The 120,071-nt window shown below is 44.5% G+C and overlaps 1 long non-coding RNA gene across 1 annotated transcript; it reads left to right on the top strand.

The window, feature by feature from the left end:
• The first annotated feature begins 29,260 nt into the window (after positions 1-29,260).
• On the top strand, positions 29,261-110,652 carry LOC114810255. The gene is made up of 4 exons (XR_003757974.1): positions 29,261-29,313; positions 97,945-98,044; positions 108,439-108,505; positions 109,895-110,652. It is a non-coding gene; the product is annotated as an uncharacterized LOC114810255 (long non-coding RNA).
• The last annotated feature ends 9,419 nt before the right edge of the window (positions 110,653-120,071 follow it).

Here is a 120,071-nt window from a genome sequence, read left to right as displayed (position 1 = left end):
ACAGCTGACAAGTGGCAGAGCCGGGTTTCGAACCCACGACCTCTGATTCCCAATCTCGTGCTCTTTTCACTGAGCCACGCTGACTGTGAGCCTCACGTGGGACAACCTGATTACCCTGTATCCACCCCAGCTCTTAGAACGGTGCTCTGCACATAGTAAGCGCTTAACAAATACCAACACTATTATTTATTATTATTATTGATGGACCTGACCCTCCCTCACGCACCCCCGGAGCTCCCCTGGTCTCTCGGTCGGGTCCGCCAGGACCTCCAGGCTCCGGACCGAGCACGGGTCCTGCCGTCTGTTCCCGAACGACGACAGCACAGGAGTCGGAGGTCCGGGTTGAGGAGCCGAGGGAAACGAGAGAAACGATTGAGGTCCCTCACCTGGGACTAGGCCCAGCCCGGGCCGGACGCCTTTCCTTCACTTTGGCCCTCCTGGGATGCTCGGAAGGGGAGAGCAAGAGAAAAAAATAAGAGGAGGAAGAGGAGGTGGGGGAGGAGGAAGAGGATGGAGGATGAGGGGGAGAGGAGAATGGGAGGGAAGGGGAGGGGGAGAAGAAGGAAGAGGAGAGGGAGTGGAGGAGGAGGAGGAAGAAGAGGGAAGGGAGAGGAAAGGGAGAGAGAAAAAGAGAAAGGAAAGGAGAAAAGGGGGAAGGGAACGAAAGAAGACAGAAAGACAGGGAGGTAGAGAAGGAGGAAGGGAGGAGAGAAGGGAGGAAGGAAGGGAAAGAAAAAGAGAGGGAAGGAGAAATGGGAGAAGGGAACGAAAGAAGACAGAAGGATAGGGAGGAAGGGAAGGAGGAAAGGAAGAAGGAAAGAAGAGGGAAATCAGCTTCGGTTCGAGGCAGCCCCTTGGCCCCCGGCTCCCAAACCAAGCCGGCCACGCGGGCCAGGCCTCTCCGAAAGCAGGGGTGGAGATCCACCGTCGCCAGCGCGTCTCCCGGGGTGTGTGCTGGAAGACTCTGCTCCAGGGGGAAATCCCTTGAATTCGTCCGAGGATGGATGGCGGACTAGAAGCCGTCAGGACACCTCCCTGTCAACCTTGACCTTCCAAGGCAGGCTGCGGGGAAACGGACGCGGGAAAGCTCGTCCACGGGTACGCACCGCATTGTACCCACGCACACATACGCGCCCCCAAAGCCCCACACCAACATACTCACACGGACTCCCACACCCTCGGGTACCCACGCACACACTAGCCCGTGCACACACACACACACACACACACACACACACACACACACACACGCCCTGCTCACGTGCATCTGCCCCTCCACACTCCCCCATACAAACCCAAACCCACGGACACCCAAACGGACAGAGGCGCACCCCCATTCGCATCCACTCTCACCTACACCCCAACGCACCCCCCAAGCAAACGCACAGGCGCCAACACTCCCCCACATGGAAACGGAGGCAAAGTGGAAACATACGGGGGTGGGAAGGGGCAAAATTCAAGACGGAGTAAAAGCCCTTCTCCGGAACCATGCCTCCCGCCTCTCCTCCGGCCCCGGGCTTGGACAGGATAAACTTTTGGCCGGGCCTGGGGGGCCGGGGCCTGGGGGGCCGGGGCCTGGGGGTCCCCTGAGTCGGGGAGGATGGGAAGGGGTGGGTTGCCACACTTGAGGGCGGGGAAGCCCCCTCCTCCTGCGTCCTGGGAAGGGGTGGAGGGGGGCGGGATTGGGAGACTCAGCCATCCCTGGATGGGGAGGGGGTCCGGCGACTGTCCAGACAGGCCGACCCCGGGAGAGTCTCGAGGCTCCCACCTGCGGCTGAGGTGGTCAGCGGGGACCCAGCAGGGACCCGAGGTGTTCACCCTGCCGCTCCCCGCCTGACCCCTCGGGCCCTCCTGACCCAGATTCCTCTCTAAAGGGCTCGGCTGTCGGGTCTCCCTCCCCCTACTGCCCCTCCTCCTTCGCCCACAGTCATGCGGACTCTTCCCCAGGCCTCGGCCGTCCCTCGCTTATCTCTGGAGGAACCAGTTCCCCCGCCCACCCCTTTTCTTCTCCCTTTCCCCTTTCCCCCCTTCTCTCCTCTTCCCCCTTTCCCTTTCCCTCTGCGCCCTTCCCTTTTCATCCTTTCTTCCTCCCCTTATCGCTCTGTCTCCTGCCTCCCCCTTTCCTCCCTCCTTCTTTGGCCCTTGAACCCGCTTTGCCCCCTTCCTTCCTCCTCCTCTCTCTCCTCTCTCTATCTCCCCCTCCAGCTCCATCCCCCTCTCCCCCTTTTCTTTCTCCCTCTCTGCCCCTTTCCTTCCTCCCCTTTGTCCCTCCCTCTCTCTGTCTCTTCCCCTCTCTCCGCTCTCTTTATTCTTTCCTCTGTCCCCTTCTCCTTATCCCCTTCTCCCTCTTCTCCCTCCCTCTCTGACCTCCCCCACTCTTCCTGTCCACCCTCCCCCTCTCTGTGTCCCCTCCTCTTTTCTTTGTCCCAGCCGATCAATGGTACCTACTGAAAGCCTACTATGTGCAGAGCTCTATACTAAGCGATTAGAGCGTGGCCCCGAAATAGAAGGGACAGTCTTTTCCTTTCTCTATCCCCTCCTTCCCCTCTCTGCCCACTCCCCTTCTATCAACTTCTTTCCCCGCTCCCCCATCACGTCCCTCGTCCTCTCATTGTCCATTTCCCCTCCTTTTCCCCCTCCCTTCCTTTTCTTTCTTCTCCTCCTCTTCTTCCTCCTCCTCCACCTCCTCCTTCTTCTCTTCCTCCTCTTTCTCTTCCTTCTCTTCCTCCTCCTGCTCTTCCTTCTCTTCCTCCTCCTCCTCCTCCTCCTCCACCTCCTCCTCTTTCTCCTCTCTCCCCCGCTCCCTCCCCCGGCTCTGGGTTGCCGGGCCGGAGGCACTAGGGTGTTTCTTGGCTCGATGGGAGTCGAGGCCATTAAGGGACCGCGGATCCCTGCAACCCAGCAGGGTGCTCGAGCGACTCGCTGGAAACGCCACGGCCCCCGCTGGCTTATCTGCCTGTCAACAGACTTAGGCCCCCGGCCCAGCCCGGCCGCCACTCAGCCGGACCCCAAAGGGGAAATCAAGTCAGGCGGCCCGAGAAGCCGGGAATGGACATGGGATGGGCTGAGGGGAGGAAGGATGTGATCTCTTCTCTCCCCACCCCAGCCCCCGTCCCCTTCCCCCTCCTCCTTGGCCTCCCCTAGAGCCCAGGGTTCACCCAGACTGAGCAACCCTCCAACACCGGGGTAATAATGAGCTTTAATTCTCTACCCAAGCAGAACTTGCGCACTAGTGAGCAGCACATCCAACCCTCTGTTTCCCGCGGCCGAGCGCAGGCAGCCCAGTCCCGGGATGAGCCGTGGAGACCCTCCCTCCCCACCCCCTCCCCCAAATCCGGGCTTGGGGGTCGGGGGGCTTGAGGGCTGGGGGAGGGGTAGGAGGGGAGGGAGGGGTAGAGAGAGCCGGTGCGTTGCCACAGGAGCATGGCTGGGTTGGAAGGCGAGAGGTAGCTTCGGTCTGTGTCCTTGTCCAAGGTACGTTTTTGGATTTGTTCTGGGTTTCAATCCCTGATGCAAACAGGGACGGTCTCGCCGTCGGCCCGGGACCCCCCCCCAGGCTCACACCACCCATCGCGGGGCAGGCCGAAGCTTGGCTTTGCCCCAGAGCCGGGGATCGAACCTCCGACGTTTGAGTCCTGTCATTTGGATCCCTCCCCCCCCCCCCACCTTCTTCCCCACTCCACCCCTCCACTCCCCGATTCCCACATTATTTCATTCGTCTGGCGATGGGGTCTCCGTTTCAATATCCGACTTTTTTTAAAAAAAATCCATCACTCGGAGGCAGCTGCTAATTTCAAAAGTGACTTTGGAAATCGATTTAATACCGAATCCCGGGACGGAGGGGGTGGGGGCGGGAGGTGGGGGGAATCCACGCTTTCTAGAGTCCAAATGCAGTGTTTCCTTCCTTGTGTGTGTGTTTGACATAGCTGAACAATAGAGAAATCCATAGATCATCTAATCCACTGACTGTTCTCTCCTCTCTCTCTCTCTTCTCTCCCACCGTCTCGCATACTCTCGAAACTTCAAACTTGTTTTAACAAGATTTTTGTTTTAATTCAAGCCTGGAAGAATCTTTGTGTAAATCCGGGCATCGAAAAGACAGATATTTACCAAAGATAATATTTACCTTCTCCCTGCTCTAGGGTAAATGGCTACATAATGGGACGATTATTTGCCTTGTTGGGACTTTTTCGCCCATCCAAGACTGCAGTCTTGGTTCTTCTTTTTTTTTTTTAAGGTCTCGTCCCTTCTTTTCTCTCTCTCTCTCCCTTCTTCTCCCCCCCACCAAGCTCCCAGCTCTAGCGGAAATTTGTCCGTCGCCCTCCGACCCGCCTTCCTTCCCGCCAGTCCTGGTGCTCCAATTGCAATTCCCGAACGACGTCCATTCGGTTTCCAAACTTTTCCCTGTTTGGCTCGGCCCTCCCCACCTCGTCCTGCCCCCTTACACCCCCCTGCCCCCCAAGACTTACTCCTCCCGACCACTCCCCAAGAAGCGCAACTCTCTCCACAACGTTTCCCTCGCCTTTTCTCCCTCCGCACACCCCGGCTCGAGCCCGAGACATTAGCTGAATTCCCCGGGGGTGATTGAATGCAATTCGCTGAAAGTCGACAGGCACGTCCTGGATGTTAGAAATCCACTTTTTCTCAACGTGACAAGGCTGGCTTCGATCTACAATTGTATTTGAATGGGCAGTGAGCGGAAAGATCTCCCATCATTAAGCCTGCCTCTCCTTTAGCGAAATAACAAGACCTTTCATTTGCACACAAACACTCCCCAAAACTCGCAATCGCCGCGCCTCGAATCTAGAGCGATCGTTGTCCAATTTCACCCGGAGGGGAGTTGGAGGGTGAGGGGGAAAAAGGAAGAGGGAGATTTCGAAGGCGTGTCCCCCCCTTCCCGTCCCCTACTCGATCCGCTCCGAACCGTCCATGTGATCGAGTTGACTTTTTTACTTTACATCTTTGAATAAGATGTGAGTTGTAACAAGAGGCTTGGCACTTATTCCGTGACCCTTATAATTGGATTAAATATAGACTGAGAGGTACCAAAAAAAAAAAAAAAACCCAAAAAGCACACGCACCAAGATTGGCACCTGCCAACCGGACTTCCTTATGATTGATTGTGATGCTTCGTGCTGGCCGCAATAATGAAATAAATTGTACGGATAAAACCGCGCGTTTGTCATTTCCGGGCCAGGAGTGAGGAAGTCAACGAGTTCGGCAAGCTGTTCGCTGACAGCCACGAGCGGGAGGGGAAGCCCAAGAGCTAAACAAGGACTCCAGACCCTGACAGGACAAATTATAACTTGTCACAACCTTTTTAAATTCAGAAGTTTTCAATTAACATATAGATTGCTCTTCCATATAAGATAAGGGGGGGGGGGTTCCGAGGTAAACACCCTCTATTTGCTTGGTGTTTTGTGGGCCCCAAGTCTCCCTCCCCAAATCCCGTTGCTCACATCCCGAGCCCGCAGCCCCCTTCGGACAACCTCCTGGTGGCAGATCACTGCCCTCACTCCCCTCTTCCCATTCCCTGTTCACAATCCCTTTTCCCTCCCGCATTTCCCTTGCCCGCAGCCAGTCTGTTGCAACCTGCGTCCCTATCGCGACTCGACCTATCGCGGGCACCGCCCACCCTTCCAAATCGGAAGCCTTAGGGGGTCTGGGGGGGAGGAGGGGCAGGGAGGAAGGATGTGTGTGTTGTGTGTGTTGTGTGTGAATCTGCGTGCCCGACAGCGCGTGAGTGTGGATGTGGGTGTGTTTCTGGGGGAGGGAAGATGGGGGTGGGGGTAGGAAGATGGATTTAGAGGTGAGGCCCCGTAGGTGTGGGGCATGGTGTAAAGATGTGCGGTGTGTAGGTAGGTGATGATGATAATGGCATTCGTTAAGCGCTTACTAAGTGCTGAGCGTTGTTCCAAGCGCTGGGGTAGATACAAGGCATCGGCTTGTCCCACGTGGAGCTCACAGTCTCAATTCCTGTTTTACAGATGAGGTCGCTGAGGCACGGAGAAGTGAAGCGACTTGCCCAAGGTCAGCCAACAGTGACGGAGCCGGGATTAGAACCCAAGTCCTCCGATTCCCAAGCCCGCGCTCTTGCCCCTAGGCCATGCTGCTTCTCTAGCTAGGTGTGCGGTGGAGTTGCCAATGTATTGTGTGTTGTATAGGAGTGAGGGTCAGAGCGGTTCGGTGTGCAGATACGTTCCCCACGAATGGGGTTGTGACTCAGTTTCTCTGAGTCCCTGATCCGATATGAAGCGGGGCGGGGGAAGATGCTCAGCCGCCCCGAAGCTTCCCACCCCATCCCGAGGTCCGGCTCTGGAATTTATTCCACTCCGGACATCGGGGCCAGGGGTCCCCCTCAAAGTGATGGACACCCCCTCCAGCCCCTCCCCTCCATCCCACAATTGCCCCCGGAGAAGGACCGAACCCGGAATGGCTCGGCCCGATGGCTGGGATGGGGAGGGGGTCCGAGCCCCGAGAACCTCAGACCAACGGCTGAGAGGGGGGCGAGGGGCGTCCAGCCCGTAGCCCTTTTTCCGACCCCAAGTTGCTTTCCGGGGGGCTCGGAGCGGGACAGGGTCCGGGACCCGAACGCCCCCCAAGAGGCTCCCATGCCTCTCTTCCCTACATTTCCCGGGATTTCGTTGTCTTTCACCTGTTTGGGGGACTTGGAGACACGGGTCCATTGAGGACCAGAGTGGGATGTGAGGGCGGGGCGTGTGGATGCCAAACTAGTACAGTGCCTGTACTAATAACAAATCCCATTATTATTATTATCATTAATAATAATTATTATTACTCCAACCGTCCCGGGATCCCAAATAACCACCTCGGAGCTCTCCCCTCTGGGGTCCAACTCCGTACATTCCCTTTGGGAAAAAGGGGAATCTCCGTGTCCTGGGTAAGAAAGGGAAGGAGGAGAAGGAAAAGGAGAAGGAGGAGGAGGAAAAGGAGAAGCGGGACGAGCAGGGGAGGGGGGGAGACCCCCACAAGTTCCACCGAATTCGGCGGGGGTCGCCCGCATTCCCCAGCGACCTCCGCCATTAACATTATAATCTCCGACGCCATTTTTTATGTAACACTATTGTTAGTAAATCAACTCCTCGGGCCCTCAGAGACGCTGACCCCTGGCAATTCAGGGAAAGTGTAATTATCTCCCCGAATCTTGGACAGATTTAAGAGATTACATTTCAACTAAATCTATATCAATGCTAATTTCTTCCAGACTCCAGGTGCTCGCCCGGGCGAGGGGCTGCTACAGAACGGCTCACAAAGGCGAGAGGAGAGGCTTGCTGTGTACAGGGCCAAGAGAAATGAAGCCCCTACAGAAAATTACACCTATTTTTTCATCCTCTTTTTTTCCCCCTTTTTTTAGCTCCAAAACCTGGTTCTTTCGGAGCAAAGTTAAACAAAGCGGCTATGCTAAATTAGCGTCCAATAAAGGCTAGTTTAATGCTCGGTTACAGTCAACTGGTCTATATTTGATGGCTAATTGTCTATCAAAATTAAAGAGAAAAGAACAAATGATTCGTTATAAGAAGGTGTTAAAAGCCTCAACAAAGGGACATTTCACCAGCGGAATATCGGCCGCCGGTCGGGATGGGCCGGGGAAGCGGGTTTTGCGAAGGGGGTCAGGTCTTCTGGAAAGAGGGGTGCGGTGGCCATCTGAGTCGGACAGGGCCCACTTCCCAAATGGGGGTCGGGCTACCCCACGGAGATCCTGGTTTAGGGATCGGCATGACCTCGAATCGACGGTCTCTGAGGGGTTTGGGGGGAGGAGGAGGAGGAGGGATGCCAGGGCGGGAGGAGAGCCTGTCTGGCCGTCTTACTGGTCTCCCGGCCGGTCGGCTTCCTCCCTTCCATCGGAAACCCTGCCTGCACCCCGGACCCCAAATTTCCCCGGCCGGGGGGTGAAAGGGGGTCCGGGTTGGGGAGAGGTCTGGGGAGGGAGAGGGAAGGAGGAGGGAAAAGGGACCATTTCCCAACGGGGAAAAGGGGGCCAGAAGGACCGGCTGGAACGGTCCCCTGCACCCTTGGATGGGAAAAGAACCGAGCTCGGGGCGGGGAAAGGAGAAATCCCCAGGACCAGAATGAGCCCCCAGTGCATTTTTAACCTTTTTAAAATGAGGAAGCTGCGCTTCTTCGAGAGGCAGGTTGGAAGCACGGGTGTGTATGTTTGGGATGGGGGGCGCAGGAGGGAGGGGACCAGGCGATTGAAAACCTCCCCTCCCCGCGGGAGGCCCACGCTAGACGCAATTCCCATGGAAGGGAAGAAGCCGAATCGGGCCTGAAAGCGGTGGCAAAAGGGGGCCCGTTTTCAGGCCCCGAGTTAGTGGATGGGGATGGGGGTGTGGAGGGTTTGGGGAAGGAGATGGGGGCGCGGTGGAGTGCGGGAGCGGGCCGCGGCTTTTCCACCCTGCAGGATGTAAAAAAAAAAAAAAAGCCGGGGCTAAATCAGGCAGCAAACCACAGCAAATCGTCCGGAAAAGGGACCCACGGAGCCGCAAGAATCTACTTTTAAAAAATTTTTTTTATTTTATTTTATCGTTGACAACTCGTGTCCTAAAGAAACTGTCTTGAAGATAATTGAAATGATTACAATTCGTTGCTGCATTACTTTCAATAGGAAGCCAAATAATGAAATCTCCGTCTTGTAACAGAAATTGCATTTTATCCGTTCCCGCTGCCGGATGCCCGCACCCAGCCGCCTAGAAACTTGGTCCCCCATCAAATTTTTTTTTTTGCATTATTCATTTTCGGGGGGTGCCGGGGTGGGAGGACGTGGAGGGGGAAGGGAATTTCTTCCCCCAGAAATGGTCTTCGCACCTGCCAGCGGCGCATTCATTCATTCACTCAATCGTATTTATTGAGGGTGCAGAACACTGTCCTAAGCGCTTGGAAAGTACAATTCGGCAACGGAGAGAGACAATCCCTGCCCAACAGCGGGCTCACAGTCTAGAAGGGGGGAGACAGACAACAAAATCAAACAAGTAGGTAGAGAAGATGGAGAGGGACGGGTCCTCTCGTCGGGGTCCCGGGGCGGCGGGGTGGGGAGGGGGCTGGTCCTTCTGGCCTCCCCTGCAAATTTTCCTGGGAATCCCCCTCTCCCCCGCCCCCATGTCCCCCTGCCCACCCCCCTTGGGGGCTGCATGGAGGAGGGGCTCGGCTGTTTCCCCTCCCCCTTCCCCGGCGGGGCGGTCCTGGGGCCGGAGGGGCGATGCTGGAGGGTCTTTCCACCTGTCCGCCCGGGAGGTCCCGCCCCGGGCCGCCCCTCCCCGAGTTGGCCCCCGGCCGGGCCCAAGCCAGCCGAGCCGAGCCGGGCCGAGCCAAGTCGAGTTGAGGCCCAACCGAGTCGAGCGTGGTCCTGCCGGAGCAGCCCATCCGAGCCAAGTCCGAGTCGACCAGCTCAGTCGACGGACTGATCTCCAAGCCTAGCCGGGCCGAGCCGGGTCGTGCAGGGCCGGGCCGGGCCGAGCCCAACTGAGCCGAGCGTGTCCCGCAGGGTCAGCCGAGCCGAGCTGAGTTGAGCCACGCTGAGCCGAAGCCAACCGAGCCGAGCCTAATCGAACCGAGATTGATCCGGTCCAGCCAAGCAAGTCGAGTTGAGGCCCAGCCCATCCGAGCCAAACCTGGCCGGGCCGAGCCGAGCCGGGCCTGGGAATGTCCGCGGCCTCCAGGCGGGCCCGGGCCAGGTGGGCGCTGCCGCATCTCCCGCCCCGGATGAGACCCAGCTCCACCCTCCGCGCAACTCCTGTTCCTAAGAAAAAGACCATCTGGTAATTGTCTTCCTTTAGATCTTTCCTTAATTATGCTTTTAATTAAAGATGGTTCAAGGCATCGGACCACATGAAGGGCAGTAATTACAAATTACATTACAAACCCGACAGATGTAGCTGGATCTGCTGGGAGAAAAGGTACCGGAATAAAATTTGACTAAACTTTGGGATAAATTAATCGGGCTGCCTGGAGAACAGAAGCCCGTTTCTGACGAGGCTGGCTGCGGCCAGGGTCTAAGTTTTCTGTCACGACGGTTTTCATATTTCTTTGACGTCTATTGATGCGGAGGCAGCTGCGAGCCTTTGTCACCGGAGAGAGGGGCAGTCACACCGCATTAGCGCGATGGCCTAACGCGGGCGGGGGGAGCGGTGGTGGGGAAAGAAGGGGAGGGAGGGGACAGGGCAGAGAGAAGAGGCAGAAGAGGCAAGAGTCGGGGGTCTGCGGGGGGCGAGGGGAGAGAGGGAGAGGCAGGGAGGGGATGGGGAGAGGGAGGGGGCGAGGAAGGGGGAAGGCGAGGCTGGAAGGGATAGGAAGGCATTGGCACCTCACCTCGGATCTCCCCGCACACTGGGGACCAGATCTGCTTCTTAGTCATAACTGTAGCATTTGTCAAGCACTGTACTAAGCGCTGGGGTGGATACAAGCAGATCGGGTTGGATACAGTCCCTGTTCCACCTGGGGCTCACGGTCTCATTCCCCTCGTTTTACAGATGAGGTGACTGAGGCACCGAGAAGTGAAGTGTCTTGCCCAAGGTCACACAGCAGGCAAATGGTGGAGCCTGGATGAGAACGAATGACCTTCTGATTCCCAGGCCCGTGCTCTATCCACTGCACAGTGCTGCTTCTCCTCTACTTGGGACTGTGGTCAGTGAAGACCTCTCCTAGTTGGGGATTCTGAAGTTCCCTACCCGCTGCAGGGCTGGCTGCCCAAGGCAGGGAGCCGACCCCATCCTTGGGCCTCATGGCCCGAGCTCCCTGCTGTCCTTCCTCTCTCTGTCCATCCACCCCTCCGTCCATCCCTCCGTCCGCCCTTCCATCCCCATCCAGGAGGAGGTGGCAGCCAGGTCCCAGCCCCAGGTCCGGCCAGGGGCAGCTCCCGGCCCACCCAATCTGGCCAGCGGCAGCTCCAAGCCTGCTGTTTTGGGGCTCTGGCAGAAGGCCAAACAATGGGTCCAGTTCAGCATAGTACAGCTCCCAGGTGACGATGGGAACCTCCAGACCAAGGCAGTGCCCAGTGCTCGACTGTCAGCCGGCCACTGCGCCTCACCCCTTTTCCACACTGAGCAGGGTGGTGGTGGAGGAATGAACCCCCTCCCTTCACCCCAACCTGAAAACCCTCAAGCCTCTTTTCAAGCCTCACATGCTCCTACGCTGCCTGCTGCAGATCCCCCACGCCCCCTCACACCTTTTTTTCCCCTTCTTTCCCCACCCCACCCACAACAAGACAGATACCCAGTGCTCTGCTGCCGGGGAAACAAAACCTAGTAAATACACACAAAACCCCCAACAGCCCTACCCCTCCACCCCACCCCTTTCATTGGACTAAACTTTTTCACTAGCCCTGTCCCTGTGTCTCCCTCTTCTGTGTTACAGTTTCTGGTTAGGAATGTAAATATTGTGACTAGATCTCTGCAGGGGCTTTTTAATCACTAGCAACAGTTGTCTGAGTACTACTGCAGCTCTAACTTCCAATAGTTTAGCCCTGGAGTCTCTTCTGCTGTTTAGGCCCCCTACCACAAGCGATGACCTATCAACTCAGTTTTGCAATGTAGAGAGGAGGTTTTTTTTCCTCCCTAATTGTTCACATTTTCACTTCTTGTTTGGCCTCTCATTATTTTCTGGCCCTCTGTAGAAAAGACATTATGTTCCAGCTCTATGACTACACTATGAAAACACAGTTTTACTCTTCCCCAGAGGAGTGTTTGTCATCTTTTCTTATCTGTTTTGGAGGAAGCGAATGAATAATGTTTGTAAAGACTTGGGGATAGGCAGTAGGCTAGAAGGATGCAAAGTGGCTATATTTCACAGACCTCTTAGCTTTGTCGTGTGACACGTACAAACCTTGGTGCTCTGAGAGTGAAAAAGGATCGGGCAGCTTGAAGAAAGGCAAAAAATTAAGAGATAAATGTGACCTGGTATCCTTGTATTCCTGCATTACCATCTCTATTTGGGTCCAATAATGCAGGGAGACATTTTATCCCACTGAGAAAATGCACATTTCAAAAACACTCTGAGGAATAGTGCCTTGTTGGTCTTAATGCATGAAAATATTTCTAAACATCAGTATGGGAGCTTTGAACTATAATAGCTCAGAAAGTTCAAAAAGTAATGAATTGCCTTTGCATAATGATTATTTTCAACAAATTAAAGTGGTGATTTCAGTGGATCTCTACTTTGGAGAGGACTCCTGTCATTTCTTTATTTCTTTCCCTGCATTCATTATGCATAAAACAGCTTAGATAGATCTGAGACTGTTTATCAAATGCTATGTATCTGGGGCAATCAGGATTAAATTATTCTGATTTGTTCACAGAAATCTCAACACCTTCTTTTCATGAATGAAGGCCCAGCCTTTGGAAACTTAATAGAGTTCTGTAGAACCCTGAATATATCCTTCAAGTTTGAAAATATAAATGAGTTGTTAGAAATTAATCCGTGTTGGACTAAAATTGTCTGAAGACTTTCCTCTTGCTAACACACACATTTATGTTTATGATCCTTGTCTGATGCAAATATGTGTATGTTATGCGTATGATATTATACTCTAAATTTATAGTTTTTGGTGGAGCTCAGTACGTTTTCATTGCTGACAAAAAGAATAGAGAACAAAGGTCATTTGGAATATTTTTTGAAAGCTAAAACCTCTTTTATAAGCTTTTTGCTAGCCACTCTCAGCTGTATCTAGAAGTATGGTGACTTCCATCTTCCACTTGGGACACAACTTTCCACTCTTCAAAAACTTCCTACCACTGGCTACAAGGCTTTCCACCAGTCACTTAACTTTGCTGCGCCTCAGTTTCTTTGAAGAATAGGGATTCAGTATCTCACCTCCCTCAGACTTAGACTATGAGCCTCATGTGGGAGAGGTACTGTGTCCCACCTGGTTATTTTGTGTACTTAGTATAGTGCTTGGCACGTAATAAGCACTCAACAAATATCACAATTATTTTGATGATGATGATGAACTTACACAGTGGCTCTGCTCACCTCAGCTCACAGCTTTTTCTTCTTCCAGTCTTCCCAAACTTACCTTCTGACTGTGCCTCTCTTTTAACACTCTCCCCTCTACAGCTCACCCATCCTTGAACTCTCTTCTCCTCCACATAGACTGGATCACAGCTCTCCCATCTATAAAACCTTCCTAAAATCCCATCACCTCAAGGAAGTCTTCCCTGATTAATTCATGGCATCTCATTTACATTGGACCAGCACCCACCTTTGGACATCCTATATTTTTAGCCTACTCTCAGTGCTCTCTTATACATATATTTTTATTAATTCATATACTATTTGAATATTCAACTTTAAATTCAAATACTTGTTTGGCAATTTCATCCTCTTGAATTAGTATAGTTTTGGGCTTTATACTTGTTATGGTGCTCTGCACACAGTAAGATTGTAAGATCTTTGAGGGAAGGCTAGGTGGGTTTTGCTAATGTTGCATTCCCCCAGGCAATTATTACAGTGCCTAGTATTCAGCAGGAATTCAGTCTTGTCTTCTTATGCTGTTGAGTCACCTCCGACCCATATAGACAAAAGTGGTTTACCATTGCCGTCTTCCACACAGTAAACTCGAGTCTCCACCCTCGACTCTCTCCTATGTCGCTGCTGCCCAGCATGGGTGAGTTTTGACCTGTAGCAGATGGCCTTCCACTCGCTAGCCACTGCCCAAGCTAGGAATGAAGCGGACAGGCCTCTGTTTGACTCTCCCTCCCGTAGCTGAGACTGGTGGGGCACTGGAAATTCCAGGTGCGATCCCGAGAAGGGAGAAACTCAATAAATACCGTTAAAAAATGAGGGGAAACTGAGGTGCAAAGACATTTGCTGAAAACCACTCAAAAGTCATGGATGAACTGAAACTAAAAGCAAAACTCTGCAGCCTTTTGGGAGGCAGTGCTGCCTAGTGGGAAGACCCTGGGACGAGGAGTCATGAGACCAGGTTCTAGCCCTGACTCTGCCACTTGCCTCCTGCCAGACCTTGGACAACTTGCTTAAATTCCCTGTGCCTCGATTTCCTTATCTGTAGAATGGGGATAAAACATCTGTTCTTCCTGGAGTTCATTCATTCATTCATTCATTCAGTAGTATTTATTGAGCACTTACTATGGGCAGACCACTGTACTAAGCACTTGAAATGTACAATTTGGCAACAGATAGAGACAATCCCTGCCCAATGAAGGGCTCACAGTCTAAATGGGGGAGACAGACAGCAAAGCAAAACAGAACAAAACAAAAACAACATCATCAAGATAAATCAAGACTTGGAGTTTGCCAGGTGGGCCAGGGATTGGATACAATTCCAGTATTTTGTGTCTACCCTAGTGCTTAGCATATTTCTGGGCACATAATAGACATTTAATAATTCCCTTCATTAAGAAGGTTCCGTGGGTGGAGTGGCCTGAATAATCTGATCTACGTAGAAGGTCCATTATAGTTTTTTTAATGGTATTTTTTAAGGACTTACTATGTGCCAGACACTGTACTAAGTGCTGTGGTAGATATAAGCTGATCAGGTTAGACACATATGGGACATACTTATCTATTTTGATGCTACTAATGCCTGTCTACTTGTTTTGCTTTGTTGTCTGTTTCCCCCTTCTAGATTGGTATTAAGTATGATTTTCAGCATCTAGTAAGGTGTTGGTATCCTGGAGGCAGCGTGGTCCAGTTGGAAAGGGCACAGGCCTGGGAGTCAGAAGACCTGGGTTCTAATCCTGGCTCCTCCACTTGCAGGCTGTATAAACTTGAACAAGTCACTTAACTTCTCCTGGAAACATCATCTAACCTTGACTTTATCGACACCGTCCACTCCTAGTTCTCCTCCTATCTCTCTGGTTGCTCATTCTCATTCTCTTTCGTGGGCTCCTTTTCTGTCTGTCCCTCTTTTTCCCCCCTGCCTCCCTCCCGCCTCCCCCTCCCCCTCGCCCTATCAACTATGGGAGTCCCTCAAGGGTCAGTTCTGGGTCCCTTTCTATTCTCCATCTACACTCACTCCCTTGGAGAACTCATTTGCTCCCATGGGATCAACTAGCAGATGCAGATGATATGCAGATGATTCCCAATTCTATCTCTCTAGCCCTAGTCTCTCTCCTTCTCTGCAGTCTTGTATTTCCTCCTGGCTTCAGGATATCTCTTCTTGGATGTTCCACCGACACCTCAAACTTATCATATCCAAAACAGAACTCCTCATCTTTCTCACCAAACCCTGTTCTTCCCCTGACTTTCCCATCACTGTAAACAACACCACCATCCTCCTTGACTCACAAGTCTGTAACCTTGACATCATCCTCAGCTCATCATTCTCATTCAACCCATATTGAATAGTATTTATTTATTGAACGCTTACTATGTGCTGAGCACTGTACTTGGAATGTACAAATCGGTAACAGATAGAGACAGTCCCTGCCCATTGACGGGCTTACAGTCTATATTCAGTGTCACCAAATTCTGTCTGTTCAACCTTAACAACATTGCTAAAATCTACCCTTCCCTTTCCATCCCAACTGCTACTAACCGGATCCAAGCACATATCCTGTCAGCGTGGCTTAGTGGAAAGAGCACAGGCTTGGGAGTCAGAGGACATGGGTTCTAATCCCGGCTCTGCCACTTGTCTGCTGTGTGAACTTGGGCAAGCCACTTCACTTCTCTCTGCCTCAGTTATTTCATCTGTAAAATGGGGTTTAAGGCTATGAGCCCCTCGTGGGACAACCTGATTACCTTGCATCTACCCTAATGCTTAGAATAGTGCTTGGCAAATAGTATGCACTTAACAAATACCATCATTATTATCATGCCTTGATAACTGCATCAGCCTCCTTGTTGACCTCCCCGCCTCCTGTCTCTACTCACTCCAGTCCATGCTTAACTCTCCTGCCCTTGCCATTTTTCTAAAAAAACCTCCAGTCCATATTTCCCCACTCCTCAAAAATCTCCAGTGGTTTTCCGCCTATCTCTGCATCAAACAGAAAAGTACTCAACCACCTTGCCCCTTCTTATGTCACCTCACTGATTTACTACTACAATCCAGCATACTTATTTTGCTCCTCTGCCATCAACTTTTTCACTATGTCTCGTTATTGTCTATCTCACCACTTTACTCCTCACCCACATGCTGCCTCTGGCCTGTAACTTCATCCCCCTTCTTATTTGTCAGACTACCATTCTTCCCACCCTCAAAGCTTTATTAAAACCACATCTCCACCAAGAGGTCTTTCCTGACTAAATCGTCATTTCCCCTACACTCTCTCCTTTCTGTTGTTCTTGCACTTGGATTTGTATCCTTTATTAATCCAACCCTCAGCCCCAGGGCACTTATCTATCTGTAATTCATTTTAATGCCTGTCTCCCCCTCTACACTGTAAACTCCCTGTGGGCAGGAACTGTGCCTACAAGCTCGGTTATATTGCACTCTTCCAAGTACTTAGTACAGTGCTCTGAATGCCGTAAGTTCTCAATAAATACCACTGATTGATTGATAAATTATCTATGTTTCAGTTTCCTTATGTAAAGTGGGAATTAAATAACTCTTCTCCCTGTTACTCAGACTACTAGCATCATGTAACACAGGGACTGTGTCCGACCTGATTAACTTACATCTTCTTCTGTGCTTAGTACAATGCTCGGCATAAAGTAAGTGGTGAACAAAGACCACAATTATAACATATTTGAGTTTATGTTTGTTGGTGATGGTTTCTGTGGTCGAAAACTCTTCTCGGTAGTCCAGATTCCAAATGATTCATCATTAACGGTCTGTTGTGGGAACACAATCTCACCCATCTGTGCTAGCCATATGGGAACTATTTGCCATGTTTCCTTCTGTGTGTGGTGCATCTTCTGTTCAGGCTGTCCAGACTCCAGGAGACTCGTCATGGCTTAGGGGGAATTCTATCCCTCTCAGCTGACCCCTTTCCCTTGCTCCCTACCTGATTCTATTGCCTCCTGTCCTTCCTGCTGTCTCTCCTCTTCCTCTTCCCCCTTTCCTTCCTTTCTTCCTCCAACCTCCAGCTTTTCTTCCTTCCGCACTATCCTTCCTCCTCTCCAGGGAGAGGAAGGGAGGACCCAAGAGGGAATTAATCGGTGAGGAGAGGAAAAATGAAAACTTTAAAGTAGACATTTTCAGCTCGGAGTAAGAAAATGCCCAGGGATAGTCCTGACCAGGGAAAAGGTTCTCAAGAACACTCTTCTGGTGGACTCCTGCCTTCAAACTCTTAGAAGCGAAGCCAAATTGCATTACATCTGCCAAAGGGTATTGTTCTGTGAGCAGATTTCCATTTGTGGTAAGTCTTCTGGGTTCATTTCCACGCATGAACCTGGCCAACTTTCACTTTTGGCAAATTAGTTTATTCAAGGGCAGAGTGGGCCTCCCTCCTTCATTCTGACAGGTTTCTCTTTGTCAGTTACAATCTAATCGTGAACCCTCCTCTACATACAGGTATAATAAATGTACTCAGGAAATGTCTAATTTTCTGTATTGTATTCTCCCAAGAATTTAATACAGTGCCCTGCACATAGTAAGCACTCAATAAGCCATAGCTTTGATTGAATGATGGTAGATAATAATAATAATTGTGGTATTTGTTGAGCACTTAATAATAATAATAATAACGTTGGTATTTGTTAAGCGCTTACTATGTGCCGAGCACTGTTCTAAGCGCTGGGGTAGACACAGGGGAATCAGGTTGTCCCACGTGGGGCTCACAGTCTTAATCCCCATTTTACAGATGAGGGAACTGAGGCACAGAGAACTTAAGTGACTTGCCCAAAGTCACACAGCAGACAAGTGGTGGAGCTGGGATTAGAACCCAGGTCCTTCTGACTCCCAGGCTCATGCTCTATCCTATGCTGCTATTTGTGTTCTAGTTGGATTTAGATAGTTACTTGTGTTACAGAAAACCAACTGCTATCACCTTGATTTTTAATAGTGATCTTCAAACAGAAGACCTCTGTCACTGCTCAGTATTACAAAAGGTCCAGTGAATTGGTTGGCCTCAATTTTGTATTTGTTAGAAAACTGGACACTTCTTGGCAAACATCTATTTTACTTTAATCTGCTACTTAGAAATGCTGTGCAGAGGATTAGAAATGATTCCTTTCTCCAAACTCAACTGCACTTTAAACAGCAATAATTTGCATGAATGATAATTCCCATTTTTGTTTTAAAGTTCATAGACTAACAACCTATAAAACCCAATTGGTTAAATTGCAGCCATAGATTGTTCTCTCCAGACCTGAAACCCTGGGAACAGAATGTGTAAGTTTACTGAGTAGACTGTGAGAGGCAAAACAATGTGTAATAATAATAATAATGGTGGTATATGTTAAGCACTTACTCTGTACCAAGCCCTATCCTAAGTGCTGGAGTAGATATAATCAGGTTGGACACAGCTTCTTAACCATATGGGGCTTACAATCCAAGTAGGAGGGAAAACAAGTAATCAATCCCCATTTTACAGATATGGAAATTGAGGCACAGAGAAGTTAATTTCATTCAATAGTATTTATTGAGCACTTACTATGTGTAGAGCACTGTACTAAGCGCTCGGAATATACAATTTGGCAACAGATAGAGACAACTTGTCCAAGGTCCCACAGCAGGCAAGTGACAGAACCGAGAGTAGAATCCAGGTCCTGGGTCTCTCAGGCCTATCCTCTTTCCACAAGGCCATGCTGCTTTTCATTAGGAAATGATGTAATCAATTAAGCAAGGATGTCAAAAGTCCAGGAGTAGATGAGCCTGTCTCGAGAGGCAGGAACGTTTCAAGGGTTTCAGAGTCAGGCCAGATTAAGGTTCTGTTGGCTCCTAGCAGAAGGAATTCCAGGACTGGATCATTTTAGACCAGAGCTCATGTCCTCTAGCCTCCCCCTGGGACATGGGTGACTGTATTTCTTAGTAATTCCCAGACCAGTTTTAGACGGTCTCAGTGGTGGGTGGCAGTGAAAATAGGGAAGAGGGAATGAGTGCTGTCCAATGGACCATGATGGACTCTTGACAGCCATGAAGGTCTTTGGGGCGGAATGGGTAAAATGACCATTAAAGAGTTAGTATCTCTTATGTACATAAGTTTAGTTTTATATATTTGTATTGATGTCTGTCTCCCCCACTCTAGGCGGTGAGCTCGTTGTGAGCAGGGAATGTCACTGTTTATGGTTGCATTGTACTTTCCCAAGCGCTTAGTACAGTGCTGTGCACACAGTATGCGCTTAATAAATACGATTGAATGACTATTAAGGGGTGTTTCATAGGGACCAGTCCTGGAGCTGGTTATTTCATACATTTTTGCTTGTGACTTGTTCTCCAAGCTCACAGGTTGTAAGGCAGTGATGAAATTCAACATGATCTTGATAAATTGGGAAAATAGTCTAATAAAACAGAATGAAATTCAATAAAGACAAGTGCAAGGGTTGAAAATGAAAACAACCAAATACGCGATAAGAAGAGGTAAGTTGGACACAAATGCTATAGAAGAAGACCTACAGGTCATGGATGACTTCAAATTGAATTAAGTTTACCAATCTAGACCGGAAACAAGCCAGAATTACTGTTACAGGAAAGGCCTGGGGAGGTAACAGGGATGGAGAGAGGGCACTAGGGATCCCGGGAACTGGAATTTATTTTAGTTATAAAAACTGCCCAAACAACAGGAAATATATCCCTTTCTCAAAATGTGAAGCCCACTGGGTTTGCAGCTTGATGAGAACATGGGGACAACAGGAGTTACAAGTAAGCTAGGAAATTATGTCTTCACTTTTCTCTTCTGTGGTCAGACTTCAACTAGAGCATTATGGCCAGTTGGGAAGCATGAGCAATGAGAGTGATGAAAGAGATGGAAAATAGACCCTCTCTTGACCTTAGTTGCCTCATCTGTAAAATGGGAATAAAATACCCTTTCTCTTTTCATCTTTGATTATGAACCTCATGAGGGACAAGAACTGTGTCTGATTATCCTGTATCTAACCCCAGAATTTTGCACAGTGCTTGGTACAGAGTTAATATTTCATGCATGTGAATTATGGGAGAAGAGGAAAAGAATTGAACTTTCTCTACTCAGGAAGAGAAGGCTGAGAGATGTTTAAATTCTTATAAGGTTTGAAGAGTTCTGAGGAGAAGAATGCTTTCCAGCTACTCTCCTTGTCCACGGAAGATTGAGCAAGAGAAGGTGGGCAGGAGAGCAGATACCACGTTCAGCTTCGTTTGCTTCTGGGAAGACTTGGAGCCAAACCTACTTTTCCAAGTCTGTAAGCCAGGGAGATGGCACCCTTGATAGACATGTTTGGTCTCAGCTAGAAGCCCTCCTAAAATCACATTTCCTTCAAGAAACTTTCCCTAAGTCATTAATTTTCCCTACCCACTCTCCCCTCTATGTTCACTATAAACTTGGCTGTGTACTCCTTGAACACTTCAATACTCAAGACAGCCTCACAATACTTACATAAATATTCCTACACTCTATTATTTCTCCTATCATGAATCCACTTTTGTGTCTGTTTCACTTTTAAGACTGTAAGTATGTTGTTGGAAGGGATTGGGCCTACCAAGTGATTAGTTCAGTGTTCTGCACATAGTAAGTGCTCAATAAATACCATTGATTGATTTGCCCTCTGGTGTCTGAACAATGTTCCTCTGACTGACAAGGGGTCAGAAAGGTTTACTACTGTATTTGCATCAATCAATAATAATAATAATGTTGGTATTTGTTTAGCGCTTACTATGTGCAGAGCACTGTTCTAAGCGCTGGGATAGATACAGGGTAATCAGGTTGCCCCACGCGAGGCTCACAGTTAATCCCCATTTTACAGATGAGGTAATTGAGGCACAGAGAAGTTAAGTGACTTACCCACAGTCACACAGCTGACAAGTGACAGAGTAGGTCTATCATGGTCCAGCCTTTTTTTCTCAGGGAGGAAGAACTCAGGTGGGAAATTAGATTCTTTTAATATGAATCACCTTGAAAATATGAACAAATTGCTGATGTGCTTTCTGTAATTCATTCACAATCACCTCATTTCCAATTAAAGAGCAAAGTTGGTTCAATAATTCCCAAGTAATTGATTGATTGAGCCCTTACTGTGTTCATGGCACTGAACTAAGTGGTTGGGAGAGAACAATATAACAGAGTGGGTTGACATGATCTTTGATTAGATTCTAGGTAGGGAAGTTTCAAAGGCAGATTCCTGAAACCGGGTACAAGCTCACTGTAGGCAGGGAATGTATCTGTTACATTGTTATACTGTACTCTCCCAAGTGTTTAGTACAGTCCTCTGTACCCAGTAAGCGCTCAATAAATATGATTGAATAGAATGAATAAATAACACTCCTCTTTAGTGTTCTTTAGTGATCTTAGTGTAGCATTGTTGAATTTAAAAGCTTGTATTTCTTAGCACATTCTCTCATTTGTGATAGTGATCTGATTTTGCAGTTTTTGTAAAGTTTACCTTGTCTTAAAACCTCCCTCCTTTCACATGCTGCCTTCTTTTCCAAAGTTGGAGAAACTCTGACTTGAATAGAGAAATTTAAATCCCATTTCAACAGCTGTTTGTTCTTTGGCATTATATTAAGAATAGATATTTAGTCTTTTAGCTATTTAGATATTTAGGACAAGGTGACCTAATGAATAAAATGTGAACGTTAACACTGTAAACTAAATGTTTGCGTACGAACACACAAAAAAATGAAATTAAAAAAACATTACTGGTCCATATTTTTATTACCATTTGATCACATAACTATTTAATCTGTTTTTTAAGTACTTTTTTAGTGCAATTATATTGCTTTGGTCAATATTTTGGATCTTGGGAACACATAAAGGCCCTTTATGTTATTTATCCGTGGGAAACTGTATTTTGATCAAGTCTTTTGTGCTTAACACTCTATTTTCATAGAACCAAATAAGAGTGGTAACTGGGGAGTCCCCATGTTCTCTGTACAAGGCAGTGAAGTTCAGACAGCTTTTCATATATTTCCTTCACGTCTGGGGAACTGTGGCAAGAACCTCACAAACCAGGGGGTACTGAAAACCATCTTTAAGGCCAACGCTTTACACAATCAATGTCTCATTTTTATTCAATCATCAATCAATCAATCATATTTATTGAGTGCTTACTGTGCACAGATCACTGTACTAAACATGTGGGAGAGTACAATGTTACAGAGTTGGTAAGCATGTTCCCTGCCCACTATTCCCCCAATCATGTTCATCTATACTGGAGAAAAGAGAAAGAATCAAACCATATGTGGGTCAAGTTTGAACTCAGTCCAAGTGAAACAACCAGAGTTTTCAAATGAACTGAGCTGCATGAGACTAACTCAAAATTCAGCTTACTAAACTGTAAGCACCTCCAGGGTGGAAATCCAGATATTTCAGAGAAGCAGTGTGGCCTAGTAGAAAGCACACGGGTCTGGGAGTCAGAGGACCTGAATTCTAATCCTGTCTCCACCATGTGCCTGCTGTGTGACCTTGGGCAAGTCACCTAACTTCTTTATGCCTCAGTTACTTCATCTCGATAATGTGGATTCAATACTAGTTCTCCATCTTACTGAGATTGTGAGCCCCATGTTGAAACAGGGACTGTGTCTGACCTGATTATCTTGTACTTTCCCCAGGGCTCTGCACAACGCTTTACATGTAGTAAGTGCTTATCAAATGCCATTACTATTATTATTATTGTTTTATTTCTTTTTTATGTTGCCAAGTACCTCGCTGGGTGCTCTGGAATGGGTGATCAATAAATTCTGTGGAAATTGACACTGGTACAAGCCTGTTTAGAGGAGATGTGCTGATGTTTATAAACCTGTCAATAAGCCTGCTAGCTCTATGATGCTATCATAGACATGTTTCTTTTCTTTCTCCCTTACAAGCCAGCACCTGGGTAAATAAAGGGACTCCTCACAAGGGAGAGGTGGGCCTAGGTTGAGTGTTTCTTGGCCAGTGCTTGTTCACCTTAATGCTCATTCAACAGGAACAGCTGGTCTCAGCCTCATCAAAGTGAGGCTATAAGAGTGGTCTTTGCAAGGCAGGCACATAGAAGCAGCATGGCCAGGAGGATAGAGCATGTGGTCTGGAAGTCAGAAGGATCTGGATTCTAATCCCAGCTCAGCCACTTGTCTGCTGTGTCACCTTGGGCAAGTCAATTAATTTATTTGTGTTTCAGTTGCCTCATCTATAAAGTAGAGATTAAGACTATGAGCTCCATGTGGGACATGGACTGGTTGAAAGCTGATTAACTTGTTTCTACCCCAGTGTTTAGGACAGTGCTTGGTGCATAATAAGTGCTTAGCAAATAACTTTTTTTTAAAAAAAGCTTTCTTAAGCCACAAGGTCCATTCTCTAATTATTTCCCAAAGAAGGGGAGGTTTCTTGCTCAGCCTCAAATACAAAATTGTTCTTAAAACTCCTGACAATGATTGTGGTACTTATTAAGTACCTGGAACAATATGCTAAGCACTGTACTCAGCTGCAGATAATCAGGATGGACATGGTCTCTCTACCAGATTGGGCTCAAAGTCTAATTAGAAGGGAGAAATTAGGGGAAACAGCATGGCCTAGTGTATAGAGTATGGGCTTGAAAGTCAGGAGGACCTGGGTTCTAGTCCCAGCTCTGCCACTTGTGTGCTTTGTGACCTTGGGCAAGTTACTTCCCTTCTCTGGGCTTCAGTTACCTCATCTGTAAAATGGAGATTAACACTTTGAGTCCCATGAGGGACATGGACTGTGTCTAAACTGACTATCTTGTGTCTAACCCAGAGCTTAGGATAGTACCTGGCACTTAATAAGTGCTTAACAAATGCTATTTTTTAAAAAAACCCAATTTACAGAAAGGAAACCGAGGCAAAGAGAAGTTGTGATTTGCCCAGAGGTATGTGGCAGGTCTAGATTAGAACTCAGGTTCTGTGACTCCCAGGCCTGGGCTCATCCCACTATGCCCCCCTGCTTCTCAATCCCCTATTAGTCACTTAAAGAACATTCTTGATCCAGTTGCAGGGGGAGTTCACTGAACTACATGTAGGGGTGCACATCAGCCGTGACTAACGAGTATTATGAGGAGATGCTTTGACTAGCTCCTAAAATGGAGAACAGAAGCAATCATGGATTTAAATCTCTTAAACATGCCTTGGAAAACAATGCTAGCAAGTTAATTGAGCAATGGGTGTATGTATGTCTGTCTCTCTTGATCTACATGGACCCAACTTTCTTACCAGATCAATAAAGGCATAAAAGAGGAATTTTCACCCTTTGGGAGAGTCATTCTGAATTTGCTGCTAAAATCATAAAGCCTTAGAGGTGGGAGAAGTGTTTTTAGATCTCGCAGTCTGAAGAAAAACAATCATAACTACAGTTTCCAGGAAATCAGGTTCCATGCCATCAATTTTGCTCTCAGAAAAAAGACATGAATTTTCATGTCCCGTGCATTACCATTTCCTCTTCCCCCCAGTTTGATCCCAGTTCGTCTCCTACTACTGCTGACTATTTGATATGAGAATAGAAATCAGGAAGAGCTAACCTAATTATGTTATACTCTTAGGAATAAAACTTCTCACCTACTGATTAAAGCAGGCAGTGATCCTGGTAATAGCTGTAATAATGATATTTACTGAACACCCACTAAGTTCAGTGCACTGTATTAAGTGCTTGAAGATGCTCCATGCCCCTAAGGAAGTTTTGCTGTAACAGATGAAGTTAACTGTAAACACAGTAACAAGCATAAATTGATTTAAAAAGAGTGGAAGCAGAATAAATAATGTAAAACTGAAAATCCCTATGTCCATACACACATACAAGGGATGAAGATGGCTATAGATACATAATGCCAGAGGTGGAAGTTGGATATTATTTAAGGTGTTGAAAATGAGTTGGGAAAGGCTTATTGGAGGAGTTGGAATTTTTGGAAGGATTTGAAGAGCAGAAAGACTGATAATTTGGCAGAAATACTATCGGGTAAGTTTATATTAGTCCCCATGTCAGGAGACTTGGATTCTTCTCCCTTTCTAGACAGTAAGCTTGTTGTGGGCAGGAAATGTGTCTACCAACTCTATTTTGAACTCTCCTAAATGCTTAGTGTAGTGCTCTGCACACAGTAAGCACTCAATTAATATGATTGCTTAGTCCTGGTTCTGTCAGTTGCCTGTTGGGTGACCTTAGGCATGTCACTTAATTTCTTTGTGCCTCACTTTTTCAATCTGTAAAATGGGGATAAAATAGCTACTTTCCCTCTGTAAGACTGTGATCCCCAGACTGCCTCCAATTTGATCATCTACCACAATGCTTGGTGCCTAGCAAGCATCATTATTAGGGTCCTTTTTAATTTTGAAATCGAACCTGAAGCTTTAATTAAAACTGCTCCAGAGTTACTCTGCTTTTTTGGTCTATGCTATCCTCGGTGCACTTAGTTAAATTTCTCCAAGAGGAGAGAAACACAGTTATCCTCAAGATGAAAGAGAAATGGGGATTAGGATATTTAACTGAGTCCTAGTCAGGACCGAAAGTGGGTATTTTACTTAGTGTAATACTCTGCATTCAGTACATACTCAGTAAATACCTCTGATTGATGAGCAACATTAACTCCAACAGTAGAAAAATGCTGCAGAATCACTCATTTTATAGTATACATTTCCAAACCCTGTGGTCTTTTAGTCACCTTACTCAAGGGCAGAACAGGTCATCTCTTTGGATGAAGGCATCTAATATGAATTCTTCGGCATAAATTCATTTAGAATCAGATTCAGGCTGCTTTCTCAGAAAACCGTAAACCATGTTTTTACATGGAAGTGTTTACTCTTCTTTGAGAAATGTCAAATCCAATTTTTATTTCTCTTGCCTAATTTTGAAATTCAATTCACTGAAATTCTGGTGTGCACAACGGGGCAGCTCCTACTTTTATATTCCAGGTGTTCCTCTGCCACTGGAGGCTGGGAAAGATTAATAGATGAAAGAAGGGGGATATTGGCTAAAGTAGAGCAGCCTTGATAATGGTGAAATGGACAGGCAGAACTGCTGAGATGTGAACACCCTCACGGGTGTAATAATAATAATGATGGCATTTGTTAAGTGCTTACTTTGTGCCAAGCACTGTTCTAAGTGCTGGGGGGGATATAAGGTAATCAGGTTGTCCCACATGGAGCTCACGCTCTTAATCTCCATTTTACAGATGAGGTAACTGAGGCACAGAGAAGTTAAGTGACTTGCCCAAAGTCACACAGCTGACAAGTGGTGGAGCTGGGACTAGAACGCACAACCTCTGACTCCCAAGCCCGTGCTCCTTCCAGCAAGCGACACTGCAGAGTGACCTCAGGAAGCAGCATGGCCTAGCTTACAAAGCACGGACTTGGGAGTCAGAAGGACATGGTTTCTAATCCTGCCTCTATCCCATGTCTGCTGTGTGACCTTGGGCAAGTTACTTCACTTCCTCTGGGCCTCAGTTACCTCATCTGTAAAATGGGGATTAAGATTGTGAGACACATGGGATGTGGACTGTGTCCAATCTGATTAGCTTGTATCTATTCCAGCACTTAGTACAGTGCCTGGCACATAGTAAGAGCTTAACAAATACCATAAAAAAAAAGGAAACTCCAACTCAGCAGATTTTGCAGATCTACGTGGCCTGAACAGTTAAATCATGTTACACCACTTATGCTCTGGGACCCTTCTTTGTACAAAAACCATGAGAGAGAGGAGAGAGAGTCAGTCATGACAATAATTATTTCTCCCAATCCTTCCTTCCCATTTCCCCTACTGCAGTTTTCAGAATCTCTAGGAGTGAAAGTGGAGATTCCCTTCTTCACTGGTCATTGCTGGGGGAAAAACCCACTGTGGCCCAGTAGAGCATGGGTCTGGGAGTCAGAAGGACCCGAGTTCTAATCACAGAAAGAGACATGAAAGCTCAGTGAGAATGAACACTGAACTCCAGTTTATGTTTAAAATTGACAAATGAGTAAGAAGGGGCAAAGAGAGCATTGAAGTTGTCAGAGGCAAAAGGCTTCATGATGCTCTCTGTGCACTTGGGATTGTTGAATGCTCAGCTGAAGGGAAGTGATAGAATAGGAAGTGGCTCCAGGATCTAAAGGAAGTACAGGTAATGTAGAAGACAACATGTACACTAGGGGTTCAGAGCTCAATGAGACTTGGTAAGTGATCACTTATTGGGCCAATGACCCGAGAGTTTGGGAGGAACGCAGGACAATAATTCTGTAGATGCTCTGACCACAGTTCTGAATTCTGAAGAAAGACACAGTTGATTTAAGGAGGGATTATTATCAGTGAATGCCTAGTTAAACTCCTTTCTGCATCATACTGTTGCCCAGATCCACTTCTCCCTTGGGATGGACTGTGATCATGATGATGAACATGAAATCTCCTGTTCGATCACAAAGTCTTCAGGCCTAAGAACCTGCACCAAGAAATTAGTTCTAGTGCTAGTGGTTTGCTCGGAATTTGCACTCTTTCATCCTTTCCAGCTGTGTTCCCTCTTGCCTGGGGAGGTGGAGTGGGCAACAAGCTAACATGGACCACAGGCAAACCCTCCTGAATGCTTAAATACTTTCCTATCACACTGCTCTCTGAAGAGTAATCTCCAATAATGTTTGCATTATCTCTTCATTATAAAATTAAGCCTTTGGCTCAGTGACCAAGATCTCTGAGAGCATTGGTATTCTCAGCAAGGAGCAGCTCCCCATTTGCTACAGGCAGGCCCAGAATTTAGAACACAATTTGAGAGGTGCGTGCACCCGAGTTTGGCTGGATCAATCAAAAGCAATTCTGTTTTCTCAACATTAAGCTTCAAAAAATTAAAAATCATCCAGGCTTGAACTTTAGATAGGCAGGTAATAAGCCGGGACAGCACTGAGTTAGACTCCACAGGGCAGAGTGGCCGATATATATATGGATGTCTGCCATTTAGAAATAAGAATCAAATCTATTTCTTCAACTCAAACTGAGGACAAGCACTTAGCTATTAAGGAGGGGGAGAGATCCTGGACTCATATAATGAGTCAGATCAGCTTGGTGTATCAGGATCTTGGGAGCAGACTGAGCTCAGAGTAGATTGGACATAAAAATACTACTAATAATGATAATAATAGCTGTGGTATTCATTAAGTGCTTACTATGTGCAAGGCACTGTTATAAGTGCTAGAGTAGATGCAAGATAATTGGGTTGGAAACAGTCTCTGTCCCACATAGGACTCACAGTCTTAATCCCCATTTTACAGATGAGGGAACTGAGGCACAGAGAAGTGAAGTGACTTGCCCAAGGTCACACAGCAGACAAGTGGCGGAGGCAGGATTAGAACCCAGATCCTTCCAACTTCCAAGCCTATGCTCTATCCCATTACGCCATGCTGCTGGGTCTAGTTTAGTCAGACTCCCGGAGTCTAAATTCCTGGACATTGAGGTGGCATTTGTGTGCTAGAAAGTTGGCACAGTGAAATGCAGATTACTTAATCTCGTGATTTAAAAAATAACAGAGGGCTGCTGTGTGTTGTTTACTGTTCTTTCCCGGCCTTACTGTTAGGATTTATTAATGGTCTCTTTTACAAGAAGTTAATTTTGGGTAGTAATTAAGTACTTAATTTTTCTTTCTAATGAAGCCTGAAATCACTTGAAAAGAGAAGTAAGGAAAAGAACCCAGCTATTCCAATAAGACACGGTCCTTACCAAAAATGGGATTTTCTCTAGGAGAAAACTGATGTAATAGAACACTAGTAATTACTGACATATACCTGGGCTAGGCTTAAGCATTTCGGGTCTGTGTCATTGCTGCAATTGTGTGTCCCCTTGAGTCACATTAAGCATCCCTCAATCCATGTAGGCAGCAGGGTGCTTGGCCCGGGGAAAGGGAGGAGAGTGCTCTGACACATTTTGTTCCTTCTCTTTTGTGTGTTATCCCCCTGCTTTCTGTGAGCATGTTTCCCTCCTCTGCTGGTATCTTTGGACACATTCAACTGAGCATCGTTGTGCTTGAGATGGGGGACAGCCCAACAGTAGTATTTACTGAGCACCTACTTGCACTAAGCACTTAGGAGAGTATTATAGGAGCAAAGACATGGTTTCTGCCCTCGGTCAGGGGGTGTACAATTGAATAGAGGAGACCAGCAAACATAAATTGTTCTCACTAGCAGAAGCAGGAAGAACGAGGTTGTATCAGGTTGTAGCAAGAGTATGTCAGAATGAACTAGCTAAATAAATAATTGAATATGCGAATGACTGTACATATTTAAGTGCTGAGGTGTAAATATGTAAGTGCTAAGGGTGTCCCTGTTACTCTGCCCTCAGAAGCTGAAGGGGAAGGACACCCATCTTTTTGCACTCCGGAAGACTGGCACAGGTAATATTTGTACTCATATTTAAGAGTCTATGTTTGCATGCACTGCCCCACGCCCCCAACATGGTACTCCCTTCAGCTTCTTAAGAAGAAAGCACTCTTATTTCTATTTAATGAAGGAAAGTCTGTTGCCCAGGAAAGTTTAAGATGCTTCCTGAAGATGAGTCATATATTTGTGTCACAAGGGTGTAATTTACTAAACCTCTGGCAATAGCTAGCTCAGTGGACCCTCAGTGGAAGCCAGAACAAAATGCACCTCTGGTCCTTGATTGATAGTTTTTCCCAGCAGCACTGGGAACTCTGTGTTTCCCCTGTTTAGCCTGCCACTAGTCTTTCTTGGCAGAGGGGATTGCCCCAAGGCCATTCAGGGGTCGGGTGGACTCATCTAGGGAAGGGAAGTGCTTGAAATATAATTATTCTTTAGGTAGGTGTGCTGATTTCGGGGCTCACATGGGATTAGATAAGACTGCAAAACTTGATCTTGTATGTATGGAATAATCTCCATAATACTAGGGTTATCTCTGGTCAGACCCGCGCTCAAACCAAATTTTTCTAAAGAAAAATTGGGCCCACTGACAAATCAATGAAACAAAAACAGCAAAATAAAAAGAATCAAAGTCAAATAATAATACTTGACCAACATCAAAATCAGGCCAGCTACACTCTCAATATTATCTGTCCATTATAGAATGCCAGGCTGAAAGTCCATTTCTACCATTTTTAGTGCTTTTGTTCATGAACCTTGGACACTTAGACAATGTAGTCTCAGTAGTTTCATTTCCTATGATTTGTTGTGGAATCAAAACTTGTCTTCAAAAGCTAGTCCTTCTGCAGCAGACCCCAGCCAGAGCTTCTTGTTATGAGTTATTTCCCCCATGCTGCGATATATTTCAAAGAGACTTCACTGCCAATAATTGGAGCTGAGCTATATTTCCACTTTCCTTTCATTCTAATTTTTCTGTAGACACGAAGTGAACTACATTCCTTTTATGGAAATACAAACCTCCCTATATTAGTCTTTAAACGGTGTTTTTCTCCCCAGTGCTAGACACTGCCAAGTTCCCTAAGTCCAAAACCATCATTATGCATTTGCACTGGGCCAGGAGATTCAGGGTCTTCCCTCCTGACCCACTGATGAAGCCAAGTTAGTTGGAAATGGAAGATTCGCTGGTTTCTCCTTGGCAATTATCTCAATTATTGCCCATAATCTGCCCAATCCTTTTCAGCAACATCCTGTTATTAAAGCCACTTGGCACATTTTTAGAGCTTGAGAAGGGCTAACCATGCACAAAACATCACCCTTGGAGCACAATCCAGATGAAAAAGCAATCACGTTTGGTAGGCCTGTGGCTTTGGATAGATATATGTATTCCACATAAGAGGAAATTGGACAAGCGACCTCTTTAGGAGTCTGATATTCTGCATACTCATCTATAAAAATATCACTACTCAAAAATGGTATTGGGGGATTTACCAGTGGTTCCTCCTGCTGAGAAGAATTTGCATATTGTGAAGCATGCCCTGAGGTGAGTCACTACCTAATTGATTTACACATCCTTGCACATTTCAGTCTTAGAAGCCAAACTCGAGGCTCTCAATATCTGTGGCATTAAAGTGCAGAGCCAAAGAGCAGCATGGCCCAGTGGAAAGAGCATGGAGCTAGGTGTCAGGAGACTCAGGTGCTAATCCTGGCTCTGTCACTTGCCTGCAGTGTGACCTGAGGCAACTCACTTAACTTCTCTGTTCCTGAGTTTCCTCATCTATAAAATGGGAGTGAAATGCTTTGATTGTGAGCCCCATGTGGGTCAGGGACTGTGTCTCATCTGATTTTTTTATATCCACTTCAGTGCTTAGTGCAGTGTTTGGCATATAAGTAAGCACCAAATGAGTACCATCTTTATTACTATAATTAATAAATAAGTGAGTGTAAACCAGTGCTAATGAGGGAGCCTTCTGATTGGCCATTTTGACTGAATGTATTGTGTCGTTTCCTGAATGGCTAGTTGATTACCCTTCAGTTGAAACCATAGAGATTAAAGGAGCCTTGGTAGCAAGTCAATTGCGTTTAGAATCCTTCAATTAGAATCAATGGCTGAACCTCAGCCTTGAGACCTCAGGACTGAGAATCCGTGCGAAGGAAGTGACCATAGTAATAACAGTTTTGCTCACTGATCCTTGCTCTTATTTGTGCCTGCCAGTGGAGTTCTTGCTGGGGGATAGTGTGGACTAAACGAGTATGTGGGCAGAGGTGGAGCACATTGTGATGTGTATAGAAACTTCGGTCACTTGCCGGACCCATTTATGGCCACAGGGATAGCAATATTGCGATGCTGTGCAGGAACACCATGACCCTCTCTAGCTGCTACAGCTTTTGCTGTCCATGTTGGCCAATGTGGCTCAGGAGTCCTACAGGGCCTGTCCACTTGGCCATGTGGCTCTAGAGGTTCTTTGATGAGAATCCTTCAGCCCTGATGAAATGGCCCCAGCACATGGAATTTAGTTCTGATTTGCAGAGCATTGGTCCTTTCACTGGGCCATGCTGCTCTTTGGCTCTGCACTTTAATGCCACAGATATTGAGATCTTTTCTCAACCCCCAGAATATAAACCAGTTTCACTACGTGTCTTATTTGACTCTGATTTGGGTAGTACATTTAAGGAATTAAATTGTCCCCTGCCATAAAAATGTGGGGAGCCTTGGTAGTTTGAGTTTTCTGAATCCCCGGTGTTCAAAAAGCACCCAATATTAAGTGCTAGGAAAAACAAAACAACACTGGTGAGAATTAGGCAGGTCTCTGACCCTCAAGAGCTTCCCAGGATAAGAGTGTCTGTCCGGGGACGGACACAAAAGGAAAGATGAAACAGTTCAAATACTAAAACAGCATAAAAGACAAGGACATTGGAAATATAAGAGCCATAGAGTTTATATTAAAGTCTGTCTCCTCCCTCTAGTCTGTAAGTTTGTAGTGGACAGGGGTGTATATTGCATTCTTCCAAGCACTTAGAACAAATCTCTGCACACAGTGAGCACTCAATAAATACCACTGATTGATGATTGATTGTGTTCTGGGGCTAAAAGAAGCAGAGTTTTAGGTTCCTTGTGCAGTCCCAGCCGCAACCACTTCCACAGTCACAAGTGTGACGTTTGAAAGGTTGAAAAGACCTGTTATTAGCATCTCTTCCTAGACCCAGGACGGGGATGGAAAGAAGGGGAATGTACATCTGGGAGACCTGCAGCAGGAAGAGAAGCAGGAAAGAGTGGTGAGGACAGTTGTCTACAGGCCTCTTTATGATGGGCCAGATCCTTTCCTAGTTTGGGGACAGAAAGTCTCTCTGGGAGAAATCTGTGGAGGGGAACCCACTCCCTCCACTGCTTTTCTTGACACTTCCCTGCAAGGCCAAGGGAGACCAGTCAGAGGTGGAGGCATCATTGCTGAGGGGGAACCAATCAACGAGGGGACAAAGAAAGCAGGGAGCCGACCAGGTAGGACTTGATTAAAAACAAGCTGGTTTGCCCACCAACCAAATCTGGCCAAGGAACCAAATCAGATGGCTGAGTGGGGAGGGCTTTACTTTGGAATCCAAAAATCAAAAGATGACAAAACTTCTTTTGTTTTCAAAGTAGGGAGTTCACAACCTTGAAATCTGACAGGTTGTTGTGTACTTGGCTCTTCGGAGCAGCAGAAGGGATTGCTGGGAGGCTGGATAGCCTCAGGACAACTTTCTCCCAGGCAGCAGGCTTAGAGATCCAATGGTGAAGGGAGAAAGGCAGCATGCAATGCAAGAATGCTGGTCAGGAGAACAGGTGCAGTCTTTGGCCACAGAACAACACATCTCTGAGACTTCAACAGCAGCAGATTCCAGTGTGAACCACCCCTCTTGGCCAGGAGGGGAAAACAGTGGATGAGTCACAACTCTGTTTCTTTGTTGGTGTCTATCCAGACTAGAGCCCTGAGAGTGACCTTTCATCCTCCAAGGTTTACTGTGATCCTTTGAACCTCCTAAAGGGATGGCAACTCTGGCTAGAGGAAGTGGGGATAAAGAGTCTAATCCAAACCTGACCTGCCTGCACACCTCACTAGTTCAACAGCAGGTTTAGTTTGGAACTAAAAGAGCAGCCTGGGGTGGTAATTACCCACATTGGTTTAGCCAAAATGACCACAATGACACAAAACTGGCTACCAATGATAGCGTGACTGAAAGGGTGTTGTTAGGATGTGACATTAAAATTGTGGCCAGTTTATAAGGAAGGAAAAACTGCTCGACGAAAGAAGCAAACAATGGTTGGAGGTTAAAGAGACAACTTGATATTTGAAAGATTGTAAATTTGAACCCAAGAGTGGGTTGAAGCCAGACATTAAAAGGGGTAATGTGCAGGGCCATGCGACTGATTGACAAAATCAATCCCAGATATTTTGTTGGACAAACATAATAAATACACGGGATAGTATAGATTTCACAGGCCAAATTGTGCCAAGAACATAGGCAGGAGGAGGGAAACTGAAACTTCTAGAAATTTAATAATAATCAGGGGCCTAAATGGAGGATGAGTTGGTGCTTGTACCCACATATTCTGTGGTAGAAACCTGGGGATATTATCAGAAGATAGCTCTCAATGTCTCTTTTGTGGAGGAATGTCTGGAATAAAATCTTTTCCTCAACCTTAGAATTTGTTGGTATCTGAATAAAAGACATTAGTGTAAAATGAGGACTGAAGATGTCCCCTCCTCTCCACTTGGCCTTATGGTCTATATCTGTGGAGTATTTTTAAACTTACTTTTTGAATGTACAAATGAAGCTCATTACCATTTCAGTAACTAGGTTCTTCTGCCTACACCAGTTATACATCACAAGAAATTTATATCCTGGCACTAATTCAGAATTACAACCTCTGAGATCCCTGACATATAATCAGGAGATTGTTTATTTCAACAGTAGATAATTTTGAAGCAGATGGCTAATGCTGATATTGTTATAATGTGTAAAGCTGAGATTAATTTCAGAAATAAAAGTGTAATAACAAAAACACTAATAACATTTTGAAGGACTCTAAATTCCTTGAAGGATAAATGCTTATAAATATGTCATCAATTGAGAAGCAGTGTGGTCTAGTGGGTACAGCCAGGGAGCCAGAGGTCCTTGGGTAAGATACTTGACTTCTCTGTGCCTCAGTTACCTCAACTGCAAAATGGGGATTCAATACCTGTTCTCCCTCCTACTTAGACTGCAAGCCCCTAGGTGGGACAGAGACTGTGTCTGACTGTGCATTTACTCTAGAACTTAGAAGAGTGCTTGACATATAGTAAACATTTAACAAATAGCATTTAAAGCATTACTCTATGCGGCATGTATTATGCATCTTGTGTCAGAATTAGTTTCTTTTTCTGAGGAGGCATTTTTTTCTAGTAAGTTCATTTCCCAATTAAATGCGCAGTGCTTGCTAATTTAAACATTCCGGAATCAAGGAGTCAGTGAATATAATATTGTCTGCATTATTTCAAAATCTCAACTGACACTGCAAAAGTTGAAAAACAAGAAAATCTGAGAGCTTTAGAAAATGGCCCAACCCTGGAAGAGGAGGAAGATGTGGTTGTAAAAAGAGACCTCGAGGAATCTACACATTTGTTTTGAAAACTATGTCACTCGTTGCTCTGCAAGTGTTTTCTTTGAATACTCACCACCTCCTTCACACCAGTATCACAGGGCTTGAAGTTTATTTTTGAAACTCTTTTAAAGGAAGAAAATGTAGGCAGACCATGACTATATCAATCAGTAGGATTTATTGAGTGCTTACTGTGTGCAGATCACTGAACTAAGCACTTATATCCTGCACACAAATTTCACATATCCCCTTGCTGGTTCTCCCCTCTCTCACCTGAGATCCAAAATAGTGAGGGGAAGATGATTTGGTGAAAGGGAAAATGAATGAATTCCTGTAGATTTTGCTGTAATTAGACCCAGGCAAGCAAAGAAGCATTATACATCTGTCAGGATGCTTCTGAGCATTGACTTTTGGGACAGAATGCTCTTTCAGGAGTCCAGAGTTTTCATAATCCAGAACTCAAGTTACATGACTGGCTTTTATTTCATGCTATTGTTGGGTGTTATGATTTGTGTTTGCTTTCCATTGGGAAATGCTCTGAACCTTTGCTTCCCTAAGCTTAGTTTTGTAAGGATTTTAACTGACTGCTTACTACCATCTCAGGGTCAGTTTTATTATCCCATTCTATTCCATCTTTCACCTTTGTCTCACCTTCACCTTCCTTTAGCATGTATTGGGCCAGACCAGAAACTTCTTGGGTTTGTCCAATGGTCCAACTCTTAACAAAGGAATTTTCTTAGGGAATTTAATAAGTCAAAGGGAGTTCAGAACTCCAGAACTCCAGAGTTTGCTCTTTTTCCCTCACCCAGGATTTGGTTATGACTTGGTCTCCCCCTCTAGACTGTAAACTCCTAGTGAGCAGGGAACATGTCAACCAACTCTGTTGTATTACACTCTCCAAAATGCTTAGCACTGTGCTCTTCACACAGCAGGAACTCAATAAATCCTATTGATTGATTGATGGATTGATTGGTCAATTGGCCTGGGATCTCCAGTCTCAGTAGGTTAGCTGATGCAGTACTATCAGCACAAAAAGGGTCCGAAGTTTATCAAAAGTAGAAATAGTATTTTTTAAGTGTTTACTGGGTGCAGAGCACTGTTTTAAGTCTGAGAAAGAATAAATAGGTACACCGGGCAATTTGACACTGTCCTAACCTCATGCTAGCTCACAGTCTTAAAAAAGAAAGGGAGAGAGTACTAGGTGACAGTTACACAAAGAGAGATGAAACAAAACTCTGAGACATCAAGCACTTAGTACAGTGTTCTGCACACAGTAGGCACTCAATAAATATGATTGATTGAGACAACATAAAGACATGGACAAATGCACATAAAAAAAATCTGTATGATGTGACTAGAGACAGGTGAATGATTCCATGAGTACTCTGCTACCTTCCCACTGCTATTCCTTCCTTCTCACTGTCACAACCAAGCCCCTCAGCATTTTCCTATTCAGGATCATGACATTGCCTCTCCAGGATCCCATATTGACTCTCTTCTGCATCACTGAGGAACCTCCATCCCGACCTACCCAGGATCCTCTAGGCTGTGAGTTCGTTGTGGACAGAGAACATGTCATCAACTCTGTTACAATGTACTTTTAAAATACAAAATACTTTTAAAATGCAAAATTATTATTGTAAAATCTGTTACATTGTACTTTCCCAAATGCGGTGCTCTGCAAACAGTAAGCTCTCAATAAATATGATTGATTGATTGACTGATTAGTCACCTCAGCTCAACAGAGAGAAGCAGCCGAGTCTGGCACAACCTCCACAAAACCTCAGGAAGACTGTGGTGGCTCCTGAAGTAGTGGTCATTGTGGCCACTGTTGTGACTGACGAATCTGAGTTTTGAGGAGCCTGAAATTCTCCTCCTCCAATCCAGTATCCTAAAAGTCTGTTTTTATTTTATCTGTCTTTTAGTTGTCTTAGTATTTTGTCTGATGGAGGCTCAATTTCCTTGACAGGGGTTCTTTATTAATGCCTCTTTCCAGTCCCCTAACCTCTTGGATTTTTAAAAGCAATTTTATTTGGGAATTGCAACAAAGGTTTCAGAGTCTCTAAACATGATGCACGGATTATCAGAACATTCAGATCTTTTGGAGGATGACATCGGACCTCCGAGTTTTCTTAATCCAGAACTCAGTTTACATTTCTGGGTTTTATTCCAAGGCATTGTTGGGCAATATAATTATCCCACTCTTGGGTGCCTCTTAAACCAAACATTTCTATTTCCTTATATAGCAGTGGGGCAGTAATTAGTACCTACATGCCTACTTTATCTTACCTCTACATAATAATCAAATTAATTTACTTTAAGAATGCATGTCCCTGGGATGTATTTCAGAAGCTGTATTTTCACCAGAATAACCAAGAAGACAATTTACTAATGAACAGGATGGCTTTGACAGCAAGTTGCTCAGTCTCTCTGGACTTCTGTTCCTCTTACAACCTCCTAATAATATTAATATTGATGATGATGGTATTCGCTAAGCGCTTACTTGCCAGGCACTGTTCTAAGCACTGGGGTAGAAACAAGGTAGTCAGGTTGGACACAGTCCCTGTCCCACATGGGTCTCACAGTCTTAATCCCCATTTTACAGTTGAGGTAGCTGAGTCCCAGAGAAGTGAAGTGGATGGGAAGTAATAATATGTAATAAATAAGGATAGTTTCTCTTTATTGAGCTGTCTGACACCTATTTTGAATGCTGAATATCCCAGTAGATGATGGCTTTTTCTTCAGAATTCAACTCCCTGAACAAGGCCTCTTCATTCAATTTGAGGAGTGAGTTTGTGGGAAGACAGGGTTAGTCCATTCCAGTGGGATGTTGGGATGTTTGAAAGGGCCAAGTATCATGTTTGGCTCTGAAATCTCTTTGCTTTCTTGGAGCTCATGGCAGAGAGCCACTTGGAGCCTAGTGAGTGAGTAAATTGACAGAAATAGAGAAGATTCTGCTTCTCAATTCCTCTCACTTTCATTCATTCATTCAATCATTTATTGAGCACTCACCTTGTGCAGAGCACTGTACTAAGCACTTGGGAGAGTACATTACAACAATAAGCAGTCACATTCTTTGCCCACAAAGAGATTACAGTCTAGAGAAGGGGAGAGAGATGTCAATACAAATAAATAAAATAAAAAATTAATAATAATAATGATAATTATACATAATTGCTGCAGGGTTGAGAGAGGGGAAGAAAAAGCTTTGAACATTCATATTGGGATTTCCCGTAAAGAATTTGAAATCAGTCTGGTCCTGCAAATGGAACTAATTAAATTGCTTTTCTCTATCTTCTTCTTCAGGGTAGTTAAAACTCCCTGGTGGCCAAGATGTAACAAAGGGGTGAATTTCTCTTGGAGAAGCAGCGTGGTCCTGTGGAAAGAGCACTGGCCTGGGAGTCAAAGGACCTGCGTTCTAATCCTCATTCTATCATGTACCTGTTGTGTAACCTTGGACAAGTAACTTAACTTCTCTATGCTTCAGTTCCCTCATCTGCAAAATGAAACTTCAATACCTGTTCTCCCTCCTACTTAGACTGTGAGCCGCATGTTGGACTTGATTATCTCATATCTACCCCAGTGCTTAGTACAGCAGCATGGTTTAGTGGAAAGATCACGGGCTTGGTAGTCAGAGGTCATGGGTTCTAATTCTGACTCCGCCACTTGTCTGCTCTGTGACCTTGGGCAAGACACTTAACTTCTCTGTGCTTCAGTTACTTCATCTGTAAAATGGGGATTAAGACTGTGAGCCCCACATGGGACAACCTGATTACCTTGTATCTACTCCAGTGCTTAGAATGGTGCTTGGCACATAGTAAGCACTTAACAAATACCATCATCATTATTATTATTACAGTGTTTAACATATACTAAGCACTAAAGTAATACTATTATTATTATTATTACCAGGGAGAATCCAGGCAGAGTTGCTTTAAGTGGGGAGGAGGAGAAAGAGAGAAGATGAAAAAAAGGAGGGAAGGACAGAAGTGCGAGCATGAGTAAGAAAAAGAGGAGGAAGAGAAAAAGGGGTAAGGGAGAATAAGAAAGGAATGGGGAAGAGGAGGAAAGAAAGGAGGAGGAAAAGGAGGTATAATTGTAACTGTGGTATTTAAGAGCTTACTATTTGCCAAGCACTGCACTGGGGTAAGTATAAATTAATCAGGTTGAATACCATTCCTGCCCCACTGTGTAAGTAAGAGAGAGAACAGGTATTGTTTCCCCATTTTATAGTTGAGAAAACTGAAGCACAGAGAAGTTAAGTGACTTGCTCAAGATCACAAAACAGGTAAGTGGCAGAACTGAGATTAGAATCCAAGTCTCCTTTTTTTCCAGTGGTACTTACTAAGCACTTACTATGTGCCAAACACTGTACTCAGCACCTGCTGGCACATTGTGCTTAACAAATGCTATTATTATTAAAATAATGAGGTTGGTTAAAGTTCCTGATGTACCTGGGGCTCACTGTTTCAATAGGAGGGAGGAAGATTTAAATCCCACTTTACAGATGAGGTAACTGAGACACAGAGAAGTTAAGTGATTTACCCAAGATCACACAGAAGAGAAGTGGCAGAGCTGGGATTAGAATCCAAGTCCTCTGGCGCCCAGGCTTGTGCTCTTTCCGCTAGGTCATATTGGAAGAGGAGGAGGGGGAGGAGAAAGAAGAAGAGGAGGAGCAGAAGGAAGAGGAGATCTGAATCGAAGATCTCTATGGATTAATCAATGGGGTGATTCTTACAATAAACAGAAACTTCACCTTGAGGCCCAAGCAAACCAATCTTTCCTGCTTTTGTTATGGTGTTATCTCAAGTGTACAAGTTTTCATTTTCGAGGTTTTACAGTTGACTGAGAGTGGAAAAGGGAGGGACTGGGAAGACCATTGGAATTCTGTAATGGATTTAACAGTAGGAATTAAATCTGAACTGACAAGGGCAGTGTGGTGAAGGAACAAAGAGACAGGGCAGGAGCATTAAGGATGCTCCATCAATATAACAATGAGGCAGATTACATGGGATTTCCATTGTGGGGTCATGTAGAAAGATTCTGATCATGAGTTACAGCTGAGTGGAGTCCGGAGAGAGAAGGAATGGGTGCGGAAATCAGAGAACTGGGAGAATGGAAGACACTGGGGTCTAGTGAAAAGAAAATGGGAAACTCAGGTTCAAGTCCCAGCTCTGTTTTGATTATGGCCATACCTAACCTTTCTGGGCCTCAGTTTCCTCATCTGTAAGATGGGGATAAGATAGACTATGAGACCAGTAGGGGTCCTGGATTGTGTTGGATTCATAACCTTGTATCTATCCTAGTTCTTAGCACAGAGTAAGCATTTAATACATTCAATAGTATTTATTGAGCGCTTACTATGTGCAGAGCAATGGACTAAGCGCTTGGAATGAACAAGTCGGCAACAGATAGAGACAGTCCCTGCCATTTGACGGGCTTACAGTCTAATCGGGGGAGACGGACAGACAAGAACAATGGCAATAAATAGAGTCAAGGGGAAGAACATCTTGTAAAAACAATGGCAACTAAATAGAATCAAGGTGATGTATATTTCATTAACAAAATAAATAGGGTAATGGAAATATATACAGTTGAGCGGGCGAGTACAGTGCTGAGGGGATGGGAAGAGAGAGGGGGAGGAGCAGAGGGAAAGGGGGAAAAGAGGGTTTAGCTGCGGAGAGGTGAAGGGGGGGTGGTAGAGGGAGAAGAGGAGCTCAGTCTGGGAAGGCCTCTTGGAGGAGGTGAGTTTTAAGTTGGGTTTTGAAGAGGGGAAGAGAATCAGTTTGGCGGAGGTGAGGAGGGAGGGCGTTCCAGGACCGCGGGAGGATGTGGCCCAGGGGTCGACGGCGGGATAGGCGAGACCGAGGGACATGCTACAGTCACTGTTGATTGAGGTGATCATTTTGTGCTAGAAATGTAAAAATAAATATAACTCTTTTCTCATACATTTTGTCTGGGGAAAATGATATTTGTGTGGCAATCGTGCTTTATATTTGGATCAAAGTGATATATTTGATTTCTTTCCTATTCAGTGAAATATGAATTACCCAAAAGATATATTAGCTGATCCCATTTGGCTGTCCAAATGGCAAATACTTGCAGAAAAAAGTAGTGATATCTCTGGTTTTGTTAGTTATTGACTGTCAAACCAAAAAATGTCTATAATTCTGTCCTTACGCTCTTTCCCGCACAGACACTCTATTAATAGTTTACAGTGTGCAAAGTACTCTACTGAATCTTTGGGAGAGTACAGTAGAAGAAGAAAACATGATTTCTGCCCATAAGGAGCTTACTGTCTAATGGGAGAGCCAGACTTAAACTAATATTCCAAGAAAGGGAAAAGTGCTTAAGTAACAGCATATGTAAATCATCACGTAGAAAAGTACAGTGTGCAACAAAGAGTGTGCCCAAGTGCTGAGATGAAAGCTATATGAGTTGTGGAGAGGAAAAAATTAATCTTGGAAAGCCTCTTGGAGGAGGTGAAATTTCAGTAGGGTTTTGAAGACAGGAAGCTCTATGGTGGCAGTTTTGAAGGGGTCAGAGATGATGGGAAGAGTTAACAATGAGGCACAGTGAGAAGGTGATCTGCGGAGAGTATGAGCTGGGGTGAAGTAGGAGAAGAGAGTGAATAGATAAACATGGAGCAAACTCATAGTATTGTAAAGTCATTGTTGAGGAGTTTCTGATTGATGCCGAGTGGAATGGATACCCATTGTAGGTATTTGAGTAGTGGAAAGAAATGAGCAGACTGACATTTTAGAAAGATGATCTGAGTAACAGTGTAAATTACTGAAGATAGGTTTTGTAGCTTGCCTCAGTAAGATGTGATGGAATAATAATAATAATGATGATGGTATTTGTTAAATGCTCACTCTGTATTGAACACTGGGGTAGATACAGTTTAATCAGGTGAGACGCATAAGTAGGAGGAAGAACGGGCATTTAATCCCCATTTTATAGATGAGGATACTGAGGCATACCAAAGTTAAGTGACTTACCCAAGGTCAGGAAAGTGGCAGAGCAGGGATTAGAACCCAGATCCTCAAGCCCCCAGTCCAGTGCTTTTTACATTAGGCTATGCCAGGCCCTGCTGAACACGTATGTGCTAGTACTAGTCCTTGACTCATGTGAGCTGTGTTTGGCTGTGGATCAGAAGGAGCTGTCATCGGTTAGAACATAGGTGAGACAGGTAAGACGGGGTGAGAAAGGTCTAACCAGACTCATGTTTCCAGCTTTGTGGCTGTGGACCACTCAATCAATCAGTTGAATTTATTGAGAGCTAACTATGTGCTGAGCACTATACTAAGCTCTTGGGAAAGTACAATATGACAGATTTGGTAGACACATTTCCTGCCCACAGTGAGTTTACAGTCTAGAGGTGGAGATAAACATTAATGAAAATAAGTAAATTATGGTTATCTACATAAGGCTCTAGGGCTGAGGGAGGGGCCGATAAAGGGTGAGAATCCATGTGCAAGGGCGATGCAGAGGAGACTGGGAGAAGGGGAAAGGAGGGCTTAGTCGGAGAAGGCTTCTTGGAGGAGATATGCTTTGAATAAGGTTTTCAAGGTGAGGAGAGTGATAGTCCGTTGGATATGAAGAGGGAGGACAATTCAAGCCAGAGGCAGGATGTGGGTGGGAGGTCAGCAGTGAGATAGATGAGAGCAAGGTACCGTAAATTGGCATTAGAGAAGTGAAGGGTGTGGGCTGGGTTGTATGAGGAAAGGAGAAAGGTAAGATAGGAGGAGGCAAGGAGATTGCTTTAAAGTCAATGGTAAGGTATTTCTGTATGATGTGATGGTAGATAGACCATAGACTCAGCCCCAGAACAGGGTCTTTTCCTGCTTGGAGGTCTTTCAGATTGGAATATTATCTCCAGGGTAAGGAAGGGGAGGGAGTTATAGCCGGGCCTGCCTTACCCCCGTTTTTGGGTTGGTTTCCTCTCTGCTCCTCACTGATTGTTGCTTATCTCCCTCATACCATTCTTTCCACACTTCTCGAGTGGGTTGTTTACAACTGCTGCCTCCACTTCCTCTTCTCCAATTCCCTCCAGACGCCCTGCAATCTGGCTTCCACTCCTTCCAGTCCATAGAAACCACCTAAGGTCACCAATGATCTCTTTCCTGTCAAATCTGATGGCCTCTACTCCATTCTAATCCTACTTGACCTCTCAGCTGCCTTCAACACTGTGAACCCCCTTCTGGAAACACTATCCAACCTTGCCTTCAGTGACGCTGTCCTGTCATGGTTCTCTTTCTTTCTCTCTGGTAGCTCTTTCTTTCACCAGCTTTTCTTCTGCCTCTCACCACTTAACTGTGGGAATTCCTCAAGGCTCAGTTTTGGATCCCTTTCTATTCTCCATTTACCCCCTTCAGTTTTAGATTGTGAGCCCCCTGAGGGACAGGGACCACTGTCTAATTCCTAACTGTATATTCTTTTTCAGACCTTAGCTCATTGCTCTGAACACAGTAAATTCATAATAAATACTATTACTATACACTTCTTGGCTAACTCCTTCCCTCTCAAGGTTTTGACTACCATCTCTACCCAAATGATTTTCAATTCTACATCTCCAACTCTGACCTCTCTTCTTTTTTGTAGTCTTGCATTTCCTCCTTCCCTCAGGACATCACTTTTTGAATGTCCCCTTGATACCACAAACTTAACATGTCCAAAACAGAACTACTCTTTCCACCCAGATTCTGTCTTCCCACCAAATTTCTCATCATTGTAGATAGCACCACTTCTCCCTGTCTTACAAGCTTTAATATTGGCATTGTTCTCCACTAATCTCTTGCATTCCACCCACATATTCAGTCTGTTTCCAAATGCTGTCTGTTCAACTTTTACAACACCTCTAGAACTTACCCCTTCTTTCCACCTAAACTGCTACCATGCTAATCCAAACACTCAACTACTGACCGAATCAGCCTCCTCGCTGACCTCCCTGCCTCCTGCCTTCTCTCTCTTCAGTAATCAATCAATCAACCAATTGCATTTATTGAACTTACTGTGTGCAGAACACTGTACTAAGTGCTTGGGAAAGGACAATATAAGATTTGGTAGACAAGTTCCTTGCGCACAAGTTTACAATCTAGAGGGGAATACATAATTAATAAATTACAGATATATACATAAGTGCTGTGGAGCTGAGAGAGGGGTGAATTCAGGATGCAAAGCCAAGTGCAACAGGGACACAGAAAGGAGTGAGAGAAGAGGAAATGAGGGCTTAGCCGGGATGGCCTTTTTCAGATGTGTTTTTAGTAAGGTCAGGAGGATGATCATCTATCAAACACCAAGCGGGAGGGCATTCCAGAAGTTGGGCCAGAGGTTGGTGGTGAGACAGATGAGAGTGAGGTACAGTAAGTACGTTGACATTAGAAGAGTGACTTGTGCAGGCTGATTTGTAGTCGGAAATCAGGGAGGTAAGGTAAGAGGGGGCAAGGAGTGCTTTAAAACCAATGGTAAGGAATATCTCTTGGACGCAGAGGTGGATGGACAATCACTAGAGGTTCTAGAGTTGTGGGGATGCATGGACTGAATGGTTTTGTAGAAAAATGATCTGGGCACCAGAGTGAAATATGGACTGGAGTAGGGAGAGACAGGAGGCAGGGAGGTCAGCAAAGATGCTGATGCAGTAAACAAGTAAACAAGTTGGGATAGGGTAAGTCCTTGGATAAGTGCGATAGCAGTTTGGATGGAGAAGGAAGGGTGAGATTTAGTGATGTCCTGAAGGTTGAACTAACAGGATTTGGTGAAAGATTGAATATGTGGGTTGAAAGAGAGACATGAGTCGAGGATAATGATAAGGTTATGGGCTTGTGAGACAGGAGGATGGTGGTGCTGCCTACAATGTTGGGAAAATTATGGGGAGGGATGGGTTTTGGGGAAGATAAGGAATGCTGTTTTGGACATATTAAGTTTGAGGTGTCAGCAGGACTTCCAAGTAGAGATGTCCTGAAGACAGGAGGAAATATGAGACTGCAAAGAAGGAGAGAGATCAGGGCTGGAGATGTAGATATGGTGACCATCCACATAGAAATGGTAGTTGAAGACATGGGAGCGAATGTGTTCTGCAAGGTAGTGGATGTAGCTGGAGAATAGAAGGGGACTCAGAACCGAGCCTTGAGGGACTCCCATAGTTAAAGGGTGGGAGGCAGAGGAAGAGACCACAAAAAAGACTAAAATGAGAGGTCAGAGAGATGAGGAGAACCAGGAGAGGACAGTGTCAGTGAAGCCAAGGTTGGATAATGTTTCCACCAGAAAGGGGTGGCCAACAGTTCACATTTCACTCTACTGCCTGGATCGTTTTTCTAAAAAGAGAAGCAGCGTGGCTCAGTGGAAAGAGCCTGGGCTTGGGAGTTAGAGGTCATAGGTTTGAATCCCTACTCTGCCACTTGTCAGCTGTGTGATTGTGGGCAAGTCACTTCACTTCTCTGTGCCTCAGTTCCTTCATCGTATAATGGGGATGAAGACTGTGAGCCTCACGTGGAACAACCTGATTACCCTGTATCTCCCCCAGCGCTTAGAACAGTGCTCTGCACATAGTAAGTGCTTAACAAATACCAACATTATTATTAAAAAGACTGTTAGTCCATGTTTTTCCACATTTCAAAAACCTCCCATCGTTGCCCTTCCAACTCCATATCAAATAGAAACTCCCTAACACTGGCTGTAAGGTACTCAATCAGCTCTCCCCGTCCTACCTTACCCCTCTAATCTACTGCAACTCAGCCCATGCACTTCGCTCTTTGAATGCCAACCTACTCTCTGTACTCAATCTCATCTGTCTCTCCACAATCCTCTCTCTGGCCTGGAACTCCACCTCCCTTCATAGCTAAAAGACCACCCATCTCCTCATCTTCAAAGTCCTTTTAAAATCATATCTCCTTTGAACGTCCTTTCATGATTAGCCTCTCATTTCCCCACCCTATTCACCTTCCCCTCGGTGTCACTTGTGCACCAAAGTCTGAACCCTGTAAGCACTTTGATACTCACCCTTTTCCCAGGCTCCCAGAACTTAGGTTCACGTTCTAACACTCTGCCACTTCCCTATCTGCAATTTTATTTTAATCTCTCTCTCCCTCTAGATTGTAAGCTCCTTGTGGACAAGGATCATGACTACCCACTCTATTGCCTTGTACTCTCCCAAGCACTTAGTAGTACTAATGATATTTATTAAGTGCTTACTGTGTGCAGAGCTCTGTACTAAGCATTGGGAATGAATACACAGGTGAAATTTAGACTCAGTCTCTGTCCCTCCAGAGATTCACAATCCAATAGAGTATTCTGTCACAGTAACTGCTAAGTGCCATCGATTAACTGACTGATTGATGATGTTTTAAAACTCCCTGATGTTTAGCAGGAAAAAGATCCCCCAGATTACTCAAGCTCAATGCTACCCCTCTCCTGAGCTTGCTGGGGCAAGTTATTGAATCAATCAATCAATCAATCATTGGCATGTACTGAGTCCTTACTGTGTGCAAAGCACTGCATTAAGCACTTGGGAGAGTATACTACAATCGAGTTGGTGGACACATTCCCTGCCCATAAGGAGTTTACAGTCCAGAGTGGGAAACAGATATTTAGATAAATTACAGAAATGTATGTGACTGCAGAGCTTGGGGTTAATCAAAGCCACAGCAGGTTTAGGTAATCAGCGATGTGAGACTCCATTTTGCATTGGGGTATAGGGTCCAGACACTGTTCGTCTTTCAGAAAGGAGTCACTGAGTCTCTGGTCATTTCTCAGGGCTTGTCTTCATTACTGCTGCATTGATGGTGCCTGTGCTAGGGATGTGCAATCTAGCGACAATATATCGGAAAGAAATACGCTGAAATTTGCAATGGGACATTCAATGAGGCATGGAAATTTAGAAGTTGTGTAGATATACTCTAGTTGTGCTTGCAATTACATGTACAAGCACTAATTAGGCAACAAGATATAATTAAACTATTTTGTTTGGTATTTTAAAAAATAAATATTTTTTAATGGACGGCATGATGAAATTTGAACATCATCCTATTTGTGCTCATTCTTCTTTTCACAATGTTGGATAAGGAGTTTATAGTGTAATTGCATGTGGTAATAATGCTTGATAATTATATATTTGCAAGTGTTTACATTTCGCATGAAATAGGACTGAAGTCATTTCATAAATGCACCATTATGGACTGTGTATTCTCCATTGAAAGTGGGAATTTATATAAAAATGACAATAAGCTTATTGGGAATAGGAGGCAAACTCCCAAAGAAGTGAAATCACTGTGAACATGTCAACCTTGATTGTAGCTGTTAAGCTCTTTGCTGTGGCTCCTACCTTGACTTACCACTCCTGTTACCCTATTCACAGTCCTTGATATCCTCAGGCTGGAGAGGTTCGTCTGTTGAAGGCCTAAGCAGCTTGGCCTAGAGAAGCAGGTGTTGCCTAGTGGATAGAGGACAGGCCTGGGAGTCTAATCCTGGCTCCACCACTTGTCTGCTGGGTTCCTCAGTTATCTCATCTGTAAAATGGAGATTAAGACAGTTAGCCCCATGTGGGACAGGGGCTGTGTCCAACCTAATTAGCATGTATCTACCCCATTGCTTAGTACAGTGCCTGGCACGTAGTAAATGCTTAACAAATACCATATTAAAATAATAATAATCATATTTGTTAAACACTTACTATGTGCCAAACACTATATTAAGTACTGGGGCAGATACAAGTTAATTAGGTTGAACACCGTCCCTGAGCCAAATGGGGATCACAGTCTATGTAAGGGAGAGAATAGGCTCTGAATCCCCATTTTACAGATGAGGAAATGGAAGCACTGAGAAGTTAAGTGACTTGTCCAAGATCACATAGAAGGCAAGCGGTAGAAACGGGAATAGAACTCAGGTCATCTGACTCCCAGGCCGGTGATCTTTCCACTAGGCCACACTGCTTCCTGAGGAGAAAGGCAGTGTCTACCTCAGTGGGACATTCCTCAGGGCTGCTTCCAGGGTCACACGACCACTGCTTGGGATTCACCGATTCACACTCTTCATTGTTCGAGGGAAGGATCAAAGTCACTTGACTGCACACAGCCATCCTTCAGCAGCAAAATGCCCACAGTCTGTTGTTCCATCCACCCCAGGGGATTTTCCACAAACAGTGAAATGGCTCTTCCTACCAGCTAACACCCAGAGAACTCTAACACCGGCTTTTGGTATCTTCTCAGGAAGGTAATTATCTGATCTCCAAATCCCAGTTAGTCCTGCCTCAGCCCCCGGGACTTGATTTACAGCTTCTGTCCAATGTGACCCTCAGGTGACTGACAGTAGAGTGCCAGGAGGAGTTCTGAGGGTGTGGTGGGTGGGAGGCCCAAACAAGAGGGGTACAGATTCCAAATATTCTCAGGTTCTGCCCTCAACAAATCCCCAATTCTAAAGACCAACCTCCCCAGCCTGGAGGCAGAATCAGGAGATTATGGCGTCGGACAGAGGGGAGTTTTTCGTTTTCAAACCAGATGAAGGTGGTGTTTATACAAGAGAGATTTGCCCTGCGTATATCGGGCATTTCCGTGTTCAGGTGACCCAGGTTAAGAAACCATGATAGTAAATTATCTTTCTATTTACCCAGAATAATATTGGCAGAACCGGGTTGAATTAGCACCGGCTGTTGAACAGCTTTAATCCTTTTGTTTATAGTAAGAGGGCTCAGTGAAACTATCGTTGTCTTGGCTGAAACGGCATTCCGGAGTCCTGACACAGAAACCAACATCTGAGGAAAACAAGCAAAATCTTAAACATTTGAATAAGGGAATGATTCATATCACAGTTGCTTCTGAATCATTTTTGACTTGCCTGTCTTTATCTTGAGTAAGACCAGGTATCAGGGTATCATTCTCATCATCAGCAGCAGGAGAATCAATGTCACCATCCACAAGTATTTATTTAGTGTCTGTCTGCAGGTGGCATTGTGCTAGTTCATGTAAAAAATAACTCATGTAGAGAAGCAGCATGGCTTAGTGAATAGAGTAAGGGCCTTGGAGTCAGAAGGATCTGGGTTCTAATCCTGGCTCCCCCAAACCTCTGCAGTGTGACCTTGGGCAAGTCACATGTAAAATGGGGATTAAGAGTGTGAACCCCAAGTGGGGCAGGGACTGTGTCCAACCTGATTAACTTGTATCTACCCCAGTGCTTAGATCAGTGCCTGGCATGTCAAGTGCTTAACAAGTAGCATAATTATTAAGAGAGGGTGTTACCCTGTAAGAGTTTACCACTCAAAATGCCCAACGATTTGCCACAATTTCCAGAAGACATCATGATGGAAAATATGATGCTTAATTTCTAGGCATAGAGTCTCTGAACCCTGTGTCCCAGTTACAGTGACGTCTTGTGAGGACTCCTTTTGGTGGAAAGTGTCCACCAGGCTGTAGGCTGGACCAAAATGGCTCCACTGTTCTAGTATTGGGCCATTTTAACTAACTCTGAACCAAGGAACTGTTCAGAGCCAAGCAGGGGGGATGATAGACTGTAAGTCTGGTGTGGGCAGGGATTGTCTATCTTTATTGCTGAATTATACTTTCCAAGTGCTTGGTACAGTGCTCTGCACACCACCTGATCAACTCTGCTCCAGGCCCCTGGGACCTTTAGTCTGGCCCTGTCTAAGGGATTCAATCAAACAGAATCAAACAGAAACTCCTGATTCAAGACTTTCCACAAATTCTCTCCTTCTTACATATCTGCTCTCTTCACCCATCAAACCCCAGCTCACACTCTTAACCCCCTTCGAGCTGATCTAATTGTATCTTGCCTGTCTTTGACCTATTACACATCTCCTTCCTCTGGATGAAACCCCCTTAGTCCCCACCAAACCAAATCCCACCCCACTTTAAAAAAGCCACCCTACTAATCCCCACCTGCTTGGTCATGTCATCCCAGCAACCACTTTCAGCACTCATGTGTTTATTGGTTTATTTATTCCATTTCATTATTCACTTTTGAATTTCCTAGTTGTAACTAAGCTTTTATTCTCATTCTTAGTGAAGGTCTACAATTTCTGTCTTCCTGTGTCTGCCATTAGATTGCGAACTCCTTGAGGACTGGATCTTTTTCTTTTGTTGAATGCAAAGAATATTACTTTGCACCCAAAAGGCAATTAATAAATGTGCTATGCTGATACTGCTGCTGCATCTCAACAGTCCTGGGAGAAGGACAAAGAACACAGTTCTTTCCTGTCGAGGCGTAGAAACTCAGCTGTTCTTTTCCACCTCTTGTCTTGCTCTCTTTGGTTGGTTCCTGGCTTCCCTATGTCATTCATTCATTCAATCGTATTTATTGAACGCTTCCTATAGGCAGAGCACTGTACTAATCACTTGGAATGTACAATTCGGCAACAGATAGAGACAATCCCTGCCCAACAACGGGCTCACAGTCTATGTCCTTTCCCCATACCCCAGACTAATCCTTCTCCTGAGTCTTTGCCTCCCCTCCACTCTTCTCCCATTCTCCTCTTCTCCCTTTTCTATTCTTTTAATTCATACATTTTTCAACAGTGGGTATTGGTGTCACGGCCATTTCTACCACTGCCATCATTTCCTTGCAGTTCCAGAAGGTAATAATAATAATAATAATGTTGGTATTTGTTAAGCGCTTAACTATGTACGAAGCACTGTTCTAAGCGCTGGGGTAGATAGAGGGTCATCAGGTTATCCCATGTGAGGCTCACAGTCTTCATTCCCATTTTACAGATGAGGTAAATGAGGCACCAAGAAGTGAAAGTGGAGACAAGTTCAGGATGTGTGGAGGGAGGGCAGGGAATCTGTGGGTTGGGAACCAGGAAAAAGAGGGATAGGACAGGGGTGGGGTCGGGAAGTAGGCAGGATTACTTACCTGGCTAAAATGTAAATATGGAAACTCCAGTAGATGTAACTTAGACAGGAAGTGACTCAGACAATAAGTGAGTACTGAATAAGCCCCAAAGTCAGTATTATCTTTAATCATTAGTAAGTGTCTGTAAAAGGAATTGTGAAAATTTCACATTAGACCTTCAACATCAGAGGTACCAGGCAAGGCAGGGGAGAGATCTGAGACCCTTATCAAATGTACCTCCACAACCTCTCTACTCTTCCCATTCTCATGGGAGAGGAAGACACTTTCTCCCATTTTGTTTGGTTATTTATTTGTTTTATGGTACTTGACAAGAGCTCATTAAATGTGTCAAACACTTTTCTAAGGGTTGGGGTAGGTACAAGTCAATTAAGTTGGGACAGTCCCTGTTCCTCATGGGGTTCACAGTCTTAAGTAGGCGGGAGAACAGGTATTGAATCCTCATTTTACAGTTGAGAAAACTGAGGCACTGAGAAGTAAAATGATTTGCCCAAGGTCACACAGAAAGCAACTGGCAGAGCAATTGGTAGAGCCGCAGTTAGAACCCAGGCCCTCTGAGGCCCATGCTCTTTCCGCTTGGCCAGACTGCTTCATTCCTTTCTCCTATTGTGATTCTCAGGGGCTTCACCATCCAGGTGGATTATAATTTTGACCCCACCTCATCCATTTGCTTCTTTTCACTTCTCAACTGGGCCAAACTCTCATTTCACCCCACCTTAGGTCCACATCACAATAGACCTCATCCTCTTTCTCAAATTTTGCCCTCATCACCCACCATGAACTCCAGGCTCTGGACCCACCCTATCTGTTTCAGGGCTATCAAACTCCTCTAGAGGTTCCTGCCAACCTCTCATTTTTTTTTAAATGGTATTAAGCGTTTATTACTTGTCAGATAGTATTCTAAATTCTGGGCTAGGTACAAATTAATTAGGTCGATACAGTCCCTATCCTGTATGGGGCAAACAGTCTAAGTAGCAGGGAGAACAGGCATCCCCATTTTACAGTTGAGGTTACTGAGACACATAGAAGTTATGTGACTTGCCCAGAGTCACATAGCAAATAATTGGCAGAGTGGGATTAGAACCCAGGTCCTTTGAAGCTAATGAACATGCTCTGAACTCTGCGCTCTCTTCCAAGCTGTATCCCTTGTCCTGTTGTTTCCTTCATTTGGGAACTGCACGCAGACAATAGAAATCCAGGAACCAGGCTGTTTTCTGCCACATTAAATTAATTCTGTCCTGTCTCTTTTCTGCTCACCAATTCCTCTATTCCTTCTTCGTCAGCTCCACGTCCACAATCCCCACAGACTATTCCAAACTTCTAAACTCCATCCTGAAGCCCCAGTGTTTCCACTTTCTCCTTCACTAACGTCTGTGGTGTAGTGGATAGAGCACCGGCCTTACAGTCAGAGGGTCATGGGTTCTAATGCTGGCTCTGCCACGTTTCTGCTGTGCGACCTTGGGCAAGTTACTTATTTGCCCTCTTGCGCCCACTGTTTGTAGACTATTTTTACCTGTTGGACTTCCCCATTCGACTGTAAACTCCTTGGGTGCACAGAGAATGTGTATCTTGCTTTTGTTTTACTCCCTCAAGGGTTTAGTATGCTGTTTCACATTTGGTAGATGTTTAATAAATATTATTGATGAATTTATTGACTGAGAGGCAGTGGACCTCCCTCCCCACCTGCTCCATCAGCTCTAGAGAGAGGGACGAGGAGCAGTTGGTTTGGCACATGGTAGACACCTTGAGGCCATGGACATGGCATTTGACTTTGAAAGAATGGTGACTTTTTGAAGTGCCAAGCTGGTTATTACAGCAGTTATTTATTGGCCTTCCTAGCTCTGAGTTGGACTTTTGGCCATGTGTGATCTTTCCTGATTTTAGATGGTGCACTCTGTGAAGACCGGGACAGTACTCATTAATCTTCATTGTATTTTCTCTAGAGGTTGGCACATTGTAATGTGCTTAATAAATCATTGCAATGATCATTATAAAGGGGAGTGGATGGTAGATTGCTACTTCTCTCTGGAGTAGTCTGGAAGGACTTCCTGGTGGAAGAGGGATTTCAGGAGCTCCTGAATGATGGGAGGCAGAATTCTTGAAGAGATGGGAGTAGCAAGTCTGCTCTAGAAGAAGATTTGGAGGTGAGCATGTGATTGAATCAATGGTCATTGAATCAATTTGCTTGGGAGGAGCAGAAGGGAGGAGCTGTTAAATAGGGAGTTATTGTAGGATTTTCCAAGGTAAGTGAAACAGCCTAGGGAGGCAATGGAGCTGAAGGATGAAAGACCTACATCCTATTCCATGGGGAAATAGGAACCCTCCACTATGCAATGGGAAGACTCTACTGTATAATAATAGTAATAATAATTATGGTTATGTGTTTTCCATGTGCCAAGCATTATTCTAAGCACTGGGGTAGATACAAGCTAGTCAGGTTAGACACAGACCATGTGCCTATCACAGTCTTAATCCCCATTTTACAGATGAGGTAACTGAAGCACAGAGATGTGAAGTGACTTGCCCAAGGTCACAGACAAGTAGCGGAGACAGGATTAGAACCCAGGTCTTTCTTACTCCCAAGCTCATCCTCTACCCAGTAAATCACACTGCTTCTGGGTGGAACCTAAGAAAGGGTTGTTGAAGTCACAGTGAAGAAGACTAACACAGCAATTTAGTGGAGGAGGTTGGAAGGGATTCAAGGGCCTGAACTCTCTTATCCCTCAAATCATCCAGTCCATGTATTTTTCCTGTTGTCAAAGCTCTCCTTAAAAAAAACCCCAAAACAAACAAACCATATTCTCCAGGAAGGCTTCCATGATTTACTCACAACATCCCAGTCATAACCACTGAGCAGCCACCCTTAGCATTTAAGTATTTACTTATTCTCTAGCCTCAGCACTTACATACCTATGCATATTTATCTGTATTTACAATTTTTTATCTAGCCATTTCTTTCTGACATCTTTGTACTACTTCTTGCTCTCATTATTTGTTAATACGTTTTTGTCTGTCTCCCTTTAGAATGTAAATTCCTTGAGGGCAGGAAATATATTCTACTTTTCTTGGCCTCTTCCAAGGTTTACTACAGTGCTTTGAACTTGGTAATAATAATAATAATAATGTTGGTATTTATTAAGCGCTTACTATGCGCAGATCACTGTTCTAAGTGCTGGGGTAGATACAATGTAAACAGGTTGTCCCACGTGAGGCTCACAGTCTTCATCCCCATTTTACAGGTGAGGTAGCTGAGGCACAGAGAAGTGAAGTGACTTGCCCATAGTCACACAGCTGACAAGTGGCAGAGCAGGAATTCGAACCCATGATCTCTGACTCCCAAGCCCATGCTCTTTCCACTGAGCCACGCTGCTTCTCAATGGTAGATGCTCAATACATACCGCTGATTGATCGGTTGAGAGAAAGTCACAACAGGAAAGAAGAAGGACCACAGGACTTGGACTAAGGCTGGAAAGAAAGGGGGACAGGGTAGGGGAATGAGATGGAAAAAGCAGCCAGATTTGTTAAGAGACAGGGTGTTCAGTGAGAATGACAGCAGCGAGGTGAAAATGATGTTTCTTGTTCAGGCGATATGGAGGAGACAAATACACGCTAGAAATCAGTGAATCTTTGACATGATCATTGAGGGTAACCATTTATATAGCATAAATCCTTCCATTGAAAAGGAGGTGATAATGAAAAATTATGAAATTGTCAGGTCCCATAATTGAATATTTGTGCTCACAAACCTGCTCTCCCATACTACAACTGCCCTAGGGTACATATGCAGGCTCTGTACACTGTATAGTAAGCTGAAGGCTCATGAATATCAATCAATCAATCTTTTTAATTGAGTGCTTACTCTGTGCAGAGCACTGTACAAGGCATTTATGTAGTATACTGACAGGAAGGGAGAACATCAATGGGTAGGGGTCCTGCTTGGTGTCAAACAATTTGTTCTTCTGTCACATATTAGTCCTGACAGGTTCTGGGTCTCAATTTTCCCTCCTCCTTTCCCTTTCCATGCCTTCGTTCCTTATCCCTGCTTGTCCCCACTGACCCGAAATGCTGACCAAGGATCAGCCTCTCTTTGGTTTCCTATGGGAAGGTGCCTCTCTCTTCTAAAGAAGGAGGCTAGGAAAGCCCAAGGATTACAGTGATGATGATGCTCATAATGATGATGACATGTGCCAGATAACTCTCTGTCTTCAGTTCAAACTAAAAATTAAGGAAAAACTGGAAAATATAAATAGAAGAAATGTGTTCTGGTGTGTGTGTGTGTATGTTGGGGGGGGCAGGTAGGTAAGAAAGGGTAGCCCCGGGCTCCCCTCCCCATCCACACCCACATCCTGGGTGTAATCTCTGAGGAGACTGGGAAAACCCAGTGTCCCAGTATGCAGATGAAAAAGTGACGGATATGATTTCTTCCTCTCTCTTTCCCCCGCTTTCCCCATCACCTGCTTGGCCCCTCTCTGGGGGATAAACAGCTTTTGCACGGTGTCGCTAATTTAGCTCCTGTGACTAAGCACAGAAGTCTGGATGCAAAATGTTGGTGCAGTTTTGACAAGATGCATACAGAGGTTCGGTGACTAGTTTTAATTAGGCCATCTTTGTTTACATTTGATGTTTATCAGCTAATTGGCATGGCAAGGTGTGAGTCACACAGCTTTCCCCTGGCATGAAATCAGTTTGTAGGAGAAAAACTGGGAGAACAAATGATCCCAATTACTGGAGAACCCACTGGGCTAATTATTATCCCACTGAGGACAACGCCTCCTCCCCCTCCTGGCCTCCTCCTTCCCCCTGCTCCACATAGGCGAGACCTGAAGTTGAGCCCCCAGTTGCTGTGAAGAGGTTCCCCAGTCAGAATCCAGCCGAGTGCTTCTCTGGTCTTGGGGAAGGACCGGGAGGTGGGGGTCACAGGGATGAATTCATCCCTCACCCACAAGTCCATTGGAATGCCCTCACCCTTCATGGTTTTCCTCCCCTCCCACGCCCTCAGCCCCCAACTCCGAGAAATCCGGCCCTCCATCTCCACGCCGAATACCTGAAGCGCGACAAGATTGAAGCTGTAAACCTGGCTCCTTGGGCGGTGGTGTATTCCCATGTTGCGACCGGTCCTAATTAAAAACAAACCAAACAGTAAATGAAGAAAAAAAAGGGCCATCTTTTCCCCCCCTCTCCTTGGTTAGCTGTGACTTGGCTGCTTTCCTGGTCCATTTTCTTGGCAGTACCAATACTATAGGGTTTCTGGATCCTTCACCCCTACACCCTGAGAGCTGAGTCCTATATGCCGGGGTCCCCGTGCAGAGGAATGTATCTTGGCTGCCCTTGAGTTGAATGATGATCCTGGACCTTTAGAAATGCCACAAAGCTCCGAGCTCTCTGTCTCTCTTGTCTTCCCTCCTTAGTAGGGGTAACAGATGGCTGAGGCTTTCACCAATAGTCCGGAGCACATTGTCACTCCCAGCTGAAAGTGAAATATTCAGTGGCATTTAAATTAAATAGACTCTAATGCTTCAGTAATATTAATTACGTTTTCATTCATCCCTGGCCCAATAAATCAACATATAAAGATAGGATGATCCCGGGGCTGGCAGGAGAGCAGGGCTATTCTGCCCTTTGTGTGGTTATCCGCACAATGCCCCCATTCTTCCAGGGACACGACCGCCCCTCTAAACATCTGTGCTCGGCTCCACTTGAGGAGAAGCCAAAGTGGTAACATTTAAACTTTTCTTGTCCAATTTGTCCATGCAACAGGGCTTGATTCAACAAGAACTTTGCGAGCAAAACAGCAAACCGTGATAGCTGGCAAAAGTGTTGCATGATTTCAGTCCAGGGATATAGATTTATTTCGAGCGCTGGAAACTCGGGCCTGGTGCAGGGCCTCCATCCTGCTGCAGGACGTGTTTCCTTTAGCTCCAGCCTTTAAGGGAAGAGAGAAGGTGAAGTGGGAGGTGGGATAGAGTGAAGGAGGATCCGGAGACGGAGGGTAGAAGGGGAGATGGGGCGGGGGGGGTAAGGGGAGGCGTTGTTTGTAAACCTCCCATCGATATCTTGAATTTCAAGATTTGGGGAGGCCTTGCCATGGCCACACATTTTTTTGGTGAAAGCCATAGGGAAAATAGACTCAGGGCATCACCAACAGTGGTTTTTTTTCCCCTCGCTGCTATACATATGTAAAAGAAGGCTAATAAAACAGTCGAATAAAAGCTCACTGTAGTAAATCTTCAGCAGACAAAAACCTCCACTTGTGATGCTTCAAAGCTTTCCAGAGCTACCAGTTTACTCCAAAAGTCCCAACTCAATACCTCTGATTGGAAAATAAATAGCCTTCTGCATAAAAACTTCAGCCCAATTGTTGTTGTGTGAATGCCGAGTTTACATACAACAGCTTTCCTTGCCCAGATGACTTCCAAAGCAAGGATGCAAATAAAAATCTCTCTCCCTAGCAGAACCTGCCCCCTGCAGAAGGGCTCAGCGGCGTCCACACTAGCGAAATGTGACCAGGATAGGGATTCTGAGCTCTTAATTAATGGTGCCTTGGGTCTGGATTCGAAGCCGTTTGTGGGCAGGGAATGTACAATATAATCAGTTGTATTGTACTCTCCCAAGCACTTAGTACAGTCCTCTGCACACAATAAGTGCTCAGTAAATACCACTGATTGACTGATCTTGGAGAAGAAGGGATCCCAGAGACCCAATCAGAAAGAAAACAAGTTTGGTGAATGAGGTGGTGGGAAACCCTAGGTCAGATACCCAAAATTGGTCAAACGTTTGAAAACCTGATTCACAACCAAGTTCTGGAGGTGGGGGGATTGCTTAATAAATAAAAATTATGGCATTTTTAAAGCACTTACTATGTGCTAAGTGTTGTTCTAACTACTGGGGTAGATACGGGGTTATCAGGTTGGACTGAGTCCCTGTCTGTCATGGGGCTTACAGTCTAGGTAGTTGAGAGTAAATCAATCAGTCATACTCATTGAGCACTTCCTGTGTGAGGAGCACTGTGCTAAGCGAGATTTAATCCTCATTTTACACATGAGGGAACTGAGGCACAGGGAATTTAAGTAACTTGCCAAAGGTCACACAGCAAAGTGGCATACAGGGCTTAAAACCCAGATCCTCTGGCTCTCAGGCCTTATACTCTTCCCTCTCTCCCAAGCCTCTGCTTCTTTAAATCTTACAGACACCTGAGCCTGGTATTTACTGGAAACCATGGGCTTGTGGGAGCTTCCATTTACCCTAAAGAGATAGTTGTCTTGTCATCCAGATTGTGTTTCAGGGAAGTAGAGCAACAGCCTCCTTCAGTTCCGGTCCAAAGACAGCAGCAGCAGCACAGAGCTGTAATTCAGGAAAGAGTTGACTTATTGGATACAATTCTGCTCCACCCACTGGTTCGGTATTCAGCCTGGGTCACGTCTTTTTATCCTTTAGACCAGTCGAGAGGAATCTCTCAGAAATGCCTCCACCCTATGGAGCAGGAAGTTGTAGAAAAAGGGATGCACCAGCAAAATCAAAATGTTCAACTGATGCAATGGAGACTAATGCCCTTTCCTCTCCATCCAAACTGCTACCATGTTAATATAATCGCTGATCCTAACCCACCTAGATTACTGTATCAGCCTTCTTGCTGACTTCCCAACTTCTTGTCTCTCCCCATTCCAGTCCATACTTTACTCCGCTGTTCGGATCATTTTCTACAGAAAAGTTCAGCACGTCACCCCCCTCTTCAAAAATCTCCAGTGGTTGCCCATACACCTCTTTATCAAACAAAAACTTCTCATCATTGGCTTTAAAGCTGTCCACCACCTTGCCCCGTCCTACCTCACCTGGCTTCAGAGAAGGAGCGTGGCTCAGTGGAAAGAGACCGGGCTTGGGAGTCAGAGGTCATGGGTTCGAATCCCGGCTCTGCCACTTGTCAGCTGTGTGACTGTGGGCAAGTCACTTAACTTCTCTGTGCCTCAGTTACCTCATCTGTAAAATGGGGATTAATTGTGAGCCTCACGTGGGACAACCTGATGACCCTGTATATACCCCAGCGCTTAGAACAGTGCTCTGCACATAGTAAGCGCTTAACAAATACCGAGATTATTATGATTCTCTCCTACAACCCAGCCAGTATACTTGGTTCCTCTAGTGCTAACCTTCTCACTGTGCCTCAATCTCTCCTGTCTCGCCACCTACCCCTGGTTCACGTCCTGCCTCTGGTTTGGAACACCCACCCTCTTTAAATCCGACAGACAAGTACTCTCCCTCCCTTCAAAGCCTAATTGAAGGCACATCTCCTCCAAGAGGCCTTCCCAGATTAAGCCCCACTTTTCCTTATCTCCTTGCGTCGCATAGCCCTGACTTCCTCCCTTTGATCACCTCCCCCACCCCGCCCAGCCCCACAGCACTCATGTATATATATATATCTGTAATTTTAGTTATTTGTACTGATGTCTACCTTCCCCTCTCTAGACTGTGAATATGAATGGCAGGGAATGTCACTGTTTATTGTTGTATTGTACTTTCCTAAGCACATAGTACAGTGCTCTGCACACAGTAAATGCTTAATAAATATGACTGACTGAATAATAGGAATGTTATTTTCTGAAGAGCTGGAAAGGACCATTGTGGGTAGGGAATGTCTCTCTTTATTGCTGTATTGTACTTTCCAAGCACTTAGTACTGTCCTCTGCACAGAGTAAGCACTCAATAAATACGATTGAATTGAATGAATGAACAGAAAGATCTCAAATAAGGAATGTGTCACAAAAAAACGTTTTGTGGAAAAAAAAATCTTTGTCTCATCTCTGCATAAATATGATGTCTATGATCTTAACTCAGAGACATTTTGGAAACTCTCTGTTTATATCACCTATAGCTCTAAAATTGCCCTTCTCCATCCCCATTCTGAATTAAAATGAAACTTCAAAGCATGGTTCGTCTGTATGTCAGAAGACTAAATTTTACCTAAATTATAGACTCGGTTCCTCCAGCCGACCTCCCAGATTTCATCCCGTTAGCTACCACAATCACATAACCTCCTGCATGTCAGCCTTGCTTCTGGTCTGAAAGGTTGACTTGACCCACTTGGGTCCCAGTGAATATGTGCAAAGAAGACGACTTCCAAGTCTCTGGAACTACTAAGCCCGGTGATAGAATGGGATATTAAAAAGCAGATGGAAGACTTTTGGGCTGGATTTGCATGGAGCAAGGTAGGTTTGTGAAAAGGGTTTCTCTGTGGAAAATTTCCTTTCCTGACCTGGATCTGTATGCTTACTTTAATAATAATTGCTATTAGTACTAATTGTGGTATTTATTAAGCACTTACTATGTGCCAAGCACTGTACGAAGCGCTGGGGTTGATACAAGACAATCAGGTCCCACATGGGACTCACGGTTTAAGTAAGAGGTATTGAATCCCCATTTTGTAGATGAGGGAACTGAAGCCCAGAGAAGTCAAGTGACTTACCCAAGATCACACAGCAGGTAAGTGACAGAGGTGGAATTAAAATCCAGGTCCTCTGACTCTCAGGCCCGTGCTCTTTCTATTAGGCCACACTATTTCCCTTTAAGCAAGAAGCTAACAGTAGTGGAAATTGCTGTATGTAGACAAGAATCTTTTATATGAACAGTGTCACCTCAGAGGGGCCTCTTAAAGTTGGGACACCAGATCATAGATCATTTCTAGCCCCAAGCCTCATGTCCTACCACACCTCACTGTTGTTTGTGAATTTTTCTGCTGCTGTTAGGCTGGTAGTAATGGGTTGAGGAGAGCAACACAAAAGTCCCAGCACTCTGAGCAACAGCTGTTAACCAAGTACAGTCCTGGGCCAATCAGGAGGCACACATTGAAATACAATCACACCACCAAAAAAATCCCAAATCTGCACAAGCGCAGGCTTGTGTGGTCAATAACAAAACATTAAGATGAAATTTACTGTTTGCCATGGAAAAATCTTTAGAATTTAACATCGACTATGTCCCAGGTGGATGACAGGAGAAGGTAGATGTGTTGGATCCAGTGAGAAGTAGCCAGTCTGGCAATATTTCATCATTGATTAGTTGGTGTAATTCTGGTTATCTGCCTGGGACAACATCATTGTAATACCACAGAGTGGAGGAAGCATTAGGGAATTGCGGGGTGGGGGTCAGGGAGGAGAAGGGTGCAGGAGTTCATGGGAGCTGAAAATTGTTTTAGGTGAATATGTTAGTGACATTTACCGATGTAGCTTGTTAACATAGAGCATTAGCTGAGACAAAATGTATAAGACTAAACCCATTTACTCTGGAGTTGTAAGGTGACTAAAGCAGCTCTCATTCTCACAGGACACACTTTCACAACTATTTTCCCATCCCACTTTTTTTTGGGTGGTGTTGGAACTGAGCTTTCTCAGGGGCAGTTGTGTACCCTGCAATGGGAATTAGAGCAAACCCTGACATAACATTTGTTAAAAGAGCATCACCGTTCCTCTTTTGTCAAATAGGCAATTATAAACTTCTCTGATGAAGAGATTCTGGTCTGGATCCTCTAAGGATACAACCCAATCCTCCAACCATGGTCTCCAGGCTTTAGGGTGAGGCCGTAAAACTGCCTAATTGCTGTCGAAGGCTCCAGAGTTTTTCTGTGTTGGCCCTGGAGAAACTGGCTAACTCTCAGCTCTGGTGACTTCCACTCTCCCTGAGGGGATCCTGAGAAAAGAAAGAATATCAGAATTCCAAGCCCAAAGACACAGCAATGGTGTCCAGTGACCTCGACTAGGGCTTTGGTTGGGGAATAGGGGACCTCTAGCTTGAGGGAGATACAACCATGACAGAGAATGGAATGGATTTAGAAAGCACATATCATCTGCCCTCAGGATGGAGATTTTGGTCTGGTGAGTCGAGAACCAGAACCCAGGGATTCCATTTCTAACTGACCTGCTTTAATGACCTCAGGCAAGTCACTTAACCTTTCTGCCGCCATCTCACCACCTTTAAAATAAGGATATTATTACTTGTAAACCTTGTAATCTGCTGAGGCTGCTGTCCACAGGAATTAAGCAAAGTCTATAAGGTGAGATTTTTAGAGTTGGCCCTGATATAATAGCAAGATGCAGTATTATATACAGTTGGGGGCTAAATTCTTGATTTTGTGTTGAGTTAAATCCTTTACTCATAGCAAACATTAGCACCTAAACTTATCATTGTAGAGTAACTGGAAAAGAAAACACGGAGCCTGGAGACCTTTGTCCATTGAAGGACAATCTGTAAGGGTGAACAGTTAATAGATTGACAGTATATAATTGTCCTTCTTATTCGAAGAAGAAGGCACTAATGGTGAAATTCATCTGTGGGTGGGGGTGTGCCTGAAAAGGCAAAAGCGGGACCCACAGTCCGAGTTGCATTGTGAACTCACAAAAGCTGTCCCTTGTTGTACTGTCATGCTTGATGTGTGCAGTGCCTGGTGCCGTTTTCGCTTTTGCCTCCTTGTCTCTTGATCCTTTTGAAGGTTTTGCTCAAAAAGAGCCTCTCCTCCATATAGATTGACAGTATGACACTAAAGAAATGAACTATGGAGGAAAAAAAATGCCAAGGGCAGACTCAGCTGCTTCTGCCTGGGATCATTCCCGGCTTGGAGTTGAATTGATTTAATGCGGGTGGGCAGAAGTCCTAATGGTTGGATACTGCATTGGGGGCTCAGGGCAGGGGAGGCAAGGAAGTTTTTTGGGTTTTTTAAAATGGTATTTGTTAAGCATTTACCACGTGCCAGGCAATGTACTGAGTGCTGAGGTAGGTACTAGTTGGGCTCCACCGCAGTGCTTAGCATTTAGAACATTACTTATAGTTCCTAAATCCCATGTTTCCTGAGCCTTGGGGGTCAGACTGGACAATCCCGTGAGCTATCTTGTACTTCAGTAATATCTTGCCAAGAGTTCCAGCTCCTTGGGTGGGAGACAATGGGTAGGGATGCTGGAAAATAGCCTACAGTGGCAGTGCTGGTGTCTGTTAGTTGCATGGCTCAGTGGAAAGAGCATGGGCTTGGGAGTCAGAGTTCATGGGTTCTAATCCCAGCTCTGCCATTTGTCAGCTGTGTGACTTTGGGCAAGTCACTTAACTTCTCTGTGCCTCAGTTACCTCATCTGTAAAATGGGGATTTAGAATGTGAGCCCCACATGGGACAACCTGATTACCTTGCATCTGCCCCCTCCCCCCGGCCCAGTGCTTAGAACAGACTTGGCACATGGTAAGTGCTTAACAAATACCATTATTATTAGTTGTGAGAGTATCAATAAAAGCAAGAGTGTTCACAGACTCCCTCCAGGAACCGAGTTAGGTCCTCAACCAGGCAATGACCCATACAGGAAACAAGAAAGTGATTCATTCACTCCAAGAAGCAAGCCAGGGAAACTGCAGTCTTACTTTACAAACAACAAAAGTTGGTTCTCCAAGTAAGTTTGCGTACATGTGTGTATGTGGATACTGTATCATTAACAGGTTATTATTATTATTATATTTGCTAAGTGACAAGCACTGCTCTAAGCACTGGGGTGGATAGAAGTTAATCAGGTCGGACATAGTCCCTGTCCCACAAGGGACTCACAGTCCAAATAGGAGGGAGAATGGGAATTTAATCCTCATTTTACAGTTGAGGAAACTGAGACTCAGAGAAGTTAAGTGACTTGCCCAAGATCACACAGCAAGCAACTGGCAGAACTGGCTTAAGAACTCAGGTCCTCTCACTCCCAGTCCCATGCTCTTTCCACTAGGTCTTGTTGCTTCTCATGATGAGAGAAGGTTGCAGCACAACTGCATCCTCTCTACAAGATCTCAAGGACTGAACAAAGTTTGAGAGAGAAAGATGTGATGGGAAACCTTTTTGTTATGATATTTAAGTGCTTACTATGTGCCAGGCACTGTTCTAAGTGCAGGGGTAGATATCATGTAATCAGGCTGGTACGATCCCTGTCCCTCACAGGGCTCACAATCTTAATCCTTGTTTTACAGATGAGGTAACAGAGGCCCAGAGAAGTGACGTGCCTTGCCCTAGTTCACCCAGCAGACAAGTGGTGGATCCAGGATTAGAATCCAAATCCTTCTGATTCCCAGGCCCATGCTCTATCCATTAGGTCATATGGCTTCTCCATAAGACAGATAAAGAGGAGTGGTTAGTCATGACCCCATAACTGAACCCCCATCTGAACCCATGTCCAATGCCTCCACCTTTGGCTTCTTCCCTGTTCATGCAGTGGGTCCTGGCTGAATGCTCCTTTCAGCTCCACCAGTTCCTCTTGCCTCTGCTCTCCTCTGTCAGAGGGCCCGCTTCTAGGGCAGATTTGCCCTAGAAGCAGCACAGTTTAGTGGCAAGAGCACGGCCTTAGGAGTCAGAGGTCATGGGTTCTAATCCCAGCTCTGCCACTTGCCATCTGTGTGACTTTGGGCAAGGCACTTCACCTCTGTGTGCCTCAGTTACTTCATCTGTAAAATGGGGATGAAGACTGTGAGGCCCATGTGGGACAACCTGACTACCTTGTATCTCCCCCAGGGCTTAGAATAGTGCTTGGCACATAGTAAGTGTTTAACAAATACCATCATCATTATTATCATTTGCCCACCTGAGCACGTGGGTCCCAATGGGCTCTAGCCACGATGGCAAGTGTGGAATGGAATCCGCTGCAGCTCAGGGTCCCCGGAGGGTCTGGCCGGGTCGTCACCGGGTGGCAGCCTTCGGTGCAGAGTTGTAAATTCTGCAAAGCTCTATGGGTCCATCTGGATGAAAGGGTCTGGATAAATGCAAGATCATTATCATTATCAGCTCTCCCAGTTGGAGCCTGGTTATTCACAAGCCCACAATCAATGGGGCCTTTCCAGCAATCCCATTCCACTCTGTTTGAAAAAGATGTAATTACATGGAACTGCACGGCTCTTGAGAGATGGTGACATTCACGTCTTCGTCCATATGGAGTGTTTGTACGTGGAATCTCTAGGCCCCTTATTAAGGCAGCCGGCTGGGGGGGCCCGCACACTTCCTCCCCTTCCCCCACTGTCCTTACCCAATGGCCTGGTGGGGCTCAGCCGGACCTCGTGACTGTTCCTTGTGGCTTGGAGGGGATGGGATTCTTCCCCCTTGAGCTTTCTCTCAGGAAAATGTGGGGTGCAGGTTCACCCAGCACCACAAAGAAGAGCAGGGGTTTCCCTGCTTGCCTGGTTCCTCCACCAAGTTCAATTTGGAGCCTGAAAACTGCACTGTAAATTCTCTTACTCGAAACCCCGGGAGTAATGGAAAGTTCCTCATTGTACTGGGCCGGGCTCGCTTATTGGAACCCACACACATCTGCAGTCATTTGAGAAAATAGGCCAGTGAAAGAAAAGTTAAGGCTGAGATGCCAAAGTTTGAAAGTCACACGCCCCCTCCTCTTTACCGAAGACTACTAGGAGAACAGTCCTCTAGCGCAGGTAGGTGAGGAAGGCAATTGCAGGTAGAAGTGAGACCAGAAAAATTAACTTCTCTGGCAACACCAACCCTGGTTTGGCTTCTGAACTGTAATTTAAACATGCCTAGTTGGGCAATTCACAAATGGTTAAGTCTACATCCGTCTTCCTCCTCCTTTCCCCTTCTCTTGTTTCAGGAGCCACAATGGAGCAGAGGGGCTGCCTTTCTCCCCTCTCCAGATAAACCTCACACTCATCATGTTGAATCCTCTTGAGCCAACTTTTCAGAAGAGCAATCTGGTTAGAATGGAAGCCGGGGCCGGTCTCACCCCATGAGCTGAGGAAATACAAAGTGCCACTCCCCCTCATCCCTGAATAGTCCACTCTGCAGGATTGAGGAACAAACCACTCACAATAACTCCTTCACATGGATTCATTTTTAACTTTTAAAAATGGCCTCCATGACCCAGGAGGGTGGGAGTTTGGCCTTTTTGAATCGGGGAACCTCCATTCGGAGGGCAGGCTTTCTGAATCCCCTTGGTGACCCTATGCTGCATCTCTGATCAATAGACCGACAGTTTGAGTAGCTCAGCTCCTTGACCTCCCAGAGAGTGGGAGATTGTAGGCTTTTGGGAATGAGCTGGGGTCTCTGGAAAGAACACTGAAGTGACCACATTTGGTTGTTCCAGTGAGCACTACCTAAGAAATTCATTCAGAAACCAAAGAGACAGAGACAAAGACACAACAAACTTCAGTTTGCTACAAGGAATAAATTTGATAATATCTACCATCACTGTGCTCAAAATACTTATAAGCCTCACGAGCCATGGGAACTGTGTTCCCTACATTTAGCAAGACCCCTTTCCATTTAAAGCAAAAAGAAATAATGCATTCTATTGTTTACGACTGAAGATTAAGTGTTCTACTCCAGTAGCTCCACTTGTCAACATTAAGTTCCTGGGTACTTTGTTTCTTTCTCCTTAGTAGCAAAAGAACACGTCCGGGTGGATATTATTAATTTATCACTGCACAGAACAAAGTTTATGAAGTCTTAATATTTAATGTTCTGTGAATTTAATAATTAAAAATTAAGAATGTGTTCCACATCGTTTTTTAAAAATATCTTTCTTTATTCTTCTCATTAATCCTTTACGTTTCTATTCTGAGCAGGGGGATAGCACCTCTTGGGCTCAGGTAGCCTTCGTAGTTGCAAAGTAGAATGCAAAAACAAGGCAGAGAAGCAATCAAAAATAATCCATCTATAAATCGGCTGCCACGGTTCTCCTGGGCTGGCTTTCACAAACACAACCTCATGAGGGATGTCTGAATGAGGCTGTAAAATGTCCCTTGGTTTCACTGACCCAGGCTTGGTGTCGGTCCATTAGCTATTTCTCCAAAGTCCATCAGTTGGCCCATCTGATCTTTCTGCTGGACCTATCTCATGGTAATAGTTATGGAACTTGTTAAGCCCTTACTACATGTCAAGCACTGTTCTAAGCACTGGTGTAGGTTCAAGTTAATTAGCTTGGACACAGTACCTGTCCCACATGGGGCTCACATCTTAATCCCCATTTTACAGATGAGGGAACTGAGGCACTGAGAAGTGAAGTGACTTTTCCAAGGTCACACAGCAGACATGTCATGGAGCCGGGATTAGAACTCAGGTGCTTCTGACTCCTAGGCCTGTACTTTATCCACTAAGCCACACTGCTGAGTTTTCTGTACTCAGAAATAAGACTCACCAACTAGTATCAAGGATTCAACCTTCCCCCAGGGCATGGGGAGTGCTTCAGTCTTCCCTCAGAACACCTGGAAAGTATCTGTTAGAAACTCTTCCACTTCCAAAACCAAATAGGCATCCCAAGGAGTGTTGGGAGATTAGATCTGGCCACGTTGTTAGAGCACTCACAGACCTCGCAATTTAGAGAGAAGGTGGGTGCCAGGGTTCTGTATACAGGTGCTAGGGTTAAGCTCTGGCCAATCCCGGTCCAAATTAAACCTGGTCCGATATATTTCCTATCCACCACCACACCCCTGGCCAACCATCTAAACTAGTTCAAAAGGCTCTTCACCTGGGAGGAGACTAAGGGCTTCATTCATTCATTCAATTGTATTTATTCATTCGTTAACTCATATTTACTGAAAGCTTAATGTGTGCAGAGCACTGTACTAAGCACTTGGGAGAGTACAATACAATGACCTTACAATCTTGAGAATAATGATGGTATTCGTTAAGCACTTACAATGTTACTTATTGTTCTAAACACTGGGGTAGATATAAGCTAATCAGGTTGGACCCAGTCCCTGTCCTACGTGGGGCTCACAGTCTTAACTGCCACTTTACAGATGAGGTAACTGAGATACAGAGAAGTTAAGTGATTTGCCAAAGGTCACGCAACCGACAAGTGGCAGAGGTGGGATTAGAACCCACGTCCTTCTGATTCCCAGGCCTGTACTCTATCCACTTAGACCATGCTCCTTCTCAGTGGATATTCTTAACTATAAGAATATTTTTGAATAAGATGATTTCTAGTTCTTTCCCGGACAAGTCTTCAGCCATCTCGTTTGTCTCGGTCATAAGGAATGTAGTGGGGCTAGAGGAAGAAAGGGAAAGTATCCATTAAAATATTCCATAAGATCATCATCCTTTTTCAAGTTCAGTAGTCCTGTGTTCCGTGTCGCTGATCCTTGTTGCTTGTGCTGCACTGGAAGGTGGGATGCAGAAGAGCTCAGTAAACAAAATCTTCACCCAGGGACCTGGCCGAGAGCAAATTTTCATTTCATCTCTCAGGGGGCAACTCGCTTCACTGATCCCATTGGACAAAAAACAGAGAGGAGACATGTCTGAGGGGAGGAAGGGGGGAGAGAGAGAAAGAGAGAGAGACAGAGAGAGAGTGAATACGTGTGCACGTGTGTATGTGCGCGTGTGTGTGTGCCGTGTGTGTGCCAGTCTGTTCCTATCACGGCACCGGCAAGAAAAACTGCAGTCAATCAACTTTGGAGCTGAACATTTACTAGACCCATCTGGGAGGAAGGGGAGATCAAGGAAGGCAGAGAGGAACATTTACAACGTTTTAAATTAGGAAATGAAGACAAAGCAGGGATTCAGAGATTGGGAAAAACCTTTGGACGAAGTTCTGCTTTGACCTGGACATTTGAAAGTATCTGTTCCCCGAGAGGAGATTGCATTTTAAAGTCTTCAATCCTGAACAGTATTAGAAAGATCATTTTTGTCTGCCTCATCCATTAAACTCTAAACCTCTTGAGGGCAGGGAACATATGTGTTGTTACTGTTGCACTCTTCCAAGTGCTAGGTACGGTGCTTAGCACCCAGTAGGTGCTCAGTAAACATGAGTGGATTACCCACAGTCCAGAGAACCTAATTTTTTGGGGTCAGTGACTGCTCCTTCAACCTTCTCCCCATTTCTAATCTTTCCCCCTCTTCCCACTTCTTCTCCTCCATCTCCTCCTCCTCTTCCTCCTCAGTTCATTTTCTTTTATTATTGGTTTGGGGAAGAGGCTTTCATAATAGTAATCAATATTATTATTACTATGATATTCATTAAATGCTTGCTATGTGCCCAGCACAGTACTAAGCACTGGGGTAGATACACGATAATCAGGTCTGACAGTCACTGTCTCACATGGGGCTTACAGTGTAAGGGGTATGGAGAACAGTTACTAATCCCAACTTTACAGATGAGGAAACTGCGACACAAAGAATTTAAGTGACTTGTCCAACATTATTCAACGGGAAAAAGGCAAAGCCAGAATTAGAACTCTGGTCTTCTGTCCTCCAAGTTCATGCTCTTTCCCTGGGTCCACACTGCTTCATAACTATCATAACCTTATGCTGTTGATCTAAGATGCATCTTTAGAAATATTGTTATGCCTTACTCTTTCCTAGGCTGAAATTTTCACTTTGCTAAGCAAATCTCACATTCCCACAGGAATCGGAAATATATAACTGATAAACATTTCCCAGAGGTTTGCTTCTTGCTCTGATTATTTTCAGTGATCCTTTATAGTTTAGGCAGTAAGACATCACAATTTAGGCTCAGGAGTCATGCCATGCTTTCTGGGCTTTTAGCACAGCTTCTACTCCTGGGTCCTTGGCACCCAGACTCTCCTTTCCCAAACACACTCGACCCTCTCCCAATAACCATCACCTTGTCTCCTCCTACCTCATCTCGCTATTCTCCTACAACCCAACCCACACACTTCACTCCTCTAGTGTTAACCTTCTCACTGTGCCTCTCTCTTGCCTGTCTCACTGCTGAACCCTGGCTCACATCCTGACTCTGGCCTGCAACGCCCTCCCTCCTCAAATCCAACAGACAATGACTCTCCCCGCCTTTCAAAACCTTACTGAAGGCACAACTCCTCCAAGAGGCCTTCCCACTCCCCCCTGCCAACTTTACTCTTCTCCCATTCCCTTCTGCATTGCCCTGACTTTTTCCCTTTTGCCTTCCCCCATCCCAACCCCACAGCACTTTTGTACATATCTGTAATTTATTCGTATTGCTATCTGTCTCGCCCCTCTAGACTGTAAGCTTGTTGTGGGCAGGGAATGCGTGTGTTTATTACTATATTGTACTTCCCCAAGTGTTTAGTACAGTGCTTTGCACACAGTATGTGCTCAGTAAATACGATTGATTGAATGAATGAATGAACCCTCACATTGGTTCTCTAGTTAGTAGCGGTGGGCACAGGGAACGGGTGTCAATGATGGCAGACACGACTTGCATTCTTCCTTCCCTGCTGGAGCATGGAGTGCAACGAGCAAGTAGGGGGCAAGGATAGGACATTACAAAGTGCTTATAAAGGTTCTTATGGGAAAGGTCCATTTACGACCAAAGCGACCACAACATTGTGCTGATGCTGTGCCGTAGTGCCATGACCCTGCAGGTGGTTGCCTTGATAACTTCTGCGGTCTTCTTCGCCCATGTCTGCTGGTGATTTCTGGTGGGCTTGTCCACCTTGGGGAATGCCCTGGTGTTGTTTTTTTTTCAGTTAGAAAACTTCACCATTCTGGGCAGGGCCCCAGGAGGCAGAACTAGATTTAGAACCCAGGTCTCCTAATTTCCAGAGTGGTGCTCTTTCCTGTGGGAGGTAGCCAGGGTGATGTGAGCCCATTGTTGGGTAGGGATTGTCTCTATCTGTTGCCGAATTGAACTTTCCATTTGCTTAGTACAGTGCTCTGCACACAGTAAGTGCTCAATAACTACAATTGAATGAATGAATAAGCAGGCTTAGAACCTTGAGGGAACTTCCTCGAGGTCCCATACACAGAGATCAGTGCTTCTCTTCGGTGGGCGATGCTTGGCTACCTCAATGGTCAGGCCAGTAGCTTTGCCAGTCCTAGTGGTTCTGACTATGATGCTGATTTCTTCAAGAAATGGGTCCTCACCCATACACATCAAGCTAATGCAGGGGCCACTGAGCTGGGGGAAAGGCACCATACTTTAGCCTCTCATTCCTTAGGTCTGGGGGATTGGGCTGGTGGTGATGTCACCCAGCAGGTCAGGGAAACTAGTTACATCCCCTTCCCTCCCCCCAGCTCTGCTCTCACTTTAAAGTCTCACGTCCTGTTTGGAAATCACCCTACTGAAAGTTAAAGGCAGCAATGGAGGGGTGCAGGTGGGTGGTGGTGGGGGCCTCTTTGCAACATCACCCATTCTCCAAAGGTCAGAAAAATTCTTATCTCTTTCTCCACCAAGGAAGCAATTTGTCAAAACATTAGTGGCAAGTAGGAGGTCCCTGCTTCACATTCTCCTCTTCACTTTAATTCCTGCTTTCTGCGGGGCTTTCTAACACAGAACCCTGTATTTATAAAGTCCTTTGAGAGAGAGCTGTGATGAGGTCCGATCCCATCAGGTGAGGGTGAGATGTATTTATTTATTCCATTCCATTCCCGCAAATGGAACTCTTCAACTCTACTTTGTAGTCTTCTTATCCGAACTGCAAATGAGACAGCTTGTGATACAGAAATAGTTACCCTTGAAGCACAACATACATTTATATAACATATTCCTACTGCAGCATTAGGCTATTTTACGAAAATACGATTCTAAGGGCAGAAACTTTGGTGAACGCTAAATCCAATGTCATTTTAAAGCCAGGAAACTTATAAAGGAACCGCTCTTTTAGAGAGCCAATTACAGGGGCTCCACAAGAGAAATGTATGTGCATCCCTTATTGTTTTCTGGCTTTAAGTGCCACCTGAATGATAAGCACTGATCAGAAATGGAGTTGGGGTTAAACCCTCATGGTGACCTGGAAGTGATTCCTGTGGCTTAGAGAGAAAAGAAAACTCAGACACCCGCTTTACACGAGGTCATCCAGAGATTATCACTATGGGGGGATGGAGATGTAAAGCCTAGTATTCAATCTCCAAAACAGAGAGCAAAGTATTGGGGACAGAAGAGAAGGGAAAGAAAGCAAAGGAAGTCAATGAGGTTTTCTCCACTAGCCTCCCTTCCCAGCCTTCCCAGGTCTCGAGATGGTAAATCCCACCAGGTGGAATCGGTTTCCCAGAATTTCAGACTAGGTGTATGGGAGGAAGGAACCTGCTGTGTATCAACACAGTGTCCCATGAGCACATTTATTGGGAAAATAAACTTGGGTTGACTGGGTTCAAACCAGGCCAGCCTGTCACTTCTCGAGGGCCTCAGGCTTGGGGTAGACTGAGTTGATTAATGGCTACCTTTGTTAACCCGGCAGAAGTAAAAGGATATTATCTGAATGCCCGGATGACACTCCACTGGGAAGTGAATGACACTAAAGAGCCAGTGGACACTCCTCAAGGAAAGTGTATCCTGCTTTGAGTCAGATGCCATCTGACCTTTAATTGCGGCTATGAATTGTCTCCGAAAACATTGTTGCGCGTCAGTCTGGCCTGCCTTCTTTCATGTGTTCCTGGCTCGATTAAGAGAAAGAACACAAAGGAAGCTGGAAAGATGAGAATTGGGGAGGAAACAAATCACACGCAATTTGCCCTCGAAAAATGCAAGCCAATCAGCCAGGAAAGGCAAACCCCAAACAGAGATATTCTATGGGGGAAAGGTGAGGCCTGAAAAATCTGAGCTAAAAGAGACTCCCAGATTAGTTGAGGAATCGACAGCGATCTGGAGCTAAAAGAGAACACCGGAGACTTCGCCATCAAACGACATTTACCTGGAGTCTTCAGCACATGGGGCTGTGGGCTAAGCATTAGAGGATGGGGAAATTCAGCCCCTAGAAAAACTCAGTCCTTTTCCTGGAGAACCACAGTCAATCCATCAAACAATCGATCAATGCAGAGCACTGTACTAAGCATTTGGGAAAGTACAATACAACGTTAATTCGAATAGATGTTATGGATGTGTACATACGAAACCAACGGGGGTGTGAGGGGGAGGTCCAATCAGTCCCTTTCACTTAGAACTGAAATGACACAGCCAGAGGTAAGAGCAGGAAAACACAAGCCTCTCTTGCTTCACTCTTGCTGAGACATAGCCTAGACTACTGGGTGGAGTCTATACTTTCAGGAACATATAAGTTAATGAAAGAGAATCCAGAGAAAGTCAGTTCAGATGCAAAGGTTTTGGGACAAGGATGTGAAAAGTCTTAGGAGGTGACCACAGCTCTAGAAGGTCCATTGCGGAGGCGAAGAAATCGGTTTAGGTGGCCAAGGGGAAGGGTGAGTAATTAGAGGAATAAATGAAGCAAAGGCAAAGGGTCTGGAAACTGCCCCTCTGCATCCTGGCCTCCAGCAGAGATTTCTGGAGAGAACTGATTAAAGGCATCCACTAAGCACCTCAGAGTCAAATTGGCCTTGAGAAATACCCAGGGGATTGAGCTGGTTTGGCCTTCAAGAAATTCACCAGTTGTTTTATGAAAATTTTGTGGTCAGACCAAGTTTGGGGCAGGTTTGGGAGTCTCCTAATCCAGACAGACAAATGACAGCTCACAGTTCACTGAACAGCCACCTCTGAACAATGAAAACTACTTGACTCAGCTTCCATTCCTGAAGACTCCTGTCACTTTACAAACATTGCCCACACCCCTCTGGGACGTGTTTTAACCCCTCAGAGCCCCTAGGGTTCCTCAGAGAGCATTATCCACTGATCCAATGGCATCCATCGAGTTAATGCCCTCTGGGAGTACCCGAACACCCACCCCCTCATTCGGCAACTTCCGTAAACCTCCTGCAACCCTCCTCTGCTCCTCCCTCTCCCCTCTTTCTCTCCCTCTTTCCAGTTACTTTGGCAGGGACCCAATCTGGGAAGAAGCAGTCTGGCCCTGCTCTCTGACTGAGATTAGGTGTGAACTAAATAGTCGTCCACAGGAAGAGAGGTGTCAAGGAATAATTATAATGAAGACAGCAGTGCTGTGGCAAGCAAGGGAGTTAGGATTTAATATCTGTGTCTCTAGCAAACGGCCTTCATTTACTTTTTTCTTGTCAGCAACCTTTCTCAGGTGCTTTGCACAGAGCCCGAAAAACATGCTGATAAGTCAAACCCATTGAGAATGGTTTTCCCTGCCAGTATTTTTCAAGTGAATTTCACTTTTTATGGACAGCTGGTAAAACTGAGGCAATGACTGGCCCAAGGTCCCAGGGTTTGTGGGCCAGGAAAGAAGGAAGCAAAGGTTAGAGAAGATACCTAATTCCAGATTTCTTATGTTGACCCAACATCGACCAGAGACCTTCCTGCACAAGGAGGCACATTTGAAAGAAATTCGAGGACCTCAAGTCGATGATGGTTATGCGAATAAACACAGAATGGTTATGACAATACTAAAGAAAGTAGTAGGGGTTTTCTGTGCTCTGAAATTGTTCACGTCACCCATTTCTGCTCCAGTAGCATGGCTGAACTATCTACCCCAACCATCCAAGTTCGAAGCAAAGGCATAATGCATTTTCCCTCCTTTTCAAGTATCGCTCTGAAGTTTGTTGATATCATGTGCAGCCTTAAGTATGAAAGTCAGTGAAGAAGGGGTGCTCTGAGACTAATTTCCTTAGAGCCAGGTGGGATCAATCAATCAGTTGTATTTATTGAATGCTTACTATGTGCAGAACACTTTTCTAAGTGCTTGGGAGAGTACAATACATCAGAATTGGCAGACACTTTCCCTGCCCGTATAAACCAAGTTCAAAAAATATATTACAGGACAACTTTCTCCAGTGCATGTCTTTCTCTGTCTCTTCCTCTGAGCTAAGGAATACACAGAGGAGAGCTTTGGCCTGCGGGATAGGGGCCTCAGGGAACAGTCTCTGACTGTTATTATTGTTAACATTGCCCGAAGGCAGTGAGGGGCTGGGGCTCCCCAAGTCCTGCCTGTGGCCTTTCAATCACAGTGAAGCTGGCAGCAAACCTCCCTGGCTCCTAGAGGAGGGATCCTCAGCGACAATAACCTGGGAGTCCTAAGATGCAGGGGTCAGTTTAGAAATTGTCTTATTGCTAAAAGAGATTCGTTTTCCCAGAAAAATGTCCCACGTTAACTCTCCCGTGTTATTTACAGAATGAAAGCTGCTTTGTTGCGTGAGTTGTTTATGACCTTCTGGGTGCCTTGTGAAATTATGGGATAAAAATACACGTGTAACCATTTTCCAAAGGTGCCTTTTCAATCAAGCCAAAGCCATTAATTGCAAAGCCAGAGCACACTGCTTTGTAATTTGTAGAGGGGCTGTGTAATGCATGTACATATTTAGTGAGAGGTAGTGAACCTTCACCTCCCATCCAATGAAGCATTAGCACCACCAGTTGGCCATCAAGCTTAAATAACACCCCATCTGAACTGTAATGATATTGTGGAGTCTGGCCTCATCTATCAAGAGTACCGCATCATGGAGTTTTTCCTGTTCTGAATATGCCAATAACTTCTAGGTTGGATAAGGACACGCTAACATTTCACAGATTTGGAAATGGTGGGAAGATGAAAGGGCATTCTGACACCAATTCACCTTTGATTTCTTCCAAAGCTAAAGGAGTCTTGGGTGGGGGCTGAGAGGTGGAAGATCTGGAAAATTGAGAGAGAGAAAGATGTTTTGTTGGCAACACCCCATTCCTAATCTTTCCTTGGTGGGGGAAGCCTTTATTTTGTGAGAATTTGTAGATTTTTTTAAGGGGCATAAGAAAAAAGTTTATTTTTAGCACTCAGGGACAGCAGTGCCAGGGAAACTCTGTTGGTTTAGGTTGCTCTCTTTCTCAAACTTCAGTCTCGAGTCTGCGTGGCAGTCAGGCCTATCTGCGAATGGCTGATGCCTGCAGGGGGAGACATGCACACAGTTGTACCCGAGAGGATGGACCTGACCAAGCAGCTTGTAAAGGAGAGAGCAATGGGGTTTTGTACCTACCTCAAGTAAAATAAACAGGATAATACTTGCCTCCTTTTTCCTCACAGGTCTGCTGCACAAATAAGTAAGAAACTCATGTGAAATATGTTAACAAGAAAATATGCGATTTCCAACACTTATCTGTGGGGGAGAAAATGGAATATGTCAAGAAGACTCATGAAAATGAATGGGGTAGATTGGGTAGGAAGAAGTCATAGTACTAAGCACTTAGTACAACACACAGTAAGCTCTTGATAAATGCCACGGATTGATTGATAGATCTTTTGTGTTTTTCAGTTTCCTTATCCATTGTCTCTTTGCGCTGGAAAGTTTGCTATTTAAACATGGGCTATGTGTAAATATCCTTGATCCTGCGAATTTAACAAGTAAAGGCATATAGAGATATTCAAGATTCTCACCTACAAGTGGAACAGTTCAGTTTTAACAACTACTTGGTTTTATTTTTCCAAACCATCAGGCCTTCTCCCATCTCCCCTTCAGAGGCCCGTGAAGCTGGAAAAAGAAGGTTCCGTGAGATTTCCTCAGAGTAGAATGCACTGCAGTTTAACCTGCAAAACTAAACTTCTAGGCAAAATGTGTGCGTGGCAGGCCGAGGACAAAGGTTGCTTCCCAGGAGCTTATTAACATTAAAAAGGACAAAAAGAGAAAGAAAGTCAGAGTTTTTAAGCAATAATTAACTGTCAAATTATCCTGCCCATTGTTGAAGTTATTTTTCATCGTCTTTAAAATGCGCAGATCTCTTACCAGATTTTGTTCTGCAGGGGACCCGTTCTCCTCCACTTTGTAGCCCTCGGAAGTGTAGCTGAGACTGTAAATATTATATGCTGCTGTAAGAACATTTGAATGGTAATACTCAAGCAATTACTTTCCTTTCAAGATCATTAAACACAAATCTGACTTGTATTTTAATAGGACTGCCACTGTATTTAATGGGGGGCAGTAAAGGGTAGTTTTTTCTAATGGATGAATGTTTATATTATTATCCGTTCTGAGAGACCACATTAAGAAGAGGCTGGGTAATGCTTTGGTGTGCTGCTCAGTCCCTTTCACCTCAAGATTCAATTTTTTTCCCTCTGTTACCACATTTTTGAAATATTTCAGTAAAATGACACATCATAACACAAACAACAGCCACAAACTCCCCCTCCAAACCTCAATCAACCAACCACAGAGAACAAGGAAATGGATTCTGTGGTGAATGCACAGACACTGGGGTTGAAGACTGTAATTTGCAATACCAATTTAAGATTTTGACCTCTCCGAACGCCTGCTCTCTCTCTCTCCTGTTCTCTCACTCTTTCTCCTCTCTCTTTCTACTCTCCCCATCTCTCTCCCTCTTTTCTCCTCCTGTTTCTCTTTCTTTCTCTCCCATCTTTAAGGGGACTCTTCAGTGTTGTACAAACTGTTGCCCTGCCCAGGTGCTCACTTCAGCATCATTATTAACGTTACCAGCGGCACTGGGATCACCCCATGTGCAGTCACCACACCCACTCCCCGGCTTCAACTATCACTACCAGATGATACCCAGATCTACATCTCCAGCCCTGATCTCCCTTCCTCTCTCCAGGCTCGCATCTCCTCTTGCCTTCAAGACAGCTCTACTTAGATGTTTTCCAGTTACCTCAAACTTAACATGTCCAAAGCAGAGCTCCTTATCTTCCCACCCAAACCTGCCCTCCCCTGACTTTCCCATCACTGTAGATGGCACCACCAACTTTCCTGTCTCACAAGTCCATAACCTTGGCGTTATCCTTGTACTCCCCGATCTCATTCAACCCACATATTCAATCCGTCACCAGATCCTGTCGGTCCCACCTTCACAACATCACTAAAATCTCCCTTTCCTCTGCGTCCAAAGTGCCACCACGTTTAAAATAATCATCACCCTGTCCCACCTGAGTTACTGCATCAGCCTCCTTGCTTTCTCTCCCCACAGCCAATACATACTTCACTCTGCTGCCCAATCATTTTTCTACAAAAACATTCAGGACATGTCACCGCCCTCCTCAGGAAACTCCAATGGTTGTCCATCCACGTCTGCATCAAACAAAAACTCCTCACCATTGGCTTTAAAGAACTCCATCACCTTGCCCCCCCCCTCCCCACTTCACCTCACTTCTCTCCTCTACAACCCAGCCCACACACTTCGCTTCTCTAGTGTTAGCCTTCTCACTGTGCCTCAATTTGCCTATCTCGCCGCTGGCCCCTAGCCCTTGTCCCACCCCTCTTCTGAAACACCCTCTCTCCTTAAATCCATCAGACAATTACTCTCCCCTCACTTCAAAGCCTTGTTGAAGGCACATCTTGTCCAAGAGACCTTCCCAGATTAAGCCCCACTTTTCCTCATCTCCCGCTCCTATCTGCGTTGCCCTGACTTGCTCCCTTTGCTCTTCCCCCATCCCTGCCCCACAGCACTTATGCACAAATCTGTAATTTTATTTATTTGTATTGATGTCTGTCTCCCTACTTCTAGACTGTAAGTTCATTGTGGGCCGGGAATGTCACTATTTATTGTTGTATTGTACTTTCTCAAGTGCTTAGTACAGTGCTCTGCACAGAGTAAGTGCTCAATAAATATTGATTGAATTAATATTTGAGAAACCTATTAATATTGTAAAACACATACTCCTTTCTCCCAAGGGGCCTACAATTTAATAGAGGAGACAATTCATATGGAATGACAAATATACCATATTTAAGGAGAGTATAGATGCAAATAGTAAACATAAGCTAATAAATACATGAGAGTTGTGTTGGCTGATGGGATGGCATAATGAGTAAAATAGATGAGTAATCACGAATACTCCCTGGAGGAGGTGATTTTTAAAGAGAAGCAGCATGGTCTAGTGGAAAGAGCACAGATTTGGGAATCAGAGTCTCTGGGCTCTAATCCAAGTTCTGCCACTTGCCTACTCTGTGACCTTAGGAAGGTACTTAACTTTTCTGTGACTCAGGTCCCTCATCTGTAAAATGGAGATTTAATACCTCCCTCCTACTTAGATTGGGGGCTTCCTATGGGTCAGGGATTGTGTCCAACCTGATTATCTTTTATTTACCCCAGAATTTAATACAGTACTTAACAAATACCACCGTTATTATTATTATATTAATAATAATAGCAATAATAATAATAAGGGCTTTGGCAAAGTTGAAGGTGAGGATCTTCCAGGCAAGGAACAATAGATTGGAAGTAAGAGACTCAGTCATGAAGGACAGTTGCGGAGTTTGCTTGAAGAAGCAGAGTAGGAGATGGGGTAAGGCAGAAAAAAAAGAATGAGCCAGCTAAATGTTCTTTCCCTGGTTAGACACACCACCAAATATCTCATAGACACAGGCAACCAGCTGGGCCCGCAATAAAATATATTCTTGAGCCTGTAGTTTTGGAAAGAGGGCACCTTTGAAGTACAAATGTTTCTGATTTGGGGGTTCATAAGCTGGAGTCCAAGGTAAAGGTTATCAATCAGTCATCTGCTGTCTCCTACACAGCCTTTAGGATTTCCTTAAATTTGTTCTCCTTACTCTCATGCTCTTACTCCACAGTCAGAAATCTGAGGGTGTAAGAAAGCTAGCTGTAATGGAAAGGCTGATACATGGATTGATAGAGGCCCAGGATCCAAAGACCTAAGGGTTTTGACATTCCTTCTTAGGCTGGCCACAGTCTCCTGGGATTGTAGTCTGGGGCCTCTCTTCATATTACTTAAGATTGTACAACATCTGGCAACTCCATGGGGAAGTATTTAAACTAAGGAGTAGGATCTTGAGCTTCTTGTGATCATCATATCCCAGGAAGAGCATTTTAGAGACGAATAAGGTACAGAGGAGGGTAAACAAGATGATGAGGGGATTGGAAAAGTTTCTCTGTGAAGATAAGCCTCACAGGCTTACTCTTTTATTTTTTCTTACCTTACCCCACCTCTTACTTTCTGCTCCTTCAAGCAAACCCCCAAACTGTACCTCATTCTTGAGTCTTTTACTTCCAAGCTACTGTTCCTGTCTTTCTCCTTGTCTGGAAGTTCCTCCATTTTCAAATTTGCCAGAGCCCTTATTGTTATTATATTATTATATGTGTTATATATAACAGTGGCATCATTATTATTATCAATAATATAATAATAATAACTGTGGTATTTGTTAAGTACTGTACTAAGTGTTGCAGTAAAGAAAAGGTAATCAGGTTGGACACAGTCCCTGACCCACTTGAAGCTCCCCCTCTAAGTAGGAAGGAAGTATTAAATCTCCATTTTACCGGCAGGGAATGTGTCAACCAATTCTCTTATATTGTACTCTCTCAAGTACTTAGTACAGTGATCTGCACATGGTAAGTGTGCAGTAAATGCCATTGATTGCTTAATTGGGTTATGGCATTATGATATAGCATTTGCACTATTCATTCATTCATTCAGTTGAATTTATTGAGTGCTTGCTGTGTGCAGAGCACTGTACTAAGCACATGGGAGAGTGCCACAGACACATTCCCTGCCCACAGCAAGCTTAAAGTCTGGAGGGGGAGACAGATATTAATATAAGTAAATAAATTACAGATAGGTACATTAAGTGCTGTGGGGCCTGGGAAGGGTGAAAGAAGCAAGTCAGGGTGACATAGAGGGGAGTGGGAGTAAGAGGAAAGGAGGGCTTCTTGGAAAGGAAGTCAGGGAAGTCTTCTTGGAAAGAGATGTGCCTTCAATAATAATAATAATTATGTTGGTATTTGTTAAGTGCTAACTATGTGCAGAGCACCGTTCTAAGTGCTGGGATACATACAGGGTAATCAGGTTGTCCCATGTGAGGCTCACAGTTTTCATCCCCATTTTACAGATGAGGGAACTGAGGCCCAGAGAAGTGAAGTGACTTGCCCACAGTCACACAGCTGACAAATGGCAGAGCAGGGATTTGAACCCATGACTTCTGACTCCCAAGCCCGGGCTCTTACCCCTGAGCCACGCTGCTTCTCTAATAAGGCTTTGAAGGAGGGGAGGGTAGTTGTCTGTAGGATTTGAGGAGGGAGGGCATTCCAGGCCAGAGGCAGTATATGGGCAAGGGGTCCAAACAAAAAAACCAAACAATCCTCATCACCATGTTGCCATGAAACACACCTCTGCCCACCTATTAACTCTCTGTGGCCCAGAAGGAACATGACTGGCTGGGATGAGAGAGAGAATATGAGTGGTACTGAGCAACCAGCATTGCTAAAATAAATTTCTAGGACCAGAGCTCGCCCATCATTCTAGATGGGAGGTGCTATCATATGAAGTTAGACTGAAAAGAGCTTTTCGGTCTGGAACAACATAGCCTGCGTGGCTGCGGCAAACACCGAATTGTGCTTTATGGGATATCCTTTGAAGGTTTAATGTAATAGGTTCCAAACAAACAGGAAGGAATAGTTTTTCACCCCAGTTGGTGGCAAAAATGAAATTAGTTACCATAGGAAGTAGTGCAGGTGGAAAACCAATAGATTCAGAAAGAGGTTGGATAAATTCACGGCTGAGAGATCTCTAACAAGTTATCATATGGTCAAATTTGATGGTAGATGGTTCATCCCTCATCATGAAGTTGGAGTCAATGGGGTGGCTTCCCAGCATCCTTTGGTGTCACTGTTGGGAGTCAATCAGTCAATCAGTGGTATTTATTGAGTGCTTACTATGCGTAGAGCCCTGTCCTAATTGCTTGAGACAATACACTACAACAGACTCGGTAGGCACATTCCCTGCCCACAGCAAGCTCACAGTCTCGAGGGGGAATCACATTAATACAAATAAATAATTTACAGATATGTGCCTAAGTGCTGCAGGGCTGAGGGTAGTGGCTTATAAAGGACTGTTGATGTAATCCAGTAGGGCATTGTTTGTATCTTTAGATTCTGTGGGAATGTTTGCATCACCACTGTTGAAGTTTGAATTTTTGCAGACTGAGCCGTCTACTGCTATAAGTGCTAAAGGACCAGGAATCTAAGGCTCAAAAGAAGTCAACTGAAATGAATTAGGTTGAGGGCAAATAAAAATCTTCAGGCCCACTTTTCCATTACTCTGGCCCTGGCCCTGGCCAGGTAGACTGCTGTAAGACAATAATTTTATTAGGTGCTTTATTCTGTCTGCACCTAGAGAATCCCTACCTTTGAAATCCTTTTCAGTACAACATCATGCCCTTGGTTTCAAGAAGAAAGGTCCCCCAGTCTCCATGCCAAGGCAGAAACCAACTGCATTGATTCAGTTGGTCTTCCTGCTTGATAGTAATAATTGTGGTATTTGTTAAGGGCTTACTATGTGCCAAGCACTATACTAAGCACTGGGGTAGATACAAGATCATCAGATCCCACATAGAGCTCACAGTCTAATTAGGAGGTAGAAGAGGTATTGAATCCTCATTTTGCAGATGAGGGAACTGAGGCACGGAGAAGCGAAGTGATTTGACCATGGTCGTACAGCAGGTAAGTGGCGGAGCTGGGATTAGAAACCATGTCCTTCTGATGCCGATTTTGATTCCCAGGCCCGGGCTCTTTCCACTATGCTATGCTGCTTCCTATCCTATCGAGGTCAAAGGGGGATGGCCGTGGATGCCGAGGAGGACACTGGGTGAGTGCTCTGGAGGGGTTAGCCTCTAATTTTGTGCTTTAGTCAATTAGAACAGAGAAGTGATCCTGTATACATAACCTATTGGAAAGGGCATGGGCCAGTGAGTGAGGAAGCTAGAATATTCTAATCCCAGCAATTCTTCTGGTTGCTCTATGACTTTGGGCAACTCGGTTAACATTCTGTACCTCACTTCCCTAATCTGTGAAATGGGGATAAAATGCTTATTTTCTCTACTTCTTAGATTGTGAGTCCTTATAGGGCAGGGACTGTTTCTGATCAGATTATCTTTTAACAACACCAGTGTTTAACGAATATTGTAATAAAAGAAAGTCTCCATACTCTGTGAGGAAAAGTAGCATATTGATAGTTTTGGACTGAGAAGTAAGCTAAGATTCAAAAGGAGGAACTGGAGTTGAGATTTTCACACTGTTCTTTCCAGGTTTAAAACTCCCTACTCCACAGTCCCCATTTTTGTACCAATCACCAATCATCTTCACCAATCATCTTTTCAGAAAAATCCTTGGATCAATCTCATGCAAACATGAATATGTTGTCATTTCAGTGAGCAAAATGTGTCAGAGCAATAGATGATGATAAAAATAATAATAATAATAATAATATTTGTTAAGCACATACTATGTGTTAAGCTCTGGTCTAAGTGCAGGGATAGATACAAGATAATCACTTTTGACAGAGTCCCTGTCCCGCACGGGACTCACAGTCTAAGTAGGAGGGACAACAGAGTTTGAATCCCCATTTTACACATGGGGAAACTGGGGCATGGAGAAGTTAAGTGACTTGCCAAGGTCACACAGCAGGCAAGTGGCGGAGCTAGGATTAGAATCCAGGGCCTCTGGCCTCCAGGCCCATGCTCTTGCCACTAGATCACACTGCTCCTCAACCAGTGCATAGATTGACTTCTGTTTCCCCAGGGTTCAGACTTTCAGAAAATGAATGAATGGAAACAGGATGTTGTAGAAACTGTCCTCCTCTTGTTACATAAGTTAATTCTTGGTTCATGGAGAAAATAGGGTGGAACATTGGATTAGAAGGGAGGGGGATTCCTGGGTTCTGACTCCAGATGGTGATGTTGGTTCAAGAGTTTGGGGTAGAGAACTGCTTCTCACGCAATGGCAATGGATATACCTTTGTCTTAGGGGGCTTCTCACTAATGGGACCTCCCCGAGAGCCCCACCAGCAGAGACTACTTGCCCAAATCCTAGGTCCCTCACAACGTATTTACTTAGAGCCAGGAGAGGAGCTGAGCTCCACGGTGCTGGGCAACCATTACCCAGTTATTGACTTTGGTCAAACAGTTGCCCAGGATGGCAATTTCTAATGAACAACAAATATTTGAACATTTTAGAGAAAGTAAAAATCCACATGTCAGACTTCTCCACCTCCTCCTCTTCCCTCCCCGGAAAGAAAGAGAAGGTTCTCTCACCTTCCCCTGCTTCCCTTCTTCTCCTCCCCCAAACAAGACTCACCTCCTCCTGCCTGCTGCATTCTAGTTTCTCATTAGCCCTTTTGGAGGTCAGGATGTGTTTAAAATGGAGCCAGCAAAACCCCTGAAAGGAAAAAATTTGTATTACAGAGAATATGGCTGGAGAAAGGAATCAAGAAGAACACTCTTCTTGAAGCGCAGGCTTACCGTCCAGGAGCCCATGTTTATTTACAATTTAAATGCCTCATTGCTGTTCTGGCTGTCTGTGCTATAATTTGCACAGGCACTTAAACTTTAGTATAAATGTACAGTGGTTTTCCAGTAACCTTAATTTGGCTGTTATGTCTGTACTGAAGATTGTCTAGATGTAATTTTCTCAGTTTAAATGTTGCAGAAATGTAAAATACAACATATAAGATAGGATAAAAATGTCCACACCACATATAGATAAATATCTAATAAATCTCCTCAAGGAGAGAGGCTCTAGCACATCTTTGGAAGAAATTTTCATGTGCTATTTATTCTTTTCTCTATTATTTTTACCATCGACAAGCTGGCCTCAAAACTTCCCCTCACACACTGGCAATAATTAGCCTTCTTTCAATAGAAAATTTCAAACATTTTTTAGAAAATGAAATCCTTCCATGTTGTTTGTCTGAGTGCAACCTGAAGAAATTAGAAAATTGGCATTAAAATAAAGAAAAAGTGTTTCCCAAGCTGATTTTGGACATACTTTTCTGCTCTTTGTATTATGGAACCTGGATAGTGCCGCCTATTAACCAGAAATACTTTTTGATTTTAGCCAGCTCTCAGCTTCAAATGCCTACTGAAACACAGACTCCTCTCCTCTGGCAGAGGGACACTTGACTATCAGTGCACAAAATGACTGCCAATTGGAAAGACACACTCACAAATGTATGATTAAAAAAAGAGTTTTGCTTCAGAAAGCCAATGGCAATGCAGGTATCCCCTGGCTGAAACAGGTTCTGAAAGGATGAAGTCACTTTTCTGGCCAGGACATACTCTCCCTTTTGTGTTCATGTGCGAGTTTGTGTTCCATTTTGTTCGGTTTCAACACAACCAGAATTGGAATGAATGATTCAGAAGGTTCAGGGGGTGCATTTTTGCTGCCTGATTGGATAAAAATTAGTACTGAAATGGGTACAGAGAGCCAGATTCTAATAGGTCCTTTTAGAGAAGCAGTATGGCCTTGTGGAAAGAGCACAGGACTGGATTCTAATCTTGACTCCACCACTTGCCTGCTGTGTCACCTCAGCCAAGTCATTTAACTTCTCTGTGCCTCAGCTTCCTCATCTATAAAATGGGGACTAAAGACATTGCTGCCAACCTACTTAGGTTGTGAGCTCTGTTTGAGATGGGACTCTGTCTGATCTGACTACCCTCCATTTACCCCATTGGATAGCACAGTGCTGGGTACATGGTTAGTATTTAACATATACCACAATTATAATTTTAGGACACCAATCTTACTAAAATGAGAGGCCAGCCTAGTCGAGGGGAATTACTGATAGGGCACTTGCTATTTTTACCTCAGTTATGATGGCCTTGGGGTCCCTGTCTACAATTACAAGGATACCCAACTCAGGATGCCTTGGTCAGACCACCACTGGCCTTCCTGGTCATTAGACAAGGAGACACATGTAGCATCATATGCATTTTGCTGATTTCAAGAGTGCCACGTCACTCAATCCATCAAGCGCTTAATGTGTGCAGAGCACTGTGCTAAAGGCTTGGGAAACTATAATAAATAGAGTTGCTAGACATGACCCCTGCCCTCAAGGAGTTTACGGTCAAGTTGGGGAGATAGACATTAAAATAAATTACGCATAGGAGAAATGGCAGTGTACAAGGAAATGTACATAAGTGCTGTGGGGGTGGGAGTTTAGTGAATATCAAAGTGGTGGAGGATTACAGACCTTAATCTGCATAGGAGAGGCAGAGGGGAGGGTGCATATGTTGAAGTCAGGAGAAATTAGTCAGGGAAGTATTTGGGGGCTTGGGATTGGGTAATTAGTTATGTAACTTTGCAGAAAATAGCTGATTTCATGTGGTCCTGTAGCATTTCTTAGTGAGAGGATCCATGAACCCTCTACTTGCTTCAGAGCATTTGCAGTCCCTTCCAAGGTCAGGGTAAAGTGGCAGTGTCTGATTGGCAGATCCTAGCAGCAGGAACTGAGGGAGAGGGAATCTCAGTAATAAAAAGAAAAAAAAAAGGGATATAAAGGCACCTGGTACCATATTGAAACTGGACAAAGGGCCAGGCCAGCTGAAAACTTGACTGTTCAGAATAAAATCAGAGGACTGGCCACAATATGCCTTGAGGATGCAGACAATGTGGCCTAGCGGATAGAGCATGGACCTAGGAGTCAAAAAGACCTGGGTTCTAATCCTAGCTCTGCCACTTGCCTGTTGTGTGACCTTGGGCAAATCACTTAACTCCTCTGTGCTTCAGTTATTCCTCTGTGCTTCAGTTACCTCATTTGTAAAATGGGGATTAAGACTGTGATCCCCAAATGGGACATGGGCTGTATCCAATCTGATTAGCTTGTATCTACTTCAGCACTTAGTTCAGTGCCTGGCACATAGTAACCACTTAACAAATACAATTTAAAAAATGTATCTCTGGTCAGCAGGAGAAAGGATGAAGTGAACACAGGGCAATGGAAACCTAGTGAACTCTAGCACCAGGAATACGTATCTGGGTTGAAGGAACAAGCCCAAGATGTGGAGAGTCAACTCACACTTTCCACACAAAAGAAACTGTGAGAAGCAGTGTGGTGTATTGGAAAGAGCATGGGCCTGGGAGTCAAAGAACCTGGGTTCTAATCCTAGCTCCACCATTTACCTGCTGTGTGACCTTGGACAAGTCACTTAACTTCTCTATGCTTCAGTTACCTCATCTGCAAAATGGGGATCCAATGCCTGTTCTCCTTTCATTCATTCATTCAATCATATTTATTGAGAGCTTACTGTGTGCAGAGTACTGTATTAAGTGCCTGGGAAAGTACAATTCAACAAGAAACAGACATATTCCCTGCCCACAACAAGCTTACAATCTAGAGTAGAGGAGACAGATATTAATATAAATGAATAAATTAAAAATATGTACATAAGTTCTGTGGGGCTGGGAGAGGGGAAGAACAAAGGGATCTAGTCAGGGTAACACAGAAGAGAGTGGGAGAAGAGGAAAGTGGGGCTTAGTCAGAGAAGGCTTCTTGGAGGAGTTGTGCCTTCAATAAGGCTTTGAAGTCAGGGTGAGTAATTGTTGGATTTGAGGAGGGAGGGTGTTCCAGGCGAGAGGAAGTTCGTGGGCAAGGGATTGATAGTGAGATAGATGAGAATGAGGCCCAGTGAGAAGGTTAACATTAGAGGAGCAACAAGTGTAAGCTGGGTTGTAGTAGGAGAGTAGTGAAGTGAGGTAGGAGGGGGCAAGGTGACTGTGTACTTTAAAGCCAATGCTGAGGAGTTTTTATTTATTGGGGTGGTGGATGAGCAATCGCTGGAGTTTTTTGAGGAGTGGGGAAACATGTCCTGAACATTTTTGTAGAAAAGTGATCCAGGCAGCAGAGTGAAGTATGGATTGGAGTGGGGAGAGACAGGAGGCTGGGAGGTCAGCAAAGAGGCTGATGCAGTAATGCAGGTGGGAAAGGATGAGTGACTGTATTAATGAGGAAGCAGTTTGGATAGAGAGGAAAGGGTGGATTTTAGTGATGTTGTGAAGGGGAGACTGACAGAATTTGGTGATGGATTGAATATGTGGATTGAATGAGAGAGAGGATTCAAGGATAATCCCAAGGTTATGGGCTTGTGATTCAGGAAGGATGGTGGTGCCATCTACAGTGATGGAGAAGTCTTGGGGTGAACATGGTTTGCGTGGGAAGGTAAGGAGTTATGTTATGGACATGTTAAGCTTGAGGTGCAGGAAGGCAAATAGAGATGTCTTGAAGGCAAGAGGAAATGCAAGACTGCAGAGAGGAAGAGAGATCAGGGCTGGAGATGTAGATTTGGGTGTCATCCTCATAGAAGTGGTAGTTGAAGCCATGCGAGTGTATGAGTTCTCCAAGGGAGCGATTGTAGATGGAGAATAGAAGGGGACCCAGAACTGAACCTCGAGGGACCCTCGGAGTTAGGAGGTGGGAGGCGGAGGAGGAGTCCGTGAAGGAGACTGAGAATGAATGGCCAGAGAGATAAGAGGAGAACCAAGAGAGGACACTGTCAGTGAAGCCAAGGTTGGAAAACGTTTTCAGGAGAAGGGCATGGTCAACAATGTCAGTGGCAGCTGAGAGGTCTAGGAAGAGTAGGATGGAGTAGAAACCTTTGTATTTAGCAAGGAGTAGATTGCTGGTGACCATCTGAGAAGGTGGCTTCGGTGAAGTAAAGGGGATGGAAGCCAGAGTGGAGCAGGTCAAGGAGAGAAAGGGAGGAGAGGAATTTGAGACAGTGGGTGTAGACAACTCACAGAGTTTGGAAAGGAATGGTAGAGAAGCAGCATGGCTTAGTGGAAAGAGCATGTGCTTGGGAGTCAGAGAATGTGGGTTCTAATCCCATCTCCATCACTTGTCTGCTGTGTGACCTTGGGCAAGTCACTTTACTTCTCTATGCCTCAGTTCCCTCATCCGTAAAATGGGGATTAAGATTGTGAGCCTCACAAGCTGATTACCTTGTATCTACCCCAGCACTTAAAACAGTGTTCGGCACATAGTAAGCATTTAACAAATACCATAATTATTATTATTATTAGGAGGGAGATACGGTGATAACTGGAGAGAGCTGTGAGGCTTAGACTGTGAGTCCCATGTGGGACCTGAATATCTTGTATCACCCTCAGTGCTTAATACAGTGCTTGACACATAGTAAGTGTTAAATACCACAAATTACTTAACAAATACCACAAATTATTATTATTAGAAGGCCACTGAGGAAGTCTGTCCTCTCACTAGGCAGGGGGTTGACCTCAGCTTTTCCTAAGCATCTATTCCCTCATCTCTCAATTTCATTCCAGTGCATTCTCGGTGGGGGCAGCCTCTGATGGATCCCTACCCTCAGGGTGAGTGGCCAAAGGAATATACAGGTCAAGGAAACAATATATTTCAGGTTGAGGCCCTAATGGTGTTGAAAGGTCCTCTAGCACTCTGGATCTCCCAACTAGAAACTCTGGTGGTAATGCAAAATATAATCAGCCAAGTCCACTGAGGTCTGGCTATCTTGTTACTTACTGCTGGCCAGGCACTTTCAGCCATAAACACAACAGTGAACACTTCCTCTCAGTGTGGGCAGGGGATCAAAGAGCTGCCTCAGGCCATGACCTCCATTGAGTAAATTCTATCAGAAGGACGTTATTTCTGAACTGGAAGAACACTGCCTTACACCCTCATTATCAGCTGTGCCAAGGCCTAGAAGTGAAAATATGGGGTAACTTAGCCAGAATAGAATAATATTTCATAAACACAGAGAGAGAAGGGCATAACTTAGTGACTTAGTTTTCTCATTTAATGATTGTTACCATTTTCTACTTGCATGACAGTAGCTACTGAATTTTTATCTTTAATCTTGGGATTACATTTTTCTTCTTGGAATTCAGAAATTCCCACTTCATTCTGGGGCCTGAATTTTCTTAGTATTTTGCTGAATGTTTAAAATTTTTAGATTACTTTCCCCCCACACTGGTTTAGACAGAAAAATTCCCTTTCTAACTTCATTCTTGTCTAATTTATTTCTTCCTCCTTTTTCTCCTCTTTCTTCTCATTCTACTACTTCTCTCTTCTCTTTCCTCCCTCCTCCCTTTCCCTAAGTTGCTACAGAATATTAATTTCTCAGGTCTGGATGGCTGATGCCTGGGCTAGTTTTTGCATTTGTAAAAATGCAATTAAACTAAATGTAAATAATTCTAGGATTTTTTCTTTACTGCTACTTAATACTGCTATATGGCATGGGACAGAGATAAAGGAAGAAAACATCATTTCTGCAAATGTGCTTTTTGGTCTATACTTGGTAATTATTGATCAATAATTTATAAATAAGATTATAATGAACTTATATTTATTGAGTAATTAATTGATGCATGGGCATCAAAGTGACCATGTAGTATATAATGAAAATGGTGACAGTTAACAGGGTTAAATATGTTAAATCCAGTAACAAGGGATAATCATTTACCTCCAATGACTGTAACTCCCAGAAATGAATAGGATTATGCTGGCTAGTTGAATTCGTGTGACCATTTAGTCTACTTCTTCCTGATTTTGCTCTGAACCAATTTGCCACTACTTAGATAAGTCAAGAGACATGGACCCAAATGTTAGCTTATTCTTCCATAAATAAAAAGAACCACATTTTGATTGGCCCCCATTCCACCAGAGTTTTCCCACCTTTGACTTTGGGATTCTAGGACCCTGGGAAGAGCCCTGCCCCCACCCCCCCACACACTTTGGGGGTTGATTTCCACTGGACTTAGTGATCTAGGTCAGTTGTGTCTGGAGGCAGGGATTAGGCATTTTTTTCAACTCTAGTGCTAGGGAGCCCTGCTGCATTCTGAGCCCTGGGCTGGCTTACTCATTAACTGTCCCTAATGAGGAGTTTCATGGATCCAGGCAGGTGGCTTCTTGACACTTTCGATTCCAAGAGTAGTGACCAGGTGAGGTGGAAGATGGCTGCTGGAACAGACAGAGACTCAGGAAATGTTTCTTCTTAAGAGAAAAAATGGTCTGCTGGGGTCCCAGTAAAGGGGTGGTGATGGTTTTGAATTGTGTTTGGGCTATAACTAGTTTGTAAACTCCCCCACTAGACTGTAAACCCCTAATGGCCAGGGAACATATCTACCAACTCAAGTGTATTGTAGCCTCCCAAGTGCTTAGTTCAATGCTCTGCACACAGCAAGTGCTTAATTAATACCGTTGATTGATTGATTGATTAGAAGTCTACCATTGATTGATTTGATTGATTAGAAGTCATGGAGCACTCTAGTTCTTCTGATTCCATAATGTAAGGGACCACACATCCCAGAGTCTTAAATACTAACCTCAAGTCCTAAAGAAACTGTTGCCAGCAACCTCCTTCCATCAACAATGGACCAGGTTTCCTGTAAGAGAACACCTGCATTCATCCATCCATGTCCACCTCCGAGGTTTAATTATTCACCGAGAATGAGATGACACAGCAAAAGGTCCACAGAAATCCAGTTTATTGGCTAGACTTTACACTGGATTAGGAACCAGTGGACTCTGATCTGCCTTTTTGCATCTTCCAACACTCCTTGTCCCTCTTCTGGCTCTTCCTTGAAGGTGGGCTTCCTGAACTCTGATATCAGTCTGCATTCTGGGGCATTCCTGAGGTGTGTCTGCATACTTCGGGGTGTCTCTTAGTGAGGGGGCTACACAATACTTGTAAAAGGGTCATGGTCCGGTCAGCTAGTATAACCTTCTTGGGCTGAATGTCTGGAGAAGAAAGGGGGAAAAGTTTTCCTGGCCCTTCACTGTTGTCTATATTGATAGTTTTCCTTCATGTGATGCGATGAACTATTCTTTGTTGTAGCCCTATTGTCCTTTCTCCATTGTTCTTGTAACTGCTGTGGTCCCATCCCTTTTGTGTTCTATTTACTATTGTGTAGCTCCTGTTACCTGTCTCCTCCTGTAATATTTCCTTTTTTGATACTTCCAGGAACTGCCTGCCCCACCCCATCATCCTGGTCCTTCTAGTATTCCCTATACATACAGTTTGAGCCCCCCAGCATTGACCTATGACCTTTTAACCTCAATGCCTAGTCTCCCTAACAGATACCGATGACCTTTTAGTCCACCGGAGAGGAGTCTACAGTGAAGTTGGGAACCCTGCGAGAGCTTCAGCCCTTGACCCTAGGGATTCTAGTGACTAAAACCCGGATGCACATGCTGAGCAAAATGCAGCCCCCTAACAAGGCTTAAAGCTTGGGAAGGGGCTGCTTAGGTAGCAGAAGAGTGTCCAGTTGTTCCATAACAAGCCCAGCTTCAAAATGGAACTGTGCAAAGTGAGCAGAGATCAAGGATGCACACGAGGGGCGCATCTGATCTCTGTGCATGGTTTAGTGGAGCGAGGGGGTTTAGATGTGTGTGACCATCAGTTCTCTTCTTCCCAACCCTCTCCCCACAAATATCCCACTCACCCTACTGAGAGAAGCCCCAACCATTAAGTATCCTGCTACATGGCCCATTGTTCCATGTTAGTAAGAGTGAATTCTAGGCAGCACAATGGGAACATTTTAAAAGGGACTGAACAACAGGCTATAGCTGATGTTAGAGACACTGTGAACAAGAAATTCTTAGTAAAAAGAATGTGAAAATTTTTAAGGTCATGCTTCATGACCATAAAAATGGATCAGTATCACTTCAGAATGTGTTTTGGTGTTATGGGGTTTGTTTCTAAATTGAAACTGAAAGTTTCAATGTGTAAAAAAATTTCAATCTATTCTATTCTGTGCAGAACTTGAGAGAAGTGTGCAGAAGCAGCATGGCTTAGTGGCAATAGCACAGGCTTGGGAGTCAGAAGACATGGGTTCTAATCCCTGCTCTGTCACTTGTCTGCTGTGTGACCTTGGGCAAGCCACTTAATTTCTCTGGCCTTCAGTTACCTCATCTGTAAAATGGGGAAGGAAACTGAGCCCCACATGGGGCAACCCAATTACCTTGTATCTACCCCAGTGCTTACAACAGTGCTTGGCAAAGAATAAGCACTTAACAAATACCATAATTATTAATTATTACTATTATTATCATTCAGGATGACCAGGTACTTAATTGGTGTTCCCTATCAGACAACTGAGCGCAGACATGGACTTACCATGTGACTTTTCCATATAAGGGTGAATTTTGTATCTTTCATGAGATATGTCATTTCTGATTTTAAACACATCTAAAACAAAATGCATAAACATCATATTGAAATCATGAGCTCTGTCACTGCTAATCCCAAAATGGGATTTGCATAATACAGATATGGATTTTCCAACAATCCAGGACAAACCTTTAAGGATGGGGAAAACTATGGAGGACATAGTCACAAACACGATCTGAATATTTACTAAGTTTTTTCAGATCTGACTGTATGACCATCTTAGTAGACACTTCCAATTAACTCTGTGTTCAAAAAGATGCATGTAGGAGACTAGAGAACATATTAGAGCTACAGAAAGAATTTTACCTCTTAAAACAGATGTGTAAATGGTAAAGCAAAAGAGAATCTGACTCACTGAATTTTGAAGTAATCATTGTAAGAGATTCATATCCTTTCTTTGCACCAAACTGCTGAATGAAATAGCAGAGACCCTTGCCATTTTCTCACCATGATCCTCAGAGCCCTGTGAGGATTTAAGCTGCAGCAGCATAAAGCCTTTACAAATTTTAGAATCTTGGGAAGTTTTAGTTATGTCTGGACTCTTGATGACCCGAGTGGCAGCACCTTGAGACCACTAATCTTCCCCTTTACTCTGGGATTTGTTACACTCTTTATTTTTATACTATTTCATATTCATATTATTTCACCTTCTTTGCTGTGTCTGGTGCCCAACTTTTCCCCACCTTATTGCAAGTATGTATTTTTTTCCCCAAAGTTTACTGCATTGCTCAGAACAGAGTAAGAACTGAATTAATAGTATCACTGCTATAATAATAATAACGTTGGTATTTGTTAAGTGCTTACTATGTGCAGAGCACTGTTCTAAGCGCTGGGGTATATACAGGGTAACCAGGTTATCCCATGTGAGGCTCACAGTCAATCCCCATTTTCCAGATGAGGTAACAGAGGCACAGAGAAGTTAAGAGACTTGCCCACAGTCACACAGCTGACAAGTGGCAGAGCTGGGATTCAAACCCATGACCTCTGACTCCCAAGCCTGGGATCTTTCCACTGAGCCATGCTGCTTTTTTATAACACTACAGTCTGTGTCCAAGGTCACCCAAGCAGTCAAGGGAGGCAGAAATGGAAGTAGAACCCAGTTTCACAACATTCTAGGATTTCTACAGAAGAGGAAGTGAGGAAGAAGCCATATAGGTAACTCACACAGCAGGATAAAAAAAAGTCAAGCCATTAGCTGTGGCAAAGGCAGGTAGGCCTGTCTCTAGTCTCATAATGAATGAGGGATATTGTAACAGCTATTACCACCCAATTTAGCAAGAGCACACCAAGCAATTTTCTCAGGTTAAAACGCCTGTGTTCTCCCATAAAATGAGAAAAGGCTCAGAACTCAACTCATCCAAAATAATTCAAAAAGTTATTACCATAAACAGACCAATTAGCACAGGGATTGCTGGGGATCTGTCTCCTTGAGGTGTCTGTAAAATCAGGAGCTGAATGGAGTTTTGATTAAAACTTTCATCTTGTAAATGTAATCGCCAGCTGATTACCTAGAGGGGCGTTAAACAGTAGGACAATTTGCTATTCCCAAAATGCCATGCTGTACTCTTCAAGAGTATTTCTGGAAACTGTTAGTGGGTATTTATTTCAGTTCTTAACCTCACATCCTCAAGAGCTTGGGTTACTGGACTAGTCTGGAGGTTCTGGAAAATTCTTTGTAAAAATGGGTTTTCTAGACAGCAGCAGTGGGTGAGATTTTAGTAAATTAGTCATTGCCTTCTGAACTTGAATAACATCCTGACTCCAGAGGTTTTATTGGAGTAAATATAAGTATATATATATGCATTTATATACACACATATATAAGTATAGGTATATATACATACACATATATATGTATTATATATATATTTTATGGTATTTGTTAAGTGCTTACTATGTGCCAGACCCTATAGTAAGTGCCAGGGTAGATACAACCTAATCAGGGGTTTCACAGTCTTAATCTCCATTTTACAAATAAGGTATCGGAGGCACAGAGAGTTGAGTGACTTTCCCAAGGCCACACAGCAGACAAGTGGTGGAGCTAGAATTAGAACTTACGTCCTTCTGACTCCCAGGCCCGTACTTTATCCACCAGATCATACTTCTTTTCCATATATTTCTTCTGATCTTGCTTGATGACACATAAAGGGCAGTGGCGATGAGTTCAGGACCTCATCCTCTGTGTTTCCTGTTATTTTTCTGTCTGATCAGACAGTAGCTGCCTTCCAGTTCAGGGTGGATCATAGAACAGAGTGGGTTCTTGTGATTATCCCTACATTAGGCAATGTCATGGTTGTGTGTGTGTGTGTGTATGTGTGTCCATGTGTTCCTCTGCATGGCCAGTCAGCCAGTCAACTGCACTGACTAAGTGCTCATTATGGGAAGCATCATCAACATGACCATCCACAGCAGCAGCAACAGTAGCAACATTTACTGAGTGTCTACTATGTGCAGAACACTATGTTGGGTATCTATTGTGTGCAAGACACTGTAGTGGACATCTACTACATGCAGAGAATTGTCCTGGATATCTGTTTTGTGCAGGGTACTATACTTCTGTGGGCAGTACTCTCTACTAAGTGCTTGGGAGCACACAAGAGAAGTAATAAGAAATTGAGAAACAGTGTGGTCTAATAGAAAGAGCATGGGCTTGGGAGTCAAAGAACCTGGATTCTAATCCCGACTCAACCCCTTGTCTGCTGTGTGATCTTGGGCAAGTCACTTAACTTCTTTGTGCTTCAGTTTCTTCAACTGCAAAATGGGGAGTCTAACTGTTCTCCCTTCTACTTGGACTTGGAGCCCCTTGTGGGACGGATTGTGTCTGACCTGATTATCTTGTAATTTACCTCCATGCTAGGCACAGAGTAAGTGTTTAACAAATCCTGTGATTATTATTGATGGGAGTTTTTTAATCTCCTATTTTCCTTTGATAGCCCTAAACACAGAGTGGCTGATATTGATCTTTTTCTGGGGCTATATAGCAAAGTGGCCCCAGTTTTGATCTCCTTCAGAAGCCTCAGTGGAGTCTAATAATATATCCATGAAGGCTAAAGTGGCTGATGGGGTGGCAGGACCAGGAAAATGGGAAATAGTGAAGGACAGAGCACTTATGTAAATGCTTGGCTGAGAGTCTGACCAAATGGAAAGGGGAATTCTTCCCTTTCTTTCATGGATAGAGCTCCTTTATGGCTCCTTTCTCTTCAGAACAGACCACACAAGTGGTTTAGCTGCCTATGTGATGTAGCGGTAGTGGGTCGAGTGTAGGCCTGGGAGTCAGAAGATCATGGGTTCTAATCCCAAGATCAGCCCCATGTCTGCTGTGTGACCTTGGGCAAGTCAATTCACTTCTTTCTGCCTCCTTACCTCATCTGTAAAATGGGGATTAAGATTGTGAGCCTGGACTGGGACTGGGACAGTGTCTAACTTGATTTGCTTGGATTCCTCACCAGCACTTAGTATGTGCTTGACACACAGTAAGCGCTTAAAGAATACAATTATTATTATTATTACCTCCTTGTAGCAGGTTTCATTTTAAAGATATTTTTGACCTGAATCTACATGAACCTCCCATACCCTTCAATGTTAACCCAATCCCACTCTGTGACTGTAAACTCCTTGTGGGCAGGGAACACGTCTATCAACTCTGCTGTACTTTTTAGTACAGTGCTCTATAAATGGTAAGTGCTCAATAAATATCATGATCGATGGATTGATTGATCAGTCACGCTCCTATCTGGAAACAAGTGGAGCGTTTCTGGTTCCACTTACTGCTAGAACATTTTCAGAGTCAACATGACTATCTAATAAATTGAGCATGTTTAACTTTTTCTGACCCAGCCCTGTCTCTCCTCTTTTTTCTGCTGCCCCCCTGAGTCTATGCCACAGGACCAACAGGTATGGAGAGCAACTCAAAGTTCTGGGCTTATGGTGTTAATGGGCAAACTTCTGGGCCAAGCAAAAGTAGGGATGACAGATGCTCTATGAATACAGTATTGCTCTTTCCATCCTTCTCCTGGAAAAACCTATTGAAAGAGGATATATGATGACCCTGCATTTTATTGACACACACCTTGAATCTTCTTGGTCAATCAATTAATCATACTTATCGATAATATAATGATAATAATAGTGGTATTTGTTAAGCACTTACTATGTGCCAAACATTGCACTGGGGTAGATACAAGGTAAGCAGTTTGTCCCATGTGGGGCTCAAAGTCTTAATCCCCATTTTACAAATGAGGTAACCGGGGCTCAGAGAAGTTAAATGACTTGTCCAAGGTCATACAGCAGACAAGTGCAGAGCTGGGATTAGAACCCATGTTCTCTGACTCTCAAGCCCGTGCTCTTGCCACTAGGCCATGCTGCTTCTCATAATAATAATGTTATTAGTATTACTGCTACTAATAAGATCACCCTCTCCCCATTTCTCACTTTACCTTGACCTTCTACTTGCTGCCTTTAATTATCTGAACCATTCTACCCTGAGCAGGAGACAGTTGGGTAGTCAGGAAAGCAACCCACTAGTAGAAACACCGGAAACAAATCCCCTATCGCTAGCTGACCATAGGGCCTGGTACCAATGGGGTTGTTAAAAACAAGAAAGTTCTGTCATTTTTTCAGACAACACTCATTTGGACACAGGCAGACTTCATCAGGGATAAATAGTCTTCAAAATCACAGAAATGGGGTTTTCCTGTCTTACAGCAGATTGCTGTGAGCAAAAAATTTATTTCCCTGACAGAAATGATGTGCTATGTAAAAGAGCAAACTCTCCTGTGGAATCTTAGTGTGTCTCATAAATCTGGGAACAACTAAATTAAAGTCAAGGGAGAAAGAAGTCCCCAAACACCCAAGGAAATAGGAAGCACTGTAAGTTGAATTTTTGCCTGGGGCTCCTGGCCAATATTACCTTTCCCATGGATATTTACATAGAGAAACAGCAGTAGTGTACAGGTGTTTTCATTTTATATCTGGCATGGTGAAGGCTTTGACTTCCTATTCTTTCCAGGCCAGCTGAGAAACCTCATTCCCCAGGGAGAGGGCATCTCCTGTGAGCACTTCTTTGCCTGCCAAGCAAGAGCCCTTTAGGGTAGCAACAAAATAAGGAAAGCTATTTTCCTTCATTACTCCCTCAGTGGGGCACTTAGTCCCACCTGCTAAGCAGTTAGGTTCTCACCTCATCTGACCCTCATGACAGTGATGTTATCTGTTACCGATTTGTACATTCCAAGCACTTAGTACAGTGCTCTGCACCTAGTAAGTGCTCAATAAATACTATTGAATGAATGATGTACCTATCCTTACACTCAATTGTTTTCTTTACCCATAACTTATTTTAATGGTGTCTACCAACAGTGTGGTACTCTCCCAAACACTTAATCCAGTGCTCTGCACAAAGTAAGGGTTCAATCAATTGACTGATTGATTGACTGGTTCATCCGTACCTGAGTAGGTTGAAGTCTTAGAGGGCCATCGGGGAGAGGAAGCGAGGCCCTAGAATAATCCTTCACGCTCTGCTGTGTTTTCCCAACCCTTTGCCAGCCTGTTCTTGTGCAAGTCTCATCATCTTTTCATCTGCTGATTCATGCCTGGAGTCTATATTGGAAGTTGAACGTGAACAACAGAAGATGCCTGTTATCAGGTAACGTGGGTTCTCTTTGCAGAAATGATCGTCACAGAGAGCCTGGCCAGTATTCTCTACCTGTCAGTTCTTGACTACTTCCAGTGATTAGACGGACAGATCCCTCCCCAGCAATAATATCAATTGACCTGAAAAGCTATTGAAATCAGGCCTGTCTCTTCCAGAGCAGTGTGAATTAGCTGATCCTTAACGGTTTCTGGCTCGGTATTTTTCCACACCCTTTAATCTGAATGTGATGTTCTTCATTCTGCAGCACGAGGAACCACTTCACAGTGACATCTGGGAGAGGCAAGAATTGAGAACAAAATGTTTATCCTGCTTCATTAGGTTCTGTGAGGCCTAGGGCTTCCAATGAAAAGGAATGTGGGTAGGAGAGAGGTTCCATATTTCTCCTTACCCAGTGCCTTTTCAGAAGACATAGCAAATCCAGGTTCTCCCCACTTTCCCCTCCACACCCAAAGTAGTCAGGTAAAAATATTAACTATCTGTAAATTCAGTTATCTCCCCAATTTAACACCCAGGTCTTAGGAGTGAAACAACAGCCAAAACAGCAGCTCCAAATTGGAGGCAGTTTTGTTCCACACCATTGCAGGAAGGGAACAGTATGATTGAGGATGGGATTAAGTACTGATGTAAGACCCTAAATCTCAGAGTTCAGTAGGAAGTGGGGAAGGCTGAGCCTAAATTTAGGTAATTTGGGGCATTTGGAGACCCCACATCATTTTTGGAGTTACTGGCCAGCACTCTTTAAACATTTATGCTTTTAAGTTATACGTTATTTATATTAATGTCTCTCTCCCCCTCTAGACTGAAAGCCCACTGTGGGCAGGTTACATGTCTACCAACTCTCTTGTATTGTACTGTCTCAAGTATTTAATACAGTCCTCTGCACACAGTAAGTAGTCAGTGAATATGATTGATTGATGATCATTCTTCAAAAGATATCACAAATTGTTTAGAAATGGATTTAAGCTCCGAGAGACTAGTTCTACTATTTACCCTCAAATTATTAGACAGGCAACAGGAATAGAGTCTAAGGGAATTTCTTCCTCATGCATAACCACAAGGTCATGGAAGGAGCTGGGGAGAGGCTAGACCTACTTTTGATTAGCTTGTTTTCTGCTTCTGGAAAGGTGGAGAGAATGGTCACTGGGTTGTGATAGTTGAAGATCCCACATTAATGTTACCTTCCACTCAAGCACAGGCCTGGAAGTCAGGAGTCTGAGGTTCTTATCCAGGCTTTTTCACTTGCCTGCTCTGAGACCCTGGACAAGTCACTTCACTTTTCTATATCTTAATTTCCTCATCTGCAAAAAGGGAGTAAAATACCTGTTACCCCTCAGCCTTAGACTGTGAACCTCATGTGGAACAGGGACAGTATCTAATCTTATGTTCCTGCAGCAAACCCAGTGATTGGCATATACTACAATTTATTTATTCATTGTAGCTTGGCTAAATTATGTTGTAATGATCTTGGGAAATGATTTTTAAATGGTGAAGAGAGATGTGGAAGCTGACGTTCTCTGCCATCCTAAAAGGAAAGCCATCCTAAATGGGCAGGGAACGTCTCTACCAGCTCTTCCAAGTACAAACTACAGTCTTCTGCATACAGTAAGAACTCAGTGAATTCCACTGATGGTGGCGATGAGGCTGAGGATGATGATGATGATTCTTAAGGCTGAGAGACTTCTCAGGGGTCATAACCCATGGACACCAATTTGCCCCTTTCACCAGAATCATCCTGTGTTCTCTGTAAATCTGTTCTCTGAGGCTTTCTCTGGGTATCCTGACATAAGCCATGTTTAGAATGATTTACGTACATAGCTATGTGATGGAAGACTCCATGTAGATACATTGATAAAACTTATATTTGTTTGATGCCTTACTCCACCCAAAAGATCAACTGCCCTTACATTCTGATAGAGCGCTTCAGGCAAGTAAAACCCTGCCAGCCTCCTCCCCATTTGGGCTGAGATTAAGCAGTCAGCACTGAATAGATCTTGGAGGAAGCTCAGCACAGAGTCTGTGTCAGATTTTCAAGGCATCGAGGAGAACCTTGAGCAGATAATCAAAGAGGATCCTGAACTAGGGAGCAACTTCATTTAGAAATTGATGATTCATATGTCAATGAGTTAATTGCACCTCACTTAGAGGAATTATGCTCTAAGGAATTCATTTTCCTTAGAGTATTTTATTCATTGAGTGCTTACTATGTGCAAAGCACTGTACTAAGCTTTTGAGAGAGTACAATATAATAATAAACAGACACATTCCCTGCCCACAATGAACTTAGACAATCCAGTGAACCACAGCAAGGTACAGAAACAGACGGAGAAGCCTCAGCCAACCTAATATTTGAGGATCAAGAAGACATTCATCAATTTTAAAAAAAGGCAATGAGGTTCTAAAAATGATTAAAAATGACTCTAATGGACAGTAGGGTTCAAAGATGTGCAGAGGTGGTCAAAAAGAGTTAGCCTGCTATGAGATACTTGGAAATGGACAAATTATTTAATAAAGATAATAATAATAATGGTGGTATTTGTTAAGCACTTACTATGTGCAAAACACTGTTCTAAGCACTGGGGGGAATACAAGGTGAACAGGTTGTCCCACGTGGGTTTCACAGTTTTTTTTTATCCCCTTTTTAACAGATGAGGTAACTGAGGCATAGAGAAGTTAAGTGACTTCCCCAGTCACACAGCTGGCAAGCAGCGGAGCCAGGATTCAAACCCATGACCTCTGACTCCCAAGCCCAGGCTCTTTCCACTGAGCCACACTGAAAAATCACAATCACTTCTAGAACAAAGTTCTTCTGCAATCTCTTGCAGACTCAAAATCATGGTATAACTCCTCATTAATTAATACTGTGTTGTTTTGCTTTGAATAACTATAACAAAAATTAAACAGTCAATCAATGGTATTTACTGAGCACTTACTGTGTGCAGAGCATTGTACCGAGCACTTGGAAAAGTTCAACACAATAGAGTTGGTAGACACATTCCCTGCCCACAATGAGTTTACAGTGCAAATAATAATTGTATTGTACTCTCCTAAGTGCTTAGCACAGTGTTCTGTACATAGTAAGCACTCAATAAATACACTGCTTGATTGATTTAGTAGTGTATAATGTTAGAGTATAGAGCATAAAAGGGGTATAGCATTATTTTTCCAGAGGTTCTGTAATGGAGCCTGATTCATAACATGCAAGTCTACAGTGCACCATGAAACAATCCCTCATGATTCATTCAATAGTATTTATTGAGCGCTTACTATGTGCAGAGCACTGTACTAAGCGCTTGGAATGAACAAGTCGGCAACAGATAGAGACAGTCCCTGCCATTTGACGGGCTTACAGTCTAATCGGGGGAGATGGACAGACAAGCACAGTGGCAATAAATAGAGTCGAGGGGAAGAACATCTCGTAAAAACAATGGCAACTAAATAGAATCAAGGCGATGTACATTTCATTAACAAAATAAATAGGGTAATGGAAATATATACAGTTGAGCGGACGAGTACAGTGCTGAGGGGATGGGAAGGGAGAGGGGGAGGAGCAGAGGGAAAGGGGGGAAAAGAGGGTTTAGCTGCGGAGAGGTGAAGGGGGGGTGGTAGAGGGAGTAGAGGGAGAAGAGGAGCTCAGTCTGGGAAGGCCTCTTGGAGGAGGTGAGTTTTAAGTAGGGTTTTGAAGAGGGGAAGAGAATCAGTTTGGCGGAGGTGAGGAGGGAGGGCGTTCCAGGACCGCGGGAGGACGTGGCCCGGGGGTCGACGGCGGGATAGGCGAGACCGAGGGACGGTGAGGAGGTGGGCGGCAGAGGAGCGGAGCGTGCGGGGTGGGCGGAAGAAAGAGAGAAGGGAGGAGAGGTAGGAAGGGGCAAGGTGATGTAGAGCCTTGAAGCCTAGAGTGAGGAGTTTTTGTTTGGAGCGGAGGTCGATAGGCAACCACTGGAGTTGTTTAAGAAGGGGAGTGACATGCCCAGATCGTTTCTGCAGGAAGATGAGCCGGGCAGCGGAGTGAAGAATAGACTGGAGCGGGGCGAGAGAGGAGGAAGGGAGGTCAGAGAGAAGGCTGACACAGTAGTCTATACGGGATATAACGAGAGCCCGTAGCAGTAAGGTAGCCGTTTGGGTGGAGAGGAAAGGGTGGATCTTGGCGATATTGTAAAGGTGAAACCGGCCGGTCTCGGTAACGGATAGGATGTGTGGGGTGAACGAGAGAGACGAGTCAAGAATGACACCGCGATTGCGGGCCCGAGAGACGGGAAGGATGGTCGTGCCATCCACGGTGATAGGGAAGTCTGGGAGAGGACTGGGTTTGGGAGGGAAGATGAGGAGCTCAGTCTTGCTCATCTTGAGTTTTAGGTGGCGGGCCGACATCCAGGTGGAGACATCCTGGAGGCAGGAGGAAATGCGAGCCTGAAGGGAGGGGGAGAGGACAGGGGCAGAGATGTAGATCTGCGTGTCATCTGCGTAGAGATGGTAGTCAAAGCCATGAGAGCGAATGAGTTCACCGAGGGAGTGAGTGTAAATGAGAACAGAAGAGGGCCAAGAACTGACCCTTGAGGAACTCCAACAGTTAAAGGATGGGAGGGGGAGGAAGCGCCAGCAAAGGAGACCGAGAATGACCGGCCAGAGAGGTAAGAGGAGAACCAGGAGAGGACGGAGTCCGTGAAGCCAAGGTGAGATAAGGTATGGAGGAGGAGGGGATGGTCGACAGTGTCAAAGGCAGCAGAGAGGTCAAGGAGGATCAGAATGGAGTAGGAGCCATTGGATTTGGCAAGAAGGAGGTCATGGGTGACCTTAGAGAGAGCAGTCTCGGTAGAGTGGAGGGGACGGAAGCCAGATTGGAGGGCGTCCGGGAGAGAATGGGAGTTAAGGAATTCTAAGCAGCGATTGTAGATGACTCGTTCTAGGATTTTGGAAAGGAAGGGTAGTAGGGAAATAGGGCGATAACTGGAGGGGGAAGTGGGATCGAGAGCGGGTTTTTTTAGGATGGGGGAGACGTGGGCATGTTTGAAGGCAGAGGGGAAGGAGCCATTGGAGATTGAGTGGTTAAAAATAGAAGTTAAGGAAGGGAGGAGGGCAGGGGCGATGGTTTTAATAAGGTGAGAGGGAATGGGGTCCGAGGCGCAGGTGGAGGGGGTGGCACTTGCGAGGAGGGAGGCCACATTTTCAAGCAACGTAGCCTCACTGTGTGGGGGTATATTTGTTCATTCTATTTACTTACTCATTTATCTATCTTGCCCTATCTTTACTATTACCAGTGTATCTTAGTTTTCTCCCTGTACAGATAACTGTAAATAATTTATAATAATAATTGTGGTATTTGTTAACCACTTACTATGTGCAAAGGTCTGTACTAAGAGGTGGATTAGATACAAGATAATCAGATCCCACATGGGGCCTACAGTCTAAGTAGGAGGGAGAACAGGTTTTAAATCCCCATTTTCCTGATGAGGGAACTGAGGCACAGAGAAGTGCCTGAAGTCACACAGCAGGCAAAAGATGGATTAGAATCCAGGTCCTTTGACTCCCAGTCCCATGCTCTTTTTACTAGGCCACACTGCTTCTCTAATTCATTTCTGTCTCCTGTTAGATTTTAAGCTTTTTTAGGACAGTGTCCATGTCTTCCATTTCTACTTAGAAGAGCAATGCTTGCATAGGCACTCGATACACGCTATTAATGAATTGACTGGTAAAAGAGTGATGGTGACACAGGCACTCAATAAATACTATTGATTAGTTGACTGGTAGTGTCCTGCCATTTCCTTATAGGGCTTGGCCAGTAGATTAAGGAAACTGCTAGGCTAGCACAGGAAAAGGAGGAAATTTCTCTTGACTGAATGGCTGGTTGGCTTAATGACTGACTTAGCAGAACACACTGAAGACCAATGCAGAGGCAACCCTCATCTCTAATAGAAAAGAATCAATTCACTCCTAACTAGGATTTCCAAGAGTCAAAATCCTCCGTCCCAGGTCTTCAACAGGATAGGAAACGGTCTCCAGGCTTCAATTCCATATGCACATTGTCTAGGAATCTGCTGATGCTCTGTTGTTTTTTGTTTTTTTTCTGGACCCAGAGGTCAGATTGAGGGTGTCTCTGACAAACCAAATCTGTTCACTTGTTGGAAACCCGCCCTCTGCAAGTTTACCTGAGACAGGATTAAAGGAACAGGTCTGGCCCGTTTTCAGAAGAATCATCATGCAAAGAGCATCTCCATGATCTTTGGGGAGGGAGAGGCACAGAGAGAGATTTCAGCCAGAAAATTTGCATTTATTGGCTACCACCTCAGCTCAACTGCTCCCTCGGCTCAAAGAGCAGTCAACAGAAATATCAAGGCTCTGGGGTTCAGAAGCCGCATAGTGCCGCCTGCTGACGGTAGCCACGATTACCCAAACCTCTCACATGGTAGAGATCGATTTCTTCCAACTCTTGGATGTAACCAGCCCTCAGTACTTCCCTCCAGTACTTAGAAGGGAGTGATAGGATTGAGTTCTTTACCCCAGATTGCTTCCAGTTCTCTGGTGTGGTGATGATGTGATCCCCCCCCCCCACCTTCCAGGAGAGGGTTAAACTGGCAAGTCAACTGGTACTCCTCTTAATAATGTTGGTATTTGTTAAGTGCTTACTACGTGCAGAGCACTGTTCTAAGCGCTGGGGTAGACATAGGGGAATCAGGTTGTCCCACATGGGGCTCACAGTTAATCCCCATTTTACAGATGAGGTAACTGAGGCACAGAGAAGTTAAGTGACTTGCCCACAGTCACACAGCTGACAAGTGGCAGAGCCAGGAGTCGAACTCATGACCTCTGACTCCGAAGCCCAGGCTCTTTTCCACTGAGCCATGTCTTGCAGCTTGGAGTCTGGTCCCGCTTTCAAGATGTGAGACTAGTGGTGAAGTTTCTGAACAGGAGTGCCTCTCCTTCACCAGATACCGGAGCAGTTTTAATTAAGTAGCGAGTGCAAATCTCTACCCTGAATAAAAATATGTGCTCTATTTCTAACTTTCCGCTTGACTTCCATACACTTTTATCTCAGGGCAAGGAATTTGTGCTTATATGAAAGGTGAGCAAAGTAATTTGGCCAAAACAACCAAGCAATCCCAAATTTCAACATCAAACTTCATGTGACCTTCCTGTCCTACTCTGTGGCGAGGAGATGGAATGTATGTTTCTGGAGGGAGATAAATCAATCATTAATCAATAGTATTTATTGAGTGCTAACTATGTACAGAGACTTGTACTAAGCTCTTGTACTAACCTTTACTACATGGCTAAAATCTGTTCTTTCCTCTTCATCCAAGCTGCTACTATGATGATCCAAACACTTACCATATCCTGCTATAGCTATGCATCAACCTCCTCACTGATATGCCTCAGTCCTGTCTCTCCCAACTCTAGTCTTACTTACCCTGCTGCCTGGATCATTTTCCTAAAAAAAAGTTCGGTTCACATCTCCCCATTCCTCAAGAACCCCCAGTGGTTGTCTACCCAATTGTGCAACAAACAGAAACTCCTTACCATAGGCTTTAAAGCACTCAATCAACTCACCCCTTTATCTCAGTGATTTCCTACTAAAGCCTGCAAACTTCACTCCTCTAATGCCAACTTACTTAGTATACCTTGATCTCCTCTATCTTGCTGCCACATTTTTGCTGCCAATTTCCCACATTCTCCCTTTGTTCTGGAACTCCCTCCCCCTCCATATATCCCAGACCACCATTCTCGCATCTTCACAGCCTTTTTAAAATCATATTTATTTAAACAGGCCTTCTCCTATCAACCCCTCTTTTCACCTATTCCCTCTCCCTTCTGTGTCACCTTCGCACTTGGCTCTGTATCCTTCAATCACTTGAAATTTACCCCACCCACATTCCCACTGCACTTATGCACTTATCTGGAATTTGTTTATTCTTATTCATGTCTGTCTACCCCTCTAGAATGTAAGCTCCTTGTGGGTAGGGAACGTGTCTTCCTACTCTGTTATAGTGTACTATCCTAAGCACTCAGTATACTATTGATTGATTGACTCATTTGTATATATTTTTATTACTCTATTTATTTTGTTAATGAGGTATACATCCCCTTGATTCTATTTTATTGCTATTGTTTTTGTCTGTCTGTCTCCCCCAATTAGATGTAAGCCCATCAATGGGCAGGGATTGTCTCTATCTGATGCCGAATTGCGCATTCCAAATGCTTAGTACAGTGCTCTGCACATAGTAAGCACTCAATAAATACTGAATGAATGAATATTGGGAAAATATGATGAGAGTTGGTAGATGTGACTCCTGCCCACAATGGGCAGATAATGTGTCTGCTAATTCTGTTGTATTGTACTCTCCCAAGCGCTCAGTACCGTTCTCTGAACATAGTAAGCACTTAATAAATACCACTGATTGATTGATAGGGAGCTTAGAGTCTACTGGAGAGGTGAACATTAAAATAGATTAGGGATACAAGAAACAGAAGATTCTAAGATTGTTTACTTGAGTATTGTGGGCTTGGGGTAAGTACCAAAGTACTGAAAGGGGACAAAGCCAATTTCATAGTCCATGCAGAGGGAGTTCGGGAATAGGGAAAATAGTGTGGGATTGCCTCTTGGAGAAGCGACTTTTAGAGGACTTTGAAGTTGAGGAGAGTGCTCTAGAAAGTCAGACTTTATGAAATTTTTTACCTTATTTTCAGACCTGAGAGGTCTCATTAAATGGAAGAAGGAAAAAGCACCAAAGCATCTGAGCAACTTGAAATTTGCCCATACTTCAATTTTGATAAAGAGTTAAGCCTACCCTCTTAACCTTGGCAACTGAAAAGACAGATTCTCAAATTAGGTACCAAGCCATCTCTTTGCATTTCTGTTAAGTTTCCTTTATTCTCAAAAAGCTGTCCTGCTACTGAGTTGGACGGACACGATCTCTGATGATTCTTTTCTCTGGTTAATGAGCTTTAAACTTTTCTCTAAAACACTGCCCAACACAAACATCTGTTTCCTTGAAGAAGTCTTAATACTAAAGGCAAGAAAACTTCTTAGAGAATCTCCCATTCTCATTGATGGATAAACCGAGATGCATTTATCACTCACAGAATCAAGAAACACCTAATGTGGCAGAACAACTTCACCAGAGTTGCCGTCCCGCCCGCTTAGTACAGCCAGGTTTCCATGCCTAGAGAGAAGAAGTAGGAAAGGAAAATAATTTAAATTCTGGAGTGTGTGGTGCTCGGCCCTTAATCCATAGATAAGATTTAAGGAAACTCTCTCCTGTACTTTATCACTCATAATAGGGATCTTTAGTATTGCAATCCTCTTTTTTTTTCTTTGTGATAGATATATTTTCCCTAAAGCTTTAATGTCAGAAATACGTAATCTAACCAGTATCTGACTAAACATGCTCAAAGGCAGAAGACCATCCGCTCCTGGGATGGTAATAGTATATGTTAAGCACTTACTATGTGTCAAACACTGTTCTAACAGCTGGGGAAGACATAAGGTAATCAGATCAAAAGCAGTCCCTGCCTCACATGGGGCTTACAGTCTAATTATCGAATCCCCATTTTACAGTTGAAGAAACTGAGGCGAGAGTAGTGACTTGCCCAGGGTCACACAGAAGATTAGTAGCAGACATGTAGCTCTAATCACTTTAGGGAACAACCTGCTAATGAAACAAAATGTTTTTGCCAAAGGCAGAAAAGGCAGAAATCACAATGCTGGTTGCCTCAAAGCCAGTTCTTTCTCATGCAAAGTTATTATTAATGGTAATATGCCAGTATTTCTGCATTTAGCTGGACTGGTTTTATCCAACTCCTTTGGGCTGTGAGTCCATGAATTGAATTTCCTACCCACAAGACCTGGGTGTTTTTACTTCTTTTACTGTATTAGTTTCCACGGAGAAAATGGAAGCTACTGGGGAATGTGGCACAGTGAATCACTTGATGGAGGAAGTGGTTGCCAATCTTTGCTCTTGCTCTTCCCTCTCCTGCTTTTCATTCTCCTCCTCTTCCCTCTCCTGCTTCTTCCTTCTTCTTTTTCCTCTCCTGAACTTCCATTTTCTGGTTTTCCTTCTCCCACCCTTTCCTCTTGTGCTCTTCTTCTTCCTCCATCCCTTAGATGGTAGTTGAATTAGCCCTACTGGGCTGTTAATAGGAGTTGCTGGAAACAGCCCAGAAGAGCTAGCTCTAGCACGAATGTGCCACTGAGGTTGCTGTTGCCACTGGCTGCTGGCTTCCATCCTTCAGGTGGTGGAGTCACTTACTCTTGGGGCCTCTCTAGGGAGAGTGGAGTGTCCTGGAACAGCTAAAGTGATCTAGGAGGGTCAAGTGTGCATGTGTGATGGAAGGAGGGGCTACTGTTTCATTTCTCTGAGGCTGAGTGTGGACTATTGTTCCATTTCTCTCAGGCCGAGTATGGAAGATGACCATGTGGCTGATTGTGGCTGATGCAGTGGCCTAATAACCCATTTGAGAGTGAGTCTGGGTTCCTGGAGACCACAGCCCCATTCACATCTCAGCTTAGTTCCCGTAGTCCTCGGAGTCCTGGCAACCAGACCGGCTCCCTCCCTATCCCACCACAAGAGTGAAAATGGGGGAAACCTGCAACTTTCTGCTGAGAGGCCAGAGGAGCAGTTTGGGCTGGGAGGGAAGGTTCTCTGGCCTCTCACCTTGTCACCTCAGCACCATTTTGCTCAGGGGGTTGGAGGGAAGGTGAGAAGGGGAAATCACGAAAGGGGCTAAGGGCTAGGAGTGGTGACACAACATCGCATTGTAACTCGGGCCTTGTGGGGCCCCCCTCTTCCCCACCTCCAACCTCATACAGCCTCTTTTTGGAGAATCCTCCATGCAAAGGCCCTTCTGAGTCCCTCAGAAGGAGGAAGCCCTACTGGCCACCAGAAACCCACCTTTTGCATTCCATCAGCAAATCCAAACACAGTTACCCACTGAAGTGAAGGGCCCTGGGATGGGGATCAGCCGCCGCACACCCCCTTCTTCTTTTGTGAAGCCACACATAACAGGAAGTTAATTAAAGCTTCCACTCTGAGAAGAGGGGAATGTTCCATTTGGTAAATTTAGAAACAGCTGGTTAGTTTTATCCATTACTTTTGTGCGAACATCAGTTGAGCTTATTCAACTCTCCCTTTTTATGAAGCTGTCCCTCCTATGCTACCTGATAGCTACTAATTGCTGCAACTACATTTCTGAATTGCAAATTTTCTGCACTGATAAAAACTTTGATTGCCTGTCAGCTACACATAAGGAAAAGATCACCAGTGCTAAATGAGGTGTTCCACGCTTGGATAATAATGCCTAATGAATTATTCAGGAAAGAATGCTTGAATGAAGCAAACAATTTGAAGGGTTACTAGCAGCCGTAACAGTTCAACAGCCAAAAGAACAAAAGTATCATCCTGAACATTACACTAATGATTAAAAAATGCGTATTAATTCTAGATTTGGAGAAAAAAGAAATGCCAATCTGATTTTAAAGGTTAATCATTATTTTCTCACTAATGCTCTAATCTCTGGGAAAAAAAATAAACCCTTTACCAATATTTTGGGACATATAATATTATGACATAATAGTCTCGTATAATTTCACACACATCATTTAAAAAACTGTAAATTTCAAATTTCATCGGAAAAGATAACTCAAAAACTAACAGCCCAGTGTAATGTTTGCTGCAACTTTGTCAAGTGCCATGAACTCTACTGGCAGCACAGATTCAAAGCACATGAGGTGAGAGCAGTAACACAGAATGAAATAAGATTTATGGGATTCAATATACGCAAAAGCCCATCGTAATTAGTGGCTCTCTCTGTCGGAATTTGATTGAGTTTTACCTTTTTTTTTTTTTACAGGACTGCAGCAGCTTGGAAGGGAAAATATTTCTTAAAAAAGCTTCTGGCTATGGAAGCTGGAACAGAAGAAAACCAATGAATAAACTCAGGGAATTTCACGAATGTCCAATGCTGACACATTTGAAGCTTTCATAAAAAATACATTTTGATAATACAAAGTGCTAATCTGCTTTGACAGCTACTGAAGAGTTGCCAAATATGGGAGGGAGAGGAATTTCAGAAACCTGTGGTGCCAAATATTATCACTGGAGATGTTAAAAGAGGAATAAAACCAGTGTGGGATCATGTCTCTAGCTGAAGGTTTAAAAATAGCTTTACAGGGCCGCACATAAAAATCTAGAGGGGAAGTGTTTCGGCAAGGGGCTGTGGATTTGTTATGATGCAGGGCTGCCTATTCTTAAGTGTCATTTTTTAAAAATCAGCCTTTAATTATGGCTATCCAGTAAACCACTCCACTGTCTCTGTTGAGATTTTCAGCTCCGAAACCTGTGGTATTAGACACCAATTAGTAATTTTATTATAAAGATGTTCAATGTCAAGATAGCACTTCTCGATTCTGGCAGTGACACTGAGTGGTGGGGAGAAGGGGTGACTTTAGGAAACAGAGCTGACCATCTGCTAAGGCCTGCTCACTCACAGATGACTAATGTTTTCCCTGGAGGACAGTGTCTCCATGTGTTTCTGTTGCTGTCTTTTTGATGTCACAAAAAGAGGTTGATAAACACATTCAAGCCACAATTAAAAAACATTTTAACTGACCAGTTGCCATTGATGATGTTATCAGACAGTTTTAGTCACTGTGGTAACAACATATTTAACGGTGTTGACGAGAAGCAAAGATGAAGTTTCTTTTTACCCAGCACTTACCTACTTCTGCATCTCCTCAGTGACATCTACCTTCACTAAATGCCTCCAAAGCAAAACACATTTAATCCAGAAGAGGCCAAAGATCGTGGCTTCTTCAGGCAGAAGCCAATGAGTCTGGGCAATAACCTCAGATGGCACAGGGATTTAGGAGAGTTAGTCTGAGCGAATGACCAAAATCAAGACCTATTCAACTGAAGCTAGAACACAGTTGACTGGCTTCAATCACCATCAGTTTATTTATATGTAAATTCAAGAGGAAAAGGCTGAATTGTAAACCTGAAGACTAGAAACCTCTTCCACCTGTCTGCTATGTGACCTTGTGCAAGTCATGAAACTTCTCTGTGACTCAGTTTTCTCATCTGTAAATTGGGTTTTAAACTGCAGTCCCGCCTACTTAGATTGCGAGCCCTATGTGGAACAAGGACGGTGTCCAACATGATTATCTTTTATCTACCTCAGTGTTTAGTACTGGGCCTGGCACACAGTAAGGGCCTACTAAGTACAGAAGCAGCATGGCATAGTGGAAAGAGCCCTAGTTTGGGACTCAGAGGTCGTAGGTTTTAATCCTGCCTCCGCCACTGATCAGCTTTGTGACTTTGGGCAAGTCACTTGGCTTCTCTGGGCCTCAGTTACCTCATCTGTAAAATGGGATTAAGAGTATGAGCCCCACATGTGACAACCTGATTACCTTGTACCTACCCCAGTGCTTAGATCAATGCTCGGCACATAGTAAGCACTTAACAAATGCTATCATTATTAATAAGTACCATAATTATTATTGCTTGTTAGGCAATGTCTGGCAGAGTTTTAAATGCTTGGATCAGTGGAAAGAGCATGGGCTTTGGAGTCAGAGATCATGGGTTTGAATCCTGGCTCTGCCACTTGTCAGCTGTGTGACTGTGGCAAGTCACTTAACTTCTCTGTGCCTGTTACCTCATCTGTAAAATGGGGATTAAGACTGTGAGCCCCACGTGGGACAACCTGATTCCCCTGTGTCTACCCCAGTGCTTAGAACAGTGCTTTGCACATAGTAAGTGCTTAACAAATACCAACATTATTGAATGCATTTTGTGGAGAAGAGACTGGTAGGCGCTGTTCCTCAAGCTGGCTTCAGTGTGGGATACTGATGACTGTTTAGTAACTTTGATTCTTCAGTTCAGTTTAGGGGACTTTGCAGCACAACCTGGGTTTATACATTTCCCACATTCACAACCTTTTCTGGAAAAAGTTCTGTGTTGCCATCACCATATATCTCAGACACAACACATTTGTTTCCAGCAGGGAGCTGACAGATGGGTGCAGTTGATCAAACTGTCTTTCTGGGAGCTCAAGGAAGGCCTGGGACCTGCTGGCCTATGAAATAATAACAATAATAACGATAATAATAATAATGATAGTATTTGTTAAGCACTTACTATGTGCCAGACACTGTTCCAAGCACTGGGGTAGATACAAGGTAAGCATGTTTGTACACAGTCCCTGACCCACATGGGGCTCACAGTCTTAATCCCCATTTTACAGGTGAGGCAAATGAAGCCCAGAGAAGTGAAGTGACTTGCCTGAGGTGACCCAGCAGACAAGTGGCAGAACAGGGATTAGAACCCATGACCTTCTGACTCCCAGGCCCATGATCTGTCCACTATGCCACGATGCTTCTCTAGTTGACTTAAAGAAGTTGACCTCCAATGGGAAAATTTTCTCCCATAAGAATCTTGAGATATCAAATGCAGAGCTAGGTCAGGGGGCATGAGCCCCAAATCCTTTATCTAATTGAGAACTTCTGTCAGAGGTCCTGGTTTTCACAATTCACTTTTCAGCTCCAACCCCTTGAAGGATGAGGAGATTTTGGAGAAGGTTTGAAAAAACCAGTGTCAATTTGTTGGTTTGTTCATTCATTCAGTCATTCATTCAAAAGTATTTCTGAGGGCCTAATGAATGCCAAGCATGGTTCCTGCTCTTGAACAGTTTAGAATCTAGAAAGTTGGGAATTATGCCCCTTGAGGAAAGAAGGCTGAGGGGAGACTTAATCAAGCCCTTTCATATTCTGAAGGGTGATTGTTCACAACTAGAGAGTGACTGAAGCTGTCCACTGCCACTGAGATCAGAACCCAAGAAGAAATGGACTGAAAATGCCATAAGAAGGTTTTAGGTGAGATAAATCCTCCAGCCAGTGCAGCTATTAAAGTTGGACTGGGATATCGAAGCAGGGCATAGAATCTCTTTGATTCTAGAATCTGGAGATCTTTAAAATTGTATCAGTCAATCAATCGGTGTTTATTGCCAACCTTACAATGTGCAGAGCACTGTTCTAAGCATTTGGGAGAGTACAATACAACAGAATTAGCACTGAACTAAAAAGATATACACTTGCCTCTAGACTGTAAACTCATTATGAGCAGGGAATGTGTCTGCTAATTCTATTGTACTCTGGTAAGCTCTTAGTACAGTGCTCTGCACTCAGTACATACCATTGATTGATTAATTGATTTGTCCATCCAGGAGAGGCTGGATGTAGTCAGACCTAAGGCAGGACTGGGGGCCTTCATGAATCTCTCCAAGTCCTTTCCAGCTGTATAACACTAGGTTCTAGTTCACCTTTGCAATTCAGTTGGAAGAAGGTGGAGGGAGAAGAAAATTGAATTTTGAACTGGATTCTTATTCTAAGAAATTTCTCTGGATTCACAGGTCACTGAGGGGCTAAGAAGGGATTCAGGTTTGATTTGCTGAAAGGTATTGCTTTTTTACTCTAGACCTTGGTTTCCTCTGCAATAAACCATCTCTACACGGTGGCTATAAAAATAGCCTCTTAAAAGTAGATATAAATGGCTAAAAAAATGATAATATATTGGATTCCAGACAAGGGTTTACCCTACACAAGGGGAGTCTCTCAGCAATTCCCAGTGGGAAATAGATTGGCCCAAGCAAGGATTTATTTTCCAGAAGTGTTAATTCCCTGCTCCATTTTTAGATTCCTTTAAGTGACAAGATCCAGAGCTCTCCAAGAGTTAGCTGGTGCAGATATTGTAGTAGTAGTAATAGTGAGAAGCAGTGTGGCTCAGTGGAAAGAGCCCGGGCTTGGGAGTCAGAAGATATGGGTTCTAATTCCGGCACAGCCACTTGTCAGCTGTGTGATTTTGGGCAAGCCACTTAAATTCTCTGGGCCTCAGTTAACGCATCTGTAAAATAGGGATTAAAACTGTGACCCCCACATGGGACATCTTGATCATCTTGTATCCCCCAGTGCTTAGAACAGTGTTTTGCACATAGTAAGTGCTTAACAAATACCATTATTATTATTATTAGTAGTAATAATGGTAATATTAGTAGTAATATTTTTGAACATCCATGTAGCATGGTGCACTGTCCAAGGCACTCAAGAAATACAGAATAAAGAAGTGATACACTCCCTGCCCCCAAGCACCTTCTACCCCAAATGGGAGATGATTAGAGAAGTCAAAATAAATAAATTTGCCTATGTAAATAAGTGCTGAGGAGAGTATAATTAAGTTCACAAGTGCCAAAAAATAATAATAATTGTCATATTTGTTGAGTACTTTCAATGTGCCAAACATCAGATTGGACACAGTCCTTTGTCCTTCGTGGTGCTCACAGTTTAAGAGGGAGGGAGAAGAATCCCCATTTTACAGATGAGGAAACTGAGGCATGAGCAGCTAAGTTAGTTGCTCAAAGTCACATAGCAGGTAAGTGGCAGAGCTGGGATTAAAGGCTGTGTCCCCTGATTCTCAGGCCTGTGCTTTTCCCACTAGACCATGCTGCTCCTCATCCCATGCAAAAGGGATGATTTAGATGGCTGTGGATGATAGGAAATTAATTGGGGAAGACTTGGAGGAGTTGGGATTTTTAGGAGCACTTTGAATGTTGGGAGAGCGGTGGTTTGCCTGGTATCGGGAGTGAGGGAATTCCAAACTAGGGGAATAATGTAAGTGAGTAGATGGAGGGAAGAGGGTTGAAAGTGAAGGACTGCTAGAAGGTTGGCATGAGAGGAATGAAGACAATGAGTTGGGAAATACTGGTGAAGAGAACAGATAGGTAAGGTGTGACCAGGTGGGTAAGAGCTCTGAGGTTGGCTGCGAGGCGTTTTTGTTTGGAGAAGAACTTGCATTTAAAAGGTGAGTTGGAGATGCCCTTTATACTCTGCTCTTGACACCTCTTCCCTTCCAGTTTTCTGCCTTTCCTGCAAGAAGTGAACACTCACTCCTTGTTCCATGGAACACGCTTCCTTTTCCATGGGGTGGGTTATTGCCTGTTGAGGCTGTGTTTGGAGACCTAAGAGATCTAGGAGTTTTGGACCTAAACCTTCTGAGGTTTATGGTAAGGAAATTAGTCATCGTGCCCTCTTAAGAACATGAATGAAAATGTAAATCCCTCAGTGCTGAGTGGTCCCACAGATCTGTCACCACATTCTGCTCTGTTCTGGATAAGGGGCCTCCAGAGAGCCCGTAATGAGTTCTAGGAATGCTGGTGGCCCGTGGGAGGGAGAAACCACATTATAAACTGTCTTCATGGGCCAGCCTGAATTAGGAATAGTGAAACTACACATGTAGTGGCATGTTCCATGGCCAGTAACGAGATTTTTTTTTTCTAATGAAGGATTATGCCTAAACCCAATACCTAAATAGCAGGAGATTCTGAACCCCCAGTGGTTCCTTGTTTGTTTCTCACTTTTCCATGAAGAGGATTGAACAAGGCACATAGGTGGCTTTCTGTATGGAAACCCCATGCTGTTTACTTCCTGTTACCAGGCCAACAAACAATGGGAAGATATTAAAAGTACGAATGAAATATTAAAAGGTGAGAGAAAGCTCATTTTCACTACTTTTGGCTCTAACTTCTGGCCAGCTTTCCTTCCAAGAGAGGACGGAAGGGCAAAGGCTAGCTCTATGTCAAGTTGTTCCTGTGTCGTTAGTATAAAATTCACATTGGTAGGAACAGACTAGAAAGCCCGGGAGGATTTGATCTTTAAGTTTCTTGTCCCTGCTAGTTCTTTCACACTAAGGAATTGCCTCACCTCTCCCCAGCTACAGGCCAAATGCTTTCTTGAAGAAGGTTACTTATGCTGTATCAGCTTCTATGTTAACTTGTGCCCATTATTTAATTCCATGTTGACTTCCAAATTCCTTCCTTCTGAACAACTACTTTATGTTGAAGCAAGGGTAAATATCATTAAAGATGAGCATTTTTTTATTGTGCCCTCGTATAGTCACCTGGAATCAAAGCTACAGATACAAATATACAAGCTGCTTGAGAGCAAGTGGCCTACCAAGCAAGGAGAATCTTAGACCACCAATCCCGGCCACGTCCAGTAAGGGGTAGGGAGATGTATGCAGCACCCCTTTCCCTACCCTGTCCCAGGTACCCTGTGAATGCCCTTTACTAGGGCCAACAGGGTGGAGGGCCCGGGTGCCAACCTTTCCTCATGTGGGACAGGGACTGTGTCTGATCTGATTATCTTATTATGAGAAGCAGTGTGGTCTATGAGAAGCAGTGTGGTCTGGTGAAAAGAACATAGGCTTGGAGTCAGAGGATCTGGGTTCTAGTTCTGGCTGTATTGCACACCTGCTGTGTGAGCTTGGGCAAGTCACTTAACTTCTCTGTGCCTCAATTCCCTCATCTGCAAAATGGGGGTTCAATACCTGTTCTCCTGCCTCCTTAGACTGTGAGCCCCATGTATAGTGCTTGTTCTATAGTTACCACATTATTATTATTGTTGTTACTTTTATCTTGCCCCTATCCTAGTGCTTAGCACAGTGCTTGGCACACTGTGAAGGTTTAATAAATCCCTTTATTTTGTAGCAGTATTATTTTCATTTTGAGTGTGGGATGATATGGAAATAAGGCTTCATAATCAGGGAAAGGAGGTTGGGGCTTGAGAACGGCAAGCAGGCTTGGGAGAGCCGACAGGCTAGAAAGACACAGTTTGGTCTCTTTTCAGCCCTGCTCAAAAACGATTCATCATTCACAGTCTTGCTCAGAATCTTTCCGGACCTGTTAGAGACCTGGAGTTAGTGAACCTGGAGTCCAAACAGCTATAGGTGTGGATCAGACAATCACTCAATTGATCATACGTTTTGAGCACCTATGGGCTGAAGACACAGTACCAAGTGGTTGGGAAGTGTAATAGAGTTTGAGAACATGACCTCTGCTACCAAGGAATATACAATCTTGAGGGAGGCAGACGCTAAAATAAATTGCAGATGGAAGGAAGTGATAGAGAATAAAGATTTGAAGTTCAGTGTTATAGGGTCATGTGACTGCAAATGCTTAGGAGCTGGAGAAATGCTGAAGTGGCAGGTGGGGAGATACAGGGTGGGGAGGTGAAAAGTTAATCAGGGAAAGGCTTCTGGAGGAAATGTGACTCTAGTAGGACTTTGAAAAGAGGGAGAGCAATGGGTCTGCCTGATGTGAAATGGGAGGAAGTTCCAAGCAGGAGGTGGGATATGAGGAAGAGGTCTGTGGTGGGAGAGAGTGAGTAAGTTGACTAGAAAAATGAAGCGTACATGCTGGGGTGTAGTGGGAGAAGAGAGAAAAGTAAGTAGGGAGAAAGCTAAGTCCCTTAAAGACAATGACCAGGAGCAAAGATGGTAATCAGATGACTTCAATTACACCAATAAAGTAGTTAGGTCATGAGGGGTTAGGGATGGAAGCAGTGGGAGGGCTGGGAGCTTCAGGAGGGAGTTTGGAAAGTTTTGGAAACTACCCACAAGTATCTAGGGGAGATGATGGATATTAAAATTAATTATGGATAGGTAAGTAAGTGCTGAAGGGCTGATGGTGGAGTGATCAAAGGTCAATCCAAGTGCCAGGGCAATGCAGAGAGAGCGTGCAGGGGAAATGAGGGCTTAGTTGGGGAAGGCCTCTTTGAAGAGATGTGATTTTTAAAAGGCTTTGAAGTGATTCTTAGTGATGTACTCAGTCTCACCATCAGCAGGGGCTTCATGAAAAGTAAGGATAACTTTATTACTGCTTACTCATTTACATAGTCTATTCATTTATACATTTTTCATGCCCTTACTATTACCAGTTATAGCTATATTTTCTCCTTGATCCCACTGTAGGCATGTGATGAGTTACCATCTCCCTTGGGAGAATGTAAATGCTTTGAGGGCAGAGATTGTGTTTTTTACTTATATTGTGCTTCCTCAATGCCTAATATAGTGTTCTGTATACAGAAGATACTCCTGAAATGCTATTTAATCATAGGTGCCTCACTGATTTGTCCATAGCCATGGTTCTCTGACAATATAGAAGCCAGAAAGGGAGTTACAAGTCATTCTCTTTTTTCATTGCCATGAAATATCTTCAATTTTGGGAGAAAAATTTTATGACCTGCCAGCTCTTGTTTCATACCTTTCTGCAATAAGTTAGAGTGGCTTAGTGGAAAGAACATGGCCCTGGGTTCTAATCTGAGATCTGCCACTCTCCTACGGCATGGCCTTGGGCAAGTCACTGAACTTCTCTGTGCCTCAGTTTCCTCATCTGTATAGTGGAACTGAAATTCCTCTTCTCCCTACCCTCTAGACTTGGAATTCCATGTGGGATAAGGATTCTGTCCGACCTTATTATCTTGTTTCTACCTCCGTACTTACTACATTTTCTTTCTTTGTTTTTTGTGAGTCATTTAAATGCTTAGCATATAGTAAGTACTTTACATATACCACAAACCCAAAAGAAAATACGTGGCATTTACTGAAGGGTGGACTGGAATGGGCAACCTATAGACAGGGAAGAAAAAAAAATTCAAAATTTCTGGCTTCAGAATTGTTGGAATCTATGAGGATCAGTGTAGGGGTGGAGAAGGAGAGAAGGAATAATAATAATAATAATGTTGGTATTTGTTAAGCGCTTACTATGTGCAGAGCACTGTTCTAAGCACTGGGGCAGATATAGGGTAAGCAGGTTGTCCCATGTGAGGCTCACAGTCTTCATCCCCATTTTACAGATGAGGTAACTGAGGCACAGAGAAGTTTAGTGACTTGCCCACAGTCACACAGCTGACAAGTGGTAGAGCCGGAATTCGAACCCATGACCTCTGACTCCCAAGCCTGGGCTCTTTCCATGGAAGGTGAGAACAGTTTCAAAATCAGCAGTTACATGGCCTAGTGGAAAGAGCATGGGCATGGTAGTCAGAGGACCTGGGTTCTAATCCCTGCTGTACCAACTGGTTGCTGTACAACCTTGGACAAATCACTTAACTTCTCTATAACTCAGTTTCTTCAACTGTAAAATAGAAATTCAATACCTGCTCTCTCTCCTACTAGATTACTAAACTATGAGCCCCATGTGGCAGAGAGACTTTGTCCAACCTGATTAATTTGTATCTACCCCAGACCTTAGTAAAGTGTTTGACATATGGAAAGCATTTAACATGTATAATGATAATAATAATAAATCACTTAGAAAATTGGAGGTGTGTAGGCAGGGAATGTACCTACCAACTTTGTTGCATTGTATTCTCTCAAGCACTTAGTACAGTGCTCTGCACATAGTAAGCACTAAATAAATACCACTGATGATGATAAAATGTGGCCGAGGAGCCATAGATGACTGTAACTAAAAATTGCAGTGGGTGGGAAAAGTTGACGATGAGGATTCCAAAGGAAAGAAAAGGAGAAGAAAAAATAGTAAAGTTGTTCTGTATTTGTAAGATAATGCAGGTTCACTGTTGGCAATATCATCTTTGAACCTCATGACAACTCTACTACATTTTCAAGACTGAGAGCCTTAGAAGTAGCATTAAAGTGATGGCTGCTAATAAGCTTCTCCAAGCAACAATTTCTTCTACTCTAGAGCCTGAAGTCAAATGGCAAACGAAATCAATTTCCAGATGAAGGGAATGAAAATAATCAAGAAGGGTCAAACAATGTGCTTTAAAAACCGACATTCCTAACACCGTCTCAGATAGTAGGGTTTAGTATTCAGGAAAAAGACAAACCAATCTGTTAGTCAGCAGAACAGATCTGAAAACCCAAACTAAAATTGCTTTGATGAGTAAACAAGCTGAGAAAGAGGACAGAACCCAGGAAGGATTCATATTTCAGCTGCTGTTTGAGTAGATGGGTTTATAGTTCAAGATTCCCTTCTCATTTCTGTGGTTCCAGTTCAGGCTCCTTCTGCACCAAGAGCTCTCAATTGCTGGGTCAGGGGAACAGGTCACATATCTTCCAATTTAAATGTCCTCTTTCAGCTATGACCATGTCTGAAAATGTCCTCTCTTAGGCAAACTCATTTCCTATGTCCCCCCCTTCGTGTCTCCCGTGCCTAATTTGATTTGTGACCCCAAAATGTAGGT

The sequence above is a fragment of the Ornithorhynchus anatinus genome, chromosome 3, assembly GCF_004115215.2.
Source record: "Ornithorhynchus anatinus isolate Pmale09 chromosome 3, mOrnAna1.pri.v4, whole genome shotgun sequence".
Lineage (NCBI taxonomy): Eukaryota > Metazoa > Chordata > Mammalia > Monotremata > Ornithorhynchidae > Ornithorhynchus > Ornithorhynchus anatinus.
This window is presented reverse-complemented; position numbering and strand designations above follow the sequence as displayed.